The 120,477-nt window shown below is 42.7% G+C and overlaps 1 protein-coding gene and 1 long non-coding RNA gene across 3 annotated transcripts; one reads left to right on the top strand and one right to left on the bottom strand.

The window, feature by feature from the left end:
• Positions 1 to 47,251: 47,251 nt before the first annotated feature.
• Positions 47,252 to 47,840, bottom strand: LOC126100371 (signal peptidase complex catalytic subunit SEC11A-like). Its single transcript, XM_049910979.1, has one exon. The coding sequence runs from the start codon at positions 47,795 to 47,797 to the stop codon at positions 47,261 to 47,263; it is 537 nt and encodes a 178-aa protein (XP_049766936.1). The 5' UTR covers positions 47,798 to 47,840; the 3' UTR covers positions 47,252 to 47,260.
• Positions 47,841 to 49,506: 1,666 nt separating this feature from the next.
• On the top strand, positions 49,507 to 100,678 carry LOC126100975 (uncharacterized). 2 transcript variants are annotated; one of them, XR_007522239.1, is made up of 3 exons: positions 49,507 to 49,662; positions 99,216 to 99,317; positions 100,517 to 100,678. It is a non-coding gene; the product is annotated as an uncharacterized LOC126100975 (long non-coding RNA). The 2 variants fall into 2 exon arrangements; XR_007522240.1 differs by lacking the exon at positions 49,507 to 49,662 and adding an exon at positions 92,540 to 92,678.
• Positions 100,679 to 120,477: the final 19,799 nt, after the last annotated feature.

Here is a 120,477-nt window from a genome sequence, read left to right on the forward strand (position 1 = left end):
GGCATATAAACTTGTACTACTGTAGTAGGCATGGGCTTTGTGTCTATCTTGGCCACAATAATGCGTTCATTATGCTGTTTGTAGTAGCTAACCCGCACTCCTATTTTTTTATTCATTATTAAACCTACTCCTGCATTACCCCTATTTGATTTTGTATTTATAACCCTGTAATCACACGACAAAAAGTCTTATTCCTCCTGCCACCGAACTTCACTAATTCCCACTATATCTAACTTTAACCTATCCATTTCCCTTTTTAAATTTTCTAACCTACCTGCCCGATTAAGGGATCTGACATTCCACGCTCCGATCCGTAGAACGCCAGTTTTCTTTCTCCTGATAACGACGTCCTCCTGAGTAGTCCCCGCCCGGAGATCCGAATGGGGGACTATTTTACCTCCGGAATATTTTACCCAAGAGGACGCCATCATCATTTAATCATACAGTAGAGCTGCATGTCCTCGGGAAAAATTACGGCTGTAGTTTCCCCTTGCTTTCAGCCATTCGCAGTACCAGCACAGCAAGGCCGTTTTGGTTAATGTTACAAGGCCAGATCAGTCAATCATCCAGACTGTTGCCCCTGCAACTACTGAAAAGGCTGCTGCCCCTCTTCAGGAACCACATGTTTGTCTGGCCTCTCAACAGATACCCCTCCGTTGTGGTTGCACCTACGGTACGGCCATCTGTATCGCTGAGGCACGCAAGCCTCCCCACCAACGGCAAGGTCCATGGTTCATGGGGATTTTAAGTAACATTATAAAATCACTGATTGCTGTTATCCCATAAGACATTATGTCTGTTTTTCCAAATTATGAATTACCTCGAAGAAAATGGGCTATTGAAACACAGTCAACATGTTTTTAGAAAACATCGTTCCTGTGAAACACAACAAGCCCCTTTATTCATATGAAGTGTTGAGTGCTGTTGACAAGGGATTTCAGATCGATTCCGTATTTCTGGATTTCCGGAAGGCTTTTGACACTGTACCACACAAGCGGCTCGTAGTGAAATTGCCTGCTTATGGACTATCGTCTCAGTTATGTGACTGGATTTGTGATTTCCTGTCAGAGAGGTCACAGTTCGTAGTAATTGATGGAAAGTCATCGGGTAAAATAGAAGTGATCTCTGGCGTTCCCCGAGGTATTGTTATAGGCCCTTTGCTGTTCCTTATCTATATAAACGATTTTGAATACAATCTGAGCAGCCGTCTTCGGTTGTTTGCAGATGACGCTGTCGTTTATCTACTAATAAAGTCATCAGAAGAATAAAACAAACTGCAAAACGATTTAGAAGAAATATCGGAAAGGTGTGAAAAGTGGCATTTGACCCTAAATAACGAAAAGTGTGAGGTCATCCACATGAGTGTTAGAAGGAACTCGTTAAACTTCGGTTGCACGATAAATCAGTCTAATCTAAACGCCGAAAATTCAACTAAATATCTAGGTATTACAATCACGAACAACTTAAATTGGAAGGAACACACAGAAAATGTGGTGGGGAAGGCTAACCATAGACTATAACTTACTGGCGGGACTCAGAAAATGTAACAGACATACTAAGGAGACTGCCTACACTACGGTTGTCCGTCCTTTTTTAGAATACTGCTGCGCGGTGTTGGATCCTTACCAGATAGGACTGACGGAGTACATCGAAAAAGTTCAAAGAAAGGCAGCACGTTGTGTATTATCGCGGAATATTTCAGAGAGTGTCACAGAAATGATACAGGATTTGGGCTGGAAACCATTAAAAGAAAGGCGTTTTTCATTGTCACGGAATCTTCTCACGAAATTCCAATCACCAACTTTCTCCTCCGAATGCGAAAATATTTTGTTGACACCGACCTACATAGGGAGGTACGATCAGCATGATAAAATAAGGGAAATGAGATTTCGTGCCGAAAGATATAGGTGTTCATTCTTTCTGCACTCTATACGAGATTGGAATAATAGAGAAGTGTGAAGGTGGTTCGATGAACCCTCTGCCAGGCACTTAAATGTGATTTACAGAGTGTCCATGTAGATGTACATCAGCACTCTCTTGGTTATCCCACGCACGCTGGTTGCAAAAGTTGTACGTCAATCTGGCGATTCGTACTTGTGCTGCCCTTCATGAACAGCATTCCAAGGGGTGCTTTCCAAAAGGATAACTCTCGCCCACATACCGCTATTGTTACCCAACATTCTCTACAGAGTGTCGACAGGTTGCCTTTGTCTGCTCGATTACCAGCTCTGTCTGCAGTCTAGCACATATGGGACATCATTGGACGTTAACTCCAGCATCATCCACAAACGGCTTGAACTATCCCTATATTGACCGACCGAGTGCAACAGGAATTGAACTCCTTCCCACGGACAGACATGCGCTCCTGTACAGCACTATGCATGCACGTTTGCATGCTCGCATTCAACATTCTGGCGGTTACACCGGTTATTAATGTACCAGCATTTCCCATTAAAAAAATGGTTCAAATGGCTCTGAGCACTATGAGACTCAACATCTTAGGTCATAAGTCCCCTAGAACTTAGAACTACTTAAACCTAACTAACCTAAGGACATCACACACACCCATGCCCGAGGCAGGATTCGAACCTGCGACCGTAGCAGTCCCGCGGTTCAGGACTGCAGCGCCAGAACCGCACGCCCACCACGGCCGGCGCATTTCCCATTACCCATTGCTTATCTCACGCTTACTTTAGCCGTGATCATGCAGTGTTAATCAGTTAAATACACTACTGGCCATTAAAATTGCTACACCAAGAAGAAATACAGATGATAAGTGGGTATTCATCGGATAAATATACGAACTGATATGTGATTACATTTTCACGCAATTTGGGTGCATAGAACCTGAGAAATCAGTACCCAGAAACCACCTCTGGCCGTAATAAAGGCCTTGATACGCCTGGGCATTGAGCCAAACAGTGCTTGTATAGCGTGTACAGGTACAGCTGCCCATGCAGCTTCAACACGATACCACAGTTCATCAAGAGTAGTGACTGGCGAATTGTGACGAGCCAGTTGCTCGGCCACCATTCCCAGACGTTTTCAATTGGTGAGAGATCTAGAGAATGTGCTGGCCAGGGCAGCAGTCGAACATTTTCTGTATCCAGAAAGGCCCGCACAGGACCTGCAACATGCGGTCGTGCATTATTCTGCTGAAATGTAGGGTTTCGTAGGGATCGAATGAAGGGTAGAACCACGGGTCGTAACACATCTGAAATGTAACATCCACTGTTCAAAGTGCCGTCATTGCGAACAAGAGGTGACCGAGACGTGTAACCCATGGCCCCCCATACCATCACGCCAGGTGATACGCCAGTATGGCGATGACGAATACACGCTTCCAATGTGCGTTCACCGCGATGTCGCCAAACACGGATGCGACCATCATGATGCTGTAAACAGAACCTGGATTCATGCGAAATAATGATGTTTTGCCATTCGTGCACCCAGGTTCGTCCTTGAGTCACCATCGCAGGCGTTACTGTCTGTGAAGCAGCGCCAAGGGTGACCGCAGCCATGGTCTCCGAGCTGATAGTCCATGCTGCTGCAAACGTCGTCGAACTGTTCGTGCAGATGGTTGTTGTATTGCAAACGTCCCCATCTCTTGACTCTGGGATCGAGACGTGGCTGCACGATCCGTCACAGCCATGCGGATAAGGTGCCCGTCATCTCGACTGCTAGTGATACGAGGCCGTTGGGATCCAGCACGGCGTTCCGTATTTCCCTCCTGAACCCACCGATTCCATACTCTGCTAACAGTCATTGGATCTCGACCAACGCGAGCAGCAATGACGCGATACGATGAACCGCAATCGCGATAGGCTACAATCCGACCTTTATCAAAGTCGGAAACGTGATGGTAGGCATTTCTCCTCCTTACACGACGCATCACAACAACGTTCCACCAGGCAACGCCGGTCAACTGCTGTTTGTGTATGAGAAATCGGTTGGAAACTTTCCACATGTCAGCACGTTGTAGTTGTCGTCACCGGCGCCAACCTTGTGTGAATGCTCTGAAAAGGTAATCATTTGCATATCACAGCATCTTCTTCCTGTCGGTTAAATTTCGCGTCTGTAGCACGTCATCTTCGTGGTGTAGCAATTTTAATGGCCAGTAGTGTATGCTACCTAGAGAAATTTATACCCGAAATGTCATTACTCTACATTCATTACTTTTTGAGGTTCCGATTTTCTCTATTTGTGTAGTATACACGTTTGTAGATACACCTCCTAATCTTGGAGAGTCACTCAATCTGTTGAGCTACACGTTCTATTTTGTTTCCGGAATTGTCCATCGCGTAATTCTTAGGGACACAGATGATGGTGATATATGATCTCATGGTCTCCTTTTAGTCTGCGGCAGTGATCTCCATAGGCGGCGTCTACACTGAGGTTCGAGACCCAGAGCAGATGAGCAGCAACGGGCGAGGCAGCTTCGTTAACAGCTTGACGCGAGCAACTCTGTCCTATTAGGACAGGGGGAACCACCGGCAGAAGCGCGATGTCGAAACTGGAGAACTGAGTCACTGGCTGTGTCTGCTACACCCGCGCTCTGATTAACAAGCGCCAGCCGACGAGCCCGACATTCTGGAACGTTCGGCACGTCACGCGCCTTTTGTTCGGCTGCGGGAGGCGTGTCGAGTCGCTACGGCATTGTTCCAGTACGTATCGAATGGGAATGCGAGTAGGTGTCTGGAGCTGGAAGTGTTGGTCGTATCGTTAATACGGCGATCGGTTGTAGTACAAACTAATGATGGGTTTTGAGAGGTAGAAGTATATTAAGAAGTTGAACGGTTATTAAGTAGTAATCACATACGTAAAAGTTAAGCAGAAGGAGTGAATGTTAGCTTTACTAGTGTGTGCAGAACCGAATTAACTGATCAGGATTTATGTGAATCAATGAACTGTAGGAGACTAGTAAAATCTGAAACTGGTATCAGTGAAAGAAACAAGCTCAGTTAAATGGCGACTTCTGCGTAACGACAAATTACCTAGATCTACACCTATATTCCCATGAAGAGCATGGCGGAGGGTGCGTCCCATTTTAACAATTATCAGGATTTTTACACGTTCCATTGGCATATGGAGCACAGACAGAAGGACGGTTTCAATGCCATCGTGCGTGCTAAAATTAATCTAATCTTTTCCTCACGATCCCTACGGTAGTGATATGTAGCATATTCCTAGAAAGTCGATTCTTGTTGTAAGGGATAGTTTACGTCTATCTTTAAGAATCCGTCATTTCAGTTTCTTCAGCGTCTCTGTGACACTGTACCACGGGTCAAACGAACCTATGAACACTCGTGCTGCCGTTCTCTGCATGCGTTTTATATCCCCAGTTGGTTCTGTCTGGTACGGGTCCCACACAATTGAGAAATATTCTAGGATGGGTCACACGAATGATTTGCAAGCAGTCTCCGTTACAGAATAATTGCATTTCCTCAGTATCCGACCACCTGCTTTGCCCACGACTGAACTTACGGGATCGTTACATTACAAATCCGTACAAAGTGTTACGTCCAGGTATTTGTATGAGTTGACCAATACCAGCTGTGGCTCACTGACATTGTAATCACAGCTTTCGTTTTGTGAAGTGCACAATTTTACATTTCTGAACATTTAAAGCAATTTTCAGCATAATGATTATAAAGAATCTGCCTCGACTGCAGACTGAAACCGGTTGTTGACCTAGGTTTCGTCGCGCATAACCTCGTCTTTTTCGGAACACGCTAAAACTACAAACTGCCTAAAGAGGCATGGTCCAACATTAATACAGAACGCCCAAAAGGGAAAAAGACTCGCATAAAATGTAAAATGTGTACCATGTCAATAGCTGTACTTAGGTCAAACGTCAGAAGCGTGCTTCCTCACCCCATCCAACGTTCGGTGAGCCGCAGGCTGAAAGCCTGTGTTCCGAAGAAGACGTGGTTATCCGCACCGAAACCTAGGTCAACATCCGGTTTCAATTTGCAGTCGAGGCGGATTCTTTATAACCATCAAATTATTCACGATTGCTGACGCGCTGCAATGTTAAAAGTTCTCAATTTTTCAGTCTTTGTACCACTTTGAAACCTCATCAAGATCTGACTGAATATTTATGGATGTTCTTTCAGATGGCATTTTAATATAGGTAACTTCATCATCTACAAGAAGTCTGAACTTATATTAATCCTGTCCGCTAGGTCATTAAGCTGCAACATTAATGTATAACATTACCAATTTGGATCTCAAGAGTGTGGGTGAGGAAGGTATGGTTCGAAATATTCCTTTTGGAAATCAATGAACTTAGTTCATATATATCGTGTTATCACTTATGACTGATTTTAATCGTGTATAATTACCAAGCCCATGGTTGTCAATTACAGATACGTCACGAACACACATGTAGACGGTTTATTTCTGTGTCTGATGTGATCTGTTGTGTCTTCCATAAAAGTCCGATCTCTAAACAGTTAAAGGAGCAGTACACTAATGGCCATTAAAATTGCTACACCATGAAGATGACGTGCTACAGACGCGAAATTTAACCGACAGGAAGAAGATGCTGTGATATGCAAATGATTAGCTTTTCAGAGCATTCACACAAGGTTGGCGCCGGTGGCGACACCTACAACGTGCTGACATGAGGAAAGTTTCCAACCGACTTCTCATACACAAACAAACCGCGAGACCACTACGGTCGCAGGTTCGAATCCTGCCTCGGGCATGAATGTGTGTGATGTCCTTAGGGTTGGTTAGGTTTCAGTAGTTCTAAGTTCTAGGGGACTGATGACCTCAGCAGTTAAGTCCCATAGTGCCCAAAGCCATTTGAACCAACAAACAGCAGTTGTCCGGCGTTGCCTGGTGAAACGTTGTTGTGATGCCTCCGGTAAAGAGGAGAAATGCGTACCATCACGTTTCCGACTTTGATAAAGGTCGGATTGTAGCCTATCGCGATTGCGGTTTATCATATCGCGTCATTGCTGCTCGCGCTGGTCGAGATCCAATGACTGTTAGCAGAATATGGAATCGGTGGGTTCAGGAGGGTAAGACGGAACACCGTGTTGGATCCCAACGGTCTCGTATCACTAGCAGTCGAGATGACAGGCATCTTATCCGCTTGGCTGTAACGAATCGTGCAGCCACGTCTCGATCACTGGGTCAACAGATGGGGACGCTTGCAGGACAACAACCGTCTGCACGGCAGTGTTCGACGACGTTTGCAGCAGCATGGACTATCAGCTCGGAGACCATGGTTGCGGTTACCTTTGACGCTGCATCACAGACAGGAGCGCCTGCGGTGGTGTACTCAACGACGAACCTGGGTGCACGAATGGCAAAACCTCATTTTTTCGGATGAATACAGGTTCTGTTTACAGCATTATGATGGTCGCATGCGTGTTTGGTGACAACGCGGTGAACGCACATTGGAACCGCGTATTTGTCATCGCCATACTGGCGTATCATCCGGCGTGATGGTATGGGGTGCCATTGGTTACACGTCTCGGTCACCTCTTGATCGCATTGACGGCGCTTCGAAGAGTGGACGTTACATTTCAGATGTGTTACGACCCGTGGTTCTACCCTTCATTCGATCCCTACGAAACCCTACATTTCAGCAGGATAATGTACGACCGCATGTTGCAGGTCCTGTACGGACCTTTCTGGATACAGAAAATGTTCGACTGCTGCGCTGGCCAGCACAACCTCCAGATCTCTCACCAATTGAAAACGTCTAGTCAATGGTGGCCGAGCAACTGGCTCGTCACAACGCGCCAGTCATTACTCTAGATGAACTGTTGTATCGTGTTGAAGCTGCATGGGCAGCTGTACCTGTAGACGCCATCCAAGCTCTGTTTGACTCAATGCCCAGGCGTATCAAGGCCGTTATTACGGCCAGAGGTTCTGGGTACTGATTTTTCAGGATCTATGCACCCAAATTGCGTGAAAATGTAATGTCATGTCAGTTCTAGTATAATATATTTCTCCAATGAATACCGGTTTATCATCTGCATTTCTTCTTGGTGTAGCAATTGTAATGGCCAGTAGTGTATATCGTGTTATCATTTATGACGGATTTTAATCGTGAATAATTACCAAGTCGATGGCCGTCAATAACAGACACGTCATGAACACACGCAGACGGTTTATTTCTGTGTCGGACGTTATCTGTTGTAAGTCGACTTCCATAAAAGTCCGAGCTTTAAACAATTAAAGGGGCAGCAAAACGGTGAGCTTGCATTATGTCGCTACTCTGGTCGAATGTTTACGTGTTACTGTCGTGAGCATCTACGGAAAGAGATAGAAGGACAATGAGACTACTGCTTGGTGCTAAATGGTTGGACGTCCTCTACTCTTCGCAGAACGTGGGGTTCGGAGGCTTCTCTGCTCTGTAAAGTAGGATAGATGGTGCTCTGCGGCATCTCTGCCAGAAGTTCACAATGCTGGTTCACGCACAAGTGTTTCGGAGCACGCCTTTCATCATACATTGTTGAACATGGAGCTTCGCAGCAGACCACCCCTAAGTGTTCACATGTTGACCCGACGACATCGCCGATTAGATTGAAGTGGACACGGGACCATCGGGATTCGACCGGACGGAAGCGTGTCGGCTCTTTGGATGAATCACATTTTTGCTACACTAGGTCACTCGTCGTCTCAACAAACAGCGTCATCGGGGTGAACGGCGACCCGAAACGTGCAGCGCCACGGGCGCAGGCTGGCGGGAACAGTATTATGCTATGGCAGACATTCTCCTGCGCTTGCATGGGACCAGTGGTAGTAATCGAAGACACGATGACAGCTGCGAACCACCTGCGTCCCTCATGCGTAATGTCTTCCGCGACGGTGATGTCATCTTTCAGCAGTATAACTGTCCGTGTGTCGAAGCCAGAACCGGCTGAAGTGGTTTGAGGAGCTTTATAGTGAACTCGCGTCCATGTCTCTTCGACCAAATTCGCCTGATGCAGATCCTATAGAATTCATCTGGATCAGTTGCCGAGAATTCTTCCGGTTGTATAGCCGTGGTCCATGGAACTCTTCTATCCCTGACGTTTAGTACAGAGCTACGTTGGACATCTTCAGAGGTGCTTCTGGTTGTGTTGAGTCTTGCCGACTGACGTGTCGGACGTCGAAGAACGGCCTAAACAGCGTGGAAAGTGGGCGTGGTCGGGATTTTAGGTGATAACAGAGATAAACCTCGTCAAGCATAAAGTATAACTATCGATCATAGTACGTCAAAGATAAAAACTTCTCATCGATTCTGTAACGCCATTGTCCATATATCGCTGAGTTTCATAGCTTCTATCCAAATGTTTACATATTTCGATGGCTTCTCTATATAGTCGTGGATCATAGTTCGTCATAGTACATAAAACTTTACTTTCCGAAAATTTCACTACGTGATCACCCGACTGAAGAGCATATTCGGCCACGGCTGACTTGTCTGTTTTCCCTAGTCGGCAAAGACTTTAATGTTCCTTCAACTGTGTATTCACATTTCTCTTTGTAGTTCCAATGGAGACCCTACAAATGTACACGGAACCTTGCATACACCACTTGCAGACAGAGGGGGACGTTTATCCTTAACGGAACAAAGTGCTTGGACTATTTTCTTTGTTGGTCTGCAAATCGTTCGAACGTTATGTTTTCACGGTATTTAGGCCGTTCTTCGACGTCAGACTCGTCAGTCGGCAAGATTCAGCACAACCAGGAGCACCTCCGAAGATATCCAATGTAGCTTTGGACGAAACGTGAGGGGTAGAATAATTCCATGGACCACGGCTACACAATCCGGAAGAATTCTCGGCAACTGATACATCTGGTCATGAAAGCCTTCATTGTACTCATCTGGATCGTTATCGGGTGCTATTACGTAACAAATTAACGGCCCGTTATTTACGCGAATTACGTGACCTGTGCGTAGACATCTAGCACAAACAAACTGTCCTTTCATCCAGGAGTGCTAGTTCTACACGGCCTGCAGGAGAGCTCCTTTAAAATATGAAAGGTAGGAGACGAGGTACTGGCAGAATCGACGCTCTGAGGACGAGTCGCGAGTTGTGTATGGAGAGTTCACCTGGAGCTGGCACGGTAACTGAGCGTGTTCGGTCACCTCTCTGTAATAAAAAACTGAGTTGATGGAACGACGATGAACTTGAACAAGCGTCATGGAACTTCCACCCAGAACAAATAGAACGAACGGTCACGAACGAAATGAGATAAAAAAGTCGGTGGAGCATCTGCCCGCGAAAGGCAAAGGTCCTGAGTTCGAGTTTAGGTCCGGCACACATTTTTAATCTGCCAGGAAATTTCATATCAGTGCACACTCGGCTGCAGAATGAAAATTTCATTCTGGTAACTGTCAGATCCACGGTACGCAGAGTCAGTGATGTATCTCGTTCTAACGTTGAACAAACAAGCTATTAAACAGGTGGTCATAACGTTTTGGCTCATAAGTTTATCTGCTTTGAGCCATCTCTGAGTTTCGACCCTACTGGGCCATGAAGTATTCGTATAGTCTAAGGCTCTTTTTGAGGTGACGTGGCTTACAGACACATCGTTTCAGAAACCATAGTTGGCTGTGTTTTATACAACACTACAGCCGCAGAATAAGCAACAGCGTCTTACCAAAAATGTAAAGCCATGTTATGTACGTCATATTTCCAGAACGAACATGGAAGACGCTTTACAAATAAAAGCGAAATCCATCTGGTGGAAAATTGTCTTTGGTTGGAGTAAGCTTAAGACGTAAAAAAAGATGACAAATAATAACAATTCGTGTTTAGTGTTCTATAGCTTCCAAAGCATTGTTGTTGTGGTCTTGAGTCCTGAGACTGGTTTGATGTAGCTCTCCATGCTACTCTATTCTGTGCAAGCTTCTTCATCTCCCAGTACCTACTGCAACCTGCATCCTTCTGAATCTGCTTAGTGTATTCATCTCTTGGTCTCCCTCTACAGTTTTTATCCTCCACGCTGCCCTCCAATACTAAATTGGTGATCCCTTGATGTCTCAGAACATGTCCTACCAATTGATCCCTTCTTCTAGTCAAGTTGAGCCACAAACTCCTCTTCTCCCCAATTCTATTCAGTACCTCGTCATTAGTTATGTGATCTACCCATCTAATCTTCAGCATTCTTCTATAGCACTACATTTCGAACGCTTCTATTCTCTTCTTGTCCAAACTATTTATCGTCCATGTTTCACTTCCATATATGACTACACTCCATACAAATACTTTCAGAAACGACTTCCTGACACTTAAATCTATACTGGATGTTAACAAATTTCTCTTCTTCAGAAACGTTTTCCTTGCCATTCCCAGTCAACATTTTATATCCTCTCTACTTCAACCATCATTAGTTATTTTGCTCCCCAAATAGCAAAACCCCTTTACTACTTTAAGTGTCTCATTTCCTAATCTAATTCCCTCAGCATCACCCGACTTAATTCGACTACATTCCATTATCCTCGTTTTGCTTTTGTTGATGTTCATCTTATATCTCATTTCAAGACACTGTCAATTCCGTTCAGCTGCTCTTCCAATTACTTTGCTGTCTCTGAGAGAATTACTTGTACAAATATACTTGTGCAAATATAACTGCTCTTCCAAGTACTTTGCTGTCTCTGACAGAATTACTTGTACAAATATAATTACTTGTACAAATATGACTGATGCGTTAATAGAACCGTAACTCACCGAGTCTTTATTGTGCCCACTAGTTGGCATTACGTATGCATTGCCTTGACAAAATTGTGACAACGTGAAGATAGAGTTATTGAGTGTTCGAATACGCGAGATGTTTGTCTGTTACAACAGTGCAGCATGCATTTAGAAGAGATTAGCGAAAAGAACGACATGTAAACAGAGCATTGTTCGTTGGTACAGACAATTTAGGGACGTGGAGAAGGCGGGAGAAATTTACGTAAGCAGTACACAAATAAATAAAAATAGATAAAAAAATAAAATACCGCAGCAAACTGTGTAGAAGATTTTGCGACGGTGGCTGCATTTCAAACCGTATGTCCTATAGTTCGTGCAACTGCGTCGATCACAACAAATTATGGAACGTACTGAAAAACATGGGTGTACCAGATCACCTCATTCATCTGATACGGAGTTTATACCTTGACCAAGAAGCCACGGTGAGAACTATGTATGGAACAACGAAATGGATAAAGATTCAGAGAGGGGTTCGGCAAGGCTGCATACTGTCACCGTACTTATTCAATCTGTATGCAGAACATGTTATGAGGAATGCGAGGCTAGATGAAGGAGAAACAGGAAGTAAAATAGCTGGAATAAATGTAAACAACTTCAGGTACGCGGATGATACGATCCTGTTGGCAGAAAGTGAAGAAGAATTAAGAACACTCTTACTGAAGGTGAAAGACGAAATTGAAAAGGCTGGTCTTATGCTGAATGTGAAGAAAACGAAAATTATGGCAACTACACCTACCAATTCGTGGGATATAGCAGGAGAAACCATTGAGGTAGTGACCACATTCAGTTATCTCGGTTCCCAGATCTCTGCTGACGGCGACTGCAGCCATGAAATCCGGAGACGCCTGTTGCTCAGTAGACAGGCGATGTCAAACCTTGACATGGTTATAAGGTCCAGAGATATAACACTAGCAACAAAAATCCGTATTGTGAGGGCTATGGTCTTTCCAGTTGTGATGTATGGATGTGAGACCTGGACCATTAGAAAGGCTGAACGGCGAAGAATTGACTCCTTCGAATTGTGGTGTTGGAGGAAACTTCTTAGAGTTCCATGGACTGCAAAGAGAACCAACAGATCAATATTGGAGCAAATTAAACCAGATTTCTCCCTGGAAGGTCTAATGTTAAAACAAAAGCTGACCTACTTTGGACACACAATGCGAAGGCATGCCTTGCTGGAAAAAACATTAATGCTGGGGAAGATTGAAGGAACTAGAAGAAGAGGACGTCAGAGGATGAGATGGATCGATGGCATCACAGAAGCAATGTGTTCCAACCTGGAAGGTCTACGGGAGAAAGTGCAAGACAGGAAAAAGTGGCGTGATTTGGGTCATGGGGTCACCAAGAGTCGGAACTGACTAAACGAATAGAGAGAGAGAGAGAGAGATTATGGCCGGCGCCTTCGATTTTGCTTCACAATTCAGGAAGCACTTGAGGGTGAACATTTCGCTTCCAAGCTGATATTTAGCGACAAAGCATCCTTCCATTTATATAGAACGTTAACCACCACAATGTCAGAGTGTGGGGCACTGAACATCCTCATGAATTTTTGGCGCATCAACGCGATCCGCAGAGGGTTAATGTTCAAATGGTTCAAATGGCTCTGAGCACTATGGGACTCAACTGCTGTGGTCATCAGTCCCCTAGAACTTAGAACTACTTAAACATAACTAACCTAAGGACATCACACACACCCACGCCCGAGGCAGGATTCGAACCTGCGACCGTAGCAGCAGCGCGGATCCGGACTGGAGCGCCTAGAACCGCACGGCCACCGCGGCCGGTCTGTTCAAATGGCTCTGAGCACTATGAGACTTAACTTCTGAGGTCATCACTCCCCTAGAACTTAGAACTACTTAAACCTAACTAACCTAAGGACATCACACACATCCCTGCCTGAGGCAAGATTCGAACCTGCGACCGTAGCGAGGGTTAATGTGTTCTGTGCAATGTCACAGGCCGTTTCCTTCTGTGAGAACACTGTGACGGGTACTCTTATCTTCATATGGTCCATTTGTGGCTGTTCCCGTAGCTGAGTACTGATTATGAGAATTTCATCTTAAAAAGACGGAGTACCGTCTCACTGGAGCATCGATGTTTGTCGCTACCTAAACAACGAACTTCCGCATGAGTGGACTGGGCGTGGTTGTGAAGATGATATGGAGCTGTTCCTTTGGCCCCCAGGACGCCTTACCTAAAGCCTTGTGACGCTTTTATTTGGGGTACATTAAGGATCGTGTTTACATGTTCACTGCCAGGAAAACTGGAACAGCTCAGAAGTCGCGTGACTGCTGCTGTTAGGCTTCTGACGACATGTTGCTACGTAAGACATGGAACGAACTTCACCGCTGCGTCGTTTGTCGTGTGACCAGAGTGCCTAATGCAAACTTTGTGGCCGAGCGGGGTAGCCGCGAGGTCTTAGGCGTCTTGTCGCGGTCCGCGCGGTTCGCTCCGTCGGAGGTTCGAGTCCTCCCTTGGGCATGGGTGTGTGTGTTGTCCTTAGAGTAAGCTTAAGTTACATTAAATAGTGCGTAAGCTTAGGGACCGATGACCTCAGCAGTTTTTTCTCATAAGACCTTACCACAAATTTCCGAACTTTGTGAGTTCACGATTCTATTCATTTATCCGTTATATTTATGAGATGTAATACTTCGGAAAATACAGAGCTTTGAAAACGAATGAGTAATTTATAGTAGGCCTGCATAACAGCTGCTGCAGAAGATGCTCAAGCAAACAAATATACTGCTTTTAATTGGTTTTTACTGACATTCGTAGGGCGAATTATTAGTTATGGAAAATGAGGGGCAAGGAATATAAAACGGCGATAGGTATTTTGCTAGGAGCGTAACGTGGATGATCAGTTTCATGTTACGCATTACCACTACTGTGCTAGTGTAGGAGGTTAAGATTGTTGTTTTCAAAATTCAGCTACTGTGATGAGCATTGTGACTTATTACTGACGTTACTAAACAACAGCATTTATTTAAGATATACAAGAAAGTAAACAGAGATACAGTAATACCACCCACTTCCCAGCGTATGACACACAAACATGCAACATGGGTGACTGGAATTTGATAGAAGGAAAAGGAAGAGAAGGAAACGTAGTAGGTGAATATGGAATGGGGGTAAGAAATGGAAGAGGAAGCCGCCTGGTAGAATTTTGCACAGAGTATAACTTAATCATAGCTAACATTTGGTTCAAGAATCATACGACCATCATTGGCACCAAGGCAGAAGCGACTCTCATCGCTGAAGACGACACGTCTCCATTCGTCCCTCCATTCACGCCTGTCGCGACGCCACTGGAGGCGGGCTGCACGATGTTGGGGCGTGAGCGGAAGACGGCCTAACGGTGTGCGGGACCGTAGCCCAGCTTCATGGAGACGGTTGCGAATGGTCCTCGCCGATACCCCAGGAGCAACAGTGTCCCTAATTTGCTGGGAAGTGGTGGTGCGGTCCCCTACGGCACTGCGTAGGATCCTACGGTCTTGGCGTGCATCCGTGCGTCGCTGCGGTCCGGTCCCAGGTCGACGGGCACGCGCACCTTCCGCCGACCACTGGCTACAACATCGATGTACTGTGGAGACCTCACGCCCCACGTGTTGAGCAATTCGGCGGTACGTCCACCCGGCCTCACGCATGCCCACTATACGCCCTCTCTCAAAGTCCGTCAACTGCACATACGGTTCACGTCCACGCTGTCGCGGCATGCTACCAGTGTTAAAGACTGCGATGGAGCTCCGTATGCCACGGCAAACTGGCTGACACTGACGGCGGCGGTGCACAAATGCTGCGCAGCTAGCGCCATTCGACGGCCAACACCGCGGTTCCTGGTGTGTCCGCTGTGCCATGCGTGTGATCATTGCTTGTACAGCCCTCTCGCAGTGTCCGGAGCAAGTATGGTGGGTCTGACACACCGGTGTCAATGTGTTCTTTTTTCCATTTCCAGGAGTGTATAATGGTCAGACAGAGATTTAGAAACCAGGTTTTAAATTGTAAGACATTTCCAGGAGCAGATGTGGACTCTGACCAAAATCTATTGGTTATGAACTGAAGAAACTGCAAAAAGGTGCGGATTTAAGGAGACAGGATCTGGGTAAACTGACAGAACCAGAGGTTGTAGAGAGTTTCAGAGAGAACATTAGGCAACGATTGACAGGAATGGAAGAAAGAAATACAGTAGAAGAAGAGTGAGTTGCTATTAGGGATGAAATACTGAAGGCAGCAGAGGATCAAGTAAGTAAAAAGACGAGGGCTTGTAGAAATTCTTGGGTAACAGAAGATATATTGAATTCAATAGATGAAAGGAGAAAATATAAAAATGCAGTAAATGAAGCAGGCAAAAAGGAATACAAACGTCTCAAAAATGAAATCGACAGGAAGTGCAAAATGGCTAAGCAGGATTGGATAGAGGACAAATGTAAGGATGTAGAGGCATATCTCACTAGGGGTAAGATACATACTGCCTACAGGAAAATTAAAGAGACTTTTGGAGAAAAGAGAACCACTTGTATGAATATCAAGAGCTCAGATGGAAACCCAGGTCTAAGCAAAGAAGGGAAAGCAGAAAGGTGAAAGGAGTATATAGAGGGTCTGTACAAGGGTGATTTACTTGAGGAAAATATTATGGAAATGGAAGAGGATGTAGATGAAGATGAAATGGAAGCTATGATACTGCGTGAAGAGTTTGACAGAGCACTGAAAGAACCGGGAGTAGACAACATTCCATTAGAACTACTGATAGTCTTGGGAGAGCCAGCCCTGACCAAACTCTACCATCAGGTGAGCAAGGTGTATGAGACAGGCGAAATACCCTCAGACTTCAAGAATAATATAATAATACCCAAAGGAAGCAGGTGTTGACAGGTGTGAAAATTACCGAACTATCAGTTTAATAAGTCACGGCTGCAAAATACTAACACGAATTCTTTACAGGCGAATGGAATAACTGGTGGAAGCCTACCACGGGGAAGATCAGTTTGGATTCCGTAGAAATATTGGAACATGTAAGGCAGTACTGGCCCTACGACTTATCTTAGACGCTAGATTGCGGAAAGGCAAACCTACGTTTCTAACATTTGTAGACTTTGAGAAAGCTTTTGACAATGTTGACTGGAATACTCTCTTTCAAAATCTGAAGGTGGTAGGGGTAAAATACAGGGAGCGAAAGACTATTTACAATTTGTACAGAAACCATATGATTGTTATAAGAGTCGATGGGCATGAAAGGGAAGCAGTGGTTGGGAAGGGAGCGAGACAGGGTTGTAGCCTAACCCCGATGTTATTCAATCTGTATATTGAGTAAGTAGTAAAGGAAGCAAAAGAAAAATTCGGAATAGGAATTAAAATCCATGGAGAAGAAATAAAAACTTTGAGGTTCGCTGCTGACATTGTTATTCTGTAAGAGACAGCAAAGGACCTGGAAGAGCAGCTGAACGGAATTGACAGTGTCTTGAAAGGACGATATAAGATGAACATCAACAAAAGCAAAACGAGGATAATGGAATGTAGTCGAATTAAATCTGGTGATGCTGAGGGTATTAGATTAGGAAATGAGACGCTTAAAGTAGTAAATGAGTTTTGCTATTTGGGGAGCAAAATAACTGAAGATGGTCGGATATAAAATGTAGAGAGGAAATGGCAGGGAAAGCGCTTCTGAAGAAGAAAAATGTGTTAACATCGAGTATAGATGTAAGTGTCAGGAAGTCGTTTCTGAAAGTATTTGTGTGGAGTGTGGCCATGTATGGAAGTGAAACATGGACGATAAATAGCGTGGACAAGAAGAGAATAGAACCTTTCGAAATCTGGTGCTACAGAAGAATGCTGAAGATTATATAGGTAGATCACATAACTAATTAGGGAGAAGATAAATTTATGGCACACCTTGACTAGGAGAAGGGATTGGTTGGTAGGACATGTTCTGAGGCATCAAGGGATCACCAACTTAGTATTGGAGGACAGTGTGGAGGGTAAAAATCGAAGAGGGAGACCAAGAGATGAATACACTAAGCAGATTCAGAAGGATGTAGCTTGCAATAGGTACTGGGAGATGAAGAAGCTTTCACACGATAGAGTAGCATGGAGAGCTGCATCAAAGCAGTCTCAGGACTGAAGACCACAACAACAACAACATTGTGATTTATGTCTGTAGTTTCCCTGAATAAAAATAGGAGGCATTACTTTCGGAACGACCCTCGTAATAGTTTTCTTTGTGAACCTCTATGTCTCATCATTTTATGTTGCTTTTGTGTCTGTATCAGTAACAACTGTGTATGCCACCACAGAACAGCAATCTGTATCAGTGAGCCGTGTGTACTGCACACATATTACGCATTAAGACCGAAATTTCAGTGCTACATGCAACTGCCCTGTTTTTACGCAGTATTGGTCAAAAGCTGGAGCGGTGCACAACCCCCCCCACCCCCACCCCCAATCTCGCTATAAATAGAAATTACACAACGGATTTTTGTTTGAATTTCCATAGAGCGTGAAATGGACAAACGGGGTATCAAATTGACCAGTGAAAGGTCTAGTTTTGCAAAACAGTTTAAACTGCTTGAAAGCTATTAGGGTAATTAAGAGAGACTTAATTAATGGTGAAAATTGAAATATTTCACCAACAGCTAGTACGCTAAATGAAGTGTCAGAAAATATCTGAACCGAGCCAGTAAGCTAAATGAAGTGTCAGAAATTACTGGATCACAACATGAATTGAAACTCGTCTGCTTTCTTCCAGTACACTGTTAATAAAAATAGAATAGTGATCGATATTTTAATATATTTCATGTTTTCTGAATAGAACTTGATATTTAAAAAACTAAAGGAAAGGGTAAATATTTTGTGAAATGATTTGTCTAACAGTAAGAAATAGAGTACGAAAATAACTGACGCACTTTTTCATGATGCTCGAAATCATGTACAGCAAATTAGTTGCCAATTGGAAATTTAAATTTCGGTGTTGAACTTAGAAACTCAAAGAGCACTAGAAGATGTCTGTTGGAATTTCACTCAGCTTTCTTCTTACATCATTGACGTATGAGCATCTCAGCTCCTGTACGTTATTTCGAGCATCATTCAAAGGCATAGCAATTCTTTCTTCACTATATTTTATTTCTTACTTCTATACAAATCGTTTCACAAAATATTTGGGTGTTTTTTTTAATTTTGTAGTTAACAGCACTGGTGAAAAATGTTGGCTGCTACGAATGCAAATCGACATAGTCAATGGAAATAAGGAAATACTTCCTATGGGTAGGTACTGCAAACTCTGTTTATAACTATCATTCCAGTAAGCATTGAGTTATGTGTAGAAAAATGTCGAGACAATGTGTAATAAAGTGTGTAGGGTTAATTTATGTGGCTATATGGCGAAACACACCAAAAAAAGAAAACAGACACCACCCCGGAGAAATTTTCCGAAAGGGCCGGAAATCAGTAGACGTGATGTACAAGTACAGGCAAAGAAATGATCACAGTTTCAGAAAAAAATGGATGACTCGTTCAAGAGAAGGAGCTTCACAAATTGTGCACTTCAATAACGCGCTGCTATCCCAACGTTGTCCGGGGCACCTCCAGACACGTCCGACAGGTCCTCATTGATCATCGGGACTGAGTACGAAGTGAGAATCATCACTGAAGACAGTCCTACTCGATAAACGAGATTCATGGCCGGTCTGTGGAAGGCATGGTCAGTGGTGGCATACCAACCCGACTTTCGCCTACCGTACGGCGCAGCAACCAGGAGTGATGATCTGGGTTGCCATTTCGTTACATTGCAGGACCGCTTTAATTGTCACCCGCGACGCATGATCATAGATGAAACACAACATACCAATAAAAACCAAAGAATTCTCTCCAAAAAAATATCTGAAATTTAACAAACCGCTAATTTACTGCTTGTCTTAGCTCTGGCGAACTGAGGAGCCATTTCACAGTGGACCGAAGCATAATTTATTAAAACAGAGGCACAGTAGTTCCATAAAATTCAGTGCAAAATGTAAGAAAAAGCGGTGGCTATTCCTCTCTTTCGTACAACGAAAAAATTAGTGACTTAGCTGACTAGAGATATTATCAGATATTAAGATGCCTATGAAACATCTCTGCAGTACTTTGGATATCTGTCTGTACTGCTGGTCTAATTACATTCAAAATCTGCAAAGCACTTACTGATGAACATTACGCCGTAGCATACTCGCGTGTCCCTTCAAGCAAAGTAAGTTGTCAGAAAAAATTCTGGTCTGCGCATGTGAATGCTTACTTCATAGATATTACTATGCATGGAAGCTGCACGTCATTTCATCTGTCATTGCGATATTCACTTGCCACATGACGATGACCAGAGAAGTAAAAGCCAGTTCATGAACAAATAAATACTGTTTTAAGAACACCAACTTTTAACATTAAATGTATACATCGTATGTTTTGAAACTTGTAAGAGGTATGCGATGTATGTGCTGCCTGCAACAGGCAAGACTTAGGAGAGTCTCTGAGCAGAGAGCAGTATGTAGTTAGTTGTTGCTAGTCGGCAGTAGTCGACAGTAGTCTGCGTGAGTCGGCAGTAGTCGGCGCGTGTCTGCGCGTGTCGGCAGTCTGCTCTGGTCGGGACTCTGGAGGATGAGTATTATTGTAGAAGGTAAAGAAGCAGCCTTGCGCATATCTAGTAATGTATGTTAACTGTCATCCAATTTCTTTCAAAAAATGCCCCAATAATAATTTTTATAATATAAAGTAATTTTTTTAAAAAAAGCATTCATTTCAATTTAAAGATTTTATCCAATGAATAATTAATTCCTTTCACGAGTCACAAAGCATAGGCCAGCACTGCACGGAGCTGTGCCGAAAATGTTTTAGGTAAGAGCAGATATATTCGCAGTTTTTATTGAGGTAAGAATTTTTGCTTTTTTTATTCAGAATACAGGGCCGTGGCGCAGCGCTGCTGTCGTCATAAAATTTACCAGGTTACTGAATTTTTCCTTTTTTATTATTTTTGGGTTTAGAAATTTTTCTGTTTCGAACTTAACATTAAATGAGAAAAGAATTTTGTGGGAACATTAAATGTGAATGCATTTCTGCACAGGGACTATAAATGGGAACCAATTTTGTTCCGAGGTTACAATATTTAAAATTCATTTAATTCTTATTTCCGAGGGGAGGTTACACGTGGTTCATGGTTCATTTTCATTTTTATTATGATTATTGTGGGGAGGTTACAAACTGCATCGTAAAACTAAAGCCACGATGTCTATATGTAAAATATTCATAAACGTACGAAAAGACGTGAGTGGTGAATGTTTGGCATGCAGTGACATACACGAGTTCATTGCGTACTGCCATTAAAAGGTAGCCGCAGCTTGGACCTTGTCTTTTCTATGCCACAGGTCAGTTCCGCAGCAGTAAACGTGAGTCTTTCAAGAGTCGTGTGCGCTGCAACATTAGCGGCGACTCTGCCTGCACACGCTGAGACACATCTAGTAGATCTGTAAGCCACCTCAGTTGGAGTGTCAGCACAGCTGTATGTCACTGAAAGGCTGGTAATAATGTTTTCTTCATACAGATGAGGGGTGTTGCAGGGACTGTTTAAGTCAAACTAACAATGAGCCGCTTACATTAATGAGCCTTGTTTTCCTTCACTCGCATTAACGAAAGAACATGTAAAATGACGTACTCTTTAAGTCCATCTTGAAACTACAGAATTTGAAAGTGGATGCCTAACTGTGGAAGAAAAGTAGGATCTTCTCACGACAAGTTGCAGAACCCTGTTTTGGATGACGTACTACTGGAAACATCGGTGTTTCTCAGTGCTCGGAATCAAACGCTTTTTGGGAAGTAGCGACTACAATAAAATATTAGGCGTCAGGACTGGATCAAATTTGCTGTCCTTGTTCTGGAAATGGCCCAGACCAAAGGGCACAAACTCTATACATTCCGCGATATTATCGGGGAATTCGACTGCACACGTGTGTTGACAAGAAACCACATGAACATGGTGACAAAGAAACCGATAGAAAATAGCTGCAGAAGAAACATTCACTATTGTCCGTGTAAAGTGGCGTCGATCAGCGGACTATACATTATCATACTGAAGGTATCTGGGCAACTGTTAGTGGACATTAGTATGAAATGTGTTCACCCATCGCCTTTGTGCAGGCTTCATCTCTGAATATCTGTGGAGGAATGGCACACAATTCTTCCTCAAGAGTCGGAACCAGAGAGGATTGTGACGCTGGAGATGGGGTCTGAAGTGAAGACAACGAACTCATTCAAAAGATATTCCATTTGATTCAAGTCGGGACTCTGTGCAGACCAGTCCATTTCAGGAAAGTTATTGTCCGCAGAACATTGCCTCACAGGTGCTACTGTGAGACAAGGTGCGTTATCATGCTGATACAAACAACCGTTCCACAAGGTTCAGATGTGCCATCTCACGTTTTGCAGAAGTTCTGTGTAAGGAACATATTCATACGCCCTTGCCCGTGGTGGACAACACTTTCAGCGAGAACGTCGACAGTTTCATTGACACTCACGTCATGGTGCCCGCTTACCAACAGCGTGGTGATTTTCATGACGCTGTTCTGCTCCAATACTGTCTACGATTTGGTACACCAGGTAACTGTTGATATTATTGACGATATGATCCCGTCCCCCCATGAACCATGGACCTTGCCGTTGGTGGGGTGGCTTGCGTGCCTCAGCGATACAGATAGCCGTACCGTAGGTACAGCCACAACGGAGGGGTATCTGTTGAGAGGCCAGACAAACGTGTGGTTCCTGAAGGGGGCAGCAGCCTTTTCAGTTGGTGCAAGGGCATCAGTCTGGATGATTGACTGATCTGGCTTTGTAACAATAACCAAAACGGCATTGCTGTGCTGGTACTACGAACGGCTGAAAGCAAGGGGAAACTACAGCCGTAATTTTTCCCGAGTGCATGCAGCTTTACTGTATGATTAAATGATGATGGCGTCCTCTTGGGTAAAATATTCCGGAGGTAAAATAGTCCCCCATTCGGATCTCCGGGCGGGGACTACTCAAGAGGATGTCGTTATCAGGAGAAAGAAAACTGGCGTTCTACAGATCGGAGCGTGGAATGTCAGATCCCTTAATCGGGCAGGTAGGTTAGAAAATTTAAAAAGGGAAATGGATAGGTTAAAGTTAGATATAGTGGGAATTAGTGAAGTTCGGTGGCAGGAGGAACATGACTTCTGGTCAGATGACTACAGGGTTATAAACACAAAGTCAAATAGGGGTAATGCAGGAGTAGGTTTAATAATGAACAGGAAAATAGGAACGCGGGTAAGCTACTATAAACAGCATAGTGAACAAATTATTGTGGCCAAGATAGATACGAAGCCCACACCTACTACAGTAGTACAGGTTTATATGCCAACTAGCTCTGCAGATGACGAAGAAATTGAAGAAATGTATGATGAAATAAAAGAAATTATTCAGATAGTGAAGGGAGACGAAAATTTAATAGTCATGGGTGACTGGACTTCGTGTGTAGGCAAAGGGAGAGAAGGAAATGTAGTAGGTGAATATGGATTGTGGCTAAGAAATGAAAGAGGAAGCCACCTGGTAGAATTTTGCACAGAGAACAACTTAATCATAGCTAACACTTGGTTTAAGAATCATGATAGAAGGTTGTCTACATGGAAGAACCCTGGAGATACTGGCAGGTTTCAGATAGACTATATAATGGTAAGACAGAGATTTAGGAACCAGATTTTAAATTGTAAGACATTTCCATGGGCAGATGTGGACTCTGACCACAATCTATTGGTTATGACCTGTAGATTAAAACTGAAGAAACTGCAAAAAGCTGGGAATTTAAGGAGATGGGACCTGGATAAACTGAAAGAACCAGAGGTTGTACAGAGTTTCAGGGAGAGCATAAGGGAACAATTGACAGGAATGGGGGAAAGAAATACAGTAGGAGAAGAAAGGGTAGCTTTGAGGGATGAAGTAGTGAAGACAGCAGAGGATCAAGTAGGTAAAATGAAGAAGGCTCGTAGAAATCCTTGGGTAACAGAAGAAATATTGAATTTAATTGATGAAAGGAGAAAATATAAAAATGCAGTAAATGAAGCAGGCAAAAAGGAATACAAACGTCTCAAAAATGAGATCGACAGGAAGTGAAAAATGGCTAAGCAGGGGTGGCTAGAGGACAAATGTAAGGATGTAGAGGCATATCTCACTAGGGGTAAGATAGATACTGCCTACAGGAAAATTAGAGAGACCTTCGGAGATAAGAGAACCACTTGTATGAACATCAAGAGCTCAGATGGAAAACCAGTTCTAAGCAAAGAAGGGAAAGCAGAAAGGTGGAAGGAGTATATAGAGGGTCTATACAAGGGCGATGTACTTGAGGACAATATTATGGAAATGGAGGAGGATGTAGGTGAAGATGAAATGGGAGATACGATACTGCGTGAAAAATTTGACAGAGCACTGAAAGACCTGAGTCGAAGCAAGGCCCCCGGAGCACACAACATTCCATTGGAACTACTGACGGCCTTGGGAGAGCCAGTCCTGACAAAACTCTACCATCTGGTGAGCAAGATGTATGAAACAGGCGAAATACCCTCAGACTTCAAGAAGAATATAATAATTCCAATCCCAAAGAAAGCAGGTGTTGACAGATGTGAAAATTACCGAACTATCAGTTTAATAAGCCACAGCTGCAAAATACTAACGCGAATTCTTTACAGACGAATGGAAAAACTGGTGGAAGCCGACCTCGGGGAAGATCAGTTTGGATTCCGTAGAAATGTTGGAATACGTGAGATAGTACTGGCCCTACGACTTATCTTAGAAGCTAGATTAAGGAAAGGCAAACCTACGTTTCTAGCATTTGTAGACTTTGAGAAAGCTTTTGACAATGTTGACTGGAATAATCTCTTTCAAAATCTGAAGGTGGTAGGGGTAAAATACAGGGAGCGAAAGACTATTTACAATTTGTACAGAAACCATATGATTGTTATAAGAGTCGATGGGCAAGGAAGGGGAAACAGTGGTTGGGAAGGGAGCGAGACAGGGTTGTAGTCTAACCCCGATGTTATTCAATCTGTATATTGAGCAAGCAGTAAAGGAAACAAAAGAAAAGTTCGAAGTAGGTATTAAAATCCATGGAGAAGAAATAAAATCTTTGAGGTTGTAATTCTGTCAGACAGAGCAAAGGACTTGGAAGAACAGTTGAACGGAATGGATGGTGTCTTGAAGGGAGGATATAAGATGAACATCAACAAAATCAAAACGAGGATATTGGAATGTAGTCGAATTAAGTCGGGTGATGTTGAGGGTATTAGATTAGGAAATGAGACACTTAAAGTAGTAAAGTAGTTTTGCTATTTGTGGAGAAAATAACTGATGATGGTCGAAGTAGATAGGATATAAAATGTAGACTGGCAATGGCAAGGAAAGCGTTCTGAAGAAGAGAAATTTGTTATCATCGAGTATAGTTTTAAGTGCCAGTAAATCATATCTGAAAGTATTTGTATGGAGTGTAGCCATGTATGGAAGTGAAACATGGACGGTAAATAGTTTGGACAAGAAGAGAATAGAATATTTCGAAATATGGTGCTACAGAAGAATGCTGAAGATTAGATGGGTAGATCACATAACTAATGAGGAGATACTGAATAGGATTGGGGAGAAGAGGAGTTTGTGGCACAACTTGACCAGAAGAAGGGATCGGTTGGTAGACATGTTCTGAGGCATCAAGGGATCACCAATTTAGTATTGGAGGGCAGCGTGGAGCGTAAAAATCGTAGGGGGAGACCAAGAGATGAATACACTAAGCAGGTTCAGAAGGATGTAGGTTGCAGTAGGTACTGGGAGATGAAGAAGCTTGCACAGGATAGAGTAGCATGGAGAGCTGCATCAAACCAGTCTCAGGACTGAAGACCACAACAACAACAACATGATCCGGTATGAGCAGAAATTCCGAGCGCAAGTCTGTCAGAATAACGACTGAAACTTTTTCCAAGTCGTCATCGTATTAAAGCCCTCTAGCATTGCGGTGAGCTCCGCAGTAAGTATCGAAGCTTCCGAAGGGAGCTCGAACTGGGCACTATGGTGTGCCTGTTGTCATAACATGGGCATCCAACACCATCTGAAGTAAATGACCCATCGCTGTAGAGACAGTGCACATTTTACCATCCACTTGAAACGTCCTTGAACAGTTGCGGGCTCATGTTAGGGTGCATGTGTGGTGTATCTGTTCGAATGTCTAAATCTGTTATCTTGTTCCTGTAATCTTTTATGAAACAATGGTGTGAAACTGTTGCGATTCTGTGACATGCTACTGAAACATCGTAAAAGATACATGACAGGGGCAGAAGTTCCTTTTTAAACCAGTATCTACTAGTTAAACATTTCTCAGCCGACACCCAAATCCTCGAAAACAGAGGATCTTGCCCAAACTGTGCTCTTTGGACATGATATTTCGATCCAGTGTACTGTATTCTGAGTTCGAGTGGAGACTCATTAGCTTCGACAGGAAGAAACATTCGTAAGGGTTGACCACAGAGCACTCGAGCAGTATCTCACCGCTTTATATTGGCACCTATGAAACGTTCGTAGGGCAGAATGACTGGCCGAGTCACAGCAAAAGCAACCGCAGTCCATATACGATATAGTACTCGTATCATACATACTCGTGGGTCGGCACACCACCAACTTCCGGTAGTTGAATGTGTAATATTCTTTGCGTTTTCACTTTTCTGATGGATGTATTGCACATACGTGGACCAAGTGAGCTTCCAGTCGATGCAGAGGCCAAGATATTCGACAACTTGTTCGACTGATAAACGAAAAGTAACCACGAACACCGTTCTTGGGGCTTACCGTCTCTGTCGCGTGTAAATGCAAGCCACAGATTTGGGTGGTGATATTTATAAGGAATTCCGATGCAACCAGTCCTGAAACTTCTCCATAGTGAGAGACGTTTGAAGTTATCGTTCCAAGAAGCTCAGTGTAGAGGCAGAAGTCTGCGTAGTTGTATCATTCTGACAGTGTACGACGCAAGTGCATGTACAAATGCAGTGTGAAGAATAAATAATTGCAGCGATAAGATCGAACCCTGCGACGTGCCTTTGCTCACGTACCGGGGCCCTATGCATCCCTTATCTTGTCGTATGTTTAATGCTCTGTTGCTCATTTAATGATATAGGTGCTGATAAACATACTAGGATCTTCAGTTGCTGCGCTAATCGTGGGAGCTGGACACAATTATAGGGTTTGGTGAGGTCCGTATCAACCCCAGTAGATACTTTGTCACTAAGTGAAATATGGATGTCAAAAGTTAAAGCGATAAAGGGATCAGAGGTGCAGCCACCGTTTCTAAAACCGTATTGCCAGTTTGGAAGAAAATTCTGATATTCTTGCCACCATTCCAATCTCTATTTAATCATGCATTCTAAACTTTTGTAGAAGCATGACAGACAGTAAATGTATGATGTGGCTACTTCCCGGGCAATCCCATTTTTGTAAATAGGTGCAATGCGTTCAGTTTTCAGCTCTGGGATATCGATATGAGTGAACCATACCGGGATATTAATAAGGGTGAACCATACTGCCTGATAAAATTTGAATAGTAGCTGCATTCCAAACTACGGGAAGCAACCGAATGACAGTGTACGACATGCTGTCGAGTCCGGGAGTGGTATTCGTATTTCGTGTCATTGCGCTAATGGATGTCCTTTTCTCAGAATGACTCATTGAGGAGATGAGGTTGCTCATACTTTGGTTGGATGTCTTCCATATAGTGTTACACTGAGCCAGGTGCGACGGAGGGTAAAATTGCAGTCAGAACGTGCAGAGAGGAGGTGGAGGACTAACCCGACCTGTTGGACGTTCTACGGATACAATTTATCCTATTCCAAATTAAAGTCATTGTTGCGGTTTTGTTGAAACTAACACAAAGGATTTTCCAGCTGGCTCTTTCCGTCTGTATCAATAGTCACATCACAGTCGCTTGTACAAGAGTGTATTGTATGTAATGTTCGAATGCTGGGCGTCACCCATAATTTTTGCGAACGTTTCTCACGGAGAAAAACAATGGCCCGGCTGGAATACTGTAAAGAGGGATTAAAAAATTCTTAATCGAAATTTATAGTGATATATAAATACAGAATGGATTTGGAAGGAAGTCTGTTAATAATAGTAATATATAAAGTACGTGATATGTGTGGTGTCACCGCCAGACACCACAGTTGCTAGATGGTAGCCTTTAAATCGGCCGCGGTCCGTTAGTATACGTCGGATCCGCGTGTCGCCACTATCAGTGATTGCAGACCGAGCGCCGCCACACGGCAGGTCTAGTCTAGAGAGACTCCCTAGCACTCGCCCCAGTTGTACAACCGACTTTGCTAGCGATGGTTCACTGACTATATACGCTCTCATTTGCAGAGACGACCGTTTAGCATAGCCTTCAGCTACGGCATTTGCTACGACCTAGCAAGGCGCCATATTCAGTTACTATTGATATTGATATTGTGAATCATGTACCGTCAAGAGCGACGTTCTCATAAATGGATTAAAGTTAAGTATCAACTAGCTACGTCCGCTTTCTGAATTCTAATTCCTTGTCATGTTCCAGACCTCACGTCAGTATAGTCCTTCCCTCCTCACGCCAGCCTGCGTGAGCTAAAACGCATGCATTTCGGCCTCCTCTAGTAACACGGTGTTGGCTCTCCTGCCAACACTGCAATATCTACGCAATTTTATTGAAGAAGTTATACGAATGATGGTAGGCGGTGGCGGTGAACGGACCAATGTTGTGACTCCACGAGCGTCAACTGCTAAGCGGAGCAACGCATTAGTTACTTGTATGCGCGATGCTTCGCCCACCAAGTACCGAATTATGTCAGTGATAGTCAATCAGGCCTAAAGGACGTAAAACAGTTGTTACAATAAGGTATATGCAAATTGTTGCATCAAAGTTAATAACAAATGAAGAAAGAAATACATTACATTACAGAAATACTGCTATAGACGACATTTTATCATTATGTGATAGAAATATATATAGAAGAGATAGCCAACAGTAATCGGTCGCGTGAACACGATAGACATCCGTGGGGATTTGCCGAAAACTCGAAGTATGCCAGTAAAGATATCTGTTAAGCGACGTCAATGGTTCCCATTTAGAAGTCGTTGACGTATCGATATGCACCATCCAAAGGAAGACGATTTTAGAGCTGCGACAGTGACTGGATGTTAAACAGGATAGTGGCAGGTAGGCAGCCAGGTAGAAATGCTTGTCAGGTATTGTGGACTGTTCCTAGATCGTAATGCCTGTGGAAATATTGCTTGTGTGACGGCATTGTTTACCAAAGAGGCGCCGAGATGTCGACGTGCTTGTTTGAGAGGAAGTGTATTTCAGAGCTGTGATACCGACTGGCTGTTGCAGAATACTGGCATGCAAGTAAGACAACCGTAGCAATATGTATCAGATCCCCCAGAGAGCAGTGACCAAATAACCAATTAAATAACAAATCAAACAGACGTAAATAACACCCGCTGCATGGAAATATAGCTTACATCAAAGGAACAGTACGATAAAATATTATGGTCCCTCAGGGTAGTCGAAATACAAATAACCGATCAAAATTAAAAGATATTGGGAACATAATAATTTACAGCTATGAATATTTCATAGAATTCCATAAAATAGGGGTACACAATGACAGATGTACGGAAATATAGATTACATGAATGGAACACTGCGATACCATACATGATGAACCCTTCAAGGTAGTCACAAGTGTAAAACAAAACCTATATGAAGTCAAAATTTAAAAATTTCTGTGAATATGCTTATATACAGTCATTAATAATACACAAAATAGAAACAAACATGAAATCAATTTTAATTGTTTGGTTGAAATAAAAAAAGAATAAAAACGTATAGAAGAGAAATAGCATTGGTTAGTTAGCCAAGAGCAAGATTATCAAATCACATCAAGAGAGGCACTGTGACAGTAACTGTCATAAAACAAAGTGCACATTTAAGCTAGTCGTGAACAAAAGGTAAAGAATATAAGCAGCCACGAGTTTAAAATATATTGAGCAAAGTTGATTACAATATTTAAGGTACAATATTTGTTGTTTACTTATTCTACGATTGAAGAAAACTGTGTAAGTTGAAATGACGTGTTTAATGTCGTAGTATTAGCCCAAAAATAGACGCTTCTACACAGTTTCCAATGTGACAACAAAAAACAGTTGTCAGGATAACGCATCTTGTCAACATCAAATAGTGAAATTATCCTAAACACAACAATATTAACTCTCAGAAGGTTAAATTTTCCTAACCACGACAATATTAAAGTTTCATTAGAAGATTCTTTCCAAACCTGACCCTACACTTGCGTTATGATGTTGGTCAGTACTACGAAAATCGTCCGATTCCGATTCAAAGTTTGGTACTATTTTTAGGATGAAAATCAAGTCTATGGTGGATAGTTAGTTATGTGAGAAATTGAGCAAAAGATTGGCCAAGGTCGCTCGAGATTACAGTGGATGCAAGCTGGTGAACCAACAAATTTACGCCTCTGCACATGGTATTTACCTTAAGCTGCGATGAGCTGTCATCTGCTAGGTCGCTCTCTTCCACTGAAATTCTTATAAAACTAATTACACCTTTGTTAAATTTTCCTGCAGAAACTTTCCCTATGTTCTTCGTTATGCGAGAGAACATGTACTCTAGGGATAATGTGGCGATATACATGCGCATGGTTGGAGCAGTGTGCATATCATAATGCCCTCTCAGTTTTCCTAAGAACAATTAAGTAATTGGCTGGTTCGTTTCTCCACAGTTGGAGCTAAACTGTGCTACAGCTAATTTCTAGCTGGAGGTCAGCCGCTGTGAATGCAGTGTCCACACAAATTACTCGTCTGCGTTGTAAGGAGTGTTATGCGCTCTGTTCTGCACTTGACACCAGTTCAGAGAAGAGCCCCCAAAAATTTCCATCTTGCCTTACTCATAGCCGAACTGTCTCCCCACCTGGCTTCTTTCGTTCTTCACGTCATGGCTTTTTTCGACCAATAGGAGCGTTACTCTTATTTTGTGGAAACTCTCTCTACCAATCTCAAGGTCTCTACCATTAAATTGCGTTGAAGCTTTGGCTCTTTTCTCCTTTCTAGCGCGTTTCCACCAATCGAACGTTTTGTGCCTGTTCCAGAGGCCTAAATGCATACATTGACTCTCTCACATGTGTACCACTCACTGGACACATGATCGAAAATGCTTCACTGGTCATGTTTCATGTCCATTTGGAATTCCGAAACGCCATTTTCTAAAACTTTCTTTCCTGTCCTCCTTGAAATAGGACGTTATACTCGCTCTTCCTGTCTGAGTCACCTGGTCGGTCGTTGACTTTGAGCCTGGGACTCCCCTTTAAGTGGTTTCCGAAGGTACCCCCTGTAGTGTGGCCTTGCCTCTGCCCTCGTCCCTATTAATTCCAAACTAAAATGCCGCTCGCTGCTTTTTTCACCTTCTGCTCAAACATGCTTTATAGGGATGGTGTGTTAATTACTGTCGATTGAGTGTCATTACATTGCATTACATACTGATAGGCAAATTTGCTCATTGCTGACGAATTAAGTTAGGTGTTACATTCAACTTCCTGTTGCGATGTATAAAGCTCTCATGTAAGGTACGAATCTGACATTCATTTATTCTGCCATATCCTCCTCCTTTCATGTTCAGTTTTGTGCTGGGTCAATCAATGGCTAAGAAATTGATTGAAGTCAGTGCAAAATTGGTTGTAACTGCTGACTATAGCAATTGACATATTTACTGAACAACTTCCTATTTTAATATTTTGTATAACTTAAACAGTGGTTCGATTCAGTCTCATTACCCTTCTGGTTGAATTGTACTCGATTTCTTCTTTACAGATTAAACCTCTTAAGTGATTTTCTTGTTTCCTTTTGAAGTTTAACATTATTATTAAATTTTTGCTATTTATACAATTCTGTTTAACTAATTTAAGGTATTTTTTAAAATTGTTGCCTACATTTTTATTGTAATTTTAAATTCAAGGAGTTTGAGTAGATATATAAAAATGTATCATACCTATAGTTTTTCTACTTTGAGACTGATCTGTTTCTTGCTTGCTTTATTTGTGTTAAAAGATGATAGACATGTACTGAAGTTGAGGAAACCTTCATTTGACATTACCCTTCCTTTTATACTAATTTTTTCTTCCATATAAATTATAATTTAAGCAGTTTAATTACTTTATGATCTACAACTCAATCAAATCCATGACTTTACTGGAATAATCCTGTATATGAACGTATTTATATTCCCCAAAAATCTTAACTCTATGCATTATAACTTAACAAATTTTTCAAATTTGACTTTCACAAACATTAAATTTCTATTACTTTACAAAATTTTAAATTGACATCATGGAATAGCTAAACCCCTTCGTATTTATCTATCCTGTATATTTTAATGAACACATTACACTAGAATCTTAACTCTACAAAAATGTTAACATTAGATTTTCTTAACTTAAACAATTTGAAAAAAATATATAAAATTCAAGGGAATATTATTGAAGTGTCAAGATAAAAAAAACATTGTTAGTAAAATCTGGTGCTAACACACAAAAACTTTGTAATTCAAATTATTACTAAACAAAAATTGTTTCGAAACTTCCTGGCAGGTTAAAACTGTGTGGCGGACCGAGATTCGAACTCGGGAGTCCCGAGTTCGAGTCTCGGTCTGTCACACAGTTTTAATCTGCCAGGAAGTTTCATATCAGCGCACACTCCGCTGCAGAGTGAAAATCTCATTCTGAATTTTTTTTTCCTTTTTTTTGGATAGTAGTGTGTCACAGACAGTTCTCTTCCTACATCTTTACCATGGTTCGTTGCAATTGTCACTTTTTTCTTCGTGTGTTTCGACGTGTCTCCGTCGCAAATGGAAAGACGGTCGGCTGTGTTCCTCGTCGTGTCTTTGTTGAGCATGGAACGACTCTTGGTATGCGTCTCGCCGCGTTTCCGTTAAGTATGGAATGACAGTCGGCAGAGAGAAAGGTTGCTGAAGGTCTGAGCGTGCCGTGAGAGCGTGGTTGCCTTTGTTTCATGTTGCATATGCCCATGATGACGTTGTATTGGAGATTCTTTTTTTTGACAGTATAAGCTTTTCTTCATCTTTCGTCGAGTCTTTATTCCGGTTCATCGTTGGTCACTTCGTCTCTAGGTTTCCATACGAGTTGTTATCTCCCATTTTTCGGTATGACATCTGAAGGTGTTGCAATCTGCCATAAAGAATATCGGATGTTTATACTATTAGAACAGTCAAATTGGATTCTCGTTGGTAGTTAAATGCAATAATGGTCTTTTATGAGACGGGATTTGAAGAGGTTTCTTGATCTCCTCTGGTTCAGGCTCTTCCTTCTTCCAAATCTTCTGCTTTTTATTGTCTGTTCTTGGTGCATCTCGCTGTCTTCCCACTTGTATCTTCGCTCTTCTCTGGACCGGGAATGAGGACTGAAGACCTGTTTAACCTCGTTCTCGTTTAATCTGTTCATATGGCGTCTTCTCTGCAATTGTTATGTATTCTTCATTGTAATCGATTGTTCATCTATATAAGTTTAACAGCCTTCCATCGTTTTCTTGTTCCGTCCCATGAGTGTTGTAATATTAGTAATTTTCGCCTCACAAACATTAATATACGCTCAATAGTAAACGCCTGATGGCCTAAAGTTATCGAACAACTGTAAAGTAAAAGAAATGAACCATCGCATAGCAGCGACAGAATCTATTATTCCTTATCTTTGCCGTTCTTGCGCGGTGCCTGTAAATCTCTATGTACATGTACCGATTAAGGGTATAAAAAAGAATTCTGTTGTTTCGAGACAAATGAGACTTTTGGTGCCTCACCTTTTACTGTTTGTATTCTCTGAAAGGCGGACGCGGACTTGCTGCGTTCCGCAACTGTATTTTATATTTTATGTGAAAATATTGAGTGAATATGCTAATTGTTATTTTTGCCAATCAGAAAACATGTAGTTTCTTGTAACTCATATCGAACAGACAGCGTCAAGAGGACATTTTGACTGTTATGTATAAAGTATTTAACCACAATGGTCATCTATTGTAATTTAATATGAAAAGGTACATAGCATTAAAGAAAACGTGTGTTAAAGATAAGTGTCCTTATTTTAGTAAATTAACCTTGATGATTCCATCTCCTTATTTACCTAAATGATAATTATTTTGTGTTACTTCATCACCAGAAATTACGATCACGCTGATGAGCCGAACGCAGCATGAGGCAGAAGGAACATTATCGTTCTCCTATTATTTCTGAACCAACTTTTTTGTGTAGTGTTGCATTTCTTTTAAAGTCTATAAATCTTCTGGTCCCTTAGTGTTGATCCGGGTATGACTACATCGCGACTATAAAAATGCACAGAAATGACAATGTTTCTTCCGAACGATCTCAAATATATATATATATATATATATATATATATGCTCTTATTCAGGTATTTAATGCTCACCTTATGTTATTATAATAGTGTAATCAATCCCTGATTCTGTTGCCAAGTGGCCCACCAAAATATTCATTTTTTCGACATTTTTCAAACAAAAAAAATAACAATTCTTTTTCTTTTCGTCCCCCAAGAGGAACGCTACAGTGTTCAGGGATTATTTCGCAGTTGTCGAATTTCGTATGGTCTGATAACTGTTTCCGCTATTCTGCAGATTGAGTTAAAGAAATGCGTTTCTTCTTCTTCCTGTGGCGAATCTAAGTCTCCGCTCGTCCTCGCCGTAATATGTCCGCCTCCGTTCCGGTTCGGTGGACATCCACTATCTCTTCATATGATGCTTTGAAGAGTTCGCGATCAAAGTGCCACTTATCGAACACTTTCGCAAAACCATTGTTATAACTCTTGTATGTGCCTTTCATATGATTAAAACCCACATCACGGTACATGTTGATTGTATCCAGGATGCGTTGTATCTCTCCAAACTTTTCCACAGAGGAGTTATCCTCTATGAACGTTGCTTTTACCAAGGCCTCTTCTTTCGTCATCTCGTAGCTGACGTACCAGGCAGTCACACTCGGTGTCGCTTCCTCTCACGCCTAACCGCTCTCCTCCGTCTTGTCGTCGATCTGGCCGCAATGATGCCGCACCTGTCTTCATATCTAATATAATGTTTCTCTCTTAAATTACGCTAAAACTTTACAAACATTAAACTTCTCTTCATGAATTTACAAAAAGTATTACTACGCTGTCCGAAACAGTTTTTCTTATCATTATATAATTTTTTTTCATTCTTTCCCCATTTTCTTCCTTATTATGAAGGTCATGGTTTCCCCATCTTCATCACGATGTTTAGTAAGAGTGAAATTGATGGTGATGAAGGTTAGTAAGTTAGTGACTTTCAAATTTTACTTCTTCTTCAGTTATCTAACTATAAGTATATTATGTTATTTTGATACTTCGCACCTTGATTCCGACTTGTAACATTATGTGATTGTCTTATCATTTTAAATCATTCACTAATCGAGCAGTCGCTCGGCAACAGCTACAGTTAGCAAATAATGTTGCGAGAATGTAAAAGGTGAACGACCTGTGACGTAACTTGTTTATTGTCGAAGCGCCGTCAGAGATGCAGTGAGTTATTGACTTTGAAAACCGCGGCGCGAAAAACGGACAGAAGAAGAACACTTTTATTCAATTTTTTTTTGGAGGTACGAGATATTCTCGATGAACAGTTACTCATTCTTCTCTTGTCTCTTGTGTCGGACGCGCATGTCTTGCCGCCGTATTATTATCGTTAAAAATAATATTGTTTTTGTGAAAAGTGAATGTGTAATACTAAAAGTGCCTAGCAGTAGATTTATTGTGCGACGTGTATGTGAAAACGTCGAAGGAATTGTTTTCATTAAGAGAAGTGCCAGTCAAAACGGCATCCATGTTAAATCCGTCATTGCAGTGTAAGTTTGTCTATTACTTGCCATAAATTCAGAGTTTCATGGAACTGGTGTATGGACTATTTATTTAATATAGAATCTATGTCTCACTCCTTCATGAAGTTATTTAATTTTCTATATGTTTCTGCCAAATAGAGAGTTCACAGTCACGAATTCTTTCGTCGAGTTCGGACGGAAGTTGCATGCGGCGAAATACTTTCTCCGCGCCATATTCTACTGGTAAATGCATGATAAACTACGGTCCCTTAGGAAATTCATGTTGAGCTATCCAAAATAATTATATTTTGAATAGGCATTTACTCTCCTATGCAATGCAACTTCCGACTGATCAGACGACGAACGGGGACATTTATAACTGTATGTTTATGTATACACATCACGTAAACATATCGTTATAGACTCCAGTGTCCTTTGCACTGCAATCTCTTCTTTTTGTCCTTAGCTGTAACAGAACTTCAAAATACACTCAATCTCTGCTTCATTGATATTTTCCCTTTCAAAAATTTTCTCTATTGTTCTATTGCGTTGTTTTTAAAGCTTAAAATTTCTTTTTCTCAGTTGTACTTATCCCTTTCTCCTTTCTTCTCGATAGTAAACTTTTATATTCCTTTCTTCCCTCATGATACTCTTCCTTATTGAAATCTTTTCTGGGTTAGTTTTTCTTCTCACTGTTTACCTCCATCCACGAAATAACATGTTTGTTGCTTAACTGAATACTTCAATTCTCTTTCCTAATTATTACCTCGTAACGACTTCTTACATTTATTTCCCTCATATCTCTCGTTCAATATATGCTTCACATATTCCCCCAAAATTTCTCCTCAGTTATTTGTTCACCGTCCTCGATGGAACGAATTAAAAATGTTTATCTCCTTCTCACCTAATTATCCATTTCCTTCCTTCTTCTTCACTTCCTTTAGTCTACAAAAATCAACTGCCTCCTCCTTCACACTACGTCTTTAAGAGAGAATCTACTACTATTTCGTCAAACTATCCACATGCTGATCTCTATTTTTCTTCTTACTTTCAACTCTTTCCCCAGAACACATTTCGTTTGTAGAAGAGTTACTTTATTTCTTATTTTCCTGTCATTTCTTCATCATTCTCCATTTACCTTCCTAACAACATTTATTTAATTATTTAACTGAGGTAAGTACAAGTTAAAAGTTTTATCTGTGTGCATTTTGCTATCTTTCGTACTCTTTGCTTTCTGGACATTTAATACAACTACATTCTTATGTTGAGTTACTCTTTTTTCTTTTGTCTAACCTTTGTATAAATTTAAATGACTCATGTGGTGCAAACCCAATGATTTTCCTGTTTTCAGATTAGAATCAATTCGACTGCATTATTATGGACTACTTTACTTACTTCCAAGGGGCCTTTGTTTATAGAAAAGAATTTGTTTTCAACGCTGTAACCTTTCTATTGCTTGGTTCTAATTTTACAAAATGACAATGTTTTACTTTAGGTTCTGGAGAGACTTCACTTCTAACTTGGGTATTACTATTGGTCTTCGCACCCTTCACATGTTCAATTCTGTCTTTTACCTGGGTTCGGTGGCCTCAAATCGACTTCTTCTGCCGGTTCATTTCGCGCGTTTTGTTCCTCTGCAGCTTGGTTCTTCCAAGCTTTCTGCGTTCCGGCCATTCCATTACCACCTGAATAATCTGGATTTTGCTGCTCAAAACCTCCAAGCCTGTCGCCTTCGTTCGCACGGGGATTGTATCGCGGATCATAGTTACCACTGTAGTTTCTAGGACCAAATCCACCATTGTAATTCCGCGGCCCACCAAACCATAATTGTTATTTGCTCTCGGTGCGTTTCCAAAAGCATAATTATTATTGTTATCCCATGGGCGATTACCATTGCTTCCAAAACCATTCTCTCTTCCTACGTTGTTATTGTCATTGTTATTATTATTATTAAAACCTGATCGGTTGCTGTTATGCCCCCTATTATTGTTTTCTCTGATTGTACGTTGTTTCTTTGCGTCATCTTCACTGAATAAGAATTCAAGTTCTCTTAACATTCGTTTAAATGCTTGAATATTATCTCCTGCCCTACCAACCAATGACTGCTGATAACGTAACAGTAGCTTCATTGTGCACATCCGTGTCAGTCCCCCATCACTGTATGGATTATCTAAACTGATTCTTTTTTGTCATTTCCTCGAAAAATCTAACAGGATTCTCTTTTCCTGAATTTTCGAACAACTCTTTCTGTAATAACTCATACTTTATTCTGTTTTGTGTTTCTGTGGACCAGCATCGTTCCAAGAATGAGGATTTAAATTGCTCATACGATTGACAGTTTACAGGTACTCTTTGCATGGATTCGGCTATTGCGCCGTCCATATGCCCACAAATGAAGTCAAGTTTATGGCTAAGTGGCCAATGCTCTGTTAAACCGATCTGAAATTGACTTATAAACGTGCGTGGATGCAAGCCGTTCCCGCTTTCTTTGTAATGGTGGAATTTTTTGACTGTCAAAAAGTCATCAGTGGCAAATTTTTCTCTTTCACCATACGACGTTTTCGTTTTCACAACAGGGTACCAAATAGCCCTGATCAAATCGCGCAATTGTCGATAAGTTACACTCCTGGAAATGGAAAAAAGAACACATTGACACCGGTGTGTCAGACCCACCATACTTGCTCCGGACACTGCGAGAGGGCTGTACAAGCAATGATCACACGCACGGCACAGCGGACACACCAGGAACCGCGGTGTTGGCCGTCGAATGGCGCTAGCTGCGCAGCATTTGTGCACCGCCGCCGTCAGTGTCAGCCAGTTTGCCGTGGCATACGGAGCTCCATCGCAGTCTTTAACACTGGTAGCATGCCGCGACAGCGTGGACATGAACCGTATGTGCAGTTGACGGACTTTGAGCGAGGGCGTATAGTGGGCATGCGGGAGGCCGGGTGGACGTACCGCCGAATTGCTCAACACGTGGGGCGTGAGGTCTCCACAGTACATCGATGTTGTCGCCAGTGGTCGGCGGAAGGTGCACGTGCCCGTCGACCTGGGACCGGACCGCAGCGACGCACGGATGCACGCCAAGACCGTAGGATCCTACGCAGTGCCGTAGGGGACCGCACGGCCACTTCCCAGCAAATTAGGGACACTGTTGCTCCTGGGGTATCGGCGAGGACCATTCGCAACCGTCTCCATGAAGCTGGGCTACGGTCCCGCACACCGTTAGGCCGTCTTCCGCTCACGCCCCAACATCGTGCAGCCCGCCTCCAGTGGTGTCGCGACAGGCGTGAATGGAGGGACGAATGGAGACGTGTCGTCTTCAGCGATGAGAGTCGCTTCTGCCTTGGTGCCAACGATGGTCGTATGCGTGTTTGGCGCCGTGCAGGTGAGCGCCACAATCAGGACTGCATACGACCGAGGCACACAGGGCCAACACCCGGCATCATGGTGTGGGGAGCGATCTCCTACACTGGCCGTACACCACTGGTGATCGTCGAGGGGACACGGAATAGTGCACGGTACATCCAAACCGTCATCGAACCCATCGTTCTATCATTCCTAGACCGGCAAGGGAACCTGCTGTTCCAACAGGACAATGCACGTCCGCATGTATCCCGTGCCACCCAACGTGCTCTAGAAGGTGTAAGTCAACTACCCTGGCCAGCAAGATCTCCGGATCTGTCCCCCATTGAGCATGTTTGGGACTGGATGAAGCGTCGTCTCACGCGGTCTGCACGTCCAGCACGAACGCTGGTCCAACTGAGGCGCCAGGTGGAAATGGCATGGCAAGCCGTTCCACAGGACTACATCCAGCATCTCTACGATCGTCTCCATGGGAGAATAGCAGCCTGCATTGCTGCGAAAGGTGGATATACACTGTACTAGTGCCGACATTGTGCATGCTCTGTTGCCTGTGTCTATGTGCCTGTGGTTCTGTCAGTGTGATCATGTGATGTATCTGACCCCAGGAATGTGTCAATAAAGTTTCCCCTTCCTGGGACAATGAATTCACGGTGTTCTTATTTCAATTTCCAGGAGTGTGTATTCCTGTCCTATGCTCTGTATCCTGGTAGGAGGTTCATATTGGCCTTTAAAGTCACTCCTCGTGCATCGACAGTCCCTGCGCAGGATATTAAATTCAGGGACGTGCGGTCATTTGCATGTGTAGTAAAGATGGTAACACCCCCAAGCCATCTAGAGCTGGTAACCCGTCATTGAAACATGCTGAGTCGAATGTAACCAAGTTCTTACAAGAACACAATCTGTAATGTCGCGCATCCTGGGGAAGCGAAGCAAACTCTTTTTATTTGATCTCAACGGGCCCCCATCACAATATCATATTCGTTTAACAGCATTAGTTGTTAAAGATGGAGGATGAAGTAAGTGACGAAAGAATGAGTTCTTCGCTCCTCGTAATAGATGTGCAGGGCATAAGCAGTAGCGTTGGGCTAATGTGCCGAAGTATCATAAATATTTGTTGTCAGTATGATTAACTAATTTATTTGCAATGGGCACATTATCGGGTAACGTGTGGTAGAGTGGAGGGAAGGGATTACCGGAAATGGACGTGACGTCATGTGAGTTTGGCGACCAGAGACTTTCATAGTCTGGAAAGAGCTACAACCTGGCTGCTGGCTGCTGTGGTGCCTTGCGTGACGGAATGCAAGCGCAGGAGGCGACTGCACATCGCTACAGGAGGCTGATGCAGAGGTGTCTGCAGCTGTTATCACACAGGTGGTTCCTTACGATGAGACGCCACTAACAGGACTCTCGGGCCCACGGGTCTGACGTCACTCTAGTTGCCTTGCCCGAGATACTTTGCGAATGGTCGGCTACGTTTGGAGCTGGGTGGGAAATCAGTATGCCACCGAAAAGTACCCAATGAAGTCTTTAACTTTGTAGCGTGTTATCGAGCGGGTGATTCTATTTAAAACCGTAATTATGAAGTATGAAAGTGGTCTTCAATAGTAACTCTTTCCCAGCCAGAGGCGGTCACTGCTACACATAAATAGTAGTAGTGTCACATGCCGAGACGTACATGACTAGGCCCATATACCTTGTTGATCCCTCAGGACCCGAAGCTTGTCTCTGTAGAACATGGGGCTCTTGCTTTCAGAAGTGGTGGGAACTATTCCTGACTTTTCATGTTCAACTCAGGACAGTGAACGGCATGAGAGTGACTGGCTGCCGCTAGCAGTGGAATATCATCCACTGCCAATATGTATTTAATATCCACCCGTTTAGACTGATATTTCATGCTCCTCGCCACATTTTGCACAAAGCTGCGGTTCACGACATTATGCACTAAATGGTTGTATCTTAAACGTCCATAGCATTGCAGAACTTACTACACATATTGTTTTATGAGGCTACGAGGTAACGTGTGCCCGGAGCTGCAATATATTGTGGTAGATGCTGTGCTCTTAAGGTTAAAACAAAGACAGAAATTGGACAAATTTTAGCATTCCGAGACTTTTTAGTGTACTTCAAATGGTTCAAATGGCTCCGAGCACTATGCGACTTACCTTCTGAGCACATCAGTCGCCTATAACTTAGAACTAATTAAACCTAACTAACCTAAGGACATCACACACATCCATGTCCGAGGCAGGATTCGAACCTGCGACCGTAGCGGTCGCTCGGTTCCAAACTGTAGCGCCTAGAACCGCACGGCCACTCCGGCCGGATTTTAGCACTTTCGGACTTAACATCTGAGGTCATCGGTCCCCTAGAATTAGAACTACTTAAACCTAACTAACCTAAGGACATCACACACATCCATGCCTGAGGCAGGAGTCGAACCTGCGACCGTAGCAGCAGCGCGGTTCCAGACTGCAGCGCCTAGAACCGCCCGGCCATAACGGCTGGCCTGCCTCCTAAAGTACGTCAACACGCCCCATACCCGGGGCACGTTAGCCCACTCGACTGGAGCATACATAAAATTATGTTGCACTCTAAGACGTCATGTTGAGTTACAAGTATGTACTCCAAGTTATTCTTCAATAACCATGTAATACGACTAAACAGTTTTAAACACGAAGATCTGACCAAAAATTTAAAAAATTCCGCAAAGATATCAGCGTAAATGTATCCAGGTCTCCCCTACATTATCTGGTATTGGTGTAACTCGTATGTGGTTCTGAAGCATTTCGTCTGTCACCGCCATACCTGAATAACACTTGCAAACGGCGCTGTTAACTATCTGCGCGGTGTCTGGGGGATCATTTATGACAAGAGAAGTAATCTACCAGGGCGTTCGTTTCAACTGTGTATCTATAACTCTAATAGACGCTTGAAAGAATAGGAAGGACCGTAGACGTCAGCTAAACGCAAACAATTCTCGACCGCTTGGAGAACACTTGCTAATACGTCGTATTTCGCAGCGGACGGAAGTAAACTATGTATGTGTAGTGTGGTTGACAGGAGCCAGTGCGGGCCCGTTGGATGCAGAACTGAGTGGAGGGTCCGAATCATGGGCTCAGTCTGTTCAGCGACCTTTTTGATTGCACATTCTTTGAGTTACATCTTGCAGCAATCCACGCGCAGGAGCGAAGCGGTTTTTATCCACTTGCCGTGAGCTTGCCTTACAGTCAAGATAGCCTCTGACCGCAGTTGTTACGGGAGAAGATAAAGCCCTGTTTTATGCGCGTATGACAGATGGAAAGAATGACTATAGGTAAACTGTCGCGTAATCCCCACCGCACACCCTTTTCACTTTATATGCAGTTTGTGTGGCATAATATTTTAATCAATTTTATACTGCTTATTGTTGCGAGCATGGCAGATAAAATACGGTTTTCACTATTAGTTTCTGCTGCTGAAAATATTTTAACTGTATGCACTTTGCCCTATTATGTGGGGATACGCACAACACTGAAAGATTTCCTGCTGTGGACGTACGATCTTTGATTTGCAAACTATTTTTATATAAATACTGATCTGGCTTGTTAGATAAAAAAAATGAAATTTGAGTTTTATGTTATCAGCCAGAACAGGTTTTGCACAGCAGTCTTTGATCACACACAAGTAAAATTTTATCACTCATGAATTATTTACGTAACTGATAACATAATAGCAGCTGCCCATGTCCACCTGAAAATTACATAATAAAACCCACAATTTCCTTCTGAAGTCTCCAGGAAGCTGAAAGAGATAATTTTAATGTACCGTTACCTGCCCGCTATATTGCGGGAAAACTGCTTTCATTCAATTTAATTTGAATTTGCCGCGGCGGCGGCTCCCGCGATCGCTGCATGGCTCTGCGTCATGAAAAATTCCTAATATGCTGAAAATGGCTAAGAATGTGGAATGAAATCTTGGGCACGCTAGCAATAAATTATTACAGGTAATAATGTTAACAACTTCTGTATTAAAAAAATCGACGTAAATTGAAAGTACACACCTTTTACTAATATCAGCCTCCAATGGCGTCTTTCTCGATCAAAGGACAAACGAAAGCTACCTAAGCATTCAAGCGAGTGTCACAGGCTCTTAACAACTTTAACGTCTACGGGATGACAGAGAGAGTAATGTTCTAATCTCCACTATTTATAGCCAATTTAATAAGCATCTTTGTAATTATTTTTCATTATCTGCTTTGATACATACATTCGCCGACCACACGCGCTATTTGTGAAATATAGATACATAAATATTGCGCGAACATAAAGATGAAAAATTGTTATTTCCGTTTACACATAATCTACAACCATTCATACAGCAAAGAAATAATAATAATAATAATACAGATAAATGTTTATTTTTATTATTTTTTTATATTATAAGGATTTTGTAAATGTCGTGATTATTTTGCTTAACGTACGTTGGAGTGAGTAACATGTAGCCTGACTCTTCTTGGTACGTAATCTCTCGAAATTTCATCAGCAAACGTCCCCGTGATTAACGACGCTACTGCTAGAGCATCTCCCATTGAAGCTAATTGAGTAAGTATGTCAAGTTTTTTGACGACTGCGGTTTTACGCTACGATCAGCATGAGGATAGGGGACATGAATGTTTTGTGGATGGACGGCTATGTAGAAAAGTCTACGGACTTTCTTTTGCTATTTACAATGTGACTAAGCATTTTGTCGCTTAGGTTACCCTTCATGGGTTAACAAAAGTGTAAGGGCCTTTTGCATCTTCTTTACGTCAGTTGTCTGGTACCATATGAAACTAGTTGTGAACCAGCACGAGAACAATAAATCTTCTTAGGGCAGTTTATTGATTTATTCCAGTACATCTCTACAGTGTCGTCGCCCCACTCAACGACAAATACACCTGGTCAACTAGAGGATCTGACACAGTAAAAATTGCTAAAGCAGATAATAAGGGAGACTAAATAAAGCTGGAGAAATTACAGGGTGCAATAACTTCTAGTAAGAACAATAAAAGTCCGGAACCGAATATAGATCTGATAAAATAATCACCAAATACTGTAAAAATAAGAACACTCAATTTTATGAATATGTGTTCCAAGGTCGTGATATTCCTGAAGAATGTGATAAACCCTAGGTATTTCCAGTTTATAAGAAAGAAAATAGATATGGCTGTTAGAACTATAGAGTTAATTAGACTTCTAAAAGCGAGTCGTAAACTGTATGCTAGAACTGTAAATAAACCACGGTTGCAACATCGCTGAGACTATATTATCAGTTGTCAACCTGGTTTCCGCAGAGGATGAAAGGTACCCTCTAAACAGAAACAAAATAATGCTGAAACAACATTTGAAGCACATTTGCTACAAGAAGAGAGCATCGAGTTACTGTATCAGAAAGAGCTTGAAGAGCCCATAAATTTCGTTTTAAAAGTGGGTAACATAACCAGGAATGGAATAATATAAAGGAATCATTATTTAAAGCGGCAACAGAAACAACTGGCACACGAATGAAAAGTTGTTTTAAAACGAATTTTCGCAGAGGAGGATCACGCTCGGACTGTATCTTGACTGTGAAACAATTAACAGAAAAACGGCGTGAATTCAATTCACCAAATTTCTTGCCTACATTAAATACGAAAAGGGATTTCATAAAGTAAATCGAAATAAAAAATGTGGAAAATCTTAAAAAAGAGAAGGATCCCATCTCATCTTACAAGATCTATGTAAGATTTATATATGAATAACAAAATGCAAATAAAAATAGTGGGCAGTGAGTATAATACGGCGGAAATAAAGCGAAGATTTAGACAAGGATGTTCCCTTTCAACTACTCTTGAATATGGAAGTTGGTTCAGCTGCCCCCACCTATGGGTATTTGCAGCCTGCAACGCCTTCAGAAACCACGAATGAAATCTTATTGGAAATTGGAAATTTGTGGTAAGATCCTGCGGGACCAAACCGCTGAGATCATCGGTCCCTGAGCTTACACACTACATAATGTAACCTAAACTAACTTACGCCAAGGAGAACACACCCACCCACGCCCGAGGGAGGATTGGAACCTCCGACGGGGGAAGCCGCTCGAACCGTGACAAGGCGCCTAGACCGCGCGGCTACCCCGCGCGGCTGAAATTTTATTCTATCGACCACTACGCGCAAACTATTAGTCCTACAGAAAAAATAAAGAGGACGTACGTTTTCGCTGGAGGTCACCATTTTCGTGTTATTCAAGAAAAACGCGTTTGATGGTTATATTCGTACGTTTTTCTTGAATTATACGAGACCCGCAGTATCTAGCGAAAACATAGCTCAGTACAAAATTTACCTGCATTAAATTTCCCACAAAAATTTGCTGTTCGTTTTTTCCACAGGAGTAACAGTTTTCAAGTAGCGAACGAGAGAATAGGAAAATGTTGTGTATGGTAGCTGAAGGCAGCTTGCATGAAACTCATATGTAGGGGCATTTGAATTACCAAGTGTGTATTGATGATATAACAAAAACGGGGGTACAGAAAATAAAACATCCTAAAACTAAAAATGTGGACATTAACACATTGCTTCCTGGCATGTTTAGAACACTATCTCAAGCGATTTAAGATCTAAACTGATAAGCAGATTGAAACGTCCCCTTAGAAAAATTAGTGAATTACTGTGCTGGTAAACCCCTTACGTTATTTGATTTTCAAACAGCTGAGCAGAACTGAACGTACTCAGACATTTCGCTCTTTACTTATTCTGATCAACACTAAACTGACACACAATATTTTTAGCGCAACGCAATCTGACTTTCAAATATCCCTACAAAAGAATGGCCCTGACGAACAATAACCTATACCTTTCATGAATCACTAACCTCACAAAAATCTTCGTTAATCGTACTACTGCAATACAGCGAGCGCCAATACTGCCAGCTAAATAATAGATTCTAACTACTGAAGGCACTAACTACAGATAGGCACAGTTAGCAAATGAAAGATTTTGATAGAGAACAAACAATGTATTTACCTTAATAATGTTCAAAAATCATATATATATATATATATATATATATATATATATATCAGTTCATGCTATCCAGTATTACAAATTTACTCTTTCTGATGGACACACGTCCATATCGTCCGCTCTCAAAATTCTGCCATCTCTCTCCCCACATCCACCACTGCTGGCGGCTCACCTCCAACTGCGCAACGGTACGCGCTGTTAACAGCCAACTGCCCAACACTACAAAAGCAAATTCCAAAAATGCAAACCAGCCACAGATTGCACATAGCACAGTCAGTGATTTTCTTACAGAGCGCTACGTGACGTTACCAACATAAAAACCTAAACAGCCTACTTACAAGATCATTGATCAAGTTAATACATTTAAATACTTAGGGTGTGGAATTACATACGGGCAAATAATGAAATACGAAATGAGTTAGACAAGAATGAGATTTTCACTCTGCAGCGGAGTGTGCGCTGATATGAAACTTCCTGGCAGATTAAAACTGTGTGCCCGACCGAGATTCGAACTCGGGACCTTTGCCTTTCGCAGGCAAGTGCTCTACCATCTTTTTTTTTTTTTTTTTTTTCACCAGTTGGAAATTCATTTCAATGCTCTTTTCCTTTCGTTCACATTTACAATTTTCCGATGCTCATTATGAACTGATCACAGTAAAACAGGAAATGTTGCCCACGAATATTTCACCTTAAAAATAAGATGACACATGTGACCAATAACAGAAAAAAGAAAAAGCCTTCCTTCATTTACAATGAATAAATTACAAACAACTGAACAATTTCACAGCAAAAATTAAATAAAGTTTTATACATTTCTGATGCATATGAAGCTCATTTGAACACCTGGGAATGACTTAAAACAAACTGCATCTGCAAAATTTATAAAATTGTACAGATATGTTTTTAAAGATCACCTCATGTATAATGCTGACTGCCACAAAATTGCACAAGAGAAGAATGAAAACATTTACACTGCACATATAAAGAGCTTCACCTCACCTGTTCAAAGAATTTCCCGTAACAAGTCTGTAAAGGCAATTCCACATGTAGTCCCCACATTACGACAGCACCACCATAAATAGAATGGAAAACTTGGTACACTTCCTTATACAATTTTCTAACTGAAATATCTCAGAGAAGTCAATAAAATAATGACTTCCATCTGAGGTTCTATAAAGCCCAAACATAAATCTCTCATCTGGATACTAGCTATTAGTCACACCCCTCTACTATTCTCGATGTACCGGCACATACAGTCCGAGACACGCCAGCACAGCTATCTTGAATTTAGGGTATTCGTTCATGTATATTGTGACCATGCCGACATACGGAAGGAATCCACGGGCCCGCCCGACGACGTCCTTCTTGGTCAGCCACATCTGCCCACGGGCGTACAACCCTCGGTCATTCACATTATTGTTATCACCTTTTGTCAGAAACTTTACAGTCCCATTCTCTTTCTCATGCAAAATAAGTACACGATGAACAATTGGAATGTCACGGCCCTCGACCTTGAACACGACGATCTCGCCAACACGGACAGGTTCGTCTTGATAATTGGTCAGGAACAGAAGGTCGCCACGATGAAATGCAGGTTCCATGCTCCCACTTAGTACGACTACTATAGGACTTTCACTGCCTGTAACAACCATTAGACCTTTCCATATCATAAGCGCCGACGAAACTATCATTCCGAAACTCAGTACTTGGTAGAGGAACTGGCGCTTGTTCATACGCGCCACCTCGTCAAACATACTGGCAAACATTTTTGCGTCTTGGTTTTACAGGAAGTTTCCGCAAATTTCAAATGCTGTCCATCTGAGCTACCGAAGCACGACTCACGACCGGTACTCACAGCTTTACTTCAGCCAGTTTTAATCTGCCAGGAAGTTTCATATCAGCGCACACTCCGCTGCAGAGTGAAAATCTCATTCTGGGAACATCCCCCAGGCTGTGGCTAAGCCATGTCTCCGCAATATCCTTTCTTTCAGGAGTGCTAGTTCTGCAGGTTCGCAGGAGAGCTTCTGTAAAGTTTGGAGGGAAGGAGACGAGGTACTGGCAGAGGTAAAGCTGTGAGTACCGGTCGTGAGTCGTGCTTCGGTAGCTCAGATGGTAGAGCACTTTCCCGCGAAACGTAAAGGTCCCGAGTTCGAGTCTCGGCTGGGCACACAGTTTTAATCTGCCAGGGAGTTTCATATGAGTTAGATCTACTCAATTATTTCGATGAAACTATGCGCTGAACGTTGGTGAAGAAAGCCCACAGAGATACCGTGATGAAGTACTGTGAGATTATGGCTTTACCAACAATGCTCAATGAATACGAAAACTGGAAGCTTAAGAAAGGAGATGAAAAAGAGAGTAGAAGCATCTGAAACGAACTTGCCTATATACGTGGCTTGATATAATTTAACGGATAAACAGAGAAACGACGACATTCGAGCAGAACTGATATGGAAAAGATAAAAGACACAACAAAAGAATAGACGGAAAGAGCACGTAAACTGTGTTCCCGATGTAAGGATTACTAAAATAATAAAATAATATAAATCAAGAGGAAGACCAATGAAATACTGGACTCAGGCTCGAACGCCTCATGTAGATAAAATTGCGTTTAGTTGCTCTATTATAACCTCTAAAAAACAAACCGTTTTTAGTCGGCTATGAAATACTGAAAGTAGTCACGCACCAGTAAGCAGTAAGCTCGTTTTTTGTTCTGTAAAAGTCAGAACGGAGCTAATAAAATGAGCCTGAACACTGTTTTAATTTCTAAAACGTAAGTGTAGTAACGCAAATTCTTCCACATGCTCTGTCGCGCGGTCTGAGGCGCCCAGCAACAGTTCGCGCAGCTTTCCCCGTCGGAGGATGTGAGTCCTGCGCCGGGTACGGGTGCGTATGTTGTTCTTAGCGTAAGTTGTTTTAAGTAGTGTTTAAGCCTAGGGACCGATGACCTCAGCAGTTTGGTCCCATAGGAACTTACCACAAATTTTTCAAAAATTGTTCAGTTGGATCTAAACACTATGGGACTTAACATCTGAGGTCATCAGTCCCCTAGACTTAGAACTACTTAAACCTAACTAACCTAAGGATATTATGCTCGAGGCAGGATTCGAACCTGCGACTGTAGCAGCAACGCACCTAGAACCGCTCGGCAACCGCGCCCGGCTACAAATTTTTCAACAGGCTCTACTTTCGAGTGGCCCCTGATTAGTACACCAACACTCATCGAAATACGGAGCTTAGGGAGTCCGCCGTTTCCGTCTTAGCATTCACACTGTTCCTGTTTGTAGGCAGCTACGGCAGGTGTTGGGCCGTGTTTAGCAGTGGCACACGAGCAAGGATGTCGTGATGCGATCTGAATGGCATCTTGGCCTTGTTGACTTTCAGCTTCCGTGATAACACGAGGAATATGTGCCGCGCGTGACAAATTGCACCAGATCTGTTTTCCCTACGCCAGCGGGGAAGCACCCACGCCCTTGCGTATTTCAGTATGTGGCGTGCTGGGTCAGGCCCACGTATATAAGACGGCGACAGAGGACGGCTGAAGTATCATTCGCACTGCACGACATGGCGAAACTACTGGCCGTCTTCCTGGTGCTGCTGATTGCTGCCCTGGTCTGCGAACAGGCTCTAGGTGAGTGGTGTTTCAACACAGCTCTCATTCAATTGGCCTTTGGCATTCGGTATGTAGCCGGGGAAGTGGGTTGTTACAACACGTATTTCAATACCATATATAAGGGAGAGTTTGCTAAATACGGACAAACTGAACGAAAGATAGAATAAGGGGCAAAAACAGGCGATAAGGACAGAATATGGGCAGAAATGCGTTTTAAGGTAATCCTACTTGAAGGTGAAGGTAAAAGATTTTTGAAAATGACCGCGGCATCAGCTCCAGACAGGTGGCGAGGAATTAGCCATACGACGGTGTGGAGCAGCTTCCACTGTCTGCATCACTTACGACGCATACAGGCGTCATTGGATTTACACTTGCATCTGCTGGGACGGTTTTGCCGGCGCCGGCCGTTGAGGCCGAGCGGTTCGAGGCGCTTCAGTCCGGAACCGCGCTGCTGCTACGGTCGCAGGTTCGAATCCTGCCTCGGGCATGGGTATGTGTGATGTCCTTACGTTAGTTAGGTTTAAGTAGTTCTGAATCTAGGGGACTGAAGACCTCAGATGTTAAGTCCTATAGTGCTCAGAGCCATTTGACAGTGTAGTTATTGCGATAAAATATTATACGAAACCGTATGAGCCTTCTGACTCGTTTGATACGGCCTGCCAGGTATTCCTCTCTTAACCTTCTCATCTCAAGTAGCACTTTCAACCTACATCCTCAATTATTTGCTGGATATATTGTAGTCTCTGGTTTCCTCTACAGTTCACCATCCATAGCTACGTATAGTGCCATCGAAGTTCTTCTCTGATGCCTTAAGAACTGTCCTATCGTCCTGTCCCTCCTTTTTGCAAGCGTGTTACACATATTTTTTTCGTCCATGGTTCTGCGGAGAAATTCCCCATTCCTAATCAATCCACATAATTTTCAACATTCTTCTGTGGCACCACATCTCAAATTATTCGATTCTCTTCATTTCCGTTTTTCCCGCAGTAGATGTTTCACTATCATACAATGCTCTGCTCCAAGCGAAATTCTCAGAAATTTCTTCCTCAAATTAAGACCTATGTTTGATACTACACTCCTGGAAATTGAAATAAGAACACCGTGAATTCATTGTCCCAGGAAGGGGAAACTTCATTGACACATTCCTGGGGTCAGATACATCACATGATCACACTGACAGAACCACAGGCACATAGACACAGGCAACAGAGCATGCACAATGTCGGCACTAGTACAGTGTATATCCACCTTTCGCAGCAATGCAGGCTGCTATTCTCCCATGGAGACGATCGTAGAGATGCTGGATGTAGTCCTGTGGAATGGCTTGCCATGCCATTTCCACCTGGCGCCTCAGTTGGACCAGCGTTCGTGCTGGACGTGCAGACCGCGTGAGACGACGCTTCATCCGGTCCCAAACATGCTCAATGGGGGACAGATCCGGAGATCTTGCTGGCCAGGGTAGTTGACTTACACCTTCTAGAGCACGTTGGGTGGCACGGGATACATGCGGACGTGCATTGTCCTGTTGGAACAGCAAGTTCCCTTGCCGGTCTAGGAATGGTAGAACGATGGGTTCGATGACGGTTTGGATGTACCGTGCACTATTCAGTGTCCCCTCGACGATCACCAGTGGTGTACGGCCAGTGTAGGAGATCGCTCCCCACACCATGATGCCGGGTGTTGGCCATGTGTGCCTCGGTCGTATGCAGTCCTGATTGTGGCGCTCACCTGCACGGCGCCAAACACGCATACGACCATCATTGGCACCAAGGCAGAAGCGACTCTCATCGCTGAAGACGACACGTCTCCATTCGTCCCTCCATTCACGCCAGTCGCGACACCACTGGAGGCGGGCTGCACGATGTTGGGGCGTGAGCGGAAGACGGCCTAACGGTGTGCGGGACCGTAGCCCAGCTTCATGGAGACGGTTGCGAATGGTCCTCGCCGATACCCCAGGAGCAACAGTGTCCCTAATTTGCTGGGAAGTGGCGGTGCGGTCCCCTACGGCACTGCGTAGGATCCTACGGTCTTGGCGTGCATCCGTGCGTCGCTGCGGTCCGGTCCCAGGTCGACGGGCACGTGCACCTTCCGCCGACCACTGGCGACAACATCGATGTACTGTGGAGACCTCACGCCCCACGTGTTGAGCAATTCGGCGGTACGTCCACCCGGCCTCCCGCATGCCCACTATACGCCCTCGCTCAAAGTCCGTCAACTGCACATACGGTTCACGTCCACGCTGTCGCGGCATGCTACCAGTGTTAAAGACTGCGATGGAGCTCCGTATGCCACGGCAAACTGGCTGACACTGACGGCGGCGGTGCACAAATGCTGCGCAGCTAGCGCCATTCGACGGCCAACACCGCGGTTCCTGGTGTGTCCGCTGTGCCGTGCGTGTGATCATTGCTTGTACAGCCCTCTCACAGTGTCCGGAGCAAGTATGGTGGGTCTGACACACCGGTGTCAATGTGTTCTTTTTTCCATTTCCAGGAGTGTATTAATCATGTCTTCGCCAGGAACGCTGTCTTTGCCAGTGATAGTACACTTTTTATGTCCTTCTTGCTGCGTCCATCATGGGCTAATTTCCTGCACAGGTAGCAGAATTCCTTCGTGATCAGCAGTTTTGATGTTAAGTTTCTCGCTGTTATCATTTCTTCTACGTCATATTACTTTCGTCTTTCTTCAATTTCTCCCAGTCCGTCTTCTGTATTCAGTAGACTGTTCGTTGTATTCAACAGATCCTGGATAGCAATGTCTTCAGCAAATGTTATCATTTGATACCCTTTCACCTTGAATTTTGAAGCAACTTTTCACCACCTCATTCAGTCATAGGGGCGAAAGACTACATACTATGTTGCCCCTTTCTACTCCGGGCACGCACTAACGCTACCGCTCGACCTCGAGTAGATCATCCTGACCGCATAAAAACACTTTTATTCGAAAGTGAATAAAAGTGTTGCTATGCAGTCAAGTCCGTTTTACGTAATGTTTTATCACAAACCATTGCAATCGCTGCTAATTCCGGTATGTTTACATAGTTATTGCGAGGTATCTGTAATGATCACATCTTAGTGAACTGAAAAGAAAGAACAGTTCTTGTAGCGAATTCCGGGGTTGGTTAGTTAGTTAGTTGGTTGCGTGTTCCATTGATCAATCGCACGGTACGGTAGCCGTTATGATGTGGAACGTGTCAAGTTCAACAAGAATTGCACATATGAAACAAGATATTTTAATATATATAACAATACAGAGTTAAAGATTGATATTTCTATTATTTACCCCATTCCCTTAAATGGCACTAAATGCATATGCTATATTTATAGATTTATTTATTCCTGTTCAAGAATTCATCTGTGGTATTGACGGAGCTGTCAAGGAGATATGATTTCAATTTATTTTTGAAGCTATTAATCCTGTCTGTCAGACATTTTATTTCATCTGGTAATTTGTCGAAAAATTTTATAACAGCATATTATACCTCTTTCTGTGCCAAAGATAGGTTGTATGTCTTTCTTTTTTCTGGTATTATTATCATGAATGTCACTTGTTTTTAAACTGGTCTATATTGTTGAGAACAAATTTCATTAGTGAGTAAACGTACTGTGAGGCTGTTGTAAGAATTTCCAATCTTTTCAAAATATGCCTACAAGATGTGCGACTTTGAACCTCACGCATTATTCTAACCACTTTCTTTTGAGCAGTGAATACTTTTTGTCGAAATGTTGAGTTACCCCAAAATAATATTCTGTATGACATCAGAGAGTGAAAGTACGCAAAGTATGTTAGCTTACTGATTTCTATATCCTCAAAATTGGCAATTATTCTGATTGCGAAAGTTACTGAACCTTGTCGCTTTAGAAGATGCAAAATATAAATTTTCCAATTAAGATTCTCATCTATATGTACACCCAAAAACTTAGTATGCTCTACCCTGTCTACTGACTTCTGTTGAATTGTTATTTTTATTGAAGGAACTGTACTTTTTGCAGCAGAAAATTGGATTTTATGTGTTTTTTCAAAGTTTAGAGCAAGCCCATTTGCAGAAAACCAATTAATGACTTTTCCAAAGACCTTATTTGTATGATTTTCAATTGGAGTTTCTTTTAATGGATTAATAATGATGCTTGTATCATCATTAAACAGTGTCAGTTCAGCATCCTGTTTCAGATAGGGAGGTCGTTCACATATATCAAGAACAGAAGGGGACCCATGATTGAACCCTGTGGAACACCTAATGTAATTTCACCCCAGTTAGATGAAGTGACAAACTTATTTAAATCACTTGACCCATATAAGGAAACATTTTGCTTCTTGTTCTGTAGGTATGACTTAAAACACTCATATGCTATTCCATTTATACCATAGAACTGTAATTTCTGAAACATGTCATCGGGACAATCAACATTACGGCACATTTAGCATGTGAGCCATATATTAGGTTACATGAGTTGCTGTGTATGTGAGGTGGCAAGTGGCGGCGAAGTGTGATAGCAGCGCTGTGTGTACTGTTGCAGCCTGCACGCCGGGCTCCCGCAAGTACGACGGCTGCAACTGGTGCACGTGTTCCAGTGGCGGCGCCTGGACCTGCACTCTCAAGTACTGCCCGCCCTCCAGCGGTGAGTACCCAACACGACTCGATACGATACTGCGGTGCCTGTGTTATTTCGATTACGATGCGAAGCTTCTTTCGACGTATGGAAGTTTGGGTCTGGCGCAGAGGGTCGTGCACGGATAACCAAATGGTGGGGCGACCGTTTGCGATAAGCTGAAAATCCGGGTTCTAGTTCCGGCCGGATACAAGTTTTCATTGTCGTCATTCCATTCTACAGCTGATGGTAGTCCTCATTCGCAACTATGAATTCATTTAATGTATAACACCTCTCAAGGGCTGCATTCCAAACTCTTTGTCATACAGCATTAAGACTCCATTTTGTTTCGTCTGTGCAAACGTTTGTACCCTATTCTCGATACTGCAACTAAAGTGTGTTGTTCATGAGGTCGGATGTTTCTCAGTCAGAGAAGCAACGTTAAGTATTCTGCAATTCACACATAGCTACATAATAGAGTTTAGAAGGCGTGATTTTCAGCCAACATCTCTGTCTCTCGACCTGACAACAGCAAGTGGGAAAAAAATAATACGTGAATCTTTTCGTGCAAGCTAAATATTTCCGATTTTACGTCAATAGTCATTCCACCCTAGCATTTATCTTATTTATCCTTACATGATTAATATCGCCAGGACCTGTCTTACATCTAACCAGACAATTTACGTTAAAGTGACGTAATGACACAGCTCTTAGAAAGAGAATTAAAATTATAATTGTAGCACACACAAGATTTGCATGTAAGAGTTTCGCTTAAGTGTACATGCTTAACTAAATTTTATTATTATATGTTTCACATTAGTATTGTGTGACAACGTTCATTCATTTATAATTCTGATGTATAAGAGCAGATATGTATCGCTTAACAATTGTCAAATGGTATGGTAAATTATGGGAAACAGCGACGAGAAACACTAGTAATAAACGGACGTAACTAGAAAACTAAGTAATGATTGTTTCACTGATAAACAGTCTGAATCTAAGACTTCCATGTTCCAGGTGGTGGTCTTACATTCGCGTGACCTGTATCCCGTGGCCAGGTCACCTGCTGCTGAAGACTCGACCCGGAGAAGTTTTCTGATGCCCCATAAATGTTGAAATTTCGATGTATATGCAACAAGCTTACTCAAAATGGCTACAAATAAAGCTTGAAATACTCAATTTTGCACAATATCATTTCTAAAAACCTTCCATAAAATGTTGATAGTACTTAAACCTTCATTCTATTCCCCCAATTCTGTCCCTTGAGCCTTCCATCCTCCACATCTACACCAATAGTATGCGAATTCATGTGAAGTACTTGGCACAGGTACAGAAAATTCTGTTGGCTACACGACAAGTGTTCTTTGTAACGCCTAATTACAAATGAAGCTTATGTATTTCGGGTGTTGTAGAGCCTGTGACTGAGTACTTAATATAAATACAGAAAACTCCAATCATCCACGTTTTTTGAATTGTTCGTATATTCCATCAATTAGTTTTCTAACCTTTCTAGCCTAATCTTCCAATGGTACACTTGGAACTTACGTGCTTATTTCCATAGCGTACCCAGCATCACGCAACGGAAATAAACTTGTGATTTCCACGTACACCATCTGAAGATGAGGCTGAACGGGTCAGAAAATTAATTAAAGGAATAAACGAACGTTTGAAAAAAATGACTAGTTACAGTTTTCTCTGTTTACATGTATCACAAGTAACAATGTACTCCAAATCAATTCTTTCCATCAAAAAATTCCATTGTAGTCTAGCAATGTTAAGCTACCGACAGCATATGAACAGAAGACGTACAGCATAACTAAAGTGACAACAGGCATGTTTAATGGACTAGTTTTCTATTTGACTCTATTAAATTTAGTTGAAATAAGAATCAATATCATTAAGCCATATGGTAATAATATGCTTTGAGAGAAAAATTACTGCTATAAACTTTAGCCGATGAAACAAGCCACACTACAATTCTTAATGTACACTTTCTGTCACCTGTTAGTCCAACCTGATGAGGACCACATCGCAAGTGGAAAGTATTCAACAATGGTCCGTGTAATATAAAGACACACAATCAGGCGTTTTCAGTGTAATCAGCTGTGAAAGTGGACAGCAAAACTAATAACGAAAAATTTAAATCAGAACATGAGTCGAATTACTACGAGTCTACAGGTTTAGTGGACAAAAACGACATGCTACTTAGCTCAGCGGAATGTAAACACAAACCACTGAAATGGTAAAAAACGATTTTTTTCAGTGCTTGTAGACATGCGTCCTAAATATCAATGTCATATGCAAGCCGGATACCGGAAAGAATAATTCAGTGGCCGAATTTCATCTCACATCCAAACCCCCAGACGTCAGACATTCAAATCGGTACCAAGTGTTGTATGTCGATATACTATCAACCGAAAGAGCGATTTAGTTCGTGCTATGTGCTGTCGTCGAGGAGAACATGCGTAAATGGTAATTAAAAGTAACACCAGACCTATGGATATAGGAAAAGTGTATTTGTGAATGATTATGTCGTTGTAGATATCGCGAGTGAGAATTGGTAGAGGATGAGGTGGTCGTACCACAGATCGTACCCAACAGATGAGTTCTTTCTTTTTTGCACGTGAAACTGTTATATGGGAGAACATTTTCCTGACGTGAAAAGGACTTTTCGGACTTTGTAGAAATGTTCTTTTGGCAGTGTTCTTTCTCTTCGTTAGTTGAAAGTAGCAAACCAATAGGGTACATAATTACATTTGCAGTTACACAGGAGAAACATAAAATATAAGAGCAGTAGAATAAAGAAACAACTGCATCATACATGGGGAAGTATTATTAGACTCACATAACACTTCCACGCATAATACACTAAAAAAGGAATGTCATCAATTGGATTTACACCCAGAGCCCTTGGTACGACGATCTAAAACTCTACAAACTTCCCCACGGGAGCTATGCATAGTAGGTACTCACAACTGTGCTTTTCCGGTGTGGTACATGGTACTTACTAGAATTAAGAAAAACGTGGAAGGGAGCATCTACCAATGTAACTTTCTTTTCACACAAACTGTTTATTCAACAATATATAACCATAAAATTTTCTTTAACGAAATGAACAAATTTGTAAAATTCTTTTGACCATAAATCTTACGTTGAATTAGTTTTTAATTTTTGAAAAAGCAATCTGAAGTGCTATATTGCAAAATAGCAAACAATATTACCATGATTACAAGACGGCGGACGTGCAGCCCGCCCGCTATCGGGTGAAAGAGCGGTGTTTACTATCGCGTTGGACACAGTCTGTCTTATTAAATGCCCTTCTGCAACACATGAAAACTATAGAAGCACCATTGATGACAAGAGCAGGCCGTTGTGGCCGAGCGGTTCTAGGCGCTTCAGTCTGGAGCCGCGCGACCGCTACGGTCGCAGGTTCGGATCCTGCCTCGGGCATGGATGTGTGTGATGTCCGTAGGTTAGTTAGGTTAAAGTAGTTCTAAGTGCTAGGGGACTGATGACCTCAGACATTAAGTCCCATAGTGCTCAGAGCCATTTGAACCATTTTTGATGACAAGAGTGATTAAGTTACTCAAAACAGATGACGTAACTTTTAATTTGAATGCTGCATGTCGAAAGGTTCAGGGTTAAGGTGCGCACCTGTGCTTCAAGGTTAAACAGATTAGGAAACAATATGACAACCATAAGGCTTACTTCAAAACAACCAACCTCTTAATTTCAATCGGCAACCTAGGTGCCTTTAGATACCAACCCATCCCTTCTGACAATTTTATTTTGACCAAAGCCCTGGTGACGGTCGGCTGTCAATATTTTGAAAGTTAAACTGAGTTTCAGTTATTAAGACCGCTCTGAAGGAATATGTTAAAATATTACTTGTGAAGACGTATTACAAGGAAACTCACTCGGCGGAACCACAAGATCCAGTTAGAATACATCAACAATGACTCGGTCTTTCAAACACAGCCATGAACAGCATAGTACGACAGGTTGTTCAGATTATAACTGATGAGTGAGAAATGCTATTAAAATCAAAGAACTGAACTGGTTAACATCTAAAACTAACCACAAAAAATGGTTTAAATGGCTCTGAGCACTATGGGACTTAACATCTGAGGTCATCTGTCCCCTAGAACTTACAACTACTTAAACCTAACTAACCTAAGGACATCACCCACATCCATGCCCGAGGCAGGATTCGAACCCGCGACCGTAGCGGTCGCGCGGTTCCAGACTGAAGCACCTAGAACCGCTCGGCTACCACGGCCGGCTCTAACCACAAGACCCATGTTTTGTCCAACGGCAACCTGTGCCTTTGTTTTTTTGGTTCAAAAATGGTTCAAATGGCTCTGAGCACTATGGGACTCAACATCTTAGGTCATTAGTCCCCTAGAACTTAGAACTACTTAAACCTAACTAACCTAAGGACATGACACACACCCATGCCCGAGGCAGGATTCGAACCTGCGACCGTAGCAGTCCCGCGGTTCCGGACTGCAGCGCCAGAACCGCTAGACCACCGCGGCCGGCTTTTTTTTTTTTTTTTTTTTTTTGAGTGTGTACTCAATTTAGCCATCGGCAAACCTGTGCCTTAGTACAACTGTTCGGGCTGGTGATCCATTAGAACATTAATGATCTGGTACAAACCAGAAGGGAGAGGTAATATAATAGTGGGACACATTTTCAAACGACAACTAGCGTCTTAGTACAAAACTACGGCGTATATTTACGACCAAAGAGCCGACAGAGTAAAACTCTGAGGGTCGGGTGCAAACCAGAAAATAATAAGGAGGGCAGGTAGACAATGACACAAATCACCACGAGGATTGCAGAATGTTGCTCCCCTTTAGCAGCAAGCAGTTCCATGGATCCACGGTGCGCCGCAGCCATTACTGAGTGGTGTCGATGAAAGCCAGGTAGAAGAAGGCAGCCAGGCCACGAGCGATCGTCCGACGCGAATGTTGCCAACCAACCGACTGGATGTCAGCCTGCTGTTGTAGCCGACGGTGACCCCGGTGAATTACTCCGGTATCTTCGCTCTGCACAGGCCCTCCTTGCGCAGCTCGTGGCTTCGGCCGCTCGGACCTCGTGACCACCTCCCGTCGCGACGCTGTCGCCAATCGCCAAATTCGTGCCCACTCTCTTGGGCCAGCGAACCCCGCATATGTAGGGTGTTACAAAGAGGTACGGCCAGACTTTCAGGAAACATTCCTCACACACAAAGAAAGAAAATATGTTATGTGGACATGTGTCCGGAAACGCTTAATTTCCATGTTAGAGCTCATTTTAGTTTCGTCAGTGTGAAACTGTACTTCTTAGGTTCACCGCCAGTTGGCCCAATTGAAGGAAGGTAATGTTCACTTCGGTGCTTGTGTTGACATGCGACTCATTGCTCTGCAGTACTAGCATCAAGCACATCAGTACGTAGCATCGACAGGTTAGTGTTCATCACGAACGTGGTTTTGCAGTCAGTGCAATGTTTATAAATGCGGAGTTGGCAGATGCCTATTTGATGTATGGATAAGCACGGGGCAATAGCCGTGGCGCGGTATGTTTGTATCGAGACAGATTTCCAGAACGAAGGTGTCCCCACAGAAAGACGTTCGAAGCAATTGATCGGCGTCAATACGCCATTCTCCAGGGCTGCATCAGCGCATCAGGGATTCCATGCGACGGAGGGCGGATGCATGTATCCTCGCTAACGGGGGACATTTTGAACATATCCTCTAACAAAGTGTTTGAAGTCACGCTGGTACGTTCTGTTGCTGTGTGTTTCCATTCCATGATTAATGTGATTTGAAGAGAAGTAATAAAATGAGCTCTTAACATGGAAAGTAAGCGTTTCCGGACACATGTCCACATAACATATTTTCTTTCTTTGTGTGTGAGGAATGTTTCCTGAAAGTTTGACCGTACCTTTTTGTAACACCCTGTATACCGGCAAGCAAAGACCTTCTAAGGGCACAACGCACAGATACCAACTCTTCCTCATATACAGGGTGTTTCAAAAATGACCGGTATATTTGAAACGGCAATAAAAACTAAACGAGCAGCGATAGAAATACACCGTTTGTTGCAATATGCTTGGGACAACAGTACATTTTCAGGTGGACAAACTTTCGAAATTACAGTAGTTACAATTTTCAACAACAGATGGCGCTGCAAGTGATGTGAAAGATATAGAAGACAATGCAGTCTGTGGGTGCGCCATTCTGTACGTCGTCTTTCTGCTGTAAGCGTGTGCTGTTCACAATGTGCAAGTGTGCTGTGGACAACATGGTTTATTCCTTAGAACAGAGGATTTTTCTGGTGTTGGAATTCCACCGCCTAGAACACAGTGTTGTTGCAACAAGACGAAGTTTTCAACGGAGGTTTAATGTAACCAAAGGACCGAAAAGCGATACAATAAAGAATCTGTTTGAAAAATTTCAACGGACTGGGAAAGTGTCGGATGAACGTGCTGGAAAGGTAGGGCGACCGCGTACGGCAACCACAGAGGGCAACGCGCAGCTAGTGCAGCAGGTGATCCAACAGCGGCCTCGGGTTTCCGTTCGCCGTGTTGCAGCTGCGGTCCAAATGACGCCAACGTCCACGTATCGTCTCATGCGCCAGAGTTTACACCTCTATCCATACAAAATTCAAATGCGGCAACCCCTCAGCGCCGCTACCATTGCTGCACGAGAGACATTCGCTAACGATATAGTGCACAGGATTGATGACGGCGATATGCGTGTGGGCAGCATTTGGTTTACTGACGAAGCTTATTTTTACCTGGACGGCTTCGTCAATAAACAGAACTGGCGCATATGGGGAACCGAAAAGCCCCATGTTGCAGTCCCATCGTCCCTGCATCCTCAAAAAGTACTGGTCTGGGCCGCCATTTCTTCCAAAGGAATCATTGGCCAATTTTTCAGATCCGAAACGATTACTGCATCATGCTATCTGGACATTCTTCGTGAATTTGTGGCGGTACAAACTGCCTTAGACGACACTGCGAACACCTCGTGGTTTATGCAAGATGGTGCCCGGCCACATCGCACGGCCGACGTCTTTAATTTCCTGAATAAATATTTCGATGATCGTGTGATTGCTTTGGGCTATCCGAAACATACAGGAGGCGGCGTGGATTGGCCTCCCTATTCGCCAGACATGAACCCCTGTGACTTCTTTCTGTGGGGACACTTGAAAGACCAGGTGTACCGCCAGAATCCAGAAACAATTGAACAGCTGAAGCAGTACATCTCATCTGCATGTGAAGCCATTCCGCCAGACACGTTGTCAAAGGTTTCGGGTAATTTCATTCAGAGACTACGCCATATTATTGCTACGCATGGTGGATATGTGGAAAATATCGTACTATAGAGTTTCCCAGACCGCAGCGCCATCTGTTGTTGAAAATTGTAACTACTGTAATTTCGAAAGTTTGTCTGCCTGAAAATGTACTGTTGTCCCAAGCATATTGCAACAAACGGTGTATTTCTATCACTGCTCGTTTAGTTTTTATTGCCGTTTCAAATATACCGGTCATTTTTGAAACACCCTGTATATTGGCAATTGGGCCGCAAGAGGGATAGTCGATACTAGACATGAGCCAGTGGCGCCAGACCGAACAGTGTACTCAGTGAATGGCAGCACAGTTCAATGTGCTGCACAGTTCTATTATCACTTTTAATTAACGTTTACGCCCGATCTGCTAGACAACGGCACATAGAAAGAAATAAATTGGAGTTTTGGTTCACATTCTATCGACGCACAACGTTTGGTACCGATCTGAATGTCTGACATCTGGAGATTTCGGTGTCAGCTTGATTTGAGAGTCTTAGAGACGTACAGGTAAGAAAGGAAAGCATCGTGAGGTCGTCAATCAGGTGAGGAAAATCCATTGCGGAATGGCAGTTTCCAAGCACCGCTGAATCGTCAGTAAACGATCACGGGCCAGTAGGGAGATGCATCATACGCAGCAAGAACAAAAGACGAACGGAATCGCGTTAGTGCTGTAAACAGTGCGGTGTGGGATTGTGCGTTGTGCCTTATTTCGAAATACATCACACAAAAAATGACTTTGAAATGTGCTTCTTCGTCATGTCATCTAGTTATAGGAACTCCAACAATACAGCATATACAGAACTCAATTTAATTTGAGAGTTAATTCTGAGAATAAACACGGAAGTGTCGGCGCGGTGCTCAGAACCGCACGGTGTCCTGCACTGCCGTGTGGAGCGTCCCGACAGCACACACATGTGGACACCGTTGTACAGCAGCTCACAGCTGTGAAAGAGATGATCCAGATAATTTTCTGCCCCTGAAAGTGAGGCTGCAGCAGGGGGCTATGATGACCCAATTATTAACAATCCCATACCGTGAAGAAAAATCAATAATAAACCAACTGCTATGCGGAAAATAAAACGGAATCCCACTGCTTGCAAACCATTCAAAGGCAAACTCTCCTAGAAAACATCAAATACTTTCAGGCTGAACAACATTAACACTGCTTTCAAAACACGTAAGGAAGTGCAACACACTTCGATACACAACATAAACACACGCATTCACAGAATACCGTGTACTACATGCAAAGCCCTCTTTGTTGTTTGGACTGAGAGAGACTTAAAAAAAAGGTGAATTGTTTGTATTTTCACAGCAACTGAAACAAATTTGTCTTACAGCTGTTACGATTCTCTAGAATGGTGTAAACATCTGAACGTGAAAATGTTGTCTTGGTAACGTTTACATACCGTGCATGTTCCGTGTGCGGGATAAATAAATTTCCGACAAACATATAAATAAATACACTACTGAAGGTATTGAATATGTACCACCCACTTCAGGTAGGAGAGCGATGCCTAGTATGGACCACTCAAGCTAAAATTGGCAGAACTGCGTCAAATTTAATTTAAAATATGTTTTTGTGTAAATGGTGGAAATAAGATTTTTGATCAAAACGATGCACAGCAACAAAAAAATTACTAACACCATTCGAGATGTTACCAAAGTAGTGGGGGAAAATTGGTTGTACAACAAAATTTAGGTTTTAAAATAACTGTTTATGTGATTTGAAAAAATTAAGTAAAAGCATACAAGACGAAAGTAAATTTTGCTTTGGATAGCAACACTTTGGTTTCAAAAATGGTTCAAATGGCTCTGAGCACTATGGGACTTAACATCTATGGTCATCAGTCCCCTAGAACTTAGAACTACTTAAACCTAACTAACCTAAGGACAGCACACAACACCCAGTCATCACTCTTTGGTTTCATTTATGTTTTTGGTTCTTTCAGATAATGCAAGTTAGCTAAACGATATTTGGCTAATTTTCAGAACTGTAGTTGAAAAAGCTGAATCCTCAACGTATGCACGAAGTTCATATGTCCAGCACTCATATCTTTTACAGTGGATGCAGTTTTCTTCAAAAAATTCTGCACAACCAGTCATGGTTTGAAACATCACGTCTCATGTGTCATAGACGCCTGGGTGATTTCCTACAACTCATTTAAATCTCCTTTACAATGTCGGTTTAGGATCATTAAAACAACAGACAGCAGCCATTCCGCTCTCTTCGCCTTTCAAAACACTCGAAACCGCTTACTTCACTGCGGCGTCAGATCACTTCCATTGACCCTCACTGACAGACTTTTTTCTGAAACTTCGTATCATGCCCCAAAAACAAAGAACCCTTATCAATCTCCCTTGAACACTATTCAAGAATCTGTCGAAACATTGTTTTGTAAGCTATTTCCTTCATGCATGAATGACATTTTCGTGATATTTTCCCAGGAAATATCTACCTGGCCTCTGATTTTCTTAGAATTAGTTTTAAATGAAATGAAGACCGCTCGTATTTTACTGTTTTTACTTTTTACCGTTATTTATCGCCAGCAGTATAACCGAATTCTAATGGATATTTGCTCACGTTAAGGTTAAAGCACACATCTGTAAACATGATTGTTTACAAAGGAATTTATTTTTGGATACGTTTCGGCTTCAGCAAGCACAGTTTTTCCTTTTCTTCGCGCAGACAGATTTCACAGAAATTAGAGAATCATCAGGGGGGCTTTTATTCTCTTTATGTTAAATGACAGGTAAACTGCTCTCTACTATCAGTTTATATAGAATTTTTAGTATTAAGAAACGTATTCACAAATTGGGTAATATGCAAAAGATTTTATTATATACTTTCCAGCCGTAAATTTTCGATGTAAAAAGTACTACATTATGTTGGCTAAGACTCCAGATGAAAAACAGTGAAAGGAAAATAGCTGTAACGCAAAATACAGAAACTCATAGAATCTGCGGCACGTTGTAACAAAGTACACTGCTGTGCAAAACTTGAGGACAAAGTTAACTGTTGAATTATGTGTCGTTACTAAACACATTACGTGCCCGCCCCATGGCTACATGAGGGTATGTCCAGCATCGTCGAACACGTTCGTTTTGGTGGACCAGGTGTTACAATGTGGACGGTCATAATATTGCATAGGCGCACTGACCTCGAAATTTTTGAACATGGTACACTCACAGGTGAACATTATTGTGGCACTGTACTCTTTTCATACGTGTCTCTTTTCCGGGGTGCATTCGGCCCTGATCTCATTCTTATGGATCACAATGCGTGACTGCATCGAAATGTGCAGGTATAGGCGCACTTGGACCAGATGATATGCGGTGAGTGGACTGGTCCGTCCGTGTGTACTCCGTTGTACAAACGTATTGCACCACTAACACATGACCAGCTCTTAACCTCTTTGGTGGGGGGAATGGAGAAAGCTACCACAAGAACTCCGAACTAACCCCGTCACCAGCATGGGAGCACGTTCCAGAGGCTACACTGCCGTCTGTGGTGATCTATTAACAACCATGTCTCGTCTTCTGTAACGTCCATGGAGCTATCGTAATCGCAGTGCTTAACTGTGATAATTGTCTTTGAATGAAAGATTCCTTTCTATTCGTCTCATTGCGTATTTTTTTCAGTTACTTTCTGTACTATGCCGTAGCTGTGGTTTCTATGTATGGTTCAGGTTTCGTCGAGCTATGTGACTTGTTAGTGCCACATCATGCGAAAGTTACTTTCGTCCTTGAGATCTACATTTCAGTGTAAATTTTTGAATACGTTTCTTAGAAACTGAAATTTATGTATGTACATATAGTAAAGAGCAATTTTCTATTCCTCAATAGCAAAAAAATCTACTGATGATACTGTAAGTTCAGCGAAACATGTCTGGGCAAAAAAAAAAAAGTTGTCTTTGCTCAAGGCTGAACCTATGCAAGAACAAATTTATTGATTGTTGCCCTTGTTTACACGGAATGACTTCCGTTTATTTATATTGTCACAAAAGAAGCTCAGTAGCACCATGGTGTCGTGGATATGATACTAAACTGTTACATGGAGGGTCATAAGTTCGAAACTCACCTCGACTGCACAATTTTAATTTCTACATTCGATTCGAGTACATTTTAGAAGCATCCACAAATGTCAAGCATCATTGTACTGGAATGTTCTGTAGCTGTATATATATATTGTATGTGTTCCGACCGGAGGTAGTTCGCTCCGCGCTTTTGTATGTGCTAGTGCTGAATAAACCTTCGTTAAGTGAAGTTAGTGTTCGTCATTCATCTAATTACACCGTCTTCTACGTGACATTGTTCTGGTGGAGACGCTGGGTATTGGAACTTGTGATGGCGCACGTTATCGACGCCACAGTGACTCCCATCGGGCCACGACAGAGCCGCCGTTTACGTAGCGAGAAACCCGAGTTCGAGCCATATACAACGGATCGCAATCTACAGGAGACAGAAGAAGAAGAGTGCGTTACGATGAAAGCAACTGTGTGCCACCACATGAGACATCCTTCCGGGTTCCCTAGTGACGATGGCCAAGATCCAAACAGGTGGCTGAAGGTATATGAGCATATAGCCTCATTTAACAAATGGGATGACACCGTGTGTCTGGCTAACGTATTTTTCTTCTTGGAGGGCACTGCTTAGCAATGTTATGAGAACAATCAAGAGAAGTTCACAAGCTGGGGAGTATTCCAGGTGGAACTGCTCAAGTATTTCGGTGACACATAACGATAGAAGTGCAAGGCTGAAGATAAATTAAAGTGCAGGGTACAGCTTCCAGGAGAAACTACAGCATTCTACATTCAAGACGTCTTGGAGCTGTGTAATATAGTGAATCCTAGAATGAAGGAGGAAAATAAGGCTGCACATCTCATGAAGGGTGTTGCTGAGAACATGTATCAAATTCAAATGGCTCTGAGCACTATGGGACTTAACATCTGAGGTCATCAGTCCCCTATAACTTAGAACTACTTAAACCTAACTAACCTAAGGACATCACACGCATCCATGCTCGAGGCAGGATTCGAACCTGCGACCCTAGCGGTCACGCGGTTCCAGCCTGTAGCGCCTAGAACCGCTCGGCCACACCGGCCGGCAACATGTATCAAGCCCTACTCCTGAAGGAAGTTTCGACAGCAGACGACTTCATAAAATATTGTCAGTATATCGAGAACATGCATCAAAAAAGAATTACACGCAAGATTTTTGAACGGCTTTCAAACATCGTATCGATGTCTGTGATGGAGGAAGCAACTGATTTCACAAGTGTTCTTCGTCAGATAGTGAGAGAGGAAGTGCAGAAGGCACTTGGATTGCACGGGGAGCAAAAAACCGAGACGCTTCAATAGGTCATAAGGGAGGAAGTGGAACAGACATTGAACCCAATCTCTCATCCTTCATTTCCCTTTAAAACGGTGAATAGTCGAGAACCAGCGAAGTTACGTTCCTACAATGCCGCAGGAGGAACCTGTCTGGCCACCAAGGAAGACCGACGTCTGGAGGACCCAGGATAACCAACCAGTGTGTTTCCACTGCGGACGACCGGGACATGTGGTGCGCTATTGTCGAGAAAGGTGGCGGATATTTGATGACACTCGCGCCAGAAGACAGCACACCGATATCAGCCGACCCCAACTCCGGGACGACGAAGATGAACAATAAGATGTGGGTGCAGGACGACGTAGGTCACCATCGCCGCAAGCTAGCCGCTGGAGAGGACGCTCCCCAACACGCCGAGCAAGGTCTCCATCACCGTTTAGAAGCTCCAGCCGATCAATCTGGAAAACTAAAGGATGCGACCATCCTTGGAGGTGAGGCCGCCAAAGAGAAAAATCCTCCGCCGTCGATCACCACAAAAATCATAGGAAACTACGTCGATATCCTCATGGATGGCAGACCAACCCAAAATCTTGTGGACTCTGAAGCATCATATTCAGTCATTTCCGAGAGGTACCGTCGGCAGTTGCAGAAAAACGTATTCGTCGACAGCAAAACACCTCTGCTGAAGGTGGCTCATGGGACATATGTAAAACCTACAGGAAGATGTACCATTCGTGTGGGTATAAGAAGCCATATACAGTCCTTAGAATTCATCGTTTTACAAGAATGTAGTCATGACGTCATTCTCGGATGGGACTTTTTGAAAGCTTCTCAGGCAATTATAGATTGTGGGCGCTCGAAGATTATGCTAGACGAGATGAGATATAGTGGACAGGAAGATCCGAGTGTCTGGAGACTATGTGTGCTGGATGAAGTGATCATTCCTGCAGTCAGCGCTAGAAAAGTAACTGTCACGTGTCATTCCATGCATCAAACCATGGATCTTGTAGTGTAATGTAAGAGAAGCATACCACTGAAGAATAACTTGGTCATTCCAGCCTCTGTCGTCTCGTTTAAGAACGGATACGGTGAATTGTAAATAGTTAACTGTAGCCGAGAACCGCAGATCTTTCCAAGACGCGTGAGCATAGCAAACGCTGAGCTGTAACTTGAAGAATAGCTGAGGGTCACAGAAACCTCCCATGCCGAGTCTGTAGGCGAAATTAGCGCTACCACTGCGAGACAAGATCTTCTAGCTCGACTGTCACCAGATCTCACTAAGGAACAACAGAAGAAGCTACTTGCCATTCTTCAAGAGTTCTTTGAATGCTTCAATCCACAGGTGAAGAGCAAATTTGACAAATCAACGGTGAAGCACCGGATTTGCATTGGAGACCATCAACCAATAAGCCAGAGAGCAACCGTGTGTCAGCAACGGAACGTCGAATAATTCGCGACGACGTAGAGAAAATGATGAAGAATGGCATCATTCAGCCTTCACAGAACCCATTGTGGTCACCAGTGGTCCTCGTCAGGAAGAAAGATGGCAGTTGGCGCTTTTGTGCTGATTACAGTGAGCTTAATAAGATAACTAAAAAGGACGTTCAACCTCTTCCACGAATTGACGATACACTAGATTGTCTGAAGGGGGCTAAGTTTTTCTCAACCATGGACATGTACTCGGGATAGTGGCAAATCGAAATAGATGAGGTTGATCCTGAGAAAACTGCATTCATTACCCCTGTGGGCCTCTATGAGATTAAGGTTATGCCGTTTGGTTTGTGTAACGCACCAGCAACTTTTGAACAGATGATGGATAATCTTCTACGTTACCTCAAGTGAACGATGTGTCTTTGTTATTTAGGTGACACAGTGTTCTCAGAGACATTTCATGAACATATTAAAAGACTGAGGGCCGTTCTTAAGTGTCTCCAACAATGCGTACTGAAACTTAATCCAAGAAAGTGTCTGTTCGGAGCCAAAGAAATCAAAATACTTGGACACCTTGTGTCAAACGAAGGTGTGCGGCCAGAACCAGAAAAGGTGAGATCTATAAAGGAATTTCCTATTCTTAAAAGTATCAGAGATGTGAGAAGCTTCCTCGGATTATGCTCTTATTGCCGTCGCTTTATCAGAGACTTTTCTATCAAAGCCAGCCACTCCAAGAGTTGTTAAAAGCTGATGCTAAATTTATCTGGAGCGTTGCTCAACAGAATTCTTTCGATGTGCTGCGAAAAGCTCTGAAGACTGACCCTGTACTTGGTCTGTATGATGAGAGAGCACCTACAGAAATACACACAGATGCCAGTGGGTATGGGATTGGTGCCGTTCTGGTGCAAATTTGGATGGAGAAGAGAAGGTTATAGCCTATGCTTCTAGGACACTTACAAAAGCCGAGAGGAGCTACTCAACTATAGAAAGAGATCGTCTTGCTGTGATCTGGGCCATGTGCAAATTTCGATAGTATCTCTATGGAAGGCCATTCACAATCGTTACTGACCATCATTCACTTTGTTGTCTGACAGGGCTTAAGGATGCAACAGGATGCCTCGCCAGGTGGGCACTACGTCTTCAAGAGTATGACATTACCACAGTGTACAAAAGTGGAAGAAAACACCAAGATGCCGACTGTCTCTCAAGAAACCCTGTGCCATACCATCAAGACTTCGATGAAGACAGTGTCTCGATGCACTCCAGGATCTCTCTGCTGAGCAGAAGAAGAACGCCAAGATATCTCAAATTATGCCTGTCTTAAATCGGTCAGAGGATTTGAAAGGAAAATTTAAGGTAGTTAATGGATTACTTTGCAAGAAAAACTTTGATCCGTTTGGAAAGAGGTGGCTACCAGTGATTCCTAAACACATGCTCTTGGATGTTCTACAGAAATTGCATGACACACCTGAGACCGGACATTTAGGATTTATTAAGACATACGATAGAATCAGCAAGAGATTTTTCTGGCCAGGTTTATTTAGGAGTGTCCGTCACTATGCGTCGCACTGTCGAGAGTGCCAGAGGAGAAAGGCAGTCCTTCAGAAACCACCTGGCCGACTCATACCAATTCCACCAGCCGAAACGCCTTTCCAGCGTGTTGGGACTGACCTCCTCGGACGATTTCCAACAGATGGATTATTGTTTGCACTGATTATCTGACAGGCTATGCCACTACAAAAGCCATGAAAACAGCCGAAGCATTCGAGGTAGCCAAATACATCGTGGAAGACATTGTATTATAACACGGTGCCCCAAGGTCGTTAATTACGGATCGGGGGAAAGTTTTACAATCGAATCTTGTGACAGAGATAAACCGTCGGTGCAACATTACTCATCACATGACGACTGCCTACCATCCGCAAACTAACTGTCTTACTGAACGCCTTAATAACACCTTTGCCGACATGTTATCAGTGTTCGTCAATGTTAACCAGAGCTGAGGAAGCTCGGAAGTTAGCTTGACTCCGCACACTGCAGGCTCAAGAAAACAATCGCCGAAGGTCTGACGAGAATCACCGCCCTGTTGTTTACCAGCCTGGTGACCTCGTCTGGATCTTCATTCCTGTTTGGAAGATTGGTCTCTCTGAGAAGCTCCTAAGGCGCTACTTTGGACCTTATAAGGTTGTAAGACAATTATCTGATGTTACTTATGAAGTTGAAGATTTCGACCGCTAACACAAGACGACGAAAGATCAGAGATACGGCCCACATCCTTCGAATGAAGTCCTACAAGGACCCTGCAACCCAGAGTAAATTCGAAGCTCCAGCCACAGGCAACAAGTGGAAAGGTAACGAAGAGCGTTGCGGCAAAAGAGGTTCTAAGAGGATCACCGCCAGGGCGAGCATCAGTCATCGGGAGTCGGAGTATGCAGGACTGATGACTCGTTCCCGGACTAGGAGGACATAACACCGAGACGCTGTCCTCTCAAGGAGGGAGCAGTGTCGCAGAAGAAGCTGAGTAGTACCATGGTGTAGTGGTTATGATACTAAACTGTGGTATAGAGGGTCGTAAGTTCAAAACTCGCCGGGACTCCACAATTTAACTTCTATATTCGGTTCGAGTACATTCTAGAAGCATCCACAAATGTCAAGCATCATTGTACTGGAATGTCCTGTAGCTGTATGTATACCGTATGTGTTCCGGCCGTAGGCAGTTCGCTCCGCGCTCTTGTATGCGCTAGTGTTGAATAAACCTTCGTTAAGTGAAGTTAGTGTTCGTCATTCATCTAATTACACCGACTTCTACGTGACAATATTCATACGCAAATGTTTCTAGCTACGACAATCGTACAGTACCACCAATAAAATTTTATATACCAACTAGCTCTACAACGGATATAGAGATTGAAGAAATATCTCACGAGACAAAAGAAATTGTTCAGACAGTTACGTGAGACGAAAATTTAATTTTCGATGGAGCTGGACAGATACCAGGGAAGTAAAGAGAAGGAAAAATATTAGGTGAATATGGACTGCCGAAAAGGAATGAAAGAAGAAGCCACTGGTACAATTTTGCACATAGCATAATTTAATCATTGCTAATACTCGGTTTAGACATCATGGAAGAAGGTTCTATAGGTGGAAGAGACCTAGAGACACCAGTTGGTTTGGGAATGATTGTATAATGGTAAGACAGAGAATTCTGAACCATATTTTAAATTATAACACATTTTCAGTGGCATATGTGGACTCTGACCACAATTTATTGATTATGAACTGCAGACTAAAACTGAATAAATTGAAAAAAAGGCCGAAAATTGAGGAGATGGGACCTGGATAATATGAAAGAACGAGAGGTGCTCCTGAGTTTTAGAGGGAATATTAGGCATCTGTTGACAAAAGTGGAGGGCAATACAGTAGAGGATGAGTGTGTAGCTTTGAGAGATGAAATACTGATTATGGCACAGGATCAAATAGGTAAAAAGACAAGGGGTAGTAAAAATCCTCGGATAACTCCGGAGACACTGAATTTAATTGATGAAAGGATAAAATATGAAAAAGCAGCAAATGAAGTAGGTGAAAGGGGATTGAAACGTCTAACTATGAGATTGACAAGAAGTGCAAACTGGCTAAGCAGGAGTGGCTAGAGGGCAAAAGTGAGGATTTATATCGTAGCTCAATAGGGGAAAAATAGATACCGCCTACAGGAAAATTAAAGAGATTTTTGGTGATAAGAGAAGCAACTGTATGAATATGAAGACCTCAGATTGAAAACCAGTACGAAGGAAATGAAAGAAAATCTGAAAGGTAGAAGTATGTACAGAGCCTACACAAGTGATATGAAATTGAAGGCAATATTATAGAAGCTGAAGAGGACATAAATGAAGATCTACATCTACATCTACATCCATACTCCGCAAGCCACCTGACGGTGTGTGGCGGAGGGTACCTTGAGTACCTCTATCGGTTCTCCCTTCTATTCCAGTCTCGTATTGTTCGTGGAAAGAAGGATTGTCGCTATGCCTCTGTGTGGGCTCTAATCTCTCTGACTTTATCCTCATGGTCTCTTCGCGAGATATACGTAGGAGGGAGCAGTATACTGCTTGACTCTTCGGTGAAGGTATGTTCTCGAAACTTTGACAAAAGCCCGTACCGAGCTACTGAGCGTCTCTCCTGCTGAGTCTTCCACTGGAGTTTATCTATCATCTCCGTAACGCTTTCGCGATTACTAAATAATCCTGCAACGAAGCGCGCTGCTCTCCGTTGGATCTCCTCTATCTCTTCTATCAACCCTATCTGTTACGGATCCCACACTGCTGAGCAGTATTCAAGCAGTGGGCGAACAAGCGTACTGTAACCTACTTCCTTTGTTTTCGGATTGCATTTCCTTAGGATTCTTCCAATGAATCTCAGTCTGGCATGAGATGAAAGACATGATATTGTGACAAGAAGTTGACAATGCACTGAAATACCTAAGCGGAAACAAGGCCCTTGTAGTAGATGACATTTCGTCAGAACTACAGACAGCCTTGGGAGAATCTTACATCTGGTGTGTCAGATATATGAGACAGGCGAAATACCCTCAGACTTCAGAAAAATGTAATAATTTCAACTAGAAAGAAAAAGTTGCTGGCAGGTGTGAAAATAGCATAACTGTCAGTTCAGTAAGTCATGGTTGCAAAATACTAACATGAATCCTGTATTGAAGAATGGAAAAACTTGTAGAGGCGATCAGTTTGGATTCCGGAAGAATGTAGGAATATGCGAGGTGATACGACCAGTAAGTGGGCCTGATCAGTGCACTTGGACACAAATTACTGAACAAACAATATCGTCTACATAAAAATCAACAGCATCCACGTACTACATGCACTACTATAATTTAATAAAAAATTAATTATTGAACAAAAAATTAACTATTGAACAAAAAAATTAAAAATCGATAGCTCATAGAAAATAATAATGAACCAGGTGGCGGCAGTCAGTTTCAATAAGACCAAAAGTTCTAGATCATGAATTTCATTATCATTATTTGGAAGTTCCTTCATTCCTGTGTATCTCATTTTATTGTTTCCATATTCAAATAAATGAAAATCCTAATCACGAATTAATTTATTGCGTCTTTTTCAAAATAATTCTAAATTTATTATCAAGTTCCAAACTAATTTTTTCACCATACCTGGTTTTCAAATATTCACAGTCAATAATGTAATATAAATTATTTACTTGTAATGCACTAATATTTTTGAAAATATCAGAACTGTTCGTGTTATTGAACTTCTTCAGTATAGTTTCGGTTTATATAGATTAAAATTTTATTAAGATTAAAATGTTCACTCAAAATTCTATGCTGTACATTATACGTTAAATTTTGCTTGTATACATGAGTATATAGGCAAGTGTATCACTCGGAGTTTTATGAATATGGAACACAACTTCATTGTTGTTTTCTGAACAGTTAACATATTCACTTTTCCTAGTCATGTTTATTACACAGATAGGATAATTTTCAAAAAAATTGAAGGGAGTTGTATGGACGTCACTATTCAACAGTTTGACTCTCTTAAAATCTGGCAATATTTCATATGCTTTCAGATAATTATTTGGTGGATCGAGGTTCCACATTTATTGAGGAGAAACTTCTTTTCTTCCATTCTTTAGATAGACATTCTACAATGCTATGTGATCGAACAAGGAAGAGTCTATCAACTCATTATTCCTTCTTCTTGTATGGAAAACAACAATAATTAAATAAGGTGTAAAAAATTCTCTAGGATTATAGTAAGCAACATCTGTGGTTTGTAGTTCAAAGAGAGGCATGGGATACTTCGAATTTATTAGTCTTTCTTGCTCTAGCTCGTGTGATTATACTGGTTTTTACCAAACACAGGGACTCGGATTTCCATCGATTCTACAACCATTTTGCCTTCCTTAGGAAGTGTGGTCACATCTTCAACGCCAGCCTGATTATGGTCAATCCATGGAAAAACGGCATCAGTAGCACTTGAAGACCATGTAAAAATTTCAGTTAAATCTTCTTCCCACACTGTTTCTTTATGATCTTTGAAAAATCCACCAAATATTTCTAAAGGATAAATTATTTCATTTTTCTTAGTTTTTATCTGTCTTTTTATGGAGGATATGACCACTCCTCAAATTGTTAATTCATTGGCTAGAGATCAGAACAATTACACAAGGACCGATGAAGAAATAAAAGGATGTTCCATTCTAGACAAAATATTATTTCCTTTCCCTATGCTTCTAACCTCCAACACCTCGGCCACATAGCTGACAATCAATTTTTTATTGGATTTTACATCATATGTTGCATAATCTGCACAATGAGCTCCAATAATACTGAAACTCATGTGTATCTGAGCATGTTTAAGATGAATCCAACCATCTCCAACATTTATGTAAATCTCTGTGGTCTTGTTGGGAGTGTTTAGGTTGATTTTAGTCTTCACTTCACAGGGAAAGAATGAAACTGGTGGCCCTCTATTTTGTGCATTATTTGTTAAAGATAAAGTACAACACAGCACCCAATCCCTGAGGAGAGAAAATCTCTGACCGGACCATCAATCTAACCTGTGCATCTTCTGTTCACAATCCGCTGCGACGAATGCGTAGCTGCCGAAACGGACATACTGGCAGGTATGGGAATACGTTACCAGTTGAGTTTTTGAGTTATATCTGTTGTTCTTGGTAGAAAGGTTAACGTTGTGTCAGGTTTACATACATCACTCTAACATGCTGATCACTGATTTCAGGTGGTGGGGGTGGCGCTGCATTGGAATGGACAGAATTATGTGGAATATGCATACCTCTCACAGGTATACTCGTAGCGTTGGGGGCAGTTTCAATGCGAATCCGTTTTACTTGCATATCTGATTCAACATTTCTCGTTAATATGATAGCAGAGACATGTTTCATTTTCTGTAACACCCCAGTAGGCGGTGGAATGGAGGCCATTCTGTTCAGTTTTTTTGCTGTATGTAGGAGAGACGGGGGGGGGGGGGGGGGGAGGGCACGTTTAATCAGAGCGCTTTTCTCGGGAACCTTCCTTGCTACAACGCTGCCAAGAATGGAAGATTACTCGCAGTCCTGCCATCTACTGAGGGCTCTCACAAACTCCTCGGTACCAGTTGCGTAAACGTCTTAGCACGAAGAACGTATTTTTCTTTTTGTGCAAGGTGAGTAAATTTTGTTTAGGGAGCATACCTTTAAGAACTGGGAATAGATAAGTGTATGTTCGTTTAGAGAAGCCTATACTTCATAAGGTAGATTTGTGTAATATGAAAGCCTGAAAGTTACCACTGTAGCTTCGAAACTTATTCAAACAAGGCGATGGGGGACATTTACACCGTTCTATTAGGACACGTTTACGCACTATTTCGCACTGCCATCCTAACTGATAACCCAGTCAACGAAACATTAAGTGAACACCAGTTGGGAACGAAATATAGAAGTATGAAGGTATGTGAGAGTAAAATGTAGAAGTTACTAATACAGCTATTTGAACGTAATGAATCTCAAGCAGAAAAAATGAATTTTGTGAGCACAAGGAGAGATAAAGGCAAGAAATTGTTAAAAACAAGGACGAACAATAATGTGGAGAGGCCTTTTCTGATGTCATCATTAGAGTTTTCCTCAAAGGCAGCTCCCCCTGGTCTTCTGTGATCCTCTTTGGGTCCGCGGACTTTCCGCTTCCCTTTACCGTCTTGTATCTTCTCCCCCTTCCTAACCTCCTCTCACAAACGTCCTTCCAAGGTGTCCGTTAGCAGATACTCCCGTCTTAAGGGATATCTCATCCAGTTCGTCTTCCTTTCTGTTACGGCCTCCACCAGCCTCATGCAGAGTATGAAAACTGCCTTTATATTTACCGCTTGACACTATGCAACTAATGAAAAGGAAATCAAGAATAGGTGGTTTTTGTTTAGGCATTTTATGTTCTGTGATATGCGTAAACGTGCCCCCTTAGGAACGTAAAAATGCCCCATACACGTTAATAGACTCGACGGGAGCATCAGTAAAATTCTTTTCCTCTCTTAGATGTAATGTTGAGTTAGAAGTATGTACTCCAAGTTATACTACAATAACCATATTATATGACTAAACAATTTGAAACACGAAAATCTAACCAAAAATTTAAAAAAATTCCGAAAAGGTATCCCCTTAAATGTTGTAAGTAGGCTGTTTATGTTTTCTCTATGTAAGTAGGCTGTTTATGTTTTCTTTATGTAAGTAGGCTGTTTATGTTTTCTTTATGTAAGTAGGCTGTTTATATTTTCTTATTGGCAACGTTACGTAGCGCTCTATATGAAAATCACTGGCTGTGCTGTGTGCAGTCTGTGGCTAGTTTGCATTGTTGTCTGCCATTGTAGTGTTGGGCAGCGGCAGCTGGATGTGAACAGTGCGTAGCGTTGCGCAGTTGGAGGTGAGCCGCCAGCAGTGGTGGATGTGGGGAGAGAGATGGCGAAGTTTTGAAATTGAACTGCTATATATATATTATGATTATTAAGGTAAATACAGTGTTTGTTCTCTATTAATATCTTTCATTTGCTAACTATCCCTATCAGTAGTTAGTGCCTTCCGTAGTTTGAATCTTTTATTTAGCTGGCTGTAGTGGCGCTCGCTGTATTGCAGTAGTTCGAGTAATGAAGATTTTTGTGAGGTAAGTTATTTGTGAAAGGAATAGTTTAATGTTAGTCAGGGCCATTCTTTTGTAGGGATTTTTGAAAGTCAGATTGCGTTGCGCTAAATAATATTGAGTGTCAGGTTAAGCATAGTCTTGTACAATTGTTATAAGGGGACGTTTCAATGTGTCTATGTCTCCCTTACATCCTCTGGTATTGGTGTAACTCGTATGTGGTACTGAAGCATGTCGCCTATCACCGCCAAATATGAATAACACTCGCGAACGACGGTGTTAATAAACTGCCAGGTGTCTGGGAGAACATTCATGGCAAGAGAAGTAATCTATCACACCGTTATTTTGAACTGTGTATCTATAACGCTAATAGACGCTTGAAAGAATAGGAAGGACGGTAGACGTCAGCTAAACGTAAACAGTTCTCTACCGCTTGGAGAACACTGGCTAATACGTCGTATTTCGCAGCGGACGGAAGTAAACTAGGTATGTGTAGTGGGATTAACAGGAGCTAGTGCGGGCCCGTTGGATGCAGAGCTGAGTAGGGGGTCGGAGGCACAGACGGTTCAGCGACCTTCTGGATTGCGCTTTCTTTGAGTTACATCTTGCAGCAGTGCATAGCTCTAAGCGAAGCGGTTTTTGTCCCCTTGCCGTGACCTTGCCCTAAGGTCGTGATATCCTCTGACAGCAGTTACTACGTGAGCCGATGAAGACCTGTTTTATACACGAATGGCAGATGGGAAGAACGACTAGTGGAAATTCCACCTTATGGTCTCAAATTTCTCTGAAGTTTTCGTCGTAGCTATTTTGCGTGACGTACGTTGGAGGTAGTAACATGTACCCTGATTCTTCTTGGTACGTAAGCTCTCGAAATTTCATCAGAAAACGTCTCCGTGACGAATGACGCCACTGTTAGAGATCTCCCATTGAAGTTTATTCAGTATGTCTAGTTTTTTGACAGCTGCGGATTTGCGCTACGATCAGCATGAGGACAGGAAACATATACGTTTTATTAAGGGACGGCTTCTAGCTAGAAAAGTCCATGGACTTTCTTTTGTTATTCATAATGTAATTAAGAATTTTGTCATATAGTCTACCCTACGTAGGTTAACAGAAGGGTTAAGTGCTTTTGGGTCTTCTGTATGTCAGTTGTCTGGCACCTGAAGAAGTGAATTTATATTCACGAAACTAGTTGCGAACCAATAGGACAACAATGAATCTTCTCACGGATAGTAAGAACAATCAAAGCTCAGAACTCAGTGTAGAACTGACAAAGTAATCACCACATATTGCAAAAATAAGAATACTCTATTTAATGAATATGTTCTCTAACGTGGTTATATACCTGTAGAAAGGATTACACCGTAGGCATTTTCTGTCTGTAAGAAAGAAAACAGATATGGCTGTCACAACCATGGAGGTATTAGCCTTCTAAATGCAAGTTATATACTATACGCTAGAACCGTGAAGAAACGACTGTTGCCATTCCTTGGGACTATTTTATCAGATGCCCAACATGGTACTCGCAAAAGAAGATAATGCACGGACCGTATCTTCACTGTGAAACAACTAATAGAAAGGCAGCATGAATTCTATGGTGTCACCGCCACACACTACACTTGCTAGGTGGTAGCCTTTACATCGGCCTCGGTCCTTAGTATACGTCGGACCCGCGTGTCGCCACTTGCAGACCGAGCGCCGCCACACGGCAGGTGTAGTCTAGAGGGACTCCCTAGCACTCGCCCCAGTTGTACAGGCGACTTTGCTAGCGATGGTTCACTGACTACATACGCTCTCATTTGCAGAGACGACAGTTTAGCATAGCCTTCAGCTACGTCATTTGCTACGACCTAGAAAGGCGCCCTATAAAGTTACTATAAGAACTTGTAACAATAAACATTTACGTAAAGATTCAGAACCAGTGTATCATTGTTAAATTTAGTGTTCCCATAAAATTTAAAATTAAGAAAATTTTCTGGAAACAGGGGCATGTGTAACAATAATGTACCTATAATAATTTTTTTTCTTTATGCAGTTAGATAAATGTTTCTGTCTGAATTTATGTAAAATAATGTAAATATTATTTTGGATCTTTTTTCCTTTTCGTGTCGTGTTAAAGAAACTGTACGCAACTTTTGAAATGAATGTCATTACTTATGTTAGATTTTAAGCAATTTGATAACCAAAGGAAAGTGTATTTAATGTTAAAACTATTGTATGATGTGAAAATTGTAATTTAAACACTTGGTCCATACGTAGATAATGCATTAGAATATGTGTAGTAGAAAACCTGTGGTGAATACCCTACCTGTAGGGGCGCGGGAAAAGGTGGATGCAGGCGAGCGCGGGAAAACGCACACTGGCGCGGTTCGGCACAACGGGCTCAGTAACACAGTCGGAGTTGGGCATCGGTCAGAGGAACATGTACTGTACCGAGGAGGCTATCTAGGAAAAGTGGATTCCATTGAGCCTCGGATGGGCCGATTCCGACGACTACTTGGCATGGCTATATTCTCAGGCACAAAATTGGAAAGATTACGACGCTAAGAAGAATGAAAGTGCCGATACTGTGAGAGCCTTAGCCGTGCTTGTATGTGTGCTGTGCTGCCCGCTATCTCGCTGCCCGCCATCCGCCGCAACGACGTGCACAGGTCAAACATTTATTTCATCTTTAGAAGTGTATCTGTGTGGACCAGTGTTGAAACTGTTCTGACTGTTCAATAATAACGTGACTTTTACCAGAATTGCCTTAGCCATCACTTATCCTTATCATTGACCTAGACAGGGTCCTTACCACATATTGTGCAACCCGAGTATCCTGAATTGAAAGTTTACTGTTAGTACTAAATTATCTGCAGACCAATTTAAGCTATAGAGCAGTTTGAGAGTTAGGAGTGCCAATGTAAATGTTAGTAAAGAACTACAGTGTGATTAAATTGAAAGATAAATTATGAATTGAGCTAGCAATGATATTTAATTCATTTGAGATTGAAAGAATGTTAGTCAATTACTCCAGAAGCGTGGCAAAAGAATAGTAATCCATAGATTGATAATTTTGAGTATTAATGTACCTTCAGGACTTACTAGTTTCAGCATAACGACCGTAACAGTTTCAGGGCCCCCCCCCTTCTCTTGCCTATTCTCGCACATTTTGAAGTGTACTGATCAGAATTGAATAGTAAAATTAATTTCTATATTAAACCTAAGTGTATTAGTGTTTTTTCCAATTTTAATAGTGACTTTGTATGTGTGTTTTCAAAATTGCTGATTCTAGGGTAATCTATGCCCGATTTCAGTCTGATCAATATACAAAGTGCAGCTCGTAGTAATCATTGCTGTGTGGTGTTGTGTAATTTTAGCTCGTACAAATTAGTACAAAAGAAGAAAACCTTAGTTCAGTAGATTCTTTCTGGTTCTAAATTTTGCTATAAAACGCAACATTACTACGTGTCATTAAGCTTGTACATGCACACACTTGTACAAGGAAAAACTCACTCAATGCCTAATTAGGCTGGCGACCGTATTATTAATCATTGGCAATATCTACTGTGTGTACTTCTTGTCCATGCGAACGCGTAATTATACTTCACATTTGCTTGACACATCACTGTAGTTACTGACTGAATATAAGTCCGAATTGCTTCCATTAGGTACACGCGGTCAACTTATGTACTAAATCCTTGTTTACAAGGTGAAGCCCGTGAACTTATTACAGTACAGGCTTTATTGAGCTAACGCACGTCCGACAGGGCGGTAGTGTTACAAGTGGCTTCCCGGTGACAGGACATCCAGTTGTTGTCGGTTATAAACTAACGTAAAGACCGAACAGTGGATGTTCAGTGGCACGAACAGTAATAAAGTTTAGCAAAGTAAACTGCAGTGTGAGTCAAGTATAATAGTGGTGTAATTGGCATTTAATATGGACAGGAACGGGGACAGGATAGATGTGCCAAGCGAAATGGAGAATGCGGCTAGTAGTAGCAGGAGTTTACGCGGCCAGATAACAGATGGCATTAGCGGAAGACAATTGGCGTACATACAATACCATGAACACGTCAACGAACAGATTGAAATGTCGCGATCGCCTCGAACACAGCAAGGGACAAAACAGGAAGTAGAGGGTGACTTTGTAGATGATAGTGGGTACGTGAACGAATCCACTGACATATTTGATTCACCGCAAATAAAGAAAGAACCGAAAGAGACTTTTGAAGTAGGATTGGAAAACACAAATTCCATAGAACAAAACAGTGTAAAAATTTTGAGCATAAACGATCTATTAGAACAATTAACCAAACAAATTGCAGGACAGACTGAGCAACTTAAAACACAGAATGAGCAACTTAAAACACATGTTGATGAGCAGCTCAAAACACAGAGCCATCAACTCAAAACACAAAATGAGCAACTTCAAAGACAAGTCGGTACTCAGGTTAATCAGCTCAAAACACATGTTGATGAGCAGCTCAAAACACAAAACGAGCAGCTAAAAACCCAAAGTGATCAGATTAAAGCACAGGTCAAAGATCAAGGAATTAGAATTAGTAAACAAATAGAGCAGGTAGAACAAAAAGTGGGAAATTTAGGTTCTGTGGTAAATAATATGAAATTTGAAATTGACACCATTAACAAAAATATGGATACTATGCAGGAGGAAATTGGTAACATTAACAGTAGATTCGATGTTGAAATTCTCAACATCCAAGAGAAAGTAGAACCTCTGGTTGAAACTAAGGTAGACGAAAAAGTTTTCGGTCTAAAAACTGAGATCGTAAACGAATGTCATTACGGAATATCTCAGTTGAAAAAGGTAGTTGTAGACACTGAAAAAGAATTAGGTGAAAAAGTAACCGGATGTGTTCAAAATTGTACGAAAATTCAAGGCAAAATTTTCGATCTAGAGAGCAAAATTAAAGATAGGCCTGGTGTGGTCTGTAATGGCGCACCAATTACGAAGCTGTTAGAAGGCGAGGAACGCTTCGATCCAGCCAAGAAACATAACGGGTGGCATCCGTTAGACTTCATCAAAAATTGCGAGAGAGTATTTCCTGAACACTTGTCTGATCAGGAAAAGATAAATGTAGTAATTAGCGCCTTAGCAGGTGACGCTAAGCGCTGGGGAATAAATTTAGATACCGAACGAATGACGTTCGAAGAATTCAGGCAAAGATTTACAGAAGAATATTGGTCTGAACAAAAGCAGGACCATTTATGGCGCGAATTTATCATGGTCAAACTGCATGATAACAGGGGCAGGAATTCTTTAAAAGATTTCTGTGAATATTGGTACCGAAAATTCACGCATTTAAGAGGCCGAAGATCGGATTCAGAAATTATCTGGGAGCTGTATAAAAAGCTCCCAGAAGATTCAAAGAGGTATGTAGGAAGCAACCATCGTAGCTTCCAAGCATTTCTAGAAAGGGTCGAAGACGAAGACCATTGGCGCGAAAGTCGAACCAATTATCAAAATTTTGGTAACCGTAATAACTGAAACCATGACGAAAGAAATGACGGCGATGGATTTCGCGTCAATATGATACAGAGAGGAAGAGGCAGGGGAAGAGGCAGAGGAAGTTATCCAGGTCGCGGTCGAGAGTACACCGCGCAAAATAATAACGACGCGGGAAACTAATTTCCGCGAACGTTGCGGGCCAAACGGAAGCGGACAATACATACCGGCCCCGATTTAAGAAAAGATACCGGACCGACCGCAATGTAATGAGACAGGTTAGAGACAGGCGTGAGGCGACGCAACGAGTAGTGGCGAGACTAGCGTCAGGTGCGAGCCAGCATGAGTCATATCGGCCGCACTGCATACTCCAGGTTAACGGGCGAGTGGAGCATCAGAGGGCAACGGCCCAGCCTAGCGGAACATCTGTTCAGAGAGAAGCAGCTAGCAATACGGCAGCAGTAGGTGCGAACGTAGCCGTAAGAGATAATGAAAATTTTACGAGTGATAATTCCGTGGCAAAGGAAACAATAGATGAGACTGTGAATACACAGAGAGGTGCGGTTAGCAGTGTTTGCAATGAGGAAAAGGGCGATAATGAATTAGCAGAAGTAACTGATTGGCGTGTGCAGATCGACGATCTGTACAAGGGCCTAAAGCAATGTGAGTGGGAGGATTTTAAGAAGGAGTATGAGGCGAAGAAATTAGTTAATAGAAAGGGAAATGATAGGGGCGTCAATAAAGTGACGTGGCCCAAATTTGAAAAAGGGAAAATAAATAGCGCCGCACAAAGTACGCGTGCTGCCGATAAGAGGAAGGTTAATGATAGGAAGAATTTGGAGGATGAAATCCTCAGCATTGGCGAAGAAATAACTTCTGCTAACAATCCGCCCATAGTACAAGCTGCTACCGAGAGGCACCGTGGAGAAGGGGCAGATGATTACATGAAAGTAATTAAAGTCCACGAGGATTACACCGAATATGAAGTCACAGTAGATATAAATAAAGCTGATGATGAGGCCGTTTCGCCAAAAGAGGAGATTGAATTAAAATCTAAGCCTGATGATAATACCGAGGAGGAACTTAGTGCCTGTCTCAGAAAAGCTTTTATGTTAGAACCTGAAAGCGATCCAGAATGGTCGGATTCCGACGATAGTTCAGATGATGAAAGATACGCTAATACAGACAAAATTGAATATACTAACTTTCCCTGTTGTGCAAAAGTAGCATACTTAAATGAATCTGGAGTTGAGGAAGAGAGTAGTGATGACTCTAGTGAAGATGAATTTTTCGGGGTAAAAGAAAGTGAATATACTTTTACTGAAAGAGGATATGAAAAAATCAGTGAAATCAAAGGGGATGTAGTTAAGTACGATATTGTACCTAACGATGACGAGGTATCAAAACAAAATCCAGACGTTGAGACCGAACAAAGAAAGAAAGAGCCGCCTGACGACTCAGTGTTTATTTTGCGAAGAGTTCAAGTAAGCAAAGACTTTGAACTCCAGAGGCCTAAGAAGCCACCAGACTTGAGTGACTGTTTTATGAACCATAAAAGACTGCCTTGTTAATAAAGAGACGAGCAGGGGCAGGGTACTGTATTTGTAGATATTATTAATATTATGTATGACTTTATTATTACTGTAATTCAATGTTATCTGAAATTGAATTATTGTTTTGTTGAATTAGAGCCTGGGGCAGATTCATATTGGATTTTGAGAATGTCATGAACACATTACATCATGAAACTATAGGGCTCCCACCGGAAGAAATTTTGTTAGATAAAAGTAGTAAAAGTTTAATTGAAGAAAAATTAGAGTTTCCACCTTGTACAAGTTTGGGATTGAATCAAAAGAAAGAATTGGTAATAAAAAGGGCAAAGCAAAAAGCCGAATCTAGATCTAGAAGACACAATAAAAATCTAAAAGTTTCAAAAATTTAAAATTGGAGATTATGTTCTTCTAAAAACCCACGAAAAATCTAGTGAACTAAACCATGAGATTTCAAAATTTAAATATATTTATAATGGACCATATATAATACAGAATATTCCACACGACAATGCTTACTACCTAATCTACCCAAAATCCAAAAGACCTTTAGGAGTAAGAAATATGTGGACCTGAAACTGTATGTTCCCAGAAACGAGTAATTGTGCTGTATCTTATGCTGAACTCAAATTGTTTCAAATGTAATTATTCTTTGTAAATGTCTGTATACCATTGAAAGTTTACTAATGTAGTTATGTGAGTTTCAGATTACCAATTGTACTGTAACTATAAAAATGTATGGAGGAAAGGACTGAAAAGAAAGGATAAATGCTATCTGCCAGATAAAAGATGGAACTGTCTAAAATGAAAATGGGCAGTGTATGAACCAGAATATGAAGGACTGCCAAATACCAATGAGTGCAGATAAATAGTCGATGGAAAATTGTAAATTTAATCCAGAGGATGTGACAATATGAAGTGAAATGGACTGCCCAAATCCACATAATAGGCAGCAAATATGTGTAAATAACTTTCTGAAAATTTTGTGTGTGTGTTTTGTTTAATAAGTTAAGAAATGGACTGCTATTCAAAGCAAGCAGCGACAAATTATCTTATAGTGTATGCATTTGTTTTTGTAGTTAAATGTTTGCATTCCAGAATTTTAAATTATTTCTTTAAGAAATTTGGGGGAAAATGGTTAAATTGCTATTTTAGTAATGTTAAAATGGGAAGTTGGACTGTGCAAAAGGCACTTAAGTAAAGAACGAGAAATTGGTCTTAATATGTTAAAATAGTGTGAACCTATATGCAGTGAGTGGAAGGAAATATGAAGTGTAAATCTTCTTGAACATTTACGTAAAGATTCAGAACCAGTGTATCATTGTTAAATTTAGTGTTCCCATAAAATTTAAAATTAAGAAAATTTTCTGGAAACAGGGGCATGTGTAACAATAATGTACCTATAATAATTTTTTTTCTTTATGCATTTAGATAAATGTTTCTGTTTGAATTTATGTAAAATAATGTAAATATTATTTTGGATTTTTTTTCCTTTTCGTGTCGTGTTAAAGAAACTGTACGCAACTTTTGAAATGAATGTCATTACTTATGTTAGATTTTAAGCAATTTGATAACCAAAGGAAAGTGTATTTAATGTTAAAACTATTGTATGATGTGAAAATTGTAATTTAAACACTTGGTCCATACGTAGATAATGCATTAGAATATGTGTAGTAGAAAACCTGTGGTGAATACCCTACCTGTAGGGGCGCGGGAAAAGGTGGATGCAGGCGAGCGCGGGAAAACGCACACTGGCGCGGTTCGGCACAACGGGCTCAGTAACACAGTCGGAGTTGGGCATCGGTCAGAGGAACATGTACTGTACCGAGGAGGCTATCTAGGAAAAGTGGATTCCATTGAGCCTCGGATGGGCCGATTCCGACGACTACTTGGCATGGCTATATTCTCAGGCACAAAATTGGAAAGATTACGACGCTAAGAAGAATGAAAGTGCCGATACTGTGAGAGCCTTAGCCGTGCTTGTATGTGTGCTGTGCTGCCCGCTATCTCGCTGCCCGCCATCCGCCGCAACGACGTGCACAGGTCAAACATTTATTTCATCTTTAGAAGTGTATCTGTGTGGACCAGTGTTGAAACTGTTCTGACTGTTCAATAATAACGTGACTTTTACCAGAATTGCCTTAGTCATCACTTATCCTTATCATTGACCTAGACAGGGTCCTTACCACATATTGTGCAACCCGAGTATCCTGAATTGAAAGTTTACTGTTAGTACTAAATTATCTGCAGACCAATTTAAGCTATAGAGCAGTTTGAGAGTTAGGAGTGCCAATGTAAATGTTAGTAAAGAACTACAGTGTGATTAAATTGAAAGATAAATTATGAACTGAGCTAGCAATGATATTTAATTCATTTGAGATTGAAAGAATGTTAGTCAATTACTCCAGAAGCGTGACAAAAGAATAGTAATCCATAGATTGATAATTTTGAGTATTAATGTACCTTCAGGACTTACTAGTTTCAGCATAACGACCGTAACAGTTTCAGCCCCCCCCCCCCCTTCTCTTGCCTATTCTCGCACATTTTGAAGTGTACTGATCAGAATTGAATAGTAAAATTAATTTCTATATTAAACCTAAGTGTATTAGTGTTTTTTCCAATTTTAATAGTGACTTTGTATGTGTGTTTTCAAAATTGCTGATTCTAGGGTAATCTATGCCCGATTTCAGTCTGATCAATATACAAAGTGCAGCTCGTAGTAATCATTGCTGTGTGGTGTTGTGTAATTTTAGCTCGTACAAATTAGTACAAAAGAAGAAAACCTTAGTTCAGTAGATTCTTTCTGGTTCTAAATTTTGCTATAAAACGCAACATTACTACGTGTCATTAAGCTTGTACATGCACACACTTGTACAAGGAAAAACTCACTCAATGCCTAATTAGGCTGGCGACCGTATTATTAATCATTGGCAATATCTACTGTGTGTACTTCTTGTTCATGCGAACGCGTAATTATACTTCACATTTGCTTGACACATCACTGTAGTTACTGACTGAATATAAGTCCGAATTGCTTCCATTAGGTACACGCGGTCAACTTATGTACTAAATCCTTGTTTACAAGGTGAAGCCCGTGAACTTATTACAGTACAGGCTTTATTGAGCTAACGCACGTCCGACAGGGCGGTAGTGTTACAAACTATCTTCAAGAATGTATTCTGAACAGATAATATTGTGAATCATGTACCGTCAAGTTAAGTATCAAACTAATTTCGTCCGCTTTCTGAATTCTCACTCCTTGTCATGTTCCAGACCTCACGTCAGTATAGTTCTTCCCTCCTCATGCTAGCCTGCTTGAGCTAAAACGCGTGCATTTCGGCCTCCGCTCGTAACACGGTGTTGGCTCTTCTGCTAACACAAAAAATTAAGTTTACCAACTTTTCTTGCCTCCATTGACTACGAAATGGGATTTCTAAAGTAAATCGAAATAAAAATTATGGAAAATGGTAAGAAACAGAGAGATCCCATCTCATGTTATAATAACTGTATAAGATTTATATATGAATAACAAAATGCAAATAAGAGAAATGGGCAGTGTGTATAACATGGCGGAAATAAAGTCAGAAGTTAGATGAGGATGTTCCCTTTCAACTAAACTTTTTAATATAGAAGATGGTTCAGCTACCTGAGCTTTTGCAACCAGCAACGCCTTCAAAAAGCACACGTGAAATTTCCATATTCTTTCGACCGCTACGCGCAAACTATTTATCCCACATAAAAAATAAACAGAACGTTTTTGTAGGAAATAATTTACGTGTTATTCAAGAAATACGCGTTTGAAGGTTACTTTCATTGATTTTTCTTCAATAATTCGTAAACTGCGGTCTCTAACGAAAAAATATCCCCAGTACAAAATTTAACTACCTTAAATTTCCTACAAGATAGTTCTGTTTACTTTTTTATAGGGCTAATAGTTTGCACCTAGCGAACGAGAGAATATGAAAATGTTGCGTATCGTATTTGAAGGCTATGCGGGTCGCATATAACCCGTAGGGAGGGGCAGCTGAATCACTGTATCGATGATGTAACAAAAGCTTGGGTATACACAATAAAACATATTTAAGCTAAAAATGGTGACGTTAACACACTACTTTCTGGCATTGTGTAGGACATTATCTTATGCGACTTAAGATCGAAATTAATAAGCAGATCGCTGAGCAATTTAATACATTTCAGTACTTCGGGTGTGGAATCACATATGGCGTAAATAATGAAATACGAGATGAGTTAGACCTACTCAACTATTACGGTGGAACTATACGCAGAACGCTGGGGAAGAAAGCCCAGAGTGATACTGTGATAAAGTTCTATAAGGTTATAGCTATACCAACACTGCTCAATGGATGCGATAGCTAGAAGCTTAGGCAAGCAGATGAAAAGAGAACAGAATCATCTGAAATGAACATATTTAGATACGTGGCCGGATATAATTTAGTGGATAAAAAGGGAAAAGGCGACATTTGAGCAGAACTGAATATGCAAAACGTAACAGACACAACAGAGCACATAATCTGTGTGTGCAATGCAATAAAATGATAGTATAATATAAATCAAGAGGTGAAAGATCTTTAGGAAGACCAATAAAGAGAGGGCTTCACCAATTTTGAACGCAAATAGCAGATGTATATATATGTCTGCTAATTATATATATATATATATATATATATATATATATATATATATATATATATATCTGTGTGTGTGTGTGTGTGTGTGTGTACATATTACTACTCACTATATACGGTGTCCCATTTATCTTGACCACCCTAAATAACTGTCTGTCCAGATGCAAATTATAAAATGTTTCAAGCAAATGTTCTTCGGCCGTCAGGGTGACATCAGTCAGCATGATTGCCTTCGTTGTAGCTTTTTTTTTACAAACATATGCACACCGGTATGACATTTTTAATGGCCCCCTGAATTTTTTATTCTGTAATTCATTTCCTCTCCTAAAGACCTATTCAAAAATGTGACACAGTGTACCATTCACAGAAATACAACGTTATTAATTACATAACACAACATTCACTTTGAGCCCGGAATCACTCGTCCACCTGCTGGAGTTGTCAGAAAACAAATGAAAACCAAGTAAAAACGTTACACAAAATTGACTTTGACTCTCCTGTAGCATTGCCCAGGAGTAGAACATTCAAAGGTGCTCTGAGTGGTGACCCTGGACACCGATACACTGGTGCACACGTTGAATGAAAGAATTATTTACGGCTTCCAGTGGTTGCCTGTTGAAGAGAATTAAAAGTAAGCACGATACGTTTCTGCATGTCCTCTGGAGTTGTTGGAATATCGCTATAGACAACATTTTTAATGCATCCGCAAAGAAAAGAGTCTAGATGATTTAAACCAAGAGACCTAGCATGCCAAGTAACTGTTCCTCCTCGACCAATCGTTCTGGCAGGATACCTTCGGTTCAGAGAACACGACGTGCACGAAAGGCATTATGTGCTGGACATCCATCGTGTTGATACAACATAAACATTCTGACTCTTAGTGGCACTTCATCCAGAAGAGGACGAAGAATTCTTCTGAGGAAGTTGGCATTCGCTGTGCCGTTTAGACTACCATTGATGAAATAAGGGCCAATAATTGTAGTACCAAGCATCCCACACCAGACGTTAACTCTCCATTGACGCTGATGTTCCACCTGTCTAATCCATGATGGATTGTCACTGGCAAGAAATGCATGTTCCTTGTATTTACCTGTCCTTTGTTTGAGAAGGAACATTCGTCGGTAAATAGAACATCGGAGAAGAAGTTCGGGTTGGCTAGGATTTGCTGCTGTGCCCACTGACAGAATTGTACACCATTCTGGAAATCATTCCGCGCAGTTCTTGATGTAGGTGTACATGGTAAGGATAGATCCGGTGCGTGTGATGTGTGAGAATGCGATGTACACTAGTTTTAGGAATTCCAATCTTGTGTTCAAGCTGTCGTGTGCCCACATGTGGATTCATAGCAACGGAAGCGAGAACAGTATCTTCGGCAGCTTCGTCTGTGCGAGTGTTACGACGATTGCGTTGTCGTGGATTGAAACTTCCCGTATCCTGAAGCATCGCATCAAGACGAGAAAACATCTGTCTGTTGCCATTACTGTTCTGCTAAGTTACATTCTACCTGGTTTTCGTTGGTGTACATTCTATTCATACAACTCTCCAACTGACGATGGTTGACAGAATGACGGATGTGCATTCTACTTATGTTTACACTTGCTCTCTGTCAACGTCAGTACGTGGATGTGTTCCATTACCCCGAGTACCTGCACTAAGCGCTGGGACCGCAACGTCAATGCCGTGTTAAGTAATTAATAAGGGTTGTGATTCAGTGAGTGGTAAACTGTGATACGTTTTTGAATAGGTCTTTAGGAAAGGACGAATAAAAAATACAGGGTGAATTTTAAAAAATCATACCGCTGTTCATATCTTTGTAAAAAACAAAGCTACAACGAAGGCAATCATGCTGATTGATGTCACCCTGGCGGCTAAAGAACATTTGCTTGAAACGTTTTGTAATTTGCATCTGAACAGACAGTTATTTAGGGTGGTAAAGATAAATAGGACAACCTGTATATATACACTACTGGCCATTAAAATTGCTACAACACGAAGATGACGTGCTACAGATGCGAAATTTAACCGACAGGAAGAAAATGCTGTGATATGCAAATGATTAGCTTTTCAGAGCATTCACACGAGGTTGGCGCCGGTGGCGACACCTACAACGTGCTGACATGAGGAAAGTTTCCAACCGATTTCTCATACACAAACAGCAGTTAACCGGCGTTGCCTGGTGAAGCGTTGTTGTGATGCCTCGTGTAAGGAGGAGAAATGCGTACCATCACGATTCCGACTTTGATAAAGGTCGGATTGTACCCTATCGCGATTGCAGCTTATCGTATCGCGACATTGCTGCTCGCGTTGGTCGAGATCCAATGACTGTTAGCAGAATATGGAATCGGTGGGTTCGGGAGTGTGATACGGAACGCCGTGCTGGATCCCAACTGCCTCGTATCACTAGCAGTCGAGATGACAGGCATATTGCCCACATGGCTGTAACGGATCGTGCAGCCACGTCCCGATCCCTGAGTCAATAGATGGGGATGTTTGCAAGACAACAACCCTCTGCACGAACAGTTCGACGACGTTTGCAGCAGCATGGACTATCAGCTCGGTGCCCATGGCTGCGGTTACCCTTGACGCTGCAACACAGACAGGAGCGCTTGTGATGGTGTACTCAACGACGAACCTGGGTGCACGAATGGAAAAACGTCATTTTTTCGGATGAATCCAGGTTCTGTTTACAGCATCATGATGGTCGCATCCGTGTTTGGCTACATCGCTGTGAACACACATTGGAAGCGTATATTCCTCATCGCCATACTGGCGTATCACCTGGCATGGTGGTATAGGGTGCCATTGGTTACACGTCTCGGTCAGCTCTTGTTCGCAATGACGGCACTTTGAACAGTGGACGTTACATTTCAGATGTGTTACGACCCGTGGCTCTACCCTTCATTCGATCCCTGCGAAACCCTACATTTCAGCAGGATAATGCACGACCGGGCCTTTTTGGATACCGAAAATGTTCGACTGCTGCCCTGGCCAGCACATTCTCCAGATCTCTCACCAACTGAAAACGTCTCGTCAATGGTGGCCGAGCAACTGGCTCGTCACAATACGCCAATCACTACTCTTGATGAACTATGGTATTGTGTTGAAGCTGCATGGGCAGCTGTACCTGTGCACGCCATTCAAGCTCTGTTTGACTCAATGCGCACGCGTATCACGGCCAGAGATGGTTGTTCTGGGTACTGATTTCTCAGGACCTATGCGCCCAAATTGCGTGAAAATGTAATCACATGTCAGTTCTAGTATAGTATATTTGTCCTTTGAATACCCGTTTATCATCTGCATTTCTTCTTTGTGTAGCAATTTTAATGGCCACTAGTATATGTACATACTCACAAAATTACGTTTTGATTTCTCCATTACATCCTCCAAAAAAGAAACTGTTTTTAATCGGCTACGAAATACTGAATGTAGTCACCGTCTGATACGCAGCAACCTCCTGTTTTGTTCTTTAAATGACAGAGCAGAGCCAACAAAATGATCCTAAGCAACGACGTCCGAACTCTGTAGTATTTCTAAAACGGAAATGTAGTAACTCAAAATCTTCAACAGCTTTTACTTTCTGGTGGCCCCTGATTAGTACTCCGACACTCATCGAAATCGGGAGCTTAGGGCGTCCGCAGTTTCGGCCTTAGTGTTCACACTATGCCTGTTTATATGCAGGTATAGCAAGCGTTTGATCGCGTGTAGAACTGGCACACGAGAACGCCTTAGAGAAGGATGTCGTGATGCGATCTGAATGGCATTTTGCTCTTGTTGACGTTCAGCCTGCGTGATAACACGAGGAAACTGTGCCGCGCGTGACAAATTGCTGCATCTGCATTCTCCACGCCTGCGGGGAAGCACACATGCCCCATGCACTTGTTTTGTGTATTTCCCTGCGTGCAATATGTAGTGTGCTGGGTCACAGTCCCGCGTATATAAGACGGCGACAGGGGACCGCTGAAGTATCATTCGCACAGCGCGACATGGCGAAACTACTGGCCCTCTTCCTGGTGCTGCTGATTGCTGCCCTGGTCTGCGAGCAGTCTTTAGGTGAGTGGTGTTCGAACAGAGCTCTCAGTCAACTGGGCTTTGGGATTCGGTATTTAGCTAGAGAAGTGAGTTGTTACAAAACGTTTTTCAATACCATATATAAGGTAGAGTTTGCTAAATATGGACAAACTGAACGAATGGTAGGATAAGGGACAAATACAGGCGATAAGGACAGTACATGGGCGGAAATGCGTTCCAAGGTACGGCCACTTGAAGGTGGAGGTAAAAGATTTTTGGAAATGACCGCTGCATCAGCTTCAGACAGGTGGCCCGCCTGCGTGGGATTAGCCAGACGACGGTGTGGGGCAGCTGCCACTGTCTGTATGACTTACGACGTGTGCAGGCATTATTGGATTTACACTTGCATCTGGTGGGACGATTTTTAGCTGGTTTACCGCCCGGGCCATCATGGGTCTGGGATTTCTGTCAACCGCCCTATTAGCAGACGAGGCAGTGTTTACAAGGAGTGACTTCGTCAGTCCCTCCACAAACACCTTTGGGCTGCGGAGAATCCGCTGGCAGCGAACTAACACGACAGGTTTACCTTCAATGAGTGGGCGGAGCTACTGTCGACCACCGCGTGGAACAAGCAATCCTCCCACAAAGCCTCTCACAAGCGAGGTTATCTGCAGCTGCCCTTCCTCCCTTGCTGGAAGACTTGCCTTTGTGTGGTATGGAGAGTAATGCAGATGCCACACGACGGTGCTCCACCTCCCTGCTCTCTTGAGTGCTTAGCTAACACACAAAACATTCCTACTTAAATCTTGTGTCATCTATTTTCAATAACTAAAACCTACAGTGTCAAAGATCTACATCTACATGTACATAAATACTTCGCAATCCACCATATGGTGCGTGGCGGAGGGTACCTCGTACCACAACTAGCACCTTCTCTCCCTGTTCCACTCCCTAACAGAACGGGGGGAAAATGACTGCCTATATGCCTCTGTACGAGCCCTAATCTCTCTTATCTTATCTTTGTGGTCTTTTCGCGAAATGTAAGTTGGCGGCAGTAAAATTGTACTGCAGTCAGCCTCAAATGCTGGTTCTCTAAATTTCCTCCGTAGCGATTCACGAAAAGAACGCCTCCTTTCCCCTAGAGACTCCCACCCGAGTTCCTGAAGCATTTCCGTAACACTTGCATGATGATCAAACCTACCAGTAACAAATCTAGCTGCCCGCCCCTGAATTGCTTCTATGTCCTCCCTCAATCCGACCTGGTAGGGATCCGAAACGCTCGAGCAGTACTCAAGAATAGGTCCTATTAGTGTTTTATAAGCGGTCTCCTTTACAGATGAACCACATCTTCCTAAAATTCTACCAATGAACCGAAGACGACCATCCGCCTTCCCCACAACTGCCATTACATGCTTATCCCACTTCACATCGCTCTGCAATATTATGCCTAAATATTTAATCGACGTGACTGTGTGAAGCGCTACACTACTAATGGAGTATTCAAACATTACAGGATTCTTTTTCCTATTCATCTGCATTAATTTACATTTATCTATAGTTATTGTTAGCTGCCATTCTTTACACCAAACACAAATCCTGTCCAAGTCATCTTGTATCCTCCTACAGTCACTCAACGACGACACCTTCCCGTACACCACAGCATCATCAGCAAACAGCCGCACATTGCTATCCACCCTATCCAAAAGATCTTTTATCTCCACCCCTATATGGTTGTACCTCCCACGCAAGCAGGTCTGGCCATTCGCTCACGAAATCTTTCTTGCAGCTTATTCTCTAAGGAACTGTTTCTGTAGAAGGTCACAAACTAACACAAAGCTGACTTTGAATGTCCTGTGCCAGCTCACAGTGATGGCACCTGGGGATAACGATGCTCATACACTTGCTGGAGCTCAGAGTAAATAAATAGAAGTACAAGAAAAATGCTCACTGGTGATTCGGTCAACCGCCATCAGTTGAAAGTTTGTCTGAGTACAGCGTGCAGCAACGAAAAGTAAGTGGAAGGGCTACTGACCTTTGGACAGTGAAGGTTAACAGTACAGTAACTGCAGTAATGTTTTGCTAACTTACGAGAGACTTTCAGTAATCAGTGGAACACATTTCTTATTCGGACAGTATCGGTTGAAGAAATGCAGAATGTGGGATATCGGAATACTTACGATTCAGCTACTATGAAGTTCCGTTAGGTGGTGGCGCTATCAGTAGCCTCAAAATGGCGTCTGTATCGGAGGTACGTTCCAAGCAGAGAACTGTCTCTAATTTTCTTTTGGTGGAAAACCAGAGCATCGTAGCAGTTCACAGGCGCTTTCAGTATGTCTATGGAGTCCTGGCAGTGATAAAAACCGCGATGAGTCGTTGGGTGAGGTGTCTGTCATAATGGCAACAAGGTCGCCCAAACCTGCCAGATCGACCGCACCGTGGCCGGTTGCATCCGGTTGTGACTGCTGCAATATTAGAAGGTGCGAACACTCGCATTCGAGATGATCGACGGATCATAATCAAATAGCTCTCCTCTCAACTGGGACTTCTATGTTGGTAGTGCTGGCTCCAGTTGGGTTACACGAAGGGGTGTGCCCGATGAGTTCCGAGCCGCTTAATAGAACAACACAAAGACCATATGGGTGGAATTTCTTGTGCGTTAGAAGACACAAGGAGAGAATCGTCACAGGCGTTTTCATCCCTTGAAAATGGAAACAAAATGGTAATCCATGGAGTAGAACCACACAACCTCCCCTCCGAAGAAAGAGTTCAAAGCCGCTCCCTCAGCTGGTAAAGTCGGGGCGACAGTCTTCTGGGACTGTGAAGGGGTAATTCTGTTTTCTGTCCTTCCTCACGGTGCAACGCTCAAATCTGAAATGTGTCGTGCTTCCACCAGGAAACTGAAGAAACGACTTCAGCGTGTTCGTCGCCACAGAAATGCAGACGAACTTCTCCTTCTCCATGACAACGCAAGGCCTCACACATGTTTGCGCATCCGAGAAAGGCTCGCAAAACTTCGCTGGACTGTTTGTAGTCTTCGACCATACAGCCCGAATTTCGCATCTTCTGACGTCCATCTGTTCGGCCCAATGAGGGATGCTCTTCACAGGTTACTGATGCGGCAAGACAGTGCTTTCGACGTCGACCAGTAGAGTAGAACCGTGTGAGCTCACAGGCCTTCATAGCAAGGTGGCGTATGCTCGTAGCACTGAACGGAGATTGTGTTGAAAGATGGCGTTTTGTAACCATAAAAGAGGGGAGTAATATTGTTTATTGGAATGCTGAAGAAAACCAACCTGCATTTAAAAAATTGTGTTTTATTAGTTATTGGACACTCATCGTACATTCGGCGAAACTACACTCTCCACAGATCAGTCGTATTTCTACCTTTTCTTCACTTTTGCACATTCTACTCACACAAACCCTCAGTAGAGGATCACGCCTTTTCCTTGCGTGTACAATTGTTTTTTGTCAACCCCAGCAAGTGAACGAATTACGCTACCTTGGTTAGCTACATTGCATACTGCTACAGCAGACTCAAGGTCAGCCGGCCGGAGTGGCCGAGCGGTTCTAGGCGCTTCAGTCTGGAACCGCGCTGCTGGTACGCTCGCAGGTTCGAATCCTACCTCGGGCATGGACGTGTGTGATGTCCTTAGCTTAGTTAGGTTTAAGTAGTTCTAAGTTCTAGGGGACTGATGACCTCAGCTGTTAAGTCCCATAGTGCTCAGAGCCATTTGAACCATTAGACGCAAGGTCACTTCGGCACTACGTTTCTAGAGTAAAAAGAAATGGGGCTACCCGGTATTATTTTGTTGACAATCTACTAGCGATCCAAGGCAACTTATTCCATTTCCAGTTTAAAATCTGATGTATGATACGGAAAATGGACTGTCGAAAACAAAAGATCTTGTGTGAAGTCTAGTTATTGCTATAAAACATTACATGAAACAGTGTCAGTATTGTGACTCGTTTGAAGTGGCCCACAACGTATTGCTCTTTTGTGCCAACATTTTCATCTCAAAGCAGCAGCTGCAGCCTACATCCTCAATTATTTACTGGATATCTTCCAGTTTCTGGCTCCCTCTACAATTTACCATCCATAGCCACCTCTAGTACATTGGAAGTTATTCCCTGACGTCTTAACAAATGTCCTATCGTCATGTCCCTCCTTTTTTCCAGCGTTTTTTCACATATTTTTTTCATCACCGGTTCTGCATAGGATCTTGTCATTCCTTATCAATCCACCTATTTTTCAACATTCTTCTGTGGCACCACATCTCAAATGCTTCGATCTCCTTCTGTTCCAGTTCTGTCAAAGAAGATGTTTTATTACCATACAACGCTCTGCTCCAAACATACATTCTCAGACATTTCTTCCTCAGATTAAGATCTATGTTTGATACTAGTTACTTCTTTTGGCCGGGAACGCGAGTGATACTCTACTTTTTATGTCCTCCTTGCTGCGTCCAACGCGGGTTAATTTACCGCATATGTAGCAGAATTCTTTCGCGATCAGCAATTTTGATGTTAAGTTTCTCGCTGTTATCATTTCTTCCTTTTCATATTACTTTCATCTCTCTTAGTTTTGCTATCAACCCATCTTCTCTATTCATTAGACTGTTCGTTCCATTCAACAGGTCTTGTAATTTTTCTTCACTTTCTCTGAGGATAGCAATGTCCTCAGCGAATCTTACCATTTATACCCTTTCACCTTGAATTTTAATCCCGGTTTTCACCCCCCGTTTACCTTTCCGTCATAGGGGCGAAAGCCTACACTCTCTCTAGCACCATTTCTACCCCGAGCACTCACTCATGCTACCGTAGACCACGGGTGGATCATCCCGACCACATAAAAGCACCTTTACTCGTAAGTGAACAAAAGTGTTTACGTAATATTTTATCATAGCCTATTGCGATCGCTGCTATTCCAAGTAAGTTTACATACACTACTGGCCATTACAATTGCTATACCACGAAGATAACGTGCTACAGACGCGAAATTTATGCGACAGAAGAAGATACTGTGATATGCAGATGATTAGCTTTCCAGAGCATTCACACATGGTTGGCGCCGGTGGCGACACCTACAACGTGCTGACATGAGGAAAGTTTCCAACCGATTTCTCATACACAAACAGCAGCTGACCGGCGTTGCCTGGTGAAACGTTGTTGTGATGCCTTCTGTAAGGAGGAGAAATGTGTACCATCACGTTTCGGACTTTGATAAAGGTCGGATTGTAGCCTATCGCGATTGCGGTTTATCGTATCGCGACATTGCAGCTCGCGTTGGTCGAGATCCAATGACTGTTAGCAGAATATGGAATCGGTGAGTTCAGGATGGTAATACGGAACGCCGTGCTGAATCCCAACGGCCTCGAATCACTAGCTGTCAAGATGACAGGCATCTTGTCCACATGGCTGTAACGGATCGTGCAGACACGTCTCGATCCCTGAGTCAACAGTTGCGGACGTTTGCAAGACAACCACCATCTGCACTAACAGTTCGACGTCGTTTGCAGCAGCATGGACTATCAGCTCGGAGACCATGGCTGCGGTTACCTCTGACGCTGCATCACAGACAGGAGCGCCTGCGATGGTGTACTCAACGACGAACCTGGGTGCACGAATGGCGAAACGTCACTTTTTCGGATGAATTCAGGTTCTGTTTACAGCATCATGATGGTCGCATCCGTATTTGGCGACATCGCGATGAACGCACATTGGAAGCGTGTATTCGTCACCGCCATACTGGCGTATCACCCGGCGTGATGGTATGGCATGCCATTGGTGGTATAGGGTGCTATTGGTTACACGTCTCGGTCACCTCTTGTTCCCATTGACGGCACTTTGAACAGGGGACGTTACATTTCAGAAGTGTTATGACGCGTGGCTCTACGCTTCATTCGATCCCTGCAAAACCTGACATTTCGGCAGGATAATGCACGACCGCATGTTGCAGGTCCTGTACGGGCCGCTCTGGATACAGAAAATGTTCGACAGCTGCCCTGGCAAGCACATTCTCCAGCTCTCTCACCAACTGAAAACGTCTGGTCAATGGTGGCCGAGCAATTGGCTCGTCACAATACGCCAGTCACTACTCTTGATGAGCTGTGGTATTGCGTTGAAGCTGCATGGGCAGCTGTACCTGTACACGCCATCCAAGCTCTGTTTGACTCAATGCCCAGGTTTATCAAGGCCTTTATTACGGCCAAAGGTGGTTACTCTGGGTACTGATTTCTCAGGGTGTATGCATGAAAATGTAATCACAGGTCAGTTCTAGTATAATATATTTGTCCAATGAATACCCGTTTATCATCTGCATTTCCTTTTGGTGTAAAAATTTTAATGGCCAGTAGTGTAGTTATTGGGAAGTTTCTATAATTATCTCATGTAAGTGGACTGACACGTTAGAATAGTTCGTGTAGCGAGTGCCGGGGAACTGCTCCATCAACATTACGGCACGTATAGTACGCGAGCCGTGTATTAGGCTACATGAGTTGCTGTGTGTGTGTGTGTGTGTGTGTGTGTGTGAGGTGCCAAGTGGCGGCGAAGTGTGATAGCACGCTGTGTGTGCTGTTGCAGCCTGCACGCCGGGCTCCCGCAAGTACGACGGCTGCAACTGGTGCACGTGCTCCAGTGGCGGCGCCTGGACCTGCACTCTCAAGTACTGCCCGCCCTCCAGCGGTGAGTACCCAACACGACTCGATACGATACTGCGGTGCCTGTGTTAGTCCGATTACGATGCGAAGCTTCTTTCGACGTATGGAAGTTTGGGTCTGGCAGAGGGTGGTGCACGGATGGCCAAATGGTGGGGCGACCGTTTGCGATAAGCTGAAAATCCGGCTTCTAGTTCCGGCCGGATACAAGTTTTCATTGTCGTCATTCCATTCTACAGCTGATGGTAGTCCTCATTCGCAATTATGAATTCATTTAATGTATAACACCACTCAAGGGCTGCATTGCAAACTCTTTCTTATTCAGCATTAAGTCTCCATTTTGTTCCGTCTGTGCAAACGTTTGTACCCTATTCTCGATACTGCAACTAAAGTGTGTTGTTCATGAGGTCGGACGTTTCTTAGTCAGAGAAGCAACGTTAAGTATTCTGCAATACACACATAGCTACATAATAGAGTTTAGAAGGCCTGATTTTCATCTCGTGGTCGTGTGGTAGCGTTCTCGCTTCCCACGCCCGGGTTCCCGGGTTCGATTCCCGGCGGGGTCAGGGATTTTCTCTGCCTCGTGATGGCTGGGTGTTGTGTGCTGTCCTTAGGTTAGTTAGGTTTAAGGAGTTCTAAGTTCTAGGGGACTGATGACCATAGATGTTAAGTCCCATAGTGCTCATAGCCATTTTTGAACCTGATTTTCAACCAACATCTCTGTCTCTCGACCCGACAACAGCAAGTGGGAAAAATTAATACGTAAATCCTTTCGTGCAGGCTAAATATTTCCGATTTTACTTCAATAGTCATTCCACCCTAGCATTTATCTTATTTATCCTTACATGATTAATGTCACCAGGACCTGTCTGACATCTAACCAGACAATTTACGTTAAACTGACATAATGACACAGCTCTTAGAAAGAGAATTAAAATTAGAATTGTAGCACACACAAGATTTGCGTCTAAGAGTTTCGCTTAAGTGTACAGTGCTTAACTAAATTTGATTATTATATGTTTCACATTCGTATTGTGTGACGAAGTTCTTTCATTTATATTTCTGATATATAAGACCAAATATATATCGCTTAACAATTGTCAAATTTTATAGTAAACTATGGGAAATAGCGACGAGAAACACCAGTAATAAACTGACGAAACTAGAAAACTATGTAATGATTGTATCACTGATATGCAGTCTGAATCTAACACTTCCATGTTCCAGGTGGTGGTCTTACATTCGCGTGACCTGTATCCCGTGGCCAGGTCGGCTGCTGCTGAAGACTCGACCCGGAAAAGTGTTCTGCTGCTTCATAAATGTTGAAATTTGAATGTATGTGCAGCGAACGTACTCAAAATGGCTACGAATAAAGCTTGAAATACTCAATTTTGCTCAAAGTCATTTGTAAAAAACCTCCACAAAATGCTGCTATTAGCTAAAACCTCCATCCTCTTTCTCTAATTCCGCTCGTAGAGCCTTCCATCTTCCACGTCTACACCTATAGTCTGCGAACTCACGTGAAGTGCTTGGCGTAGGGATAGAAATTACTGTTGGCTACATAACAACTGTTCTTTGTAAAGTTTCCTGAAAAATCAAGCTTATCCGTTACAAATGTTGCAGATCATGTGACTATGTACTGAATATAAATACAGAAACCTGCAATCATCCAGTTTTTTGAAATGTTCATTTATTCCATTAATTAATTAGTTTACTAACTTTTCCAGTCTCATTTTTCAATGGTACTCTTGGTACTTACGTGTTTGTTTCCACAGCGTACCCAGCATCACACAATAGAAATAAACATGTGATTTCCATATACACTATCTGAAGATGAGGCTGAATGGGTTAGAAAATTAATTAATGAAATAAACTAACATTTTATAAAACTGACTGACTGACGTTTTCTTAATTTATATGTATCACAAGCAGTGATGTACTATAAATAAGACTCATTTTCATTTAAATATACCATTGTGATGTAGTAATATTAAGCTACCAATAACATATAGACAGAACGTGTGTGATATAAGTGCAGCGGCAGCAGATTTTTCTTAAAGCACCAGCCTTGTCACTTACTCTATTAAATTTAGCTGCCATAAGAATGAATAACATTAAGCTGTATATTAACACTGTGCTTTGGGAGAAAAAATTCTGTTACATTCTCTAGTCAACGAAACAAGTTACACTACTACCCTAAATACACACTCGATGTCCCCTGTTAATCCAGCCATATGATGGCCACATCGCTTGTGGATGGTATTCAAAAGTGGTTGGTGTAATACGTAAAGACACACAATCAAGCAGTTGCAGTGAAATCAGTCGTAGATAAGGGCAGCAGAACTAATACCGAAAAATTTAAAGCAAAATTTGATGTGGATTACGAGTCTACGGGTTCAGTGGATAAATACGACACGCTACTTTGCTCAGCGGAATGTGTACACTACCACTTAAATGGTACAAAAAGCTCTTTTTTTACCACTTGGACATTTGCGTGCTAAATACCCATGTCATTTATAAGCCGCATTCCGGAAAGAATAATTCTGTCACCGAATTTCATCTCAGCTTCATTCGAGAGACTTAGAGACATCATCATCATCATCATAAACTAAAGGCTATGACTTGTCGATTTAGCCACGTCCCTCTCTCCCTTGTCATCCTCTTCAATTCTTCATACGATTTTATCCCCATATCTTCTTTGATGTTATTAAAATACGTTTCACTTGACCTGCTTCTTGGTTTTTTCCCTAAAACTTTTCCTTTAAATACATTCTTTAGGAACTGGTTGTGTCTCAGTAGCTATCTATCTCTGCTTCCTGCCTTTCATTTTTGATTTTCTCCTTCCTATGTGATTTAGCAGCGTTCTGTTCGCATTCACTTCTCTTAAGACCTGTTCATTACTTTTTCTGTCTACCCCGCTTGTTTCCGTCATCCTTCTCCACATCCACATTTCCATTGCTTGCAGTCTCTTTTTCTCTGCCTTTCCCAGAGTCCAGGCTACACATCCGTATGTTAAGACACTCCAGACAAAAGTTTTGGCAAACTTTTTCCTACTTTCTGTGCTTATATAATTGTCCGTTAGTAAATTCCTTTTATTTTGGAAGGCTTGCTTTGCCAAGGCTATTCTTCTCTTTATATCTGTGATACATTTATTGTCATCAGTGGTTGTGCTCCCCAAATAACAGAAGTTCTCAACCTGCTCTAGAACCTCATTTTCTAGTTTTATATTAAGTTTACCATTTTCTTTTGTCTTCCCTACTACCATAGTTTTTGTTTTATTCTTATTTTTTTTTTAGATTATATTCTCTTAGAATTTTGGCAAATTTTAGCAACTTAAACTCCATTTCCTTTACTGAGTCATCAAGTACTACTATATCATCTGCCAAACGGATACAGTGTATTCGTTCCCCGTTAATTTTAATTCCTTTGGTTATTCTTTTCAGTTTTTCAGTGGTTTTTTCAATAAATAAGTTGAACAAATATGGTGACAATTGGCATCCTTGCCTTACTCCCGTCCTTATTTTTGCTTTCTCCTTCACACCATTCACTTCTGTCTCTGCTTCCTGCCTTTCATACAGGTTCCAGGTTAATCTTCTGTCCCTCCAATCAAGATTTATTTCCTACATTTTTCGGAATAACAATTTCCAATTAACCATGTCAAATGCTTTTTGTAAATCTATAAAGCTCAAGTAAGTTTTCCAGGTTTTCCTATTAACTCCAATTCGTCTTTCTAATCTTTCGCATACATCCTCTAATTCGAAAAGTATGTCACCGTTTTTATTCTTGACCATATTTGTTTTTGTTCTTGGATTTATCTGCATTGATCTACTTTTAGAGTAGGCTCTATCAATTTGACCTCTACTTAGATCTTGTTGAATTTCCTTATGTTTGTCGTGCATCCACTTTTCTTTTTCAAATCTACATTTCTGTGTAATTGCATTTTTTACACTTTTGTACTTATCGAAATCTTTTTTCTTCAACCTGTTTTGTTCTTCAGTAAGGTCTAGTATTTCCTTGGTCATCCATGGTTTCCTCGGTTCTAGTTTCCTTAATCCTACCAGTCTTTTAGCAGCTACTTCTACGGTCTCTTTGAATCCTTCCCATCCTTCCCTGTTACCTATCACGTTATTGGTCAATTCTTTCATGTCCGCAGCTACTTGCTTTTCCTTAAGTTTTTCTACAAACCATCTGTGTTGGTTAGTTCCTAAATCTGTTACTATAGTCTGTTATCAGCAGAACATGGTCACTGTCTACGTCTTATGCAGGGTATGAGTGGATAGACTTTATTTGATTAATAAATTTCTTCTTGAATAGGATATAATCTATCTGATACCTTGTGCCATCTGCTAGACTTTTTCATGTATATCTTCTTCTCTTCGGCATTTCAAAACACGTTTTGGTGACTGTCATCTCATACTGTTCACAGAAATCTAGCAGCCTTTGTCCTCTAGCATTCATTTTTCCTAGCCCGAACATGGCATTCTATAATCCTTTGTTATCTTCACCAATCGATGCATTGAAAGCACCAATTATGGTAAGATTGTCGGCTTCTTTAACCAGTTTCATTAAGTCATCAATTTGCTCATATACTACTTCTACTTTCTTATCCTTGCTATTTGTTGTTGGTAAGTAAATTGCACACAAATCCGTGGGTTGTGCTTTAATTTTAATCATCATTATCCTATCACTGCAGTGGTATGTGTTCAACACACTGTTCTTCCATTTTCCTCTCAAAATTATAGTGACACCATTTCTTCCTGTTCGAGCACTACCACTGCGAATGATCCTGAAATCCCCTGACATAAAATCACCGTTGCCGCCCCCATCTAGTTTCACGGACTCCTAGTATGTCCAGCTGGGATTTTTCCATTAGCATCTTAACCTCTTCTAGTTTCCCAGCTTTTAATAGGGTTCTGACCTTCCATGTTCCAATTTTCATCTGTTCTTTTATTCCAGAATGAAATTTTCACTTTTCATTTTAGATCACTTGCCCGCAAAAGGCAAAGGTCCCTAGTTCGAGTCTCGGTCCGGCACATAGTTTTAATCTGCCAGGAAGTGTTCTTTCATTCCTTTACTTCTTGCAGCCTTTCGCAAGACATCCCCCCCCCCTTCCCCCACCACCCCCCGGAAATCCGAGATCCGAATGTGGGAATTGAAACTCCGGAAAATTTTGAATTGGACGTACCCATATTTCTATTTGGGAATCCTGTATGGGATCGTTAATGCAGTAGTTTCCCGTTGCCTTCTGCATCCTCCTGCCGTTGACCATGTTAATGGTTCCTCCACCTTTAGGGACAATTGCTCACCCCTGGGACAAGGGGGTGCCCCTTCCTTACCCGCTCATCCGACCCTTACTGGCCGTTGGCTCTTGGTAAGGTTGGTCTCCTTATACCGGGAGTCATTCGGTTACAGCCAGAAAAGAAAATGAAAATGAAAGACACCCTCGAGCCTCGCAACCTAATACTGTCGGGGTCGAAGCAGCAAGAGTTGACCAAGAGAGGCCGACAGGAAAGAAGAAAGCAGAAGTTTGACACAAGTAAGTGGAAGCAATGCCAGACTTAGCTAAAGCCGTCGGCACACGGACCGTGCATCCGAACGTTGAGCTTTGAGCGTGCCGAGTTTCTGACGTCATAGCGTGGAATAGCACGTTCGGGAGTCCTTCCGAACGTGCAGAGCAATATCTGGCATGTCAGATATTCTGAGCGTGCGTCTGAGCGTTGACCAATGAGATGGAACAACGCCACCTACGTCACACGCACGCCATCTCCCTTCAGTACAGAGTTGTGAGGCGCCATATTGGCATTCATTTCAAGCTTATATGTATATATGCCGTTTCTGACCACCAGCAAATTGAGAATCACTGGAAAACCCGTTGTTAGTTGTGTGATTCGATCCAATAAACTAATGACAAACATCATATTCGAAGCCAAAGAATTATTGTAACTTGCGTATTATGAGAGTAGGCTATTTGAAGGCAGCGACACACTGAAGATCCACCCAAAATGCATTGTTCTTGGTACAATTTGTTATAATTAAATTTCAATTAGTAACATAATTACCTACGACTAACGTTTTTACCAATGGCTAAGATAATATGACGCAGTGCAGGGCTATTGCTCGTTTAGCGTAGTGAGTAGCGTCTCTGTCCATTAATGAGTTTTTGATGGGGCGGTGGTTCGCGTCGTAACACTTCCAAAATGTTTCCCTAACATTCGCGTTTTTATTAGGTTCTGATACTTTATTATTAGTTTAATATAAGTATATACTACAATATTTGATGTTATGTAAATATAAGTTCACCTATTTTTGAGGGGTGACTGTCCGATTGGCTTAATCTACAGGACAGCTTGCGCTACTTGTATAAAGATATTTTGCTACTTTTACGCTTCGTAATTCACATGTTGCAAAGATTCTGCTACTGGGTAGGAACAGTGATCAAGTAAGACTGACGCTAGGGTTTTACTAAAATGTGGGAATGACGAAACCACGTTGGGGCCCACGTACCGTATGCACAAGTCGCATCGTTCCTGAGCGTTCAGCAGCACGGTGAACTTGGCACGCTCAACGTTGACGTTCGACAGCACGGTCCGTGTGCCGACGGCTTAAGGGCCGGTGTGGTTGCCACCCACATACTGCCAAGAAGGGAGCCCCCTGCGGTAGTTAGAGACATAGAAGCAAGAAAGGAAAGCATCTGGAGGTCGTTAATCGGGTGGGGAACGCGCATTGCGGAACGGCAGTTTCCAAGGAACGCTGAAACGTCAGCAAACCGACACGGACTAGTAGGGAGACGCGTAACGTGCATCAAAAACAAAAGAGGGAAGCAATCGCGTAAGTGCCGTGAACAATGCGATGTGGGATTGCGTGTTGTTCCTTCTTTCAGAATATGTCAAGCAACAGTTCATTCTGAAATCTACATCTGCATCTATACACATACTCCGCAATCCTCAATACGGTACGAAGCGGAGGGTACCTCGTACCACAGCTAGGATCTTCTCTCCCTGTTCCACTCCCAAACAGAACGAGGGAAAAACGACTGCCTATATGCCTCTGTACGAGCCCTAATCTCTCTTATCTTATCTTTGTGGTCTTTCCGCGAAATGTAAGTTGGCGGCAGTAAAATTGTACTGCAGTCAGCCTCAAATGCTGGTTCTCTAGAGACTCCCACCCGAGTTCCTGAAGCATTTCCGTAACACTCGCGTGATGAACAAACCTACCAGTAACAAATCTAGCAGCCCGCCTCTGAATTGCTTCTACGTCCTCCCTCAATCCGACCCGATAGGGATCCCAAACGCTCGAGCAGTACTCAAGAATAGGTCGTATTAGTGTTTTATAAGCGGTCTCCTTTACAGATGAACCACATCTTCCCAAAATTCTACCAATGAACCGAAGACGACTATCCGCCTTCCCCACAACTGCCATTACATGCTTGTCCCACTTCATATCGTTCTGCAATGTTATGCCCAAATATTTAATCGACGTGACTGTGTCAAGCGCTACACTACTAATGGAGTATTCAAACATAAACATTACAGGATTCTTTTTCCTATCCATCTGCATTAATTTACATTTATCTATATTTAAAGTTAGCTGCCATTCTTTACACCAATCAGAAATCCTGTCCAAGTCATCTTGTATCCTCCTACAGTCGCTCAACCACGACACCTTCCCGTACACCACAGCATCATCAGCAAACAGCCGCACATTGCTATCCACCCTATCCAAAACATCATTTATGTAGATAGAAAACAACAGCGGACCTACCACACTTCCCTGCGGCACTCCAGATGATACCCTCACCTCCGATGAACACTCACCATCGAGGACAACGTACTGGGTTCTATTACTTAAGAAGTCTTCGAGCCACTCACATACTTGGGAACCAATCCCATATGCTCTTACCTTAGTTAGCAGTCTGCAGTGGGGCACCGAGTCAAACGCTTTCCGGAAGTCAAGGAATATGGCATCCGTCTGATACGCTTCATCCATGGTTCGCATGATATCACGTGAAAAAAGGGCGAGTTGCGTTTCGCAGGAGCGATGCTTTCTAAAGCCGTCCTGATGCATGGACAACTTCTCTGTCTCAAGGAAATTCATTATATTCGAACTGAGAATATGTTCGAGAATCCTGCAATAAACCGATATTGGGCTGGAATTTTGAGGATCCGTCCACCTACCCTTCTTATATATGTTATATTACGTGCTTCTTTGTCATGGTACCTAGTTACGGGAGTTCCAAAAATACACAATATTCAGAACTGAATTTAATTTGAGAGTTTATTGGTGAGAATAAATACAGAAATCTTTGCGCGGTGCTCAGAGCCGTATGGTGTCCAGCACGGCGTGCGCTGCCGTGTGGAGTGTCCCGACAGCACACACATGTGGGCACCGCTGTAGAGCAGCGCTCAGCTGTCAAAGAGATGATCCAGAGTGTGATGAGAATAATTTTTTGCCCCTGAAAGAGAGGCTGCAGCAAGGGTCTATGCTGGCACACTTATTAACTACTTCATACACTAAAGAAAAAGTAATAATAAAGCACCTGCTACACGGGAAATAAAACAGAATCCCACTGTTTGCATGCTACTCAAAGGCAAACTCTCCTAGAGAATTCCAAACGATTTTAGGCTGCACAACATTAATGGAAAAATAGTAGATGATTATAGACTTGCGGAAAGGAATGAAACAGGAAGCCACAAGAAAGAATTTTGCACAGAGCATAATTTAATCGTCGCTAACATTAGATTTAAGAATCATGAAAGAAGTTTGTATACATGGAAGAGACCTGGACACACCATAAGGTTTCGGGCATTAAATAATCATAAGACAGAGGTTTTGGAACCGTGTTATTCATTGTAAGACATTTCCAGGGGCAGATGTCGACTCTGATCACAATTTATTGGTTATGAACTCTAGATTAAAACTGACGAAATTCCAAAAACGCGTGAAATTAATTAATTTGTGCGTGAATACGTTGAAAGAGCCAGAGGTTGTGGAGAGTTTCAGAGCGAGCATTACGCAACGTGACTAGAGGAGGGAAAAGGAATGCAGTAGAAAACGAATGGGTAACCTTAACAGATGTAAGGATGTAGAGGCTTATCTCAATAGGGGTAAGATAGATACTGCCTACAGAAAAATTAAAGAGACCTTTGGAGATAAGAGAACCACATGTATGAACATCAAGAGCTCAGATGGAAACTCAGTTCTAAGCAAAGAAGGGAAAACAGAAAGGTGGAAGGAGTATATAGAGGGTCTATACAAGAGCGATGCACTTGAGGACAATATTATGGAAATGGAAGAGGATGTAGATGAAGATGAAATGGGAGATACGATACTGCGTGAAGAGTTTGACAGAGCACTGAACGACCTGAGTCGAAACAAGGCCCCCGGAGTAGACAACATTCCATTGGAACTACTGACGGCCTTGGGAGAGCCAGTCCTGACAAAACTCTACCACCTGGTGAGCAAGATGAATGAAACAGGCGAAATACCCTCAGACTTCAAGAAGAATATAATAATTCCAATACCAAAGAAATCAGGTGTTGACAGATGTGAAAATTACCGAACAATCAGTTTAATAAGCCACAGCTGCAAAGTACTAACACGAATTCTTTACAGACGAATGGAAAAACTAGTAGAAGCCGACCTCGGGGAAGATCAGTTTGGATTCCGTAGAAATACTGGAACACGTGAGGCAATACTGACCTTACGACTTATCTTAGAAGAAAGATTAAGGAAAGGCAAACCTACGTTTCTAGCATTTGTAGACTTAGAGAAATCTTTTGATAATGTTGACTGGAATACTCTCTTTCAAATTCTAAAGGTGGCAGGGGTAAAATACAGGGAGCGAAAGGCTATTTACAACTTGTACAGAAACCAGATGGCAGTCATAAGAGTTGAGGGACATGAAAGGGAAGCACTGGTTGAGAAGGGAGTAAGACAGGGTTGTAGCCTCACCCCAATGTTATTCAATCTCTATATTGAGCAAGCAATAAAGGAAACAAAAGAAAAATTTGGAGTAGGTATTAACATCCATGGAGAAGAAATAAAAACTTTGAGGTTTGCCGATGACATTGTAATTCTGTCAGAGACAGCAAAGGACTTGAAAGAGCAGTTGAACGGAATGGATGGTGTCTTGAAGGGAAGATATAAGATGAACATCAACAAAAGCAAAACGAGGATAATGGAATGTAGTCGAATTAAGTCGGGTGATGCTGAGGGTATTAGATTAGGAAATGAGACACTTAAAGTAGTAAAGGAGTTTTGCTATTTGGGGAGCAAAATAACTGATGATGGACGAAGTAGAGAGGATATAAAATGTAGACTGGCAATGGCATGGAAAGCGTTTCTGAAGAAGAGAAATTTGTTAACATCGAGTATAGATTTAAGTGTCAGGAAGTCATTCCTGAAAGTATTTGTATGGAGTGTAGCCATGTATGGAAGTGAAACATGGACGGTAAATAGTTTGGACAAGAAGAGAATAGAAGCTTTTGAAATGTGGTGCTACAGAAGAATGCTGAAGATTAGATGGGTAGATCACATAACTAATGAGGAAGTATTGAATAGGATTGGGGAGAAGAGAAGTTTGTGGCACAACTTGACCAGAAGAAGGGATCAGTTGGTAGGACATGTTCTGAGGCATCAAGGGATCACCAATTTAGTATTGGAGGGCAGCGTGGAGGGTAAAAATCATAGGGGGAGACCAAGAGATGAATACACTAAGCAGATTCAGAAGGATGTAGGTTGCAGTAGGTACTGGGAGATGAAGAAGCTTGCACAGGATAGAGTAGCATGGAGAGCTGCATCAAACCAGTCTCAGGACTGAAGACCACAACAACAACCTTAACATATGAAATAGTGAAGTCAGTAGAGGATCAAACAGGTAAAAAGACAAGGGCTGGTAGAAATCCGTACATAACACAAGAAATATTGAATTTAACTAATGAAAGACGAAAATTTAAAAATGTAGCAAATGAAGCAGGAAAAGGGAATAAAAACGTTTAAAAAATTGAGACTGACATGAAATAGAAGGTGTTAAGGAGGAATGGCCAGGGGCGAAATGTAGGTATTTAGAAGTATTTTCACTAGAACAAGGTAGACACCGCCTACAGGAAAATTAAACAGACCTTTGGTGAAGAGAGAAGCAGCTGTATGAACACCAACAGCTCAGATGGTAAAACAGTCTTAAGCAAAGAAGAGACTTTTGAAAGTTGGAGGGGCTGTATAGAGGGTCTATACAAGGGAGATGAAGGCAATATTACAGAAAACGAAGTGGATGTAGATGGAGATGAGATGGGGGATATGATAAGTCGGGGAGAATTAGACAGAGATCTGAGGGACCTAAGTCGAAACAAGGCTCCGAGAGTAGATGACATTCCTTAGAACTATTGATAACCTTGGGAGAGTCAGTCATGACAAAACTCTTCCACCTGGTGTCCGAGATATATGAGACACGCTAAATATCCTTAGTTATACATTAATTCAAATTCCAAAGAAAGCAGTTGGTAATATGTGTGAAAGTTACCGAACTATCAGTTAAATAAGTCATGGTGCAAAATACCAACACGATTTCTTTACAGAAGAATGGAAAAACTGGTAGAAGCCGATCTCGGGCAAGATCAGTTTGAATTCCGGACAAATGTTGGAGGTGTGTGTGTGTGTGGTTTGAGGTTTTCGGGCGCTAAACAGCGTGGTCATCAGCGCCCAAACGCATAAAAACAGGAACACATGCAGTGAAGGGACTAAGACAAACAGCGAACAAGGAGAACGGCTAAAAGACACAGACTTGACGCAGTTCCAAATCCTCACACACAGAGGCAAAACAAGAGGAGAAGGGACACACTAAAAAGGAAAGGAAACACAAGGAAAAGAGAACAGAAATCGAAGTGAAACAAGTAGGTAATCGTGACTGGCAGACCTCTTACCTAAACCCTGGGTGAGCCAGTCACCCAGCAGCACATTAAAATCCTCTCCCTAAAATCCGAGGCAACAAACTGGACGGGACACAAAACCGTAAGACCTCAACCACAGTCGTTGCGTCGTCTTGCAAAATAGAGGGCAAAGCCAGTGGCAAGGAAACCACCGCCCTCTGGTCAGAGAATAAAAGACAGTCAAGTGAAATGTGTCGGACAGTAATCTGGACGCCACAAGCACTGCAGATTGGGGGGGGGGGGGGGGGGGGGGTCCTCCCGCCGGAGTAAAAAACCATGCGTTAAGGGACTGTGCCCGATGCGGAGGCGAGTGAGGAGAACCTCATCCCGCCTGCATGACTGGTAGGACGTACGCCATGGCCGCGTGGTAGCCTTGACCAGACGCAGCTTATTTTCACCAACTGTCAGCCACTCCTCTTCCCATTGACGCATAACACGAAAACGCAAAAGGGAGGTAACAGCATGGAGGGGGACGGCACATTCAACAACTTGAGGGAGGGAACATGCATCTTTGGCAACCACATCCGCCAGTTCGTTTCCCCTAATACCCACGTGCCCCGGCACCCAGCAGAAAGAAACCTCCTTCCTCTGCCGTTGCAGGTGGAGTAGGGCATCATGGATGTTCTGGACGACTGTATCCGCTTGGTACAAGTGTTGCATGGTCTGAAGGGCACTCAGGGAATCAGAACAGATGAGAAACTTAAGACTGGGAACACATCTCATCCGCTCCAATGCCCGCAAGATCGCAAACAATTCGGCATCAAAGATGGTAAACGCCACAGGAAGTCGTAACTTGACGACTCGATCAGGGAAAACAACAGCACAACCAACAGAATCCCCCTGTTTAGAGCCATCCGTAAATACTGGTACATGGTCGTGATGCTGGTTTAAAATATCGAAATAAGGAAGTAAAAACAAACGCAGGAGTGCAGCTCCTCCGGTACTCTGACAAGTCTAAAATGACGCTGGGCCTCTGGAGCAACCAAGGAGGCAGGCGGGTAAAACCCTGGAGTTGGGGTGCCACACGCTCCACACCAAGGGACTCAAGCAAATGCTTGGCACGAATCCCAAATTGTCTCGTTGCCCTGGACGACTGGAAAAGAGACGTTCCATAGGCGGTCGGGCAACAGTAGGGTACGCAGGGGAGGTAGGACAGGCAAGGAATTGACACACCCGTCGCACCACGAGGAGTTTCCGCCGGATGGCGAGTGGCGGTTCCCCTGCCTTAGCACACAGGCTGGGGATGGGACTGATACGGAAGGCACCAGTGGCCAGCCTGATACCCTCATGGTGTACTGCGTCAGCCAGTTTGCCGTGGCATACGGAGCTCCATCGCAGTCCGGATCGCCCTAGCCGCGAGCGCGTACGGACGTGTCTCGCGCGTGCTCCCGCAACTACGGTCTTTTTGTCGGTTCTATCGGGAACAATCACGCCAGTGAACGAAAAAACAGTGATCAGTGATGGATAATAGTGAAGTGAAGCAGTCCTACAAAATTTTCTCGTGTTTAGACTAGAGAAATAGTGCATTAGTGGCTTCGCGGGCACATTTACAGCATGTCGGACCTCATCAAAGGTATTTCACTACAACTAACATCCAAAAACACTACTAATACGATTAGGAACGCTTGACATTACTAACATTACTAACCGCAGTGCTGTGAAAGTGTTAAAAACAATATGAAAGGAAAGTTACCGTGTGACGAATCATCAAAGTAACGTATGGTAGGATTTTTCTCCGTAATTAGACGTTAAATATCCACCAAACTCACGATAACATGTTAGAACAGTGAAGGGTAGCTTCCAAAAGTGTCCCGAATAAAAAACTGATAATAACGGACTTAGACTAAAAACGAAGACTAACATTTGGTAGCAAATCTCGCAGAAAAGACTAGCTTAATATGAAGAAAACCAGTGTGAACAATACCCATACAGTGAAGGGAAACGATCATAATTCTGAATTATAGACATATTATAGGTAAAAGTCATAAACTGTCGATAGTGAAGAAAATTGATTACGAGTAACGTAAAGCGATACGCCGAGCGACGGAACGCAAAGTCCCGAGAGTAGGTCGCAGTGCGCCAGCTGACACGCACTACGCGTGAGTTTCGCAAGTAGGCCAAACTGCGCTGTCCACAGCAAACCGGTGTTGCTAAGCACGACTCGTGTTTCCGCGCCCAACCGCGGGAGTCAGCAGCTTACGCGAGCTCACAGTCCCCACCTGGTCCCGCGAAGCACGTGGCCGGCTGACTTGCGGAGCTGACCGCGGCGCTCGGTGTCGATCGGACATCGCCGGCGAAGCCACCCAGCCCACATTCGGCCTCGTTCTGTGACGTATCCCAATGTGGTGCCGCACACGCAACACCTACCAAATAACGGTCACTCTTTAAGAACAATAACACAGATCCGCAATCCTGGATCGAGCACGCCAACTAAGTGGTGCCAACACCACACCCAAGTCCACGAAAGGGACGCTTAGCAGAGCGCAGAGCAGCACCAGTTGCAAAGTATCGCCTATAGGCATGGCGTCTGATGTCCACGAATATGCCGTCATGTCACCGAGCCAGAAGATCGTTGCAATTGACGAGCTATTAAATGACATTGGGGCGGAATTAAAGGCCAAACACGTATCGAGTAGCGTACTGAATACGATAAGGAATAAAATATTCCCTTTGGCTTTCCAACTCACGTCAGCAGAAGCAAAGGTCGAGCTGCTGCAAGAGCAGAACAAAGATCTACTGCGCGAACTTCAGCACTCAGCTGACCCAGTTAAGGACCTTAGAATTGAGTCTCTCACAGAACAGGTCAACAAACTCGAGGAAGACAATACAAAACTCGCTGAAATAAACCAAGAGCTCAGGGACCAAATTAGGGATCTGACAGGAAAGGTTACTGAACAGGCACAGCAACAGGCTAAGACACTAACATACGCTGCGGCACTCTCCACCGCACCCAAAGAACATAAACGCATTGAGGTGGCAAAAGCCAAGCAGGCAACCACTCTCTTCATATAGTCTACCAACAACCAAGACACGAAAACAATAAAACAAACGTTGACAAAAAACATCAACCCAAGACGAGACAACCTACACATTAAGTCAATAAGAAACACGAAGACAGCTGTGATTGTCGAAGCAGCAACACAGGAGGACTGTAGGAAAACAATAGAAAAGACGAAAGATATTGAGAATATCGCGTGTGAGGGGCCCAGAAAGCGGCAACCTTTGGTGATAGTCTATCGAGTGACAGACACTATCTCGGATAGAGAATTTCTTGAGTGTTTATACGACCAAAATCTTAGTGACGATTTCACAAAAGACGAATTCGACAAAGACGTGAAAATCAGATTCCGCACAGGGCCCAAAGGAAAGGGATACAACCACCAAGTGTTGAAAGTCACACCAAGAATTTATTGGTACCTCACCAAAAAAGGAAGGGTGTACATAGACTTCCAATCCCTATCTGTCAAAGACTTTACGTCAGTGAGCCAGTGTTACAACTGTTGTGACCTTGGCCATACAACCAAAGCCTGCGCAGACACAGATACGACCTGTTCAAGGTGTGGCAAAAAGGGCCACAAACGCGCGGACTGTCGAGCATCAGAGCCCATCGATTGCATCCCGTGCAGGAACAGAAACCGAATTTGCAATAAGAGCAATGGTGGCGTCTGCCAGACCTACAAACAGCTGCTTGATAGACTAATTGACAGTACTGACTATGGCAACTGAACACCCCCCTGAGTCAAACAACATGCTCCATAAATCAACCCCTGTAAAAATAAGATCATACAAGTCACCATCCACCAGGCACAGAAACCATCTACGTGCAATACTCTGGCGTAAGAGGCAAAAACTATTACCTGACGACTACCCCAACAATGGTCACATTCCAGGCTTGATACACAATACAAACCTGGAGGACAGCCATTATGCAATCAATGAATACATAGACGACCTAACACTCACAGGACAAATGTCACCAGAAGCCGCCAAACTAATCAAAAGACAAATAATGTACTGGATGACATTCCAGACGACCCTTATGAACAGGATAGACGAACTCGAAGACGAACTACTGAGAATAGACATGATAACCCCAAATCCTGATACCGACAGACCAGAAAACCATACCACACATGACCAACCAAAGCAACTGCACAAAACAGCGTTGCTAACCACTCAAGACCACCCATCCACTCCAGCACAACGACGCACATACGACACTACAAAATGCGAAGGACGCATCAAACCAATCAAATTCATACAAGGTGAGACCTTGAACCCAACGGTGCTAAACACAACCGTAACGCAAGCAAGCACAACTGGAATCCAAACGGAAAAATCAGACACCTCAGACTGTAATCAAATCAAACGCAAAATAACTCTCTCTGACTCACTGACAGAGGAAGAAGACGACGTCTATTATTGCCCTTACGCCAGAGATTGTAGTGTTCATAGCAATGATATTCGAAACCGTAATACCGACCTTGAACAGGCCACAGCGCCGGCAGACACCACGAATGCCACACAAAAAGCCGCAGCAACAACCGCAACAAAAGTTTGCGGAGGGTCTGGCAACAGAGGCGACAGTGGGCATAACATACCAAAAGCTGTTATGTCTGTCACAGGTAGCGCAGACGAGCAGTCAAGTGGGAACCAAATCACGTCAAATCAATACAGAATGGAGGCACAAACAACCAACACATCTGATACACATCAAGACTGCACAAACGAAACACACACAAAAAACAAACGAATCATCGCAGCCTTTAGGAAACTAAAACCGCATAGAAATCCCAAACAGCCTAAGAGAGTCCCGAAAGTGAAAGCGTGTGACGACCAATCTCGGCAATCGCAGGCTGCCTCAAAACCTAGTGATACGAAAGTGCATACCCCTGATGATACCAACACCTTCGCAACCCCCCAACCAACAGCCTCAATGCCGACGCCCAAGGAAACCCCCACAACAACCAACGAGGAAGCCAATCCAGCGCCCCCGGCAGAGGTGCACAACAACGCCACTACACCATCACGACACGTCACGGCTGCAGAGACGCCAACACACGCCATCGACACCGATAGTTTTAGTTACGACAAGCTAGATATAAATGTAAAATTAAGTAGGCTAGAAAAAAGAGACATCTTAGAGACGGCACAGCGGATGCTCATCCGCACCCTACACCCGTACGGCCAATCTGTTTGTTTCCGTACATCAGAGCAAACCGATAGAGTGATTCTCAAAACGGAGAATATTCCAACAGATCCAGACAGCCTACTAGACCTGCTCATGCAAGTGTGCGCCCGCAGGGAGGAACCATTCGATATGGACAAGCTTTACAAGGATCACGTAAGGGCTCATGGGAGAACATACTTCGATTACAGTCAAACTGGCAGCAAGTGCTACGCCACAGTTAAACACCCAAACTGCTAATAGCACAGCTTAATGCTATGCGGAGTATACTTGTAAATTCGGAGCTCCCACGGGTCCTGCGTGAACTAAAAAGTGACATTCTGTGCATACAGGAGCCCTACACTAGACAAGGGCATATCCCCAACTTTCCTCCAAGTGCGGTGACGGTTGCGGAGGGGACAGGCTGCATGGTATCTGTCATAATCCTAAACAAAGAAATACATCCAGTGAAAATTACAGAACTCTGTTCCGAGCACCTAGTTACAGTTGAAGTCACACACAAGGGGGATACTTGGATCATCGCGTCGCTTTACGCCCAATTCTGTCATTGCATCAAACCATACGCAGACCTCATCAGAGATGTTGCGCAATACGCTGGCAACAAAAAACTTCTCATCTGTGCAGACATAAATGCCAGATCAACCCTGTGGCATTCAGACAGAACTGACGACAGAGGTAGAATAATAAATGACATCATCCAAGAAAACAGACTACACGTACTCAACAAGGAAGGACATCACCCGACTCACATCGGACACAACGGTCATTCATCAAACATAGACATCACCCTCGTTAGTAACGCCGCCATCAACCACGTACGAGACTGGACCGTACATGACCAGATCACTGCTAGCGACCACAACATCATCACACTAACCTTAAGTGGCACACCAAACGTCAACACAGAAACACTACCAAAAAGACTATTATTTGACAAAACAGACTGGGACAGGGTCAGACAAAAAATACATGAGCACATACCGCAAGACATCACCGGCAGTGTTGATTACAGAGCACACATGCTGACAGATATCATCACACACACACAGAACACCTGCATACCCACACAAAGAATGACAAAACACCAAAATATTCCCTGGACTACACAATTAACACGACTCAAACAAGACTCAAAACGTAAACGTAAACTTTACCAACGAGCAATTTCAGATAGAGAAAGACAATTACGACTACACGACTACCGGCTTGCCAAGGATAAATATAAACTTGAGCTGAATAAGACCAGGAAAGACCATTGGAACAGCCATGTAGCAGCACAAACACAACTAAACATTTGGGGGGAACCATACAAAATCGTGACAGAGAAAATTAAGAGCCCACTGGTTCTGGGAACGCTGCGACAGGAGGATGGTGAGATGACTAAGGGCTGGAGACGAACAGCGGAGTTCCTGCTGAGCAAACTCCTGCCCGACGACATCGCAGACACAGACACACCACAACATGCAGCGGTGAGACGCGAAGTAGACACAGTATACACCACACCAACCGTCACCTGTCCATTTGCGCAGGAAGAAGTGGCGACAGCGATCTCAGAACTCAAAAACAAAAAGGCGCCTGGACCGGATGGTATCCACTCTGAGGTACTGAAACAAATTGCACCGCAGATCGTCCCGTTTCTCACAACGTTGTTAAACGATGCATTAAGGCTGGGCCGTGTGCCTGCAGTGTGGAAGACCTCGAAGGCGGTTATCATCAAAAAGGCTCCAGACAAAGACACATCAGACCCCAAGTCATACAGACCAATTTGCCTTATCAATACACTCGGTAAAGTACAAGAAAAACTACTCTGCAAAAGACTACAAGCACACCGAACACTACGGGGACTGACACCACACCAATATGGCTTCAGGGAAGGGAAATCTATAGACGACGCAATTAACAGAGCACTCCAAATAGTACACGACACACCCTCCAAATACACACTTGCAATTATGATAGACATCTCAGGTGCCTTCGACAACCTCTGGTGGCCGGCCTTGTTCAAGAGGCTCAGACACCTGCAGGTACCGGAGTCTCTGTATAATAGTTTCATGGACTACTGCAGAGACAGAACGGTCGTTTGGCAAATGGACAACCAGAAAGTGATTAAACGAATTACAAAAGGCTGTCCACAAGGGTCGATCTGCGGCCCCATCTTCTGGGACATAGTTATAGAACCGCTCCTACTGTTACTAGAGGACCACATCTTGACAGATGAAGCTGTCGCTTATGCTGATGATATACTCGTCGTAGTTTCAGCAAATAACCCTGCCCAGCTAGAAGAAAGAGCCAATGGAACACTTAGGACAATAACCCAATGGTGCACAGATAATAAATTAAAGATAGCAGGAAACAAAACAACTTATACATTGCTAAAGGGTATCCTGCGCAGGAACCCAATAGTCAAAATCGGGGACACTAACATAAAAAGACTAGCAGTCACACGCTATCTAGGAGTATACATTGATGAACGATTGAACTTCCACGAACACATGCGAATATGCACAAACAAAGCAGAAAAGATACTACACAAACTGGCTAGGCTAAATTCGGAACAATTCAGACTACCCCTGTCAGTGACACGAACATACCATTGCGCTCTCTTCGAGTCAGTACTATGCTTTGCTGCCAGTACGTGGGCCCACAGGTTAAATCTCTCAACCAACAGAACCATTGTACGTCGAGGCCAAAGAAGTGTTCTACTTCGACTAACAGGGGCATTTAACACAACATCAAATGACGCACTATGTGTCGTCATGGGAATTTTACCCATAGATATCACCATCAGGTACCGCGCAGCAATGTACTGGCTTAGGATGGGGAGAATAGACCAGGTTCGGCAGAACACTGGTGTACCGATTGAGACAACACGCCAACTCAGAGCATGGCGAGTGGATACCTGGCAGAGCGAGTGGGCCAACAGCGATAAGGGCCGCCGTGTATACAACTTCTTCCCTGACATCCGGGAAAGACTAAAACTAAAACATATTGATCCCAGCCGCGGTATGGTACATTTCATCACAGGACATGGCCCTTATCCCACGCACCTGTACCGCGTGAGTCTGCAGCAGACTAATAGATGCACATGCGGGGAAGAAGGTTCCCCTGAACATACTGTCTTCTTCTGCGGACAACGCACGAACATAAGACACACAGTACACATAAATCGCCTGAACACACAGAACGAACTACATGCCATAATACGCGACCCGGAAAGGTGGACTGAACAAACTAACGGACGAAATCTCGAAGATCCAACAAATAGAATACTTGCGCAACAGACCCTACCGAAGGCAAGTCGGTCCAAACAGACGTCACGATGCCCAGGGGGACACAGATATGATTAGCACCACGAGTGATGAAGAAGAAACAGATACAGACCAGAACACCAACACAGATATTGAAGCGTCCAGCGCGGATGATCCATAGTGTCAACCAAGTTAAATTCAAAGAATAGAGTGGAACAACCGACAAGAGGTGCACAAGTCACACACAATCCTAAAAACAGATTGCACCTTATATATAAACAGTTAACAGCATCTCCATGTTCAATAAGAGCTTAAAGCTAGGTACCTCTTCAAGGGACCTACGCCTTCCGTTAAGAGGCAGCGCACAGTCTGTATGGAAGGATCTTAATTGTGGTCCCTCTCTTTTGAGCCCAACCCGACGGATACCTATGGTAGATCGCGGAAAACCACCGCTCAGGCTGTGTTGCTGTCGGGGCCGGAAGGTGCCAACTGCCACACCACGTATCATTGTAAGTCTCATTGGCTCAGTGTGAACTGTCTGTACAACTAACCTACACAGCCTATACCTCAACCTCCACTATACTAAGAACTTCTCATCTGAAGCTTAAAGTTGGGCAGCTCTTCAAGGGACCCACGCCCCCATGGTAAGAGGCGGCGCACGTCCTGGATGGAAGGATCTTAATTGTGGTTCCTCTCTTTTGAGCCCAACCCGACGGATACCTATGGTAGATCGGGGAAAACCACCGTTCAGGTCGTGTTGTCGGCGGGGCCGGGAGGTGCTTGCGCCTGATGTACTCTACTAGGAGCCTTGTAGGCTCAACACAAACC

The sequence above is a fragment of the Schistocerca cancellata genome, chromosome 9 (assembly GCF_023864275.1).
Source record: "Schistocerca cancellata isolate TAMUIC-IGC-003103 chromosome 9, iqSchCanc2.1, whole genome shotgun sequence".
Lineage (NCBI taxonomy): Eukaryota > Metazoa > Arthropoda > Insecta > Orthoptera > Acrididae > Schistocerca > Schistocerca cancellata.

Excerpts from the sequence above, each read along its gene's own strand:
- LOC126100371 (XM_049910979.1), bottom strand. The coding sequence starts at position 47,797 with ATGTTTGCCAGTATGTTTGACGAGGTGGCGCGTATGAACAAGCGCCAG.